This window comes from Pipistrellus kuhlii, unplaced genomic scaffold, assembly GCF_014108245.1.
Source record: "Pipistrellus kuhlii isolate mPipKuh1 unplaced genomic scaffold, mPipKuh1.p scaffold_m20_p_3, whole genome shotgun sequence".
In the NCBI taxonomy this organism is placed as follows: domain Eukaryota; kingdom Metazoa; phylum Chordata; class Mammalia; order Chiroptera; family Vespertilionidae; genus Pipistrellus; species Pipistrellus kuhlii.
The window spans coordinates 31,903,261-32,047,439 of NW_023425529.1; the positions used below are offsets into that span (position 1 = coordinate 31,903,261).

Below are 144,179 nucleotides of genomic sequence, written 5' to 3' on the forward strand. Positions count from 1 at the left end.
AAGATCTAGCCCTGCTGGCGTGGCTCAATGGTTGAGTGACAAACTATGAACCAGGAGGCCACAGTTCAATGGTCAGGACACATGCCCAGGTTGTGGGCTTAATCTCCAGTATGGGGTATGCAGAAGGCAGTCGATCAGTACTTCTCACTCATCATTGATGTTTCTCCTCTCTCTCTCTCTCTCTTCCTCTCTGAAATCCGTAAATATATTTTTTTGAAGATGGAGATATATGCAAAATACATCGTAGAAGTTGTGGCAGAGGAGGAAGCCAAGCTCCGCCACCCCAACCTTCCAGCTACCATCCAGCACCGCTATGAATTACCCAGAGTGCTGGCAACTTTCAGCTTCCCATCTCTCAGGGACAAGGACTACTTTGCCCTTCAAAATTCATTTCTCTCTTCATAGCCCAGCAGAAGTGGAAGAGGGGGAGATTATATCCAGAATAGGAGGTAATGGAGGTTTATAATAACCTCATCGGAAATCCCAGAAATGGCCACCCTCTCCCCAGACCCAGTCAGCAGTTTCCCAGGCAACTAGTTTCAAATTTCCCCAACTTGCTTTTGCTCCTATAAATGTGCTAGGTGTTTCCTTTATGAGCATAGTTTTCTGAAATTTTTATAGCATGATCTGAGGCACAGCTGCACTATTTTTTAAGAACCATTTTCCTTTGAAAAAATAGAGCATTTTTTAAATATAGAACAACATAACTTGGTTTTAAAAATGAAGATTAGCCAAAGAACTTATATGCATATATGCATAACCTATGGACACAGACAACAGTGCAGTGAAGGCCTAGCAGGGTTGGGGTGGGTGAGGATGGGTGAGGAATAGAGGGGGGCCACTGGAGGAGCAAGGGGGACATCTGTAATACTTTCAACAATAAAGATAAAGTTTTATAATAATTAATAAAGTGTAAAATAATTTTGCATAATCTCTCTTCTTCCTTTCTCCCGGCTTTTAATTCTAAATTGCAAAGTTAAAAAAAATGAAACTAAAAATAAAGACATGTCAGAATTATGGTTATGAGGGTACAATTCCCCAAGGCAGCCGGCCAAATTTCTAGTCTTCAGATAAAGAAACTCTAAACAAGTTAGTGTCAAAATAGAGAGACTCAGATTTCCTAAACTGTTTGTGAAAAATTACCCTTCTCCTGCCTGAACAACTTTGGCTAATAATTCATTAGTAATATATAATAATAACACTATTAAAAATTATAAAGTTATATAAAACAGAGAATCATTTAGTTCTTGGCTATTGTCCTAAATAGGGAATGTGAAAGTATCCCATCATAAGATATTACTATGATACTTTGGCTTAATTTCTAAGAACAAAAACATGGTCAATTACCTTTTGTCCTTTGATTTTGATTTTCATAAAAATCAAAACAAAAATTGTCATGGTTTTTTTAAGAGTCTCAAGCCACAAAGCTCATCTGCAATTTTGGAAATAAAAAATAAAGATAACCCAATGATTGCTATTTTCAAGTTGTTTCATGAACTGATGTCAAATTGATTACAGCCATTAGCTTCCAAAAGAAGAAAACTTTCCAATATTTTTTAAGTCTAAAATATTAAAATTCAAATCATCCTGCAGGCATTCATCTGTTATGCTCACCGTGGACACACTTCTCCCATACTTTTTCTCTCCACTCCATCCTAAATTGGTAACAGTGAGCTGCGTTCACAAACAGATGAGTGATTGGTAATATCCTGTGTCAACTAGACAGGGTCATGAGGTGCCCAGGTATTTGGTTACACACTATTTCTGGGTGTGTCTGTGAAAATGTTTCTAAATGAGATTAGTATTTGAATCTGTAGACTGAGTAAAGCAGATGGCTCTCCTATACATGGGTGGGTATCATCCAATCCACTGAGAGTCTGAGCAGAACAAAAAGGTGGAGGAAGGAATCATTTGTGCTCTCTGGCATTTTTGCACTGGGACTTTCCTGCTCAGACTGGAACTTACACCATTGGCTCCCCTGAGTCTTCAGCTTTCCGACTGCATATCACCCTCATAATCCTGTGATTCAGTTTCTTATAAAACTTACCCCTTCTCTAAATAGATGATAGATACATAGATAGATATATATAGATACCTGATAAACATAAATATAGGTTTAGAGATAGAGACAGAGACAGAGACAGAGATAATAAAAGATGATGAAGTCACTTCATATTCTACTTTGAGGGATGTAGGAATGATCTCTTATTGGCTATGTTCTATTGTTACAGAGGAAAAAATGGCAGAGTGTCAAGTAAGAAAATAAGTACTGACTGTAAGTGCTGACAATAATACTGTGCACCCAGACCAGAGCAGGCCCCTGAGGCAGGGGTGGGGCAGAGAGATGAACATCTTCAATGTGCTTCACCATGGAGTCTTCGGCATCAGCTCCAGCATCCCTCCACCACCCTGTAGACACACAGAGCCATGGCCTGCTCTGATGTTAGGGTCTTGGGAGCTGTGCAGATGAGGTGACATTTTCATTGGAAGGAATTGACTTTTGTTCTTTGCTCTCCAAATGATGGCAGCATGATTTATACCATTATCCACTTTGTTGTCACATCTTCTCTCTTCTCTTCCTCTTTTCCTTCCTCTTTACTAAGTGGTCAAAATATTCGGAGTGGAAAAATCCAAGATGGCTGCACAGGTAAACACCTAACTGCAGCCTCACACAACAATTTCAATAAAATACAACTAAAATATAAAATGGACATTACCCAGAACTACAGGAAAGTTGACTGACTGGAAATTCTACAAGAAGGAAAGAGAAAACCAGAAGGAAGAGTGGAGGAGCTGTAAAAGCCTAACGTACGGAGACACGCAGGGCGCCCGGAGAGGACGGAGCCGGAGAGGAGGGGGAGGCTGAGTGCCTGGCTGGCGTTCCCTAGCGGGAAGAAGATAAAAGCTCCAGACTGTGTTGAACCTCAGACCCGACAGCACTGAACCCCAGCTCTAGGCCAGACCCTGGGGACCCAGGCTCGAACAGAGGGAGCCAGGGCTGTGAGGTGAAATCCCAGGGGAGCAGCGAAAGGAGGTCCCGGAGGCGCACACATTGCGTGCAGAGAAGGGACGATTGGCTGTGCTGCTGGATTGCCCTGGCAGGAAGGAGACTGGGGCTCCAGACTGCTCTGAACGCCACCTCCAATCCCACTTCCAACTGAACTGAACCCCAGTTCCGGGCTCATTGGGGGAGAGCCTAGACTGTTTGGTAGCAGGCGAAAATCAAGGGCACCTTTCTATCAGAGGTGTTTGCAGCGAGTACTGAAGGACCCTGAGACTCAGGAGCCGCATAGGGCGGGGCTGACGGAAGCCAAGGCTGTAGGCTCCACCCTGAAACACCCCCCCCCCCCCAATCAGGGAAGCTGCAAAAATGCCGAGATGAAATAGATCACAAACGAAAGAAATGGAGGACAAAAAGCCACTGGATATAGAGTTCAAATCTACGCTTATAAGGTTTTTCAAGAATTTCCTAGGAAAGGTCCATAAGACCTATGAGGATATGAAAAGGGATCAACTAGAATTAATAAGGAATCAATAAGAAATAATAAGGGATCAACAAGAAATAATAAGGGATCAACAAGAAATAAAAAGAGATCAACAAGAAATAAAGAATACATTGTCTGAAATAAAAAATATTATACAGAGTCCTAAAAGCAGAATGGAAGATTGCAAAAATCAAGTCAAAGATTTGGAACATAAAGAGCCAGAAGACACTCCTCTGCAGAAGCAAGAAGGCAAGAGAATCCAGAAAGTTGAAGATAATGTAAAGAAACCTCTGGGACAACTTCAAGTGAACCAACATCAGAATTATGGGGGTCCCAGAAGATGAGAGAGAGCAAGATATCGAAAACATACTGAAAGAAATAGTGACAGAAAACTTCCCCCACCTGGTGAAAGAATTAGACTTACAAGTCCAGGAAGCACACAGAACTCCAAACAAAAGAAATCCAAAGAGGACCACACCAAGAAACATCATAATTAAAATTCCAAGAGCAAAAGACAAAGAGAATATTAAAAGCAGCAAGAGCAAAGCAGGTAGTTACCTATAAAGGAGCACCTATACGATTGTCAGCTGATTTCTCAACAGAAACCATGCAGGCCAGACAGGAATGGCAAGAAATATTCAAGGTGATGAATAGTAAGAACCTACAGCTAAAAATAATCTACCCAGCAAAGCTATCACTCAGAATCGAAGGCCAGATAAAGAGCTTCACTAATAAAAAAAAAAAGCTAAAGGAGTTCATCACCACCAAACCAGAATTATATGAATTGCTGAAGGGGGTTCTTTTGAAAGAGAAATTAAATAAAGATAAAAATTATGAACAACAAATACGTAACTATCAACAAGTGAATCTAAAAACCAAGGAAATTAAAATAAAATCTGATGAACAATATTAACTGTTGAATATAATAGAATCAGAGGTGTGGAAGGGGAGTGAACTGACGATTCTTAGGGAAAAGGGGAAAGGAGGGTGTGGGAAGAGACTGAACATAAACTGTGCACCTACGGATAAGGACAATGGGGGGTGGGGAAAGGGCAGAGGGTGGGGTGGGAACCTGGTGGAGGAGAGCAACGGAGGTGGGGGGGGAGAGGAACATTTGTAATAATATGAACAATAAAGATTTATTAAAAAAAAAAAAAATATATATATATATATATATATATATATATATATATATATATATATATATATATATATATATATTCGGAGTGAACCAGACTAACAATTATTCCATCTCTAAAATTCTAGCAGGTATTTAATGAGGTTGGCATGTTTCTAATATAAACTAAGTTTTCAGATAAAAGTAGAATAAGGAGAAATCTAAAGAAAAATTAGAAACTGAAGGAGAAAATAAATGAGGATAATGAATATAAAAGCTCACAAAAACTGGTGTCAATGAACTTTTAAAGTCATGTTGGCCCCTAAATGTTCTCTACCAAAGCAAGAAAGGACACACCGAGCATTAAGAATTTTAGAATGTTTTACACTTGTGTGGGCAAAGTACCTTTTGAAATTCTGAGGGCAAGGAAAGGCGTGTTTGTGCCTGGTATAGGTAACAGAGAATGGAGCAGCCTCGGGGTTGGGTGAACAGCCAGCCAGCTCCTCCTAGCTGCCCACTGTGCGTGAGGAAAGGCAGAAGCTGGCCAAGGTCCAGCCCAGCTCATAGTCTTATTTTTTTTACTTTTAGACATTTTTCCTTGCGATGAAGCTTCTTTCTCTATTTCTTGTGACATCTGGACACGTCTACAGCTTTCAAAATAGCAGAGTGTGCAAAGGTGCATTCACTTGAAGGGGACCAGGATATGTCACTGCAGAATATGCCACGTGGTCATAAGAATTATTTTGAGGACAAGGCAATCCACTTGAAAGCCAGGCATACATTTCCCTCTGTGAAGCCGTGCCCACCACCAGGGAGAGAGCAACTTATTGCAGGAGATGAACAGTCAACATGTACATAAGTTTGCATAAACAGACTTCTCCAAGTACCTTACATTTTCCACTAGTTTTCTGCATATGTCTCCTAGTCACTCTCCCATGACTTTATCATTGCTTGAAGCCCAAACCTGCTTTCCTTTGTTGAAATGGTATGTATTCCCCTACATCTAACTCCTTTTTGAATTTTCACTTCTTTTCTGTGAACTCCCATGCACCTGAATATTAATAAAAATTGTCCCTTTTCTCCTGTTAATTATCCTTAGTTTAATCCTCAAGCACCCCATCATTGAACTGTGTGCATGTGTGGATGTACGGATTTATAGATGAATATATTCAAACATACATATATAGATACATACACATACATACATATATTGATATATCATCAAATGCTTTTAAACTTCACACTTAAACTTTGCTTTGAAAGTGTCATAAGCTAACTTTATTGTTTTTATTCCAATTGCGAAGTGTAGGAGAGTGCGTACCTGAGGACATTTACAATCTGATAAAAGCATGCAGTGGGAAAATAGCTGCCCCATAGAGAAATGCATTTTACAGCATTTTTACATTTCAGCCATTTAATTATTAAAGTCTACTGCTTATTATAGTTAGTACCACTGGACTGTGTTGATTTCATTCCATCACAAATCTTTGGAGGTTCTGTCAAACCTGATTGACAGCATAATCCATTCCTCTAATTTAGTGGTTCTCCGCATGGTAGAATAAAATTAATAGCATCGCCAAATAACCATCGCCAAGAGACAACCCAACAAAAGGCCTGGGGAGGCCAATGCCCGAGTTATTATATTACACAAGCAATCGTGTTCCACTGACAAACCCCACAGTACCTTCTACACCCAGAGGTGTCTGAAAATCAGATTTCCAAGTTGAATGTAAACATGAAGTGGTAAAAAAATACAGTCAGGGCAGAGAGGCATGTCCATGTGAATGCTTTTGGAAGAGACAGGACTAGCTCTACAGCAATGCAACCTCTTCACGCACGTTAAACCATTCTATTGAAGAACCGTCCCAATTGCATGGGTTAGAAGAGCTGACCGTGGAGTCGGTGTAACAGAGATAATGCCTGGATATGCGAACAGTTAATTCAGCCATGGCTGCAACATGGGTTTTATGTCCATATAAATATAGCCTATAAATTAGACCATGCCTTTTCGTTTGTAAAACATTCTGCACATTCAAAATAAAACTGACTTAACATAAATAAGAATAGGTGATATCCCTGAGAAAAAAAAGCCTACCATTTGAAAGTAGATGTAAACTGAGCCTACAGATTTTGTCATATCTGTCTTTAGATAAAGCTTAGTTTGAAAGTAGACAATAAGACTCATTTAGAAAAATTCAATTATCATATTCACTCTTCAGTTTCAGCCTTTTGTGGGATCCTGAGTTGGTGATTCCCTAGTCCTGCCTCATATCAGATTCCAGCACCCTCTCTCCAGGGCTCCTGTATGAGAAATAACTGATTGTGTTCCTAGCAGTTCAGGGTGTGTTGCTTTTATTCAAATTGCAAAGTGTAGGAGAGTTTTAATGAACTCTGAATTAGGCATGTACAAATAGTGGCAAATTGTCCCCAAATGTAGCAGCTGAAAACAACCATCATTTATTAGCTCCACAGTGTCTGAGAGTCAGAATTCCAAGAGTGGCTTTGTTGGGTGATGTGACTTTGGGCACTTCATGAGGTTTTCAAGCTGTCAGCCAGGCCTTCAGTCTCTGAAGACTTGACAAGGGTGGAAGCATCTACTTCTTAATTTGCTCATGTGTCCATTGGCGGGAGGTGAACAACCCACAGGACAGCAAGGACCATGCAGCCCATCTTGGAGGCTGGCTACCACCAGCAAAGCACACTCCATCTGTGGTCACACAGCGCTCAAGGTAAAATGTGCTCTTTTGTTTCCTAAATACTTAGCCTTCTTAGTTGCAACAGCAGCCAGCCTCACTAACTTAAGTAGGAAAGGGATTTAATGGAAAAACCTCAGTTTCTCACAGAACCAAAAGGAAAGCTCACAAAAGAGGCTCCCTCAGAAAATGTGGGGAACCGAGAGGTATCTTTACTAATAAAAGGGTAATATGCTAATTAGACTGGGAGACCTTCCGGTTGTTCTTCTGGATAAAGCCATGGTGCCGGGGATGAGGTAGAGGCGGTTAGAAGGCAAGAGGGCAGTTGTGGGTGATCAGGCTGGTTGGGGGGTTGGGGGAAAGTTCAGAGTGAGTAGGCTAGCGGGGGGTCAGTTGGGGGTGAGCACACTGGCATGGTGGGCAGTTGGGGGTGATCAGGCTGGCAAGGGGGGGGGGGGCATTTGGGGGCAAGCAGGCCGGCAGCCAGCAGTCCCGGATTGTGAGAGGGATGTCTAACTGCCAGTTTAGGCCTGATTCCAGTAAACTGGCAATAGAACATCCTTCAAGGGGTCCCAGATTGGAGGGAGTGCAGGCCAGGCTGAGGAACACCCCACCCCGTGCACAAATTTTGTGCACCAGGCCACTAGTTTGACTATAATTAATCACAAACTATAATGTTTTATACTAGTTTAGATGCTGTACTATTATAAGAGGGACGTGAAACAATCACAACCTATGGGATACAAGCAAAATGCACACTCATTTTTACCTCCCACTGGCTCTAAATTCTATTTACTGCAGAAAGTTTCTCCCTGATTTTAGATGAAAGCACCCAGCAGGCCCAATAATTTTCTGATCACACTTAGGTAATAAGCCCTATAATCACGTTGTACTGCACAACATGATCTTGATTTAGAAATTAAAATGTCCAGCCCAAAATATTAATCAGTGTATTTCAGTGTTCAGAGCTGAGCCTCCTGCACCTGCCCCCCACCAGGGCCTGCGTATTAGTTTTCTATTGCTGCTGTAACAAATCACCACAAACATCAGGCTTAAGTCACAAACTTGTTATCTTACAGTTCGGAAGATCAGAAGTCCCAGGCAGGTCTCACGGGGCTAAACCAAGGCGCTGGCAGGGCCGCATTCCGTTCTGGAAGCTCCAGGAAAGAATCCATTTCCCAGTCCTTTCCAGCTCCCAGGGGCTCTGTTGGCTCAGGGCCTCTTCCTCCGCCTTCAAAGCCAGCAATGCCGACTTCCGTCCTTCTAACACTTCACCACCCGAACCTTCTCTCCCGCCTCCCCCTTCCACATTTAAGAAACCTTGTATTACATTGGGCACACCTGGAAACCCACAACACCCTCCCTTATTCTATGGTCAGCTGATTATTAAACTGAATTCTATCTGCAACCTCATTCCCCTTTGCCTTGTAAGGCTACATTCACAAATTCTGGGGATGGGGATTAGGATTTCCACATCCTGGGGGTGGGGATGCAGGTGGCTGTGGTGTGTCATTATCACAGCCCGTAATACAGCAGCCAAGCAAAGAACACCATTGGTGAAGATCAATATAAGGCAACAGGATCATGTTGGGGTGGGGGGGGGGGGGGGGGGAGGGCGGGGTGAAAGGAAGAGGAGGGGAGATGGAGGAGGTGGAGGAGGTGGGGAATAGCATCACCTGGCAGTTGCAGCTGGTTTGGGTCATAGCACAGTCTCCATACCTGGGTTGAAAGAGGCTGAACACCATCAGTGGTAGGCACGTTGAGAGAGTGAACAACCTGCTTGTTTGTTGCTGCCTTCAGGGAGTCTCTGCCTCTACGGCTCAACCACAGCCCCATTAAGGGCTGTTCAGTTGGGGAGGAGTCTGCATACCAACTGTAAGGAGTGCACGACCTCATGGAATTCACTGGAAACATGACCCCAGGTAGTAGAGGTTTCCAAATACAACTCCTCATGCAACTGGTGAAACGGAAACTGCTCTTGCTCCCACCAAAGTAGACAATGCCTTCAAGAAGAAATTCACACTTCTTGCTGGTGTCTACCAATGTCAGACATTTTGTTTTATGTAAAAATGCTACCAATCTCGATACCACCCAGCTGAGCATTGTCTGACATCAGCAGCAGCAGGGAGCTAAAAAAAATTATGACATTGAATTCGCAGTGTTAGTTATTGGGAATGACCCAAACTGGGTTATCTGGTTTGAAAAACTGTCTGTAATAAGCGCATACTATAAATTCCCTATTCTGAAAATTGAAGTTTTCACATTTTATTAGTAATAAATCAATTTCTCCTTAATCTCACCAAATAAATGTTGAGGAAATGTTTAAATATCACTAGATCAAAGGGAAAACCAAATTATTAATCTTCTTTACATGTCTGACTGAAATTGGGCAAGTAATTCCATTTCAAGTGGGATATTTTCAGTCCCACTGACTTCTCCAACTTGGCTATTACCAGGAAGTCTTCCTGTGACAGGGTTTGGATCATGCAGGCTACCAGTGATAAAACCACCCCCAGCAAAGCACTACGCTAGGTGCTGGGTTTCAGCAGTAAGTAGGATACTGATTTGGCTCTCAAGAAGCTCATATCACACAGTTATTTGATTTTAAGTGGGATACATGTTTGACATAGGGGTCCTAAGAGCAGAAAGCTTCTCTAAGGAAATATTTCTGTTCTGAAGTGATGAGGAATTTACCAGTAAAGAGCAGAGGGGAGGAAAAGAAAATCGTATCTGTGAACCTCCAGGAGGGAGAAGAAACCAGAGAATCAGAGGTGGCAAAGAAAAGGCAGCTGGAAGATGCTAAGGAAGTAGCACAGGACAGATAGTTGAAATAGGGCCCAACCCCTCAGGGTGTGTTGGCCAGGTTAATGATTTTATCTATACTCTAAAAGCCAATGAGAGATCGTCCTCTCTCTAGTGTTAGTGATACAATCAAAACCTGCATCTTGAAAATCATTCTGCCTCGTTAGCGAATAGGCAAAGGCGGTGAGGAGGGGCAGGAGCAGGTGCGAGATCTCAGATTGGAGGACACTAGAATATTCCAGCAAGGAATGGGGGTGGCCTACAGTAAGATAATATGGAAATAGAATCTTTTTTTGAAGAGATAATCAGTATGAAGAGTAAGTGGGAGTCATCAACATTGACACCCAAACTCCTAACAAGAACTGGGATACTGGGAGAGGGTGGAATTGGAGATAAAGAGTAAAAACGATTTTTTTTACGTAGACATGTGTAGTATGTGTCTCTCAAAAGATGGCAATTGGTTCTAAAAGTCTGAATGCCTGAGAAGAGGTCAAAACTGTCGGAGGGCGCCTAGGATCAGTCTCAGAAGAGCTTCCTACAAAGTAATTAACTGATTAATAAGTAAATAGGTTCTTAAAAACTAAGTAGAGGCTAATGAACCCATAGGGGAGAGGAAAGAAACAGCCAGTGTTAGGAAAAGGGGTTCTTTGTCATGGAAACCAGAGGTCTGAAAAGAGAGGACCTCACTGCTCAGGATGCAGCTACACGTAAGGCCTAGGCGCTGGGTTTAGAAACGGGAGGATCAGCGGGACCACAGTGATCCACAGACCACATCTTACCTTCAGTGGCGTCTTATCTACTTCACCATCCAGCTGCTGCTGCTGCTGCTGCCAATTTGTTTTCTCCTAAAAGCCAGGTGCCTCCACAGGAACCTACCTGACTCTGAGATCCCATCTGTGGCCTCCGAGATGCCTCCAAATTCCAAGATCATTGGCAGAACTTCACAAACACATTCATTTGTTCATATTAATTATGCTTAACCACCAGAAGCAGGGCATGTAAACAAAAGGTGTATAACATACTGTGTAAAGCAGTCTCCGCCCTCAAACTTATGATCAATGGTATGAGCAGCTCAAGGTGAAACAACAAACACACACATGCCGTGAAAGAGAAGGAGCCCTGGCCCGTGTGGCTCAGGTGGTTGGAGTGTTGTCCCCTGCACTGGAAGGTCTCAGGTTCCCGGTCAGGGCACATAACTAGGTTGCACAAGGGTGCACACAGGAGACAACCAATTGATGTATCTCTTTCACATCCATGTTCCTCTTCTTCTCTCTCTTTCGTCCTCTATAAAATCAATTTAAAAAAAAGGGGGGGAAGGGGAGGGGAGAAAGAGAGGGAGGAAGAAGAGGGAGAAGGAGGAGGAAGTAGAAGAGGAGGAGAAAGAGGAGGGGGAGGGGGAGGAGGAGCAGCAGCAGCAGCAGCTTATTCCAAAGCCAGAGGTTAACCACTTTGAAGGCGTTCCAGTCCACTGGCATGCTTAAGGAGAGGGCCCAGCGGAGTCAGACCGTCTGGAGGCCAGCGGGTGAAGGTCAAGCTGCACAAGCCCCCAGGAGAGTGGCTGCAAAGGAAGAGGAAATGAGGGCACTATCCCCTCTCGCCGGGTGGTGGGAATGGTGGGCCACTCTAACTCACAAGAGCTTGGTGTGGGACACCGGGCCACAGCTGAGGCCTTGCTGTGAGGTTCTCATCCTCCTTGGCTTTTCCCTTCAGGCCCAAGGAGGTCCTTTGGGGAAAAGTCTCCATAAGGTCACTCCTCCGTGAGTTGCTCTTGGCCCCCTGCAAATTCTAAATCCTTTTGGAAGCCTCCAGTTTCTCGGGCTTTTGAGGCACCCATCTCCTTGTGCTGTTTTCATGTTGGGTGATATATCCAAAGTGAAGGTCCTCTCGGTGCCCTCCAGGGAGCAGGTGCATTCACTCACCTCCCCCGCCCGCCCCCAATGGCAGAGCCTCGCACTCCCTTTTCTCCACAACACAGCCCAGCCACTTGCTTTCTGTTGCAAACGGCCCTCTCTCTCCTGGTCACAGTTGCCCTCATGTTGGTGTTCTTCCTAAAGCCTCGTCCAACCCTTTGTTCATGGACTATGTGGCCTCATTCACTAGTGGTCTGCCCGGCTTCCAACCCACCCATCAGCACTTGCACACTCATCTCAATGAAGTGCATCAAACAGAGACTGGATTACCTACCCTGTAAGGTTCAAACACACACACACACACACACACACACACACACACACACTCCGGTGGTCCCTGACCATAAGATCAATTTCCCCCCGATTTCTTCCATGAACTTATTACAGTTTTCAGTCTCAACTGCTGAAGAGAAAATGGATCTGTAATTCACTATATTACTTAAATGACAGAATTTAAAATAACTGTCTTTCTAGCTTAAGAATTTTCCCTGCTTGCAGAAACCGGTTTGGCTCAGTGGTAGAGCGTCGGTCTGTGGACTGAAAGGTCCCAGGTTCGATTCTGGTCAAGGACATGTACCTGGGTTGCGGGCACATCCCCAGTGTGGGGTGTGCAAGAGGCAGCTGGTCGATGTTTCTCTCTGATCGACATTTCTAGCTCTCTAGCTCTCTCCCTTCCTCTCTGTAAAAAAAAAAAAAAAAAAAAAAAGAGAGAGAGAGAGAGAGAATTTTCCCTGCTTAATAACTTACTAGTTCTTTTGTGGTCTTAACAGAAAAGGTAAGTGGGAAGGAGCCAAATGAAATATAATACCACGCTTTCAAGACCATGCTAGGTAAGGATTTTAGAATTAAAGGGCCACATGTACCATTTCACTCGGTTGTGATGGCTCCCAATTTGATGGCGGCCCATTAGAAAATGGCTCCAGTTCGAGCACCTCCTTTCCCTCCAGGTTCTGCCGTGGAGGAGACCTTGGCTTTGCCAGAGCTTCTGTCACACACAGGCACACATCCTGGGTTAGCCCCAACAACGTCCCCTCTCTCCCCCTCCCACTGCCCCGTTAGCTGCACCTGATGGGCCCTGATTACCTCCCAGACTGAGAGCCGCCTTGCGCCAGGTCCCCCAGGAGTCAGGGAAACACTATGGGGTTTGAATGACCTGCCACATTTCAGCAAACATCACGCACAGAAAAGTTCAGGATCCTGGGGACTAGCCCGCATTTTACTTTATAGTACATTCATATAAGTTCCTGCATGTCCGAGAGAGCCAGATCACATTCAGGTTAGCACTGCTGGTAACAAAATTATTCAACTACCCTGGCTTCAAAAACAGGATGGGATGATACACATTCACAAGTACTTCCCTTTAATACTGCAGGAGACAACACATTACAAAAATGCAATCACATGCCTTTGATAGTCCAGTGCGAAGGCATATTATTTACGTTAAAATTAAATGATTTGGGGCAGTGGTCGGCAAAATCATTGGTCAACAGAGCCAAATATCAACAGTACAACAATTGAAATTCTTTTGAGAGCCTAATTTTTTAGACTTAAACTTCTTCTAATGCCACTTATTCAAAATAAACTCGCCCAGGCTATGGTATTTTGTGGAAGAGCCCACACTCAAGGGGCCAAAGAGCCACATGTGGCTCGCGAGCTGTAGTTTGCCGACCACAGATTTGGGGCAGGAGAAGAATAAGAAGGGTTTCTCCTCCCCTCCTCACCCCCCAACGCCATCCTTCTCTTGTAGCCATCAGCTGGCATATTCACCGTCAAAGTCTGGGAAAGAGAGGGACAGAGGATAAAAGGAGATCATTTAGCTCCAAAACGCATGGCTTCTTGGGCCAATTCTATAAAAACTACTTAAATAATCTGAAATTCTAAAAAGAGTTAATAAGAGACGGTACAATGAGAAGCACCTGGAGAAATTCCTCCAGTTGCTGATGGCAAATATCAGCTGCAGACTTTTCACAAAAGAGGAAAACTGTGTCACATACAGTAATATATTAAGTTCTAAAAAAAACACTTTCACTTTACTGAATGAAAACACTATGACACGTTCTGGTCTTGAATCAGCTCAGAAAAACAGCTGTCATTTTCATCTGCAATATTTTCAACAGGCTTTCTTACATCATTACCATCTAAGAGTGCAGCTGACCAACAGCCCTGACCCTTGAAAAATATAAGAAGCCAAACTGAACTATAATAAAAACTAGAATGAATTAGGCAGGAGAAAATACAGATGTGTGAGAAAGCAACAAGTTAGATTTGGGTCTCTTTTTTTTCCTAGATAAAAAACATTGTTACAAAATGCTTTGGACCCAGGTTGAACACAGCTGGAATGATGAGTTATTAAAAATGCAAGCCCCATCCTGAAAGATAGTATGCTCCTTTTCTCTACAAGTCCAATGTGCTTTAGGATGACTATCAATTTGTTCCATCATTAAGTACATGATTCAGAATATACTTGGACTTATTTATTCCCCTGACTGAAGAGTCCCTACCACTTGCCACCAAGAAATTTTTCAGTCCTGAACTGATCAGGTTATAAATAAAACTGATATTCATATTTGCTGCCTCTAAAAGAAATACCACCCTTTCAGGGCTGAAACGCATGATGGGAGAGGGAATAAGACACTGCTTAGAACAGTCACAAAATATCTTATGAAAACCCAGAGCAAGTGCATACGTGACAGCCCCTGAAGAAAGCCCTGGCCACTGGGTAAGCAAAGGGAGCAGTGATGTTTTTGAAACCAGAGTGAGTTGGAGCTAACTGCCTAACAGTAACTTCACATAGTAAAATGCAGAATAAGTCAACATAGCGCCAAAGTTTCCATTATATCTAGAAATACGTTTATGCTTTAAAAAAATTGCAATGCACTCCAAAAAAATGTTTTCAGATAATTCATGTACAACAGAAGGCACTGTTATCTGCATAAATCCACTGATTCTGCGTGGCAAAAACCTGAGACGTGCAATTGATCCAATCCTCTAAACCCACGTTGGTCATTCATCCTTTGGAGCATATGATTTGTCCTTTTCAGTCCAATGATTTTGTTTTCCTTTAATTCCATACATTACAGTAGCTGCTTAAAATACATATTTCAGGGTGAGAAAGGTCAAAGGGGAAAGTGGATAAAAGTACTGCCCTATGCCAGGCAGTAACTGGCACAGCAGGATGGTGCCAACAGCAGCTCCCACCCCTTCCTCCCCTTGATTCCGCATTCCCCTGGTGAAGTGAAATTTCCCGATGACACGTGGTCTTGGTCGGTGGCTGTTCCATCTTTCAGTTGTTGCTGGGCATAGTCCCAAAGTTAAATGCGGAGAGGACGCCTTTATTTTCAAAGGTGAAGCCTCCCTGTTGTTCAATCTTCTTCTTCGCCTCTAGCATTTGCCAAGAGAAAGGGGGAAAGAAGAGCATTTAAAGTGCAAAGTTGGAATTCACCTCAAAGGAGCCAGATTCTGTATATTTAGCACTGTGAAGCAATGTCACTCATGGCATTAAGTGTCCTACTGGGCATTAGCTTTATCAGACCCAGGGCAATAAGTAATTATGTTTACCATCATGGAAAAACTGTTTGCTAACAATGAGCAAAATGAAAACAAGTCTCAAAGTTGAGTTCTGCCAGCTCTATGATCTCTGCTGCTGAAAGGACCCCCAGACCTCTCCTGCCAGGAAGAGGATCTGTGCAGCACTGAGAATCTCAGTCAATGAAGAAAACCTGGGTATCTGCCCAGCTAGTGTGGCTCAATGGTTGAGTTTCAACCCATGAACCAGGAGGTCTCAGATTTGATTCCCCGGTCAGGGCACATGCCCAGATTGCTGGCTCAATCCCCAGTAGGGGGAGTGCAGGAGGCAGCCGATCGATGGATGTTTTATCTCTCTATCCCTCTCCCTTCCTCTCTCTCAAAATCAATAAAAACATATTTTTTAAAAATAAATAAATAAAACCTGGGTTCTAGACTCTAGATGCCTATTCCATGATGTTTCTTAGAAAAATATTTTTGTAATTATAAAATCTTTTCCATTGATTTCCTAGTAGTGACCATAATATCTACATAAAATGTCTCCAGCTCAAAAACTGAAAATCAACAAGAATCACCAACATGTAAAGTCCAACAAACAGAAATGAATAGTTTCATTTCTACGAATACAAGCTCCTTGCAAGAACTCAAAAAGCGCCTCTCGTCATCTGTGCCTAAGACGTTTAGGAGGGTGATCCAGCCAATGCACTCTCCTCAGCAAGACTCATTCCAACCCTCACGTCTTACCTTTAGTTCCAAAACAGGATGAGGATACGAATGACACTACCATTAGAAGACACATATTAGCCGAAACCGGTTTGGCTCAGTGGATAGAGCGTTGGCCTGTGGACTGAAAGATCCCAGGTTCGATTCCGGTCAAGGGCATGTACCTTGGTTGCGGGCACATTCCCAGTAGGGGGTGTGCAAGAGGCAGCCGATCGATGTCTCTCTCTCATCGATGTTTCTAACTCTCTATCCCTCTCTCTTCCTCTCTGAAAAAAAAAATCAATAAAATATAAAAAAAGACACATATTAATGCACAGTGTTCTATAAAGTTAAGATACCATGAGTTTAAAAAGACCATACAATAACAACTCATTATCCTGAAAGGCTGGCCTCTAACCATTTAAAAAACTGATTGTAGGTGCACTCTGACCCATGCACACTCATCTGAGAACCACACTGGCCTACCTGCCACCGTCCTCCGGTGCTCTGCCAGGGTGTACACCTCCTGCAGCGTTCTCCTCTGGTCCTCACTGAGTGGGGCCATCAGCAGTTGGTACCAGGCAGCGTCCCGATTCTGCACAGCTGTTGCATTTGGAGGGAAGGTGGTAGGTGGAGGGGGAAAAGATAAGGGAGCCCCGTGACTATTATTTCAGGCAATAATGACAGATCTAATTATAATGAACTGACCGCAGACAGGGAGAGACGGGAAGTGTACAGACAAACACAAGGTAATGTAACTTATTCCAACAATGGATTATTTCTGAGGACCCTTTCAGTAGCCAACTATGTGAGGGTTATTAAACATCAAAAATCTCTGTTTTGCCTAGTTCTCTGCCTCCTTCACCATCTCCTCTTCTTCGTAGGGTTTTACCAACTATGAATGCTCCCTAAAATCCAAATCTTGGGAAACACCTGTACCCTCTGGTTACCATTGTCCTCCAGAATTCTCAAACTACCTGCAGCTTCAGCATCAAGCCTATACCAAGAACTCAAACTTGTACCTTTAAGCAAAATCATTCCCTAAGCCTCCTGGACCTTCCCATTTGGATAACTTGCCTCAAATTCGGCACAACTGAAAACAAATTTAACATTTTACCTCCCAACCTCTCTTCACTTCCCTATTTCCATCAGAATTCCAAGATTCTCCTAGTCAAACACTATAAATCCCTAACAGGCGTCTTCAAACTGCGGCCCGCAGAGGAGTCTGATCCGGCCCGCCAGGTTTTTTGGGCAGTGAGCTCAGCCGAGGTGTTACAGTAGGAATTAGTAGTTCATATAGTCCGGCCCTCCAGCTCTCTGAGGGACCGTGATCTGGCCCCCACTTTAAAAAGTTTGAGGACCCCTGCCTAATATCTTTAACCATGTCCTCTTCACATCCAATCCTCTCTGCCGCTTTCTTCGTCTTTCACCTACGTGCTTCTTTCCATCACGTACTGATCCAAAGATGACTCGAGGGGCATTTTAAAATACGTATCCCAAGATCCCACCCAAGACCTAAAAGCTTCTGCTCATAATGATGCCCACCCGTGTGTGGAAGCGACTCCCTCAGAGCATCCCCGCCCTATTCCCATCTCCACACTTACGCCCTTATTTTCCCTGTGCTTCGGAATGTCCTTCCCTAGACTCTCTACCTCTAGTTCCTACTAAATTTCAATAAAACATAGAGGTGGTTTTATTTTCATTAACAGTATTTGTAGCAACACTAAATAATGCCAATATATCATATACTAGCATTACCTTGTTGGTCATAATATTTTATACAGAAGAGTGCCCACTGTAATACTGCTTTATAATAGCAAAAAAACAAACAAAACAAAAAACTAGAAATATTCATATGTTCATCAATGGAAATAAATTATGACATAATCATAGGAATACTATCTAGATATATAAAAGCGTAAGCGACCGGCTAACCATTCAACCGGCCAACTGGTAGCTACGTTGCACACTGACCACTAGGGGGCAGACGCTCAAGGCAGGAGCTGTCAAGCTGCAGTGACTTAGCAGCTGTGTTTCTCAGGTGATGCACCCAGAACCAGAGAGGAGGGAGCCAGATTCTGGGCTGTGTCACCTAAGAACCGCTCTCTTGCAATCAGGGACCCCTCAGGGGATGTTGGAGAGCCGGTTTCAGCCTGGTTGAGGGACCCCACCAGTGCACAAATCCATGCACCAGGCCTCTAGTGTAACTATAAAACAAAAAGATCTAGCCGAAACCAGTTTGGCTCAGTGGACAGAGCGTCGGCCTGAGGACTGAAAGGTCCCAGGTTCGATTCCGGTCAAGGGCATGTACCTTGGTTGTGGGCACATCCCCAGTAGGGGATGTGCAAGAAGCAGCTGATCGATGACTCTCTCTCATTGATGTTTCTAACTCTCTATCTCTCTCCCTTCCTCTCTGTAAAAAATCAATAAAATATATATATATTTTTTTAAATCTATAATAATAAAAAATTTTCATTATGATTTTATAATTTTCTAAATATTTTCATTGGTTTATTATTTACATTATATAAATTTTCCATTTACATATCCCATTATTATACTGGGTTTTTGGTCTCATTCATTTGTAGAAGGTTATTGTTAAGTGTGGATTTTAAGCATAATATATGTATTTGCTAAATATTTTGTCCCAATCTTTTATAAGTCCTTAAATGTATTTACTAGCATAGTGTCCCTTGCTGTACAAAATTGATAAATTGCTTACATAGTAAAACAACAACAACAACAACAAAAACAACCCCAAAACTTCTAACAAAGGGGAATGAAGAAATAATTGAGAAAAAATATCTTAAGATTTAGGAAATAAAGACATACCCAGCAGAGCTTGAGTAAAAAATTGATATTCATCCACACTATTGTCAAGGTCAAGTGGAGTGCTGAATCCCTCAAGGGCAGTTTCCTCTAAGACCTCTTCATCCCAGTCATCATCCTCCTCCTCCTCTTCTTCACCTCGCCCATTCTTAGACTGCATGGCTTGCGCAGTTATATTTGCTTCCTCTTCATCACTTGAAATCTCCTCTGTGAATCCATTCATTATTGAAAAGAAATCAAAGCATATAAAAACAAAATATAAAATTCCAAAGAAGAAAATAAATTATAAAGTGGCATTCTGGAAATAGAAAAACTACCACATAATTTTACATAAAATTATAAAAATAAACCTTATCTTAATTGTAGCTTGCTAAATTGAAAATGATTTTATCCTCCTCAATGAAAACAATTTCCAACTATGCCTAAATCTGTGGTCCCACAAGCTACACCCACCAGTCAATCAGAGTGAGTATGCAAATTAATCCCAACCAAAATGGCTGCGGCCACAGAGAATAGGAGGGAGGCTTGGGCTTCCCTGGCAATGGAAGAAGCCAAGCTTTCCACACACCCTGGTGGGCCCAGGCCTCCATTCAAGGGTACAAAGTTTCAATTATAGAAGGTAAGTAAATTCCAACAGAAATGGCTGCAGCCACTGAGCTGGAAGAGCAGGAGGCTAGGGTTGCCCCAGAAGATGGAGAAAGCCAACTTTCTGAAGCCCTGGCCAGCTCAGGCCTTTACTCCAGGCTACAAAGTTTCAATTACAGAAGATACATAAATCCCAACAGAAATGGCTGCCACCACGGAACAAGCAGAAGGCTTGGCTCTGCTCCAGGCTACAAAGTTTCAATTATAGAAGATTTAAAAAAAGAAAAAAAAAAAAAAAAAAAGATACTAGGGCCTCCACTTGGGTTGCTGTGAGATGTGGCTGGCCTGCAAACCACCACAGGCTCCTCGCCCAGGCCACCCCACACCCCAAGGGAACCCCCACCCTGATCCAGGACACCCTTCAGGGCAAACCAGCTGACCCCCACCCATGCACTAGGCCTCTATCTTATCTAATAAAAGAATAATATGCAGATTGACCATCACTCCAACACACAAGATGGCCACCACAAGATGGCCAGCAGGGTTGGGCAGTTGGGACTGACCAGGCCTGCAAGGGAGGGCAGTTGTGAGTGTTCAGGCAAGTAGGGGAGGGCAGTTGGGAGGCACTAGGCCGCAGAGAACGGAAGTTGGGGGCAAACAGGTTGTTAGGGGAGCAGTTAGACATCAATCAGTCTGGCATGGGAGTGGTTAAGGGGTGATCAGGCTGGCAGGCAAAAGCAGTTAGGGGCAATCAGGAAGGCAGGCAGGTGAGCAGTTGGGAGCCAGCAGTCCTGGGTTGTGAGAGGGCAGTCAGACATCCCTTGAAGGGTCCCAGACTGGAGAGGGTGTAGGCTGGGCTGAGAAACACCCCCCTTCTCCATGCATAAATTTCATGCACCGGACCTCTAGTCAATTATAAGCCAATAAAAAGTGAGCAATATAAGAAATTAGAAAGAGAGCATCGTAACATAGTAAAAAAATTCTACTATATATTGTTCTAAGTATATTGTTGGCATATACTTAGCTGGGGGGGTGGGGGGACTTCTAGTAAAGGAACATTACTGCAAAAGAAGTTCCATAGAATTTAGCATCAAAATAAAATTGTATTTTTTCCATAAAATTTTTTGTTTTTAACCAGAAGAAAAATTCCATTTGGAGTTGGATAATAGTACTTCCTGGGCCCTTGTAAGAAGTCTTACAAAAACATTAACTAAAATTTGCCGAAACCAGTTTGGCTCAGTGGTAGAGCATCAGTCTGCGGACTGAAAGGTCCCAGATTCGATTCCGGTCAGGGGCATGTACGTTGGTTGAGGGCACATCCCCGGTGGGGGTGTGCAAGAGGCGGCTGGTCGGTGTTTCTCTCTCATCGATGTTTCTAGCTCTCTGTCTCTCTCCCTTCCTCTCTATAAAAAATCAATAAAAATATATTTTAAAAAATTAAAATTAAAAAAATTAAAAAACATTAACTAAAATATTCTTTTTCTTTTTTGTTGTTGTTAATCCTCACCAGAGGATATCTTTTCCATTAATTTTTAGAGAGAGTGGAAGAGAAAGATAGGGAGAGAAAGAGAAATACCATACATCGATTGGTTGTCTCCCACACACAGTCTGACCAGGGCCAGGAATTGAACCTGAAACCAAGTATGTGCCCTTAAATCAAACCCAAAACCCTTCCATCCAAGCTCTAATCATTTGAGCATCAAATAGGGCAAGATCTAATTTTCCTGACTTAACAATCTTATTCTGACTCAAGTAAGTAAATCACCTTTATTTATGCATTTTATTCTAAATATTAGAAGTCCGATGCACAAAATTCGTGCAAGGGGCTCAGCCCTGGCAGCCATAGCAGCTTGCCTCAACCCTCACAGCCTCGGCTTTGTCCAGAAGGTCATCGGGAAGGTCATTGGGCTATCCAGTCTAATTAGCATATTATGCTTTTATTATTATAGATATAATATGTAAATCACAAATCTCTCCCAATTATAATTTTTGATGACGAGTTACCTGAGAGTCATTTCTCAAAAACCAGGCACTCAGCATGAATCTGCTATACTGACATTTCTAAGTCTAATAGTTCATTTAACTCATAACTGCTGCCTTCACTGAGACTATTGAGATGGATAAATAAATAAATAAATACTGGGTTGTTAACTTGTTGTCGAGATCATTTAAGCTTGTTATAAATGTATTTCCCAGGGTGTAACAACATTCACAAGGTTCAATAATAAATCATGTGTCAAAAGTAAACAAATATAAATTTATATCACAAGATATAATTTAAGTCAACCAAATCCAAACTATCTGTTAAATGTGCAATAGGCCAAAGAATACAAATCTGTTTAATAACTTAAAAAGACTAAGATTCAAAGAAAATGCAAGCTCAAACAAAATTCAATTGTAGCATTCACTGCAATTAGAAGGCTTTACCATTTTCTTCTATATCAGTTTTCTTTGCTTTTAAGCGATCTCCTTGGTTTCCCAGTTGTCTGGTTGCACAGACCTGCTTCAGGCCAAGGAAAAGGAAGAGAACTGAGGGCACAATCTGTGCCACCACAGCATCTACTGCAGGAGGACGATTCTGCAATTCCAAGAGGATACTCAGTCCTATTATACACATCTTCCGGTCATGATGCCTACAAATTATGAAGGAAAAATAAATGTGCATGTGAGGAATGAGGACAAATGCTGAAGAAATTATAAAAGGAATGTCTAAGGTGTTCTCTAAGTGCAGTCACTGAAATTAATAGAGATATCCCCCAATTTATATTCTATGAAATCCTATGTAAAAGTTAAGTTTTGTAAACTAATTATCATCAAAGGTCTATGGGAGTCAGCAATTCATATAGTGAATCTTACTGTACTATCAATTTATGTTTATTATAAACTAGAGACCTGGTGCACGAAATTAGTGCAAGGGGGGTGAGGATGGGGGAGGTGTATCCCTCAGCCCAGCCTGCACCCTCTCCAATCTGGGACCCCTCGAGGGATATTCAACTGCCACCAGGATCAGGCCTAAACAGGCAGATGGACAACTCTCACAATCAATGACTGCTGGCTCCCAACTGCTCACCTGCTTGACTGCCTCTAACTGCTCTGCCTGCTCACCCCCTAACCACTCCCCTGCCAGCTTGATCAATGCCTAACTGCTCCCCTGCTAGCCTGGTCACCCCTAACTGCCCTCCCCTACTGGCCTGGTCACTCCAAACTGCCCTCCTCTGCTGGACTGTTAACCCTAACTACCCTCATCTGCCGACCTGGTCACCCCCAACAGCCATCCCCTGCTGGCCCAGGCACCCTAACTGCCCTCCCTCAAAGGCTTGGTCCCTCCCCACCCCCCCAACTACTCTCACCTGCTACTCCTAACTGCCCTTCCCTGCTTGCCTGGTCACTCTTAACTGCCTTCCCCTACAGGCCTGGTCCGCCCCAATTACCCTCCCTGCAGACTTGGTACCCCCTAACTGCTTCCCCTGAAGATCTGGTCCCCCCTAACTGCCCTTCCCTGCTGGTCTAGTTGCCCCCAACTGCCCTCCTCTGCTGACCCGGTAAAGCAGGAATACCTATATCTGACAGCTTAAAATTCTTATCCCATGAGAAAAATGGAAGAGTCCCTTAAACTTTGTCTTTATTATATTGGTCTCTTTTGTCAGATAAACTCTACACTAATCCCAAGCGCCAAAACTTATTTCAAAAACTCAGTATCTATAACAGAAGACAAGGAAAATTTAATTATGAAGGAAAGAAGTTTTACCAATGTACACTACATACTTTTTCTACTAAATGTTTCCTCTAAGTTGTTTGAAACTAAAAATATTAAGAATAAAAAGACTACTAATTAGAAACCCTAATATGCAAATTTACCAAACAGCCAAACATCCAGTCGCTATGACATGTGCTGACCACCAGGGGTGCACATGGAACACAGCAGGCATTGGCAGCAGGAGGCAGAGTGTGAAACATGCAGGTATAGGCGATGGCAGAATGGTGGAGCAGGTGAGATGGGGTGCCAGATCAAGGTGGGATGCCAGTCGCTGGTCACCCCTAACTGCCCTTAGGAGAGCCTCTAGTGGTTACTGAAGATTCTTTCCTCCTGCAAACCATGGTCCCACTGGGCACTCACACCTGCTGCTGGCATCTGCCCCACTCGTACACCCTGCCAGTGCTGGAGCCACCACACACATCTGCTACTGGCGCATGGCACTGTCCCCAATTGCTCAGTACCATCAGCAGGTGCGAGTGGTGGCTGCCAGCTCTGATCACCCCTCAGGGCTTCTCCACCTCCCCCTGCTCCTGAGGGGCGAATCGGGCTGGCAATCACCTCTCACACCCGCTGCCGGCTCTGGAGCTGCCACTCATACCCGCAGCCAGCACCAGTCCCACTCACACCCGCAGCCAGCACTGCAGCTCACCTCTGCTGCTGGCGCCTGGCGCCGATCCCAATCACTAGGTACTGTCAGTGGGTAAGAGGGCTATCAGCCCCAATTGCCCCTGAGAGCTTCTCCACCTCCCCCTGCTCCTGAGGGGTGATCGGGGCAGCAGCCACTGCTCACACCCATTGAAGGCACCAGCCCCACTCACACCCACTGCTGACGCCGGCCCTAATCACTCCACGCCATCAGTGGGTGTAAGAGGGGCTGGCACCATCAGCGTGTGGGAGCAGCAGCGATGGGAGTGGGGCTGCCAGCAGAGAGAGGATCAGAGGCCATGGCCAGAGGGGCCAGGAGGGGGCGCGGAGGATGGGCTGAGACCCGCCCCTCTGCCCACCACAGCCTCATGGCCCACAGTTCCTTTCAAGGTGCATGAATTCATGCCCTGGGCCCCTAGTATGGTATAACATTTAAAACTCTGTCATGAACAAAAAATTCATTTGTAGTTATTCAATTTGTTTAAAATGAGAATAATATACAACAAACTCAATGATGTATTCTGTTATTCTTCATTATATATTTCAAGCTTCTGTTATTCTTCATTATTTGCATTGCTTGATTCATTCAAGTCACTACCCAAAGTAGTATGCTCTAACATGAGCATACTTCCCTGAGGGCTTTCTCATTCATGTAGTCCTAACTACCCTGTTTCCCCGAAAATAAGACAGTGTCTTATATTAATTTTTGCTCCCACAGATGCGCTAGGTCTTATTTTCAGGGGATGTCTTATTTTTCCATGAAGAAGAATACGGTACACATTTATTGTTAAATGAAAATAAAGGAAATTTATTACCTGTATACGGTACGGTAGTTGTCAACAAAAACCAGACAAACTGTGAATCCTACAGTATCAAGAATTTACTCATTTATTCAATGACAATCATGTCATCATCTTCTGGAACATCATCATAACAATCCAATTCCTGAATTTCCTGGTGAATTTCTTGTGACTCCATTTCTTTCAGAATCAGTGGACCAAATCTCTCATGTTTAGCCTACGGAGCCTTATTTTCGGGGGGATGCCTTATATTTCACTCAGAAGGAAACCTGTAAGTAGGTCTTATTTTCGGAGGATGTCTTATTTTCAGAGAAACACAGTAGTAGTGCATACCAGGTGTCAAGGGGATCACAGCAGAAAAGATAATTATCAAGTGGGGCTCTAAAGAATCTAAGGAAGCACAATCCAAGCATGCCCAGACCATGCAATAACTGAGCCAGCCTTTCTATCTTCGGAAAACTGTTTATAGATGCTAATAAAGAAACAGGAGTACCACCTGCATCATTGTGAATAACCAAATCCCTGCACTCTAAATCTTTGTCAGAGATGACTTGAAGCACAATTTCTTTTTCAAATATGTTCATCCCTTCTAGGATTTAAAAAGAAATCTAAAGCAGAGCCACATTCTAGTTTCCTACAAAAATGAATAACTTGGAATAAACACAGGAGTTTATAAAGATATTCTACCATCGTAATTTGGGCCTCCATTATTTCTCCACCACTTTGCAGTCTCCCAACTATTTTTCCTGCTGGAAGTCTTTGCCCACAAGAACACTTTTCCAAATGATATCTTACAAAGCTTAAAAAGAATATTCGTTATTTCTAATGCTTTAAACAAATTAGCTCCAATTCTAACATAACACAGTCACTACTATGTGTTGGGTCACTGGAGGTGGAATCTGACTTTTCCTATCAGAAAACTAGGTAAGTGCTCCACATCCTAGCTAATAAAAGAGTGATATGCAAATTGACCATACATCCACTACACCCACCAGCCAATCAGGAGTGAGTATGCAAATTAATCCAACCAAGCTGGCTGCAGCCACAGAATGAGTAGAAGGCTTGGGTTTCCCTGGCAATGGAAGAAGCCAAGCTTTCCACATATCTCGGCCTGCCCTGGACTCCACTCAAGGCTACAAAGTTTCAATTATAGAAGATAAATAAATCCAAACAAAAATGGGGGCAGCCATGGAGCTGGAGAGAACAGGAGGCTTGAGCTGCCCCCAGTGATGGAGGAAGCCAAGTTTCCATAGCCCTGGGCTGCCCTGACCTCTGCTCAAGGCTACAAAGTTTCAATTATAGAAGATAAATAAATTTCAGATACCACGGCCTCCACTTGGGTCGCCAGGGGGTGTGGCCCACCTGAAAACCACCACAGGCCCCTTGCCCAAGCCACCCCACACCCCAAGAGAATCCCCACTCTTATCTGGGACACCCTTCAGGGCAAACCATCCAACCCCTTCCCCCTACCCCCGTGTACCAGGCCTCTATCCTATCTAATAAAAGAGTAATATGCAAATTGACCAGCACTCCAACACAAAAGATGGCTGCCCCCATGTGGTCAAAGATGGCTGCCTCCATGTGGACACAATGGCTGTGACAAGATGGCCAGCAGGGCAGGGTAATTGGGAGGGACCAGGCCTGCAAGGGAGGGCAGTTGTGGGTGATCAGGCCAGCAAAAAAGTGCAGTTAGGAGTGACCAGGCCTGCAGGGAAGGGCAGTTAGGGGCAATCAGGCTGGCAGAGGAACAGTTAGGCATCAATCATGCTGGCAGGGGAGTAGTTAGGGGGTGATCAGGCTGGCAGGCAGAAGAGATTAGGGGCAATCAGAAAGGTAAGCAGGCAAGCAGTTTGGAGCCAGCAGTTCTAGATTATGAGAGGGATGTCCAACTGCCCATTTAGGCCCAATCCTAAATGGGCAGTCGGACATCCTTAAAGAAGTCCCAGATTGGAGAGGGTGCAGGCTGGGCTGAGGGACACACACCCCCATGCACAAATTTCATACACCAGGCCTCTAGTAAGTACAGACTTTCGTACCAGGGCAGCACCTGGCCTACAACTAGCAATCCTGATCTCACCTTGGAGAACAGGCTCCCTGGAGATCTGCAAGGTGTTCAATATCCCAAACTATGATAGTAACTTCCTTAACACTTAATTACATTGATAATGTTTTTACCCACAGATATTTAATAGTCATGGAATCAGGATGAACACTTAATTTTTATTACATGGAGATATCTACACTAATAAAAGAGAAAATTGCTAATTGACCGTACCTTCCCTATGCCCACAGCCCATCAGAGCAAGTATGCAAATTAACCCAACAAAGAAGGAGGTTGATTTGCATAAGCTGAGGGAGGGAGGAGTGAAGACTGAAGACAGCATAGAAAGAAGAGGGAGGGAAAGTGGATAGCAAGGCAGCTTCTAGAGGGAAAGCGTGGGCGGGGCAAGTGGGGCCCGTGGCGGAGGGAGGAAAAGCATGAGGTGGGGGTGGGGGGCAAAGGTGGCAGGGAAAGCGTGTGGGCGGGGAGCAGGGGAGTAGTGGGGAGAGGTGGTGGTGGTGGGAGGGAAGCCCGCCAGAAGCCCTGTCCTTGAAGGAATCTTCCTGCTACAGGTCCCTAGTAACAATATACACAAGTCAAAAACAATAGGGAAGAGCTATACCTAAGTTTCAAAGCCAACACTCTTTCCACTAGATTATACTGGTGAAACACATTCCTAACCCTCTAAAAATTAAATATGTCAACAATACAGTAAAAATTCTCAAGATATGAAAATTATCTTTCTATATAATATTATGTGTACTTTTTAAAAATTCAGCTTTCTAGAAAAAGATATGCAGTATAAAATCAAGAAAACACTTACCCAAGAAAACAATCTGTATCATTCATCCACTGATTTATAAACTGTACAGTTATAGGTCCAGGGTTGTGAGGCAACTGAATTCTCTCTAGGGTATGTAGCAGCAAATCAGGGTTGTAGTACAAGGCAGCAATCGCAACCTGAAGACACATAGTCCGGAGCTCACTGGTTTTGACCCCTCGGGTTAATCTCTCCAAAACAAGCTGAACAAAGAGTGGGATGCACTAGAGGAAAAACACAAACAGAGAATCAACATACACAAAGAAACCAAGTAACTTTATAGAAAGCTGAATATTGGTTTAAAAAAAAAAAAGTATAATCAATAAATAAGATACCCTTAATGGCAATAAAACCTTTGCTTATTTAAATCATTTTGAGAGATACTTAATTTATATTCTCAAAAAAACAGAGTGATGAAAGGGCTTTGACGCTGAAGCAATGACAGAAGTCTCCTTCCCTTTTCAGGGCAGAGTCCAGTTAGCTGGAGACTGTCCTAAAGAGTCCACACCCAAGTTGTGGCAGTAATCCAAACATGGACTCAGCCTTCCATGTTTAAGGTAAAAGGAGTATGGTAATAAACCAAATTGGGGAGATAAGTGAATAGGGCTGAGAATAAGCATTATGTGATTAGAATTTCTCTTGAGAAAGAAAATTTCTATTTATATAAGTAAAAAAAGAAAAGAAAAGAAAAGAAAAGAAAAGAAAAGAAAAGAAAAGAAAAGGAAAGAAAAACAGGGTGGACTTGGTACAATAAAGCAAAATCTGACCCCAATTCAAAAATGCATATTGATGAACTAATTTTATTAGAAATATTTTCCAATCATTATTTTTGGTAACAATGGTTGGACTGAAATTCATTTGCGTAATATAAAATTCTGAGGTTTTAAAATAAGCTCATTTTAAAAGCAAATTTTAAAAATCAAAGTTTAAAAGGAGGATGGATGAACAGGCAGAACAGAGGAATTTTAGGGCAATGAAACTATTGTATATGCTACTATAAGGATGGATATATGTGATTATAAATGTGTCCAAACTCTAGAACCTTCAAAGACCTTGTATGTGTATATGCATAACCCATGGACACAGACAATAGAGTGCTAAAGGCCTAGAGTGGGGATGTGGGAGGTGGGAGTGGGGCTGGAGGGGGTCAGTGGGAGGAAAAAGGAACATATGTAATTCTTTTAATAATAAAGAATTTTTTTTTTTTTTTTTTTTTTTTTTTTAAAAGAGAGTGAGCAAGAACCGGTTTGGCTCAGTGGATAGAGTGTCGGCCTGCGGATTGAAAGGTCCTGGGTTCGATTCCAGTCAAGGGCATGTACCTTGGTGGTGGGCACATCCCCAGTAGGGGGTGTGCAAGAGGCAGCTGATGGATGATTCTCTCTCATCGATGTTTCTAACTCTATCCCTCTCGCTTCCTCTCTGTGAAAAATCAATAATATATATATATATATATATATATATATATATATATATATATATATAATATTTTAAAAAAGAGTGAACCCTAATGTCAACTATGGACTTTGAGTGATTATGACATGTCAATGTAGGTTCATGAATTGTAACATGCTTGCCCTAGCCAGTTTGGCCCAGTGGATAGAGCATCACCCTATGGACTGAAGTGTCCAGGATTCAATTACAGTCAAGGGCACATGCCCAGATTGGGGGCTCGATACCCAGTGGGGGTCATGCGGGAAGCAGCTAATCGATGATTCTCTCTCATCATTGATGTTTCTATCTCTCTCCCTCTCCCTTCTTCTCTGAAAAATATATAAAGCCAATGCTTAAAAAAAAAATTATGCTCAGAGAGAGAGGTCATTCACAAAGGACCACATGCGATTTCATTTATGTAAAAGGTCTAGAATAGGTAAATCTATACACATTCAATAGGTAAGTTGTATGGTATGTGAATTTTATCTCAGAAAAGGTGTTATAAAAAGTTACAGGCCTGAAAGAAGAGATGACTCCATAGTTTTAACCTAAACACTTTTTTCTCAGTAATTGATTATCACACCACAATAGCATCAAAAGTTAATCTTGTTTAAAATTTATAATACTTTCCAAAATCAGTAAACAAAAAACTTTTCTTTTTTACACAGAATATTCATTTCTGTTTTAAAAAAAATAATCTGGGAATAACACACACAGAAACAGGAAAGTTTAAATCTCTGGGAATCCAGCCGAAACCGGTTTGGCTCAGTGGTAGAGCATCAGTCTGCAGACTGAAAGGTCCCAGGTTCAATTCCAGTCAAGGGTATGTACATTGGTTGCAGGCACATCCCGGGTAGGGGGTGTGCAAGAGGCAGCTGGTCGATGTTTCTCTCTCGTCGACGTTTCTAGCTCTCTATCTCTCTCCCTTCCTCTCTGTAAAAAATCAATAAAATATATTTTAAAATAAATAAGTAAATAAATAAATACATTAATCTCTGGGAATCTAATTGTGTAACATTTACACATTTATCTCCTTTATGATTTGCCTGATAGCCCTTTAAATTATTACATATTTTTCTGTGTATCTCCTTCGAAGCAAAATACAAGATAAAATTTCCAAAATTTTTAAATTTTCATCGTAAGGTAAACAGGTCAGTCGGCAATGCAAATTTTAAATGTAAACATCAGGGGCTTTGCACACAGACGCTACCTGGTCGATCCCCCTTCCTTTGCACTGAAGAATGATGACCTCCAGCAGTTTGGCTGCGTGGCATTCTGCATCTTCTCCTGCGTCTCCATAGAGTACCTGCCGCAATTACAATTACCTCAGCCTCATCAAGTCCACATGAAGCCGACAGCCCATAAAAATTCAGCCATTAAACTCAAAGCTGTGCTTGCTTTTTAAGTTTACCTTATCAACTCAAAAAGGAAAGGTTAAAGTCCATCTGCCTTCTTTATCTACTCTAATTCCGCATAAGGAGTAAAAATTCACTTACTTAACTTCGGATTAATAAAGTGGGATGTATCTAGATCAGTGGTCGGCAAACTCATTAGTCAACAGAGCCAAATATCAACAGTAATGCCTGAGATTTCTTTTGAGAGACAAAAAAAAAATTCTGTGCATGGGCCATGAAGTTTCAATCGCACTGTATGTGCGCGCCTGCACGTGATATTTTGTGGAAGAGCCACACTCAAGGGGCCAAAGAGTCGCATGTGGCTCGCGAGCCGCAGTTTGCTGACCACTGATCTAGATAAAGGAAGCTTCTCTTTAAAGGCACTAAAACAATAAAATAATTTTTTAAAATGCCTTCCTAATTTTAAACAATAAAACAAACCCTGAATTTTTCCAATCTTTTTGAATTCTTGTCCACATGCACCCATTTTTTTCATAATAATCATCATAATTCGATATTGTACACTTTTAAAGGTTTCCTGAAGAGAATTTGTAGAGGCATGCTTATGTTAGAAATTTAAAAAGATGGAAAAATTAATGAATTCAAACATGACACATAAAAAACAAGCCTAACCCAAAGAATGAAGTTGATACAGAAATTAAATATATAGACAAAAAGAGATAACAGATTCACTGAAAAAAAGATTTAAACAACTTTATTTTTTTTAAAAAAATTTTAAAGAAAACCAAATAATAAAATATTAGGAATGAAAGACATAAATACAAATAAAGGAGAGATTAAAAGTAAGAGAATAGTATGGGGTATGCTCTTTATTCCTTTTATATTTGAAAATTTAGATGAACGGGATAATTTCCTGGACAAATACAATTTAAGAAAACTGAATTAAAAGAAAATTCCAGGTAAAAATAACAGATTGAATACTTCCATTTAATTTTATTCCTTCCCAAAAGGCCATTAAAATGATAATAAAGACATTTTAGAGGCATACATTCACAAAGATGGAGAAAAAGAAGAAAGAGACAGCTATAAATATTTGGAAGCTAGAAAACAGATGGAACAGTAAATTGAATAGTAAGCAGGTAAGCCAAAGCCAAGAATCAACTCTATTTACATAAATCTAAAATTCCACCTCCAGGGCAATATGTTTAAAATCAAGAATCTAAATGTGAATGGGCTCTGGAATCACAAGACCTGGGTTTAAATTCCAGCTCTGCCATAAGTAGCTGTGTTTTGGAAAAAGCTACTTAACCTCTCTCTGTCTTACTGTTCCTATCTGTAAAAGAAGGGTGATATATATATACACATATACACACACCTCATGGGGCTGTATGATACAGAAAGGAAAAAAAATCATCCCTTTTTCCCAAAATTGCATTTACTTGGGGGGATTTTTTGTTGGTTGGTTTTGTTTTCTTGCTCCCACTCTCTCAAAAGGAGAAAAAACAAAATATATTTCAGTGACTTAAAACTTAAATTAAGTCCAGCTCTGGAACCAGACTTCCTGGGAACAAATCTGGCTGCAGCACACTGTGACTTAGGACAGTTTCTTAAACTTCAGGCACAGCGCAAGAAATGGTGGTTCTGTCTCCTCTTTGACAAAAAGTGTTACCTTCCTCATAATGTTGTAAAGATTAAATATATTTATAAATATAAAGTGCTTAGGAAATACCTGGTATACGGGAAGAGTTCAATAAGTATTAATTATTATTAAATCCAAGAATATGAAACATTTTCACTACTTGGCAAGTCTAAGTACATCATAGTGAATATCACTTTTATTCTACCTGCTATATTACTAATGAACATGTAGAACTGTTAGTGTTTTCTACTTGTTGCTTTCTCTTCCTCTTTTCCTCACTAGTAGTTGTTTCTGTAACTTAAGAAAAATTGAAGAATGCCAAGTGATTAGGATTCAACAACTGAACTATAGACGAAAGGCATCTTTAAAAATTATGATCCTATTCCTTCAGTTTATATGCAATGAAACTTAGTGACTTCCCCATATCTCCCAGGCTCTTTTTAGCTGAATGAGACCTAAATCAGATACTGATTATTGGTTAAGCACTCTTAGCAGATCCCAAAACACATCCTGTCCAAGTGAGGAAAATAGATTGTACACAGTATTTTACTTCCCACTTCAAGGCCAAACTTTTAGGTCTGGCTATTTGAGCTTTATAAACTCTGCCAACTATATGCAATACAGTTTTATATTTATACATATACATATATTCTACTCTGGAAAGAAAACATTATTTAGCCATTAATGATTCCAGTTAAAACTAACAGAAGGCCAAATCTAACCTGTGACAAAGATAACACAGTAAATAATCATGTTAGTGCACAAATATAACAGTTACTATTATGTAGCTTATAAATTATCCTCGACTGACCTAAATGATGCTGTTTTTCCAACAATTTTAATCTTTTGTCTTACATCCTATATCTACTGACTTCCAATATATACATTCAATTAAAAGAAAAATCACTGAGAACAAACTGGGTGGTTATTTTCCTAGCATGTTTATTTAATCAGGTAGTAAGTTTGCAATTTTGAGAGAAAAATCAAAACACAAAGAAAATCATTTACCTCTGAACATTATAAAGCACACAGCTAGGAAAGTGGCAAACATTCTTCAGCACAACAGACAATATGAAATTTTCAAATCACAATTCCAACCTCCATTTAAAAAAAACAAAATGACAAATATATGTCGATGAAGGCAATACAAAAGAACTAAATGTATAAGAAACAAATTGAAAGAGTCAACACTACACCCCTTACCTTTCTACACATGGTGAAAAGTATCTCTAAGTGCTTTGGGTTTGACAGTAAAGTATTTGTATCAATTGTCACATAATTATGCAGGAGTGGCATCATGTCTGGAAAAAAATTCAAAATCCCAGTAAGACTTGGCTAGTAGAAGGAGAAATAAATTATTCCCCCTGAAACCACATTTCTGTCGCACACACACATCACTATCTTTCCTTGCTACTACAAAAGGCTAGAAACAAAAGTGATAGATCCACCCTATTTACAGATGAGTGAAATGTGGACCAGAAAGACTAAATTGCTCATTTGATGTAGTGGTTGTTCTAAATATTATTATTATTATTCTCCACAGCACTCATCACCATCTGACATACTACATACTTTCTTCCTTGACTGTGCATTTCCATGCCTTCCCTTCTCCTCATACTAGAATGAAAACATCAAAGAAGCAAGGGTGCCTGCTCAGTGTGGCTGAGTTTGTTGGATGTCCTCCCACCCACTGAAAGGCTGCCGGTGTGATTCCTGGTGCGGGCACATGCCCGGGGCTGCTGGCTCAAACCCAGATACAGGGCATGCAGGAGTGGGCCAATCCATGTTTCCCTCTCACATGGATGTTTCTCTGTCTCCCTCTCTCAAACACATATTTTTAAAAAGCAAAGGCTATTTTGTTCACTGCAGTATTACTGAGCTTAGAATAGTGCTTAGAATATAGTCAGCATTCAGAAAATAGTAATTGAATTAATGTACAGAAAATATTCTCTGATCACAAACTAATTTAAGATACATAGGAAACACAGGCTCCCTCCCATGGCCTATATTCCTGAAGCTGAAAATCACTGCTACAATAGCCCCAACCTTGACAGGGAAATAAGAATAATTATTTTCTGATTGGTATAGAAATCACCTATGTCTTTCTTTCAAGTATTAAAGGAAATAATATCTAGACACAGAAAAGCAAAAATGTTACATGGTCAAAACCATACCTGTGAAATATTCAAAACAATCCTGCTGAAAAACCTCATACAATATAGCTAGAAGCTGCCACATTTGAGGGGAAATGCCACGGCAGGTTAAACTGTATGCCAGGGAAAGAATCTCTTCATAAAATTCTGGAAAGAAAAAAATAATCTAGTTAGAAGGCATAGTTTCAGAGTGCTTGTGTTCCATAACCCATATTTCATTTAATAACAAAGCCATTCACACAGCTTTTATTACAGTATATTATTATAATTGTCCTGTTTTATTATTGTTGTTGTTAATCTCTTACTGCACCCAATTTATAAACTAAACTTTATCATAGGTGTGCATGCATAGAAAAAGAATCATATATATATATAGGGTTTGGATTATCCACAGTTTCAGGTGTCCATGAGGGTCTTAGAACATATACCCTAAGGATAAGGGGGGTCTATAGTAATATCCTTATTCAGCTAATTTTTATACAAATTCATACTTTGCTATAAAAGTTGACCTTGGGGGAAATAAGATGTTAAATTAGACTCTACTCATGTCACATAAATCATTGTGTTTATTAGTGTAACACTTTAAGAATTCCTTTTGTTTTAAAATTAGTCACCTAATTTCCTGCATTTACCAGTGCCTACTCTTTTCTGGCTACTAGATTATGTTACCTGTTTTGCATTTGCTCTAATAAGAAAGTAAAGAAAGGCACTTGTATCCAGAGATCCTATTAACAATAAACACCTCTAATTACTGTTTCACCTGCATGAGAATCACTTGGAATAATCAATGAAAATGCAGATTCCTGGGCGCTGCCTCAAACTAAGAATCAGAACCTCTGGGATACAAACCAGGAATCTTCACGTTAACTAGCTCCTTAGTGGTTCTCACACATACCAAAGTTTAACAACTACTGCTCTAGCCAAGCCAGTTTGCTCAGTGGATAGAGCACAGAGGGTTGACTGAAGGGTTCGATTCCCGTCAATGACGTGTACCCTGGCTGCAGGCTCCCAGCTCTGGTCATCGGCATACAGGAGGCAACCAATCTGTGTGTCTCTCTCACAATGGTGTTTCTCTCTGTCTTCCTCTCCTTCCCACTTTCTCTAAAAACAATCAATGAAAAAAAAATATCCTCAGGTGAGGATTTAAAAAAAAAAAAAAAGAAAGAAAAGAAAAAAGAACTACTGCTTTACTGCTTTACAGCAATGACTTCAAAAATAAGGAGGATATGCCCTAGGCCAGTGGTCAGCAAACCACGGCTGGCGAGCCACATGTGGCTCTTTGGCCCCTTAAGTGTGGCAATTCCACAAAATACCACATACAGGCACGCACATACAGTGCGAACTGAAACTTCGTGGCCCATGCGCAGAAGTCAGTTTTCGGCCTGGGCGAGTCTATTTTGAAAAGTGGCGTTAGAACACTCAAGGGGCCAAAGAGCCGCATGTGGCTCGCAGGCCGCAGTTTGCCAACTAATGCCCTAGGCAGTGTGCAAGATGATCCACCAGATGGAAGAAGAATGTACTAGAACACTTTTAATCTTATCCTTTCGCATTTCCATTTTTATGTATGTAAATATATTCATATATATTAGAAGTGCATGCGCAATTCTCACTAATTTTTACTAAGTAATAAAAAGTTTGGGGACAACTGCTCTTAAGCAGTAACATGATTTTCTTGTACATTCCTATCTGTGTACTGTACAGATTGTATCTCCCTGATGCCTTGGGGTCTAGCATCTTCAAATTGCTTGGATACCATGGAAAAGTAGCCTCCCTCCTCTACAAATTCCCTTTGGTTTATAATAGCCAGCATTACTGATTCTATTCCGAAGCATCATAATAGAGAGCACAACAATTAACTCACACTTCTGACAAGGCATGCCCATCACTTCGCATTTTTCAATCCCAGACTAAAGTAACCCCAGCTCATCCCAGTTCTTGCTTTCTAGAAATGTCAAACTTAAAAATTTTAAGACCAAAAGTTCTTAACTGGATGCATTAAATTTTCTTCCTAAATGAAAATACAGATATTAGAAAGTATATCCAAAAACTGAAGAGAATGCCATCTTTTCTTTCTCAAAATTGTCCATCTTCTTGAATCTAAAAGACTAACAATACACTGAAAGTTCATCAATTTTTTTCATTTTCAATTTATATTCTTACTCAACCTTCAAACTTACCAATTATATGTTTCTGTAAAACAAGATCAATGATCCGTAGACAGATATTCTCTAATTGCTGAGTAACCTAAAGAAAAGTTTAAACAGTTAAACTTTGTGTGAAAAATTAAACATGCAAGAATACCAAAAAATTATGAAAAGTAAACCAATGATAGAAATGAGAATTACAGCCATAATAAAATTATGAATGAAATAAATTCCTTATCTAATATTTTATACCAAAATAAAGTCCTAACAAATAAGATTTCAATGTTAATACCTCAGACATGAAAAATACTAGAAGATATCAAAAGAATTGTGTGTAATCCTAAAGAAGGAAAATGACTCAAAACCCAGAAATTATAAATAAATATATGGAGTCATTTGGCATCAAAAATTAAAAATATCTGCATAGAGCAATAAGAAATCAAAGATAAAAGAAAAATTGAAGGAAATATTTTCAAAGATATAATTCCCTTCACATGAAATTATAGTAACAAAAAGAAAGGCAAAGATTACAACAAAAGAGATATAAATGACCTTGACCTTATAAAAAGTTTACTCTAATACGTAATGAGAGTAAAAATTCTAAGCACAAGATTAATAATTTTCACCTATCAGACTGATGTTGATCAAAAAGTAGGGACTTGCCAAAACTGGTTTGGCTCAGTGGATAGAGCGTCGGCCTGTGGAGTAAAAGGTCCCAGGTTCAATTTTGGTCAAGGGCATGTACATTGGTTGAGGGCACATTCCCAGTAGGGGTGTGCAAAAGGCAGCTGATCGATGATTCTCTCATCAATGTTTCTAACCCTCTATCCCTCTCTCTTCCTCTCTGTAAAAAAATCAATAATATACATATATATATATATATATATATATTTTTTTTTTTTTCTTAAAGTAGGGACTTTACACTGGTGATGATCAAAAAGTAGGGAGCATGAAGAACACCTTAGCAATATCCTTCAAATTTACTCATGTGTATTTTTTGATCCAGTATTTTGAATTAAAGAAATTTGCCATCTGCAAAATGACATGTAAAAGGTTTTTCATTGCAGCAACATTTGTGATTAGTATCAACCAAATGTCCACTTACCAAGAGATAGTTAAATTATATCCATTAACAAGGACTGGCTAAGTAAATTTGGTATTGCATACAAAGAAATATCATGCAACTATTAAAAATATGTAAATTTATTGACTAATATGGAAGACCCATCAAGAAATATTAAGTAAAAAATGGCAGATGAAAATATACGCTATCATTTTCATTAAAGAAAAATACACATACTCGCTTTCTGCCTGGATATAGTCTAGAAAAGTCTCTGGAAAGATACAAAAAACCTGGTAAAGGAGCTACCTCCTTGAGAGGAGGATGAGATGTCTGGGGAGATGAAATCTCATCCCCCTGTTCATACGTTTTGAATTTTCAACATGTTTGTACTAAATATTTTCTTTAAAATACATTTTATTGATTTTTTTTTACAGAGAGGAAGAGAGAGGGATTGAGAGTTAGAAACATCAATGAGAGAGAATCATTGATCAGCTGCCTCTTGCACACCCCCAACCGGGGATGTGCCCGAAACCAAGGTACATGCCTTTGACGAGAATCAAACCCGGGACCTTTCAGTCCACAGGCCGATGCTCTAGCCACTGAGCCAACCCGGTTTCAGCTGTACTAAATAATTTTTAAATAAGAAAAAATTAAAATCCATTATGGGTTACCTTTTTTCATCTAAGTACCCTATTCCAACTTTCAAAATTATTCTTTATATTCAACTTAAACTGCAGTCTTAAAATTCAAATGATTCAAACTTTTCCATCTAAAAATTTGTCAGTATATTTAAACTAAGAAAAACTGCATATGCTTAAGATATTTTAGACTTTCACTTGAACTCTTCACACAGGAAGTATTTGTACACATATTCATTTGCATGTGATTTTCTCTTTCAAAAATAATGTTTTCAAAAATGTTTTAACAAGCTAAAATTTAAAGTCATAGGACAGGCAATCAGGAAACAAGATTCTGGTTCTTGTTTTGTCCCGAATTATGGATGACATTGATTTTCAACCAGTGTGCATGTCACAAGAGGCAAACTGGTATGCCCCAAGAATTTTTGAAACATGCAATACCTGCCCTGGCTGGTGTGGCTCAGTTGGTTGGGCATCATCCTGTACACCAAAAGGTGGCAGGTTAGATTCCTCAAAAGGGCACATACCCAGGTTACAATCAACTGATATTTCACTCTCACATGGGTGTTTCTCTATCTCTCCCTCTCCCTTCCTCCCTCTCTAAATAAAAAAAAACAAAAAAAAACAGTAAAAGCATATCCTCAAGTGAGGATTAAAAAGAAGAATTTTAAAAAACACACCCAATACCTGACTATTTCTCAGGTCTTTGAGGTAAAAGAATTATCTTCAAGAATACTTGCTGTGATTTAATTTGGAACACCTCATGGTTTCTAAAAGTTCCATATAGTTTCAAAAGGATACAAACTAAAATAATGAATATGTAAATTAAAATTCGCATTGAGCCTTTTAGGTGAAAGAAGGCCTGCCCAGGAAAAGAAGATCAAACCATTTTTAAGAATCTGGGAATCGTGTACTGATATGTGGTAAACACGAAGCCACAGGGTTTAATGATGCTATTTAAAGAACTGGCACCATCTCCTTTCCAAAATCCTCACTGTATAAAACAAGAGTTGCCATCATTGCCAAATAAGTCAACTTGAGCTCACAGAAAACACAATCTAATTTGAATTAAGGAAAGGTTATATAACACTTGGAGAGGAGAGTATCTGGTTTTAGGTGGAAATAAACTGACATATCATCAGGATGATTTGACAGCAAATCCAAAACCTGGTGACCATGAACAAGTCGCTTTTTTCTACTTCTGCAAAATGGCACTACCATTACATGCTCCATCTAACTGATAGTGACGTGGGTAACATTATATCAGCTAATGCAGGAGCAAGGCACCTTTTTACTGCCAAGGGCCATTAGCATATTTATAACATCAATTGCAGGCCAAACAAAATGATCAACTTAAAATTTAGCCTGCCATATTCGGTCAAACATTTAATGAGCTCACCTCTAATGCTTTGGTGAGGCCAGAACAAATGACTTCAGGGGCCTTATGTGGCCCACAGGCTGTGTTCCCCATCACTGATCTAATGGGTGTGAAAGCACTTGATGACTGTCTACACAATTCTTATCCCAATATTACTCTGGAATTCAGTTCAGGGAAAATGATGTTTTAAACACTTCTTCTCTTCCATCCTCACAATATTTGTTACTTAGAATTTTGTTCCATTACTTAATATTTGCCACTCTGCCTGACGGCTATCACTCTCCATTGAGAAGACTAGACTATAGATTGGGAAGGCAAAGCTCCCAATTTAGTATTCTCTAAAAACCTAGCCTGGCAGATGTGATGTACTGAACTTAGTTCAATAGTACACTAGTACACTTTATAACCACATGTAATATTTCCCATCAATTGTTTTAATATCCATCTTTAAAATTCGAGGATAATTTATAAAATCTAGCAACATAACTATTATATATAGCAATTTAAAAGTCATAACTTTAAAATTGTGCCCATCGATCATAAAAATTTCAGTTAAAGTTACTATAATGACCAAATAAAACACAAAGAAATTCCACCTCTTTATGATCTTCAACAACTGTCAAGATAGTATCAATGGTATGTAAAATTCCCATAGCCATTACTGTTTTGTCTTCAACTTCTTCATATTCATCACTTTGAAGAACTTTACCAAATATCTCTGCCTATAAAAATAAACATATTCAACAATTAGTAGTTATACCCACCCCTCACTATTTGTTAGCAAAAGAGCAGCATCACGCATGTAAATGTCAGCAACATTACACATTTTGTTGCTATGTTTTAAATATAGTCATTTTTTCCTTATCTGGTCACTAGAGTGAAATATATACATTAGCTATTACAATCAAATAGCTAATACTTAACTCTGGTTGTCATTAAACAAATAAATCCAAAATTTGGGGAAATTTAAATATTATAATACTCAAATTAAAAATTCTATAGAAGGTTTAGAAGACAAAGTTAAGGAATCATCTAGAAAATGAAATGAAAAGAACAGATATGGAAGACAGGAAGACAGGAGAGAGAGGTAAGGAAATCAGAAACTCAGTCTTGGTCCAATATTCCACATCAGAACTATAGAATACAAAAAAGAGCAGAGAAAAATTCATCAAAGAAGTAACACAAGAAATTGCCTAAAAGGGAAGAAAAAAGAAAGAAGTTAACTGTCAAAATTAGAAGAGCAAACATTTTTATATTAACACTAGATGCCCAGTACACAAAATTCGTGCACTCTGGGGGGGTCCCTCAGCCCAGCCTGCACCCTCTTGCAGTCCAGTAGCCCTTAGTGGATGTCTGACTGCCTCAGAGGCAGGAGAGGTTCCCGCCACTGCCTCTGCACTCGCCAGCGTGAGCCTGGCTTCTGGCTGAGCGACACTCCCCGACACTCGCACTGACCACCGGGGGGCAGCTCCTGCATTGAGCATCTGCCCCTTGGTAGTATCTGTGGGTCATAGCAAACAGTTGTTCTGCCATTTGGTCAATTTGCATTTTAGCCTTTTATTATATAGGATTACAATTACATATAAATTTTGGAGTTTAATTTATTTAGATTATTTAAGGCTTTTATACCAAACTGCCCACCCAGTCTTACCAAGTGTTGGGTCATATCGACAGCAATGGAGGCTATTTCTTGACTGTATTCACATATCATCTTCTGGATAACATTCGTCACATCATCATTCTCTGTCTCTCTAACAATGTGCAACAACTCCTGCATAATAGGTCTCACGTGTGGCTTCATATATTCCTTTGCTAATGCAATAAAATAAACACAATCACTGAAAAATCAGCCATTCACAAATGATAAAAGAAATCAACAAAGATAAGTGACACTGGGTAATAGGTTCTAGATAGATACTTGCTCTGCGCAAAGCAGTACCAAAACAATCTTCATCAATATATCAATATTCCCCAAAGTAATATAGAGAGAATCAGTCCTGCACAGGAGAAATGTCCTGACAAAAATGCCAACAGCCCGCCATGACTATACCACATGGATATGATATCAGAATACAAGTATAAAAAATGATGTGTATAAAACTATGTACACTACTGATGGTGCCCATCCCCTGCCCCCACCCCACCTCTGCTCACCCTCCTCTCCCATATTCTTATGCAATATTCAGACCCCTATTAAAATACTGTTGACTAGAGGTAAACTAGGTGCATGTTTACTTTCAAAGGTTTATTTGAATTTTGGACAGAATATTCTTCTAAAAAAATAAATGAGATATCTGAGTTATCACTCACTAGAAATACTACTTGCTACTTTCAGAAGTAGCAGAACCACAAGATCCTAGAGTTGAAAGAAATCTTTAAACCATCTACTCCACCCCCTTGAATTTAAATGTGTTAGATATCCAAGTCGTGATGAGTCATGTGCCTTGCCCAGCTTCATATGCAAACTAGAGACCCAGTGCACGAAATTCATGCATGGATAGGTTCCCTAATTCTGGCCAGAGATCAGAGCCAATCGGGGCCTTCCAGCTGCCTTCCTTCTGGCTGCCAGCTGCCAGCCGGGGCCTTCCTTCGTTCCATGCCACACCCTGGTGATTAGTTTGATTGCATGTCATAATAAGCAATCAAACTCCCAGTCTCCCAGTAGAACTTTTGAAGGGACAATTTGCATATTGGGCTTTTATATATATAGACTAGTAGCACAATCAAAATTAGACACCAGTTCTCTTAATTCCCAGTCCACCTAATGCCCAATCATTATCATCTTGTCCCCTAATCTAAAAATTTTCTAGAAACCACAGTCAAAAGGAATTCCCAAAAAAGGTCAAAAGTAAAATTCTATAAAACTGTGAGGGGCAAAAGTTCAGAAATCTAAACCTCTAAGACTTAAAGAATTATTCTTAGTAGGAAAGAATATGAATAAAACTATTTGAGAAGGCTACATCCAAAAATAAACAAACAAACAAATATTCTAAAAGGTGTTTTTGGCTTTACCTTGTGTCTGGTTAGAAATTAATGACTGAAGAGCAAGGGCAGCTTCAACTTTGACAGGCATCTCCTTATCTTCAATCAAGCTCTTCTTTGCTAGTTCAAGTGCATTTCTTAGATTGAGCTCATTATGAAACTTCAAAGAACTAAATGCATGAAGTACCCAACAAGACTATGTTACAAGGAGAAAGTAAACAGGGAACGATTAGAATTATGGCATTCTGTAATAATGTCATGCATAACTTCTTAATAATTAAAATGTCATTAATTCTGCCAATTATTATTTGTTTTTTAAAGGATAGCATATAAGCCTTAGTTGCTAATTTCTGGATTTCTCTGTTGTTTTATTTTTTTTTTTTAAGGCAGTTTGATTACTTCTAAATTACTTATATACAATAACATTTTTCACAGGTAAAAGAAAACAGAGCCAAATTTAAGTGTCTCTGAGGAAAAAAAATGTCCACCCTTTTTCATATATAAATCCTAGCCCCTATGCTTGAATTGCCTTCAAGTTTGTGAACCATGTATTGAATTCAGAGAACTTGCCCTGGAAAAAAAAAAAAAAAGTCCTGTTTATGCTTCTAATAAGTATTATGATTCATAACTAATTTATTGTTTACATGTAAAAGCTACTACAAATCAATGTTTGACATTTATTTGCTAACCTTTACAGCAAACAAATGAAACATTATTTTCCCTTACACTACAGCAAATTTCCTGTTTTCATTCACATAAGGTACAAAGAATTTAAACCTTATATAGATTACTGAATTTTAAACTATTAGACCAGAGAATTATTCTTTTCTTAAATTCTCTATGTGCATAAAACACAATTAACAGTTGAATTACTAAAGAGTTTTATAAAGAGAATTACAATTTAAATATCCTCTCAAAAGATAGAAGCCTACCTATAAAAATATTTGCTTAACATCTCTAATCTACATTTGTCCAAATATTTCTCCAGTGATGGTTATCTTCTGTTTATATAATGCTTTGAAATGCATAAGGTACTATTAACATGTGTTGTGCTGAGCAAGAAATTTGTTTGTGTGTTGATGTAGTTATAAATACTAGGCTCTTAAATAAAAGTTCTAATTTTATTTCTTTCTCCATAAAATATATTGATTCTAGAAGTAATACACACTTAGAACACAAATAAGTTTACATGGGTTATTAATTTCTTAACTCTACTAAGGTATATCTACCTAACATACTAGAAATCATAATCAAGTTTTTAGCTAAACTAAAATTTCATGCTTTGTTTGGATACTGAAAATTAATCAGTTTCTGAATTTCTATTGTACCATTGCAGTAACATCATCACTCTTAATACATGTTTTGAATATTCAGGAAGTGAGAGTAGGATAAAAAATGAAACAGGTGGAATTAAAAACCATAAATCCCTATCTATTAGTCAGTTTGCCTCAATATGTGTCAATTTATCCAAAAACATTAAGTTCTTCAAAATTCATGAAGATTTTAAGATATATAACAGAAATATGGAAAACTTACTCTAGCTCGAAGATATCCCAGATTAGACAATAATAATGGAAATACATGATTCTGCAGCAACAACTCCATTTGGTCCTTGAATAAACTCTTCTGTTAGGATATAGAAATTAAATTTCAAATTATCAATTTTTTTGCATATGTAAAAATTACATCCTAATAAAGTATGTTTATTATGACTTACACTTACCATACTTCTATTTCCAATTTTATAAAACTATTTCACTGATATATTGCATGTTTTAAAACAAAACAAAAATAGCATTTGGGCTGTGTGGCTCAGTTGGTTGAGCATCAATCCATGCGCCAAGAGGTCACTGGTTTGATCAGATTTTGAGCTTGATGCCAGGTGAGGGGGTATGCAGGAGACAGCCAACCAATGTTTCTCTCTCTCTCCCTCCCTTCTTCTTGAGTGTCAACCATTTAACTAGGAGGTCACAGTTCAATTCCTGATCTGGGCACATGACCACATTGCAGGCTCAATCTCCAGTGGGGGATGTGCAGGAAGCAGCCAAACAATGATTCTCTCTCATCATTGATATTTCTCTCTCCCTCTCCCTCTCCCTTCCTTTTTGAAATAAATAAAAATATATTTTTTTAAAAGATACAAAAACAGTACCTAAATATAATTTGATACCGATTGATTTTTGTAAGAACAAAGTCAGAAGTTCTTTTTAACTCAAGAAACAGGTGACAAAAAGAATATTTACAGTCAACTCAACTATGCAGAAGCAGGCATCAATTTTAAATTATCCATAACTTTTATAGTCTCACATTTACCAGTGCTTCACAGTTTCAAGTAAATTAAATTATAAGTAACTTGACCTTTAATAAAATATCTGCTAGGGAACCAATCACATGCAGAGCTCCATCTTTCTTCCTTGGGTCAAAGTTTGGGTCTGTTAGGATTTGATAACAGAAAGCCATCATTTTTGGCAAGACCTAAAGAAATAGAAGAATCAATTTCATTCTACATTAGCTTTCTTTGTTACTATAGTATTGTTTATATACTAGGTACAAAGTACTAATTTTCAAAATTAAGCCATTTTACTGTTTCATAAAGTATTTGTAATTAAGAAAACAAAATAAACCTTTGCCCTTACTAGGATAATAAAATATTCTTAAAGTGACAGATTATAACTAATAAGACAATTTTTCAAATACTAGGGTTAAATTAGAGAATCAAATCAACACAGGATTTAAAAAGAATAACCATGTACCTCTTTTCTTTTCTTTGCAGCAGTATATAAGAGAGTCTGGGCTGCTGTGGTAGGAGAAGCATAATCTTCAAAAATGTCTAAGGTTTTAAAAGATTAAATCATTTTAGTAAAAATACAATTACTTACTACAGATTTTAAATCTGGTTAATCACTATTCCAAATCAAGGGGACAATGGTTTACACAATAAAAAAAAGTTAGAAGATATATTGTCAATGTTTTCTCTAAGGATATATCATCAAATGTTTTCATGCACCAAAGTATATATCAAACTCTACAGGGTCTGTCTTTTTAAACAATCATCTATATATATATATAAAATCCTAATATGCAAATAGACCAAATGGCAGAATAACCAAACAACCAAACAACTGGTCACTATGGCATGTGCTGACCACCAGGGGGCACATGTGGAACACGGCAGGCATTAGTTGTGACGGAATGGTGGAGCAGGTGAATGGGGGCACCAAACCAAGGTGGGGCACAGGTCACTGTCATCAGGGCCTATGGTGGTTACTGGAAATTCTTTGCTTCCACATACCGAGGCCCCACCTGGCACTCACACCTGCTGCTGGCACTGGAGCACTGCTCATACCCACTGCCGGCGCCCAGCGCTGGCCCCAATCACTTGGCACTGTCAGCAAGTGCAAGTGGTGGCTACCAGCTCTGATCGCCCCTCAGGGCTTCTCCACCTCCCCCTGCTCCTGAAGGGAGATCGGGGCCAGCAGCTGCCTCTCATACCCACTGCCTACAATGGCCCCATTCGCACCCAATCGCTCTAGTCAGCAAATGCAAGAGGTGGCTGCAGGCCCCCAATCACCCCTCAGAGCTTCTCCACCTCCCCATGCTCCTAAGGGGCAATTGGGGCAGCAGCTGTTGCTCACACCCGCTACTTGTACCGGCCCCTACTGCTCCACACCATTAGCAGGTGCAAGTGGGGCCAGTGGCATCAGCGTGTGGCAACGGCAGGAGCAGGGCTGCTGTAGAGAGCGCCTGAGAAGGCAAAGGAGCATTCTTCCTTAACCCAAGGTGACAGGCAAAGCCGGTCTTGATTACACATCTTACCAAAAAGATAGATGTGTTATCAGCACTGACTCTTACCTTTGCCCAGGTGTAGGGAAGTGGGTTTTGATATGTAACTCCAGTCTAGCACTAGGAATGCTCAGGCCTACTCAAGAATGCCAATAATCTCCTTTGCCTTGACTTTTGGTGAAACTTCCTGATATTTGGGGGTATAAAACAAACATACTGCCTCAGTTCTGGGTCACTGTCTCTCCATCAGAAGAGGGCAGTGGTCCACCCAGTCCCAGCTTTTTCCTTCTATCTCTGTGTCTTGTCTCTTTTATTTCTCAGTCTCCAGCCCCTCTACTCGAAGAACCAATCATCAAACTCTCAGGAGTTCAAAGATTATCGTGCAAAGCAGAACTTTGGGAATTTAACAGTCATAAAATCTCCTTAAAATACCAGTTTAGGTATATTACTTTATGTATCCAGGAACTAACAAGAAAAAAAAAATCTCAATTACCAAATTTCATCCTTATGTACTCATAGGGATCTTCTTGCCACAGCTCTTCATCCTCATCTTTATAACACATCACAGAAAAAATCACATCTTCAGAGATATTCTAACGAAGAAAAAAACAAAACGGCAACTAGGTATAGCTATTCTAATTTGGGGAACACTAATAATGGATTTACTGACTGCCTTTATGATGTTAGTTTTCAAAGCTGTTCTATTAATCTTCCTATTAAGCTTGCAGCAGCTAAGGTGGAAGCAGGAAAGCAAGAGCTGAAGTTGAGGGGATGAGGGAGTGAGGGAGTGGGTTAAACATAAGTTTGTTTTTAAACAATTGATTAAAGATATAGAGAAAAATGAATGTAAATGCTACTCTTTGAAGCAATAGAAAGGATAATAAAGTTTTACTAACATATCAGTAGTAAGCATATTTTGACTCTTTAAGAAGAAATAAGTATCAAGAAAAGGTTATATTTACTATTATATTTCTTTTTGTGCGCATTTTTACATTTTCACTTTGGTTCTAAATGTCAGCATGTCAACAATATCAAGTTTTCTTTTCTTCTTCCATTTACAAAAACCTAATTTCCTACTCTACAAATGCAGGTTTCAAGGGGAAAAGAAAAAAACCACATCTGTATGTGCACTGCTGCTAATGCTCTACTAAGCTCTTTTGTGCTCCAGCAATTAAATATGTAAAAACAGAACCATCTCATCCTGGCCGGTGTGGATCAGATACAGGGGTCCTCAAACTTTTTAAAGTGGGGGCCAGATCACGGTCCCTCAGAGAGCTGGAGGGCCGGACTATATGAACTACTAATTCCTACTGTAACACCTCGGCTGCGCTCACTGCCCAAAAAACCTGGCGGGCCGGATCAGACTCCTCTGCGGGCCTCATGTGGCCCTCGGGCCGTAGTTTGAAGACGCCTGCAAGGTGCAGGGTTTGACCCCAGGTCAGGGCACATGGGAAGGAAGGCAACCGATCAATGTTTCCCTCTCAGATCAATGTCTCTCCCTGTCTCTGTCTGTCTCTCTCTCTCTCCCTTCCTCTTCCTCTAAAATTAACAAGCATGTCCTCAGGTGAGGATTAAAAAAACAAAACACAGAGCCATTTCTTAAATAAATTAAACATTTCTAAGAGAAAAAAATCCAGCCTAATGATCCATTTCATATTCCTACATTACAGTCATGTAAAATTAAGATCAAAGGCATCCAGTAGAAAAAATACTATCGAAATTAATCCTTACTTTACAGAAACACAGCAAATAAAATGAAACTATTATCTATTAATTGCAAAGAAATTACTGATAAGGAGCTTAAGCAAATATTATTAAGATGTCCATAGAAAACAATGCAAAAAAATATTGTGTTAACACCTATAATAAGATAACACTAAATGAATTCTAATCTGAATACCAAAAGCAAAGAAAAGGAATTTCTTTTTCTTTTTAGATACCATCTTAGAGATTAGAATTCAAGAATTTACAGTTTTGCCGAAACCGGTTTGGCTCAGTGGTGGAGCGTCAGTCTGCGGACTGAAAGGTCCTAGGTTCGATTCCAGTCAAGGGCATGTACATTGGTTGCGGGCACATCCCCAGTAGGGGGGTGTGCAAGAGGCAGCTGGTCGATGTTTCTCTCTCATCGACTTTTCTGGCTCTCTATCCCTCTCTCCTCCTCTCTGTAAAAAATCAATAAAATATATATTTAAAAAAAAAAAAAGAATTTACAGTTTTAAGAAGGGAAAAAATTCAGTTCCTGACAATGTTGAATTACCCAAAATTGTCTGCATGCAAATAAGAATTTATTAATGGCCTGCAATTTTTCATTCTCATTTGTCCTTTGATTAAATAACAATGTGGAACTCTATCTTTAAGTAAACAATTAAGCAAGGTCAACTGAATCCAAGTCCTCCAACTCATAAAACTTGGAAGTTTACACTCTTGTCAATTCTCAAATTTACAAGCCCTTCATATCAGATATGACTGCACTCATTTGTAATTACTAATAGAAATAAAAATATACTCAGCATACAATATGGAATTAGTAACACTTACTTTGTCTAGAAAACCGGATTTAACCAGAGAATACTTTTAGAGAACTGCTCCCTGACGCTCACCTGTATGTGTGGCTTCATCTGCTTCCACGTGACAGAGTGAACCACCCCCTGGTTGAGGTAGTTGAAGGCTTGCTGAAGAACTCGCGGAGCGACGTACTCTTTCTGTCTATATTGGTCTAAAATTTTTAGTAGTACCTGTAGGAAAACAGGAAGAGAATACATAGGAGAACGTGTACAATTTTAAGGTTAAGGGAAGGGGCATTTTAGGCATGACCTAAAACCCAGAATGTATAAAGATAAAAACTAACAGATGTTAAGGGGAATCAATATTTTGTGAGAAAGCTCCGGGGCAGTATTTAATTATTAGACAGGGTCATGTTATATGGAACAGTGTCTCACTGTAATTGCCAGCCATGTGTCCTACTTCTAACCTATGGAACTACTCAGAGTAAGTCTTCGCGCTATTCCACATACTAGTTATTCAAATACATTAAGACTTCTGTTAAAATACAACAACAGACTTGGCTAAATGAACACTGAAAACAACCATACAGCAAAAGACAGCACAAACAGATTTTAACATTTGATAAAGGTGCATTTCAAACCAGGACAGAAACAGTAAGTTATCAAAAAAATAGAAGACATCAGGTATGTTCAGGGTGGTATGGCCATAGACTCAAATAAATAGTATTGGGACAACTATATTACTAACCCTCTGAACAAAAATGAAGTTGATTGCCAAAACCGGTTTGGCTCAGTGGGTAGAGCATTGGCCTGAGGAATAAAAGGTCCCAGGTTCAATTCCAGTCAAGGGCATGTACCTTGGTTGCTGCCACTACCCGGTAGGGGATGTGCAGAAGGCAGCTGGTCGAAGTCTCTCTCTCATTGATGTTTCCAGATCTCTATCTCTCTCCCTTCCTCTCTGTAAAAAAGTATATATATATATATATATATATATATATATATATATATATACACACATTTTTTTTTTTTTTTTTTTTTTTTTTTTTTAATGAAGTTGAGCTGAAACCGGTTTGGCTCAGTGGTAGAGTATCGGCCTGCAGACTGAAGGGTCCCAGGTTCGATTCCAGTCAAGGGTATATACATTGGTTGCAGGCACATCCCCTGGTAGGGGGTGTGCAAGAGGCAGCTGGTCGATGTTTCTCTCTCATCGACGTTTCTAGCTCTCTATCTCTCTCCCTTCCTCCTCTCTGTAAAATATCAATAATAAATAAATAAATAAATAAAAATAAAAAAATGAAGTTGATTCTCTAACTAAACTTCATACCAAAATAAATTCTAGATGGGGAAATATGTAAATGAACAAAAAAAGAAAGCATAAAATTCTTAGAATATGGAAGAATTGGCTCAGTGGATAGAGCATCAGCCTGCAGACTGAAAGATCCCGGGTTTGATTCCAGTCAAGGGCATGTATCTTGGTTGTGGACACATCCCCAGTGGGGGTGTGCAAGAGGCAGCTGATCAATGATTCTTTCTCATTGATGTTTCTAACTCTCTATCCCTCTCTCTTCCTCTCTGTAAAAAATCAATAAAATATTTTTTTTTAATTTCTTTTAGAATCTTAGACAACAGAAAGTCTTTATAAACATAACACAAAACTGAGAAGTTATTTTTTTAAAGATTGATTAAAAAGAGATTGTTTATTTGGAAGGAACCATGCCCAAAGCAGCCATGACTATCCCGAGGATTCTCAGTCAGAGGTAACAAAGCAAAGTCCAAGGCTTCTAATGTCTGGTCTCCAGAGTTCTGCCCTATAGAAAGCTTATCAAATGAACTGGTGAATAAATAAAAAGGGTTCTTTCAAAACAAGTACAGAACTTATAAATTCAGTTCAAGCTGTGCAAAACCCAGGTTGATAAAAGTGTCAGAGTTCTGCCGTCATCTCTGCAGTGTTCAGCAATGCAGGCTAAAAATGGATGCTACTGAACTGGTTCTTCCAGATACAGCTGTGGCTCAGACCAAGTGCAGATGACACATAAGAATAAAGAACAGAACAGTTTTTTATAAGAAAACTATTTTTAAATACTGGGAATATACACCCTGAATAGCTAAAGTATAAATAGTTTATGACATGGCTACAGCGGTATGAAATTTAAATGTATGTGCGCATACACGCATGTGCACACACAAACACACACATTTATGTGAAACTGAAAAACTTTACTGAACACACTTCAACTTTAGGAAGCTTAGTAAGTTTAACAACAGTGAAAACAGTAGAAGACCTGATTATGCTAGTATCCATAGTGAATTGCTGAACTGATCATTTTGTTCATTATTCACTAGTTTTCCCTATAGACTGTCTCAAGGGCCAACAAAATATTTTGTGAAAAAACTGCAGCCATAGCTTTCCTGAACTGATGCAAGGTACTTTTTAGAAATGGTAATCCATAAAATGATATTAGACAAAATGATCATCTATCAAAGGAAATATTCTGTCTCAGATGGCAGGTTTGAAGTATTAACTTTAGATCATTTACAATAAAGAAAACTAATATGCATAAATTTACAAAAACCTAGAAACATCCACTACTTCATCATTAGAGACTTTTGCTATGTCTATGTCTGACTAATTTTTTCTTCCTCAATATTGTCCTGACAGTGCTCAATAGTTATTACATTTTATTTGTTGCCATAAAAACAAAAATATGATTCAAATAGCAATACAGATCAAACAATCTTCATGTCCACTTGTCCTTCATAGTTTTTTAATATTAATATCAAACTAGATTATGCCCAACTCTCACTGCATAGAACTGCTTCCCAAACTTCCATAAAAAATGTACAAGTTCTCAGCTGAAATTCTTAACTTCTGAGCTCAGCTTCTCTTAAAATAGATCAATTTGTATTCCATGAACTCTTACGATATAAAAGCTTGGAACAAAGAAGTGAGGCTTAAAGAAATAGAGGGCAGGAAACTCACAGGAAGTCAGAAAGTCAACAGAAGAATCCAATCAAATACTGGTGACTGCCACAGCATGATCAACAAAAAACTGAAAAGGTTTGAGTCCAGCCTCTTGCTGTCTAGAAGGGCACTTCTTGTAGCAGCTGCCTAGGCCACGTGGTTCTAAAGCTCACTGCAGTGCATTAAGCTCCCAGAGCTTCCATTTCATCTCCTAGCATATGTATTATAACATGTTAATATATCTGTAACCTACTTTTAAATAGATAGAAATGCCTTAACTACTTCTATTTTAAAAACGTAAGTTTATTACCTGCTGAATTCCCACTGCATAGGTTTTCAAAAAGAATTCAGAAAATTCAAAGTATTCTTTTGTGACATTTCCTGGGCTTCCATATCTTAAAATAGAAAGAGAAAAATGTTTAAATACTGTGAACTTTTTAAACCAGCACATTCACTAGTTTAAATACAGTCCCTTGTTGAAAGATGCATTCTATTGGGGCAGAAAACGAACTTTCCCTTCTTTTCACAAGTCCCAAAAGGAAATCATGATAAGCTATACTATGACTCTGGGTCATACTTAAAATTTCAGACAGAAACTTCTACCTACTTAACTAATGATGATCCCCTAAGTGTTTACTATTTCAAATAAAATGATATCTAACATGTTTTCCAATAAATGCTTCTATAATTAAATTTGTCTAACTTCCCTACAGAGCTGAATTACTAAGCACCTTCTTGCACAATTCCTGGATATTTCCAATAAGCTAAACAATGTCATTTTCCATTCTTTTTACAGAAAAACAAAGATTCAGAGAAGACTGAGCACCTCATCATGATCTCAAAGTCAGTGATCACAATTAACACAGAGGGTGACTTTTTGCCCTCTATGGCACTGAAGACAAATAACCATACACTGTGGGCCATCAGGGGACCTATCCGACTTTATTATATCCAATACTGAGATGCTGACCTAAGACCAGTATCTAATACAGAGAATTACCGTTCAAATAGACGAGCTACAATATGCAGCGCCCACTTCTTACACTTCCACCAGACTAGTTCTGGTCGATCATCCTCATCAATTTGCATAGTCTCCTAAAAGGACAAAAACACCCAGATTACATTTCTGCATAACAAAGTTCATGTGAATTAACAGGCAGAATAAGTCTTGCTATGGACCAAGTCATATTAATTGTCAATTTGGATTGTCATACAATGCAAACTCCTTCTTAGAGATGGCAAGGTAAAAATTAAATAAGCGAAGTAAATTTCAACTAACCAATGAGGTTGTTCACATTTGTCTCCCATCTTCAAAAGGCCCAAATAAGTAGAAAACAAACACAAAATACCCTGTCACTTGAGGAAACTCTGGGGTGACAGAAAGGTCCTACCATGTCATCTGGATCTGGGTGACAGTAACACAAGTGTATGTTTGCCATAATTCACTGCGCTGTTCAATAAGTTCTGTGCATTTATGTATATAACTTAAACTTAAATATAATTTGTCCCAAAATATGAATAAGAGAAAAGTACTGCGCATTTGAAGACAAACTTAAATGTTAAAATATTTTATATTTTTTAATTGAACTAGATTAGTTATCTTGATAAGTTAATTTGATAAGTAAACTATAGCATCACTGTTACTGCAGATAAAAATGAGATACCATCTTTCACCCATCAAACTGGCAACTTAGACTTTTGTGTAAAATATTCTCAGCCACTGCTTATTGAAGTGTAAGCCAGGGCAATGTTTCTGGAGAGTACTTTCCAAGATCTGTCAAAGTCTTAAACCTTCCAGGAGTCTAGCCAAAGAAAATAATCATGTATGTGTATAAAAATTTTAACTACATCCTTATAGCCAAAAAACTAAAACAATCTAAATGCCCAGCAAATGAAGCATTCAACAAAAATGACAATTTAAAAACATTTGTATCATAAAAAATATTTATAAAAGATTTTACGTGAAAAAAAATTTCAAATCAGTGTCTACATATACCATTTTTATAAATAAAATATTGTTGTAATAGACACAGAGAGGAAAAAAAGGCTAGAGGAATAAATACTAGTTCTCAAAAGTGTTTTTTAGGATTTTAGTAGGATAAAAGGTAGTTATTTTATTAGTTTTACTTACCTGAACAATCCCAAAATGAGTATGTTTTATTATTATTTTTACTACAGTAGTAATTTTTTCCCCAGATAGGCTAAGATCATATATCAGTCTACCACAAATATCCCAAACCCATGTTTTCACAGTTTTTCTTAGGAACAGAAGCTCTTTCTTACAGGGGGAACGGTCCTATCAATAATAGCTCGAAAGATCTCCATCCACGTTGTCATAGTTTGGTTATTCACCAGTTGAAGAGGCAATGCATACTGAAAACAAAAGAACATCACCATCAGCAGTCATTCCTCCCTCCACAAGTCAGCAATCTCAGCTACATTGGAAGGTTGAAATACATGAAATGGCTAACATTTGACCATGAAAACAGTAATTTCATATGGTTCAAACTAAAATTTAAATTTAAAGTCTAGAAGTATATAAGCTATGAATTATTTCCTCTGAGCTACTTTTTTAAATGAAAAAAAAAAATATTTAATACAGTAAGGTCTCATTTATTCAGTGTGAGGTTCCAGGTAAGTAATTTTTACCACTTACCCCTTTGTCAAACTTTTCACTTCAACCACTCACTTTTTTCCCAACTTTATTGAGATACTAGTGACCCAGTGCACAGATTCATGCACACTGAAAGGAAATTAATTAGAAGAAATATGTTAATATCACTATTCGCCCTTTCTCTATGCTAGAAGTGTCAACCAAATTCACGATCAACCAATGGTAGATTGAAACAGATGCGTGAAATTTGCGCAAGTGAGAGCTTTGTACGTATCATGCATGTGTGAGTCAACTTAGCCTCATATATATATATATATATATACACACACACACACACACACACACACACACACACACACACACACATATATATATACATATACATATATATATATATATATACACACACACACACACACACACACACACACACACTAGAGGCCCGGTGCATGAATTCGTGCACAGAGTCAGGGGGTGTCCCTCAGCCCAGCCTGCATCCTCTCCAATTTGGGACCCCTCGAAGGATGTCCAACTGCCCATGTAGGCCCAGATCGGATATCCCTCTCAAAATCCAGGACTGCTGGCTCCCAACTGCTCACCTGATTGCCCTCCTGATTGCCCCGAACCACTTCTGCCTGCCAGCCTGATCTCCCCCTAACCGCTCCCCTGCCGACCTGTTTGCCCCTAACTGCCCTCCCCTGCAGGCCTACATTCCCCCCCAACTGCCCTTCCCTACAGGCCTACATTCACCCCCAACTGCCCTTCCCTGCAGGCCCAGTCACCCCAACTTCCCTCCTCTGCCGGACTGGTTGGGGGACAATTATTTCATAAGCTTTTGTCTTACTTTCTGATTTCTGGCTATACTTCTCCCAGAGAAAAAGGGAACAAATGGGATGTTACTACATCTAATGGCAAAATTCTCACTGAATGTTTGCCTCAAGAGTAAAGTGATTCCCCTGAGGAAAGTTTCTGAGCAGTGCTTTAATAAAAAGGCAAAGGCACCGTACATCTTCCTTCCCTGTTACTTTAAAAAAAAGAAAAAAAGAGGGTGGAGAATACCAGTATCCCAGTTTCTTATCTCTCCTCAGATTTGCCTCCTTCTCCCTTCCCTCTCTCCCAAAAAAAGGCTGAGCTGAAAACAAAAGCTGCCTCAAACTGTCTCTATTAAAAGGTTAAAAGGTCCTGACCAGTTTGGGTCAGTGGGATAGAGCGTCGGCCTCTGGACTGAAGGGTCCCAGGTTCGATTCCATTCAAGGGCGTGTACATTAGTTGTGGACACATCCCCAGTTGGGGGTGTGCATGAGGCAGCTGATCAAAGTTTCTAACTTTCTATCCCTCTCCCTTCTTCTCTGTAAAAAAATCAAATAAAAATATATTTTTAAAAGAAAAAAGGTTAAAAGGCTAAAAATATAAATCTTTATTGAAGTAAAATATTCTTAAACAGTGCAAAACTACTTTGTTAGATTTAAATTAGGTCAAATGCAAACAAACTACCATCAGTATGATTTCCCAATAAAAAGGGAATATCTTCTTTTCCTTCCTCTTCTTCTACAATCATAACTAATTTGTAGATAGATGCTATGGACAGATTAGTCAAGTAATCAGGTTCTAGGGCAGTTAACTCCCCTGGTTCTCCCATATCCAGCACTTCAGACATTGGAGTACAAGCCATACGGACACTGACTCTCAGCTCTTCCACTCAGATAACTTTGGACAATCAAGTTAATTTCTGTGACCCTGTTCCCCCATAAGGATTTTTTTTAAGAAATACATGTGAGAATACATAAGAAATGTTAACTTTAACTGACACTTATTCAGCATCTACCATGTGTGAGGCAGAAAAGCAAGGCCCCAAATTTGTCTTTTGCAATAGACACTTACCTGAACAAGTGCATAAAAGATTTTCAAAATCTGTTTCTGTAGTAACACAGAATAATGTGAGGAATCAGGAAGGAGTTGCATGATTTGATGTTGAATACGGGGCAGAAATATTTGCATTGCTGCTATAAGAGGCTCTCTTTCCTCTGCTTTCTTATATCTACATGAGCAAAGACAAAAAGAGAGAAAAATAATTGCCCCCCCTTGCAAAAGAACCATAAATAATGAACAAACATATACATATTTTTAAAACTATATAAAGCTAGTCAAATAAAAACATTCCAACCATTGGCTTACATTATCTATTTGAATTGTTAGAAAAAATTTGGAAGAACTTAAAAAGAACACATCTCTCTTACAGGCAGCATACCAAATATCTTACTATAAATAAATACACTAGTTTCAAGTCTATTTTGTGACTTTCCTAAATAAATTGTTCTACTACTTAAATTAAATTAAGTTTTTAATTAAATTAATTTTTGAAAAGCACTGCATTATCATATCGCATCACTGCCTCAAAGATTAGCAATGTACATTCACAGATTGAAGGTTCTTTAAGTAACTGCAGTAAATAAACATGTCTGACTGTGCTTATCCACCATTTGCTGAATTAACCTGATTCCCCAGAACACCCAGAGCAACCCATTTGTGCAATTTAATTCTTTCTAAATACCACAGGCTGGTATTTTTAGCCAATGGAAATCAACTTACTCATATGTCTTCACCAGTTGATACAGACATAATAAACTGCCAAGCCAGCTTCCGCTGCTCTGTGACTGCAAATAATAGTCTATCTTGTCGACTACCGCTGGCCAGTGACCAGGGAAATCACATTTAATGATGGCACGGAGACACATTGTTAACTGGACTCTATAAAGTGGGGGGGAGAAAGTCCAAAATCTAAGTAGTTAATAAATATCAGGTTTCAAAGAGCCCTAATAATTTACATAAAATCACTTTTAAGTCCTATTTATCTACATGATATAGTTAAGTATCTGGGAGGGAGGACAAAGAACAGTATTAGAAAGACAAACCTCCTCAGTAGCTCAACTTCCTGAAAATAAAGAGAATAGGTCATTTCCTAAAAAAAAAAAAAAATTTTAAAAGCCTTTCAAACAGTCTAATCCTAAATACGGGGGAGGGGGGGGGGGATCCTTTCTCCTTTAAACTATTAATATGTCCTTACATGGTCATTTGCAAAAGGTCAGAAAGTGAGCCTGGCTAACTTAGGATTCCACAGCGGGGAAAAAATAAACCTGTGTGTTGAGTTAAACAGCCAATAACAATATGGATTCACTGAAACAAACAAAATAATGCCTTTTACTTATATACATTGCAAATCTATTTGAAAATTTTTCTTTGCAAAACTCTCTAAAATAAACCTTAGAAATATTTCTTCAAAGTGATTACAGTCAAGGCTTTAGGACATAACAGAAGCAAAACCACAAAGAACTGTCTCGTTATAAAGGTCTCCCCTTGTGCCATCAGCAGCTGCTCCCAAACAACCAATACGTCAAATCTGCATGCAAGAAAACTGAACCTTTTCCTTCTTAAAGATGTCATCTGCAGGCTGGCCCTCCCAACCCTCTTCTCACTGCAACCAAGCACAGGATGGCTATGAGCAGCCATCCTTTCATACATTACTAGGCAGAAGCATCGCAAGACTCAGAGCTAGATGTTGACAAGAAATAGATCCATGATTACACCATAGGGAAGCCATTGCCTAACTTGGTACTTGGACCGCTAATGAGAATAATGGTGGTTTTCTTTCACCAGCACATCTACTTTCTCCTCTCAACAAAGTACCTGTACAAAGAGCAGAGTAATGTTTCTTCTTCCTCACTGTTTCCTCCTCACACTTTGTTCCCTTTCTCCTGCTTCTGTCATAATGTACATTAGACACCAGGAGAACAGTTATATCTAATCTCTTGACATTAAACAATTTCATTCCCCTACCTCAGTTCCATCTATCTCCCTCCCCCCGTTTTCAAAAGAAATCTAATTACTAGCTCAGTAATTAGGTTTTGTTTCTCCTATTTTAAGACTGCAAAATCCTTATGACCCTACAGCGGTGCTGTCCAACAGACAGGGGCAGCCATTAGCTACATGTGCACACTCGGAACTCATCCAAGTTAAATTAAAAATTCAGCTCCTCAGCTACATGGGCCCCATTTCAAGGGCTCAATACCATGTATGCCACACAGCTAAACACTGGACAGCACAGATACAGGAGATTCCCATCACAGCAGTACGTTCTCTCGGACAGCGTTGCTCTACAGCACCTAAGCCGAATGTGAAAAACCACAGGCGATTCTTCTCCTTATACGGACTCTAGCTATCCTGTCTCCTTCAAGGAAAAGATGCTCAGTTCATAAAAATGAATGAAAAGAGAGGCCAAGAGTTAAGAAAAGTGGTAGGTTAAAACTCCCAGAAGTCAATTTCTCTGTGTCGGGAAAAAGAAAAGCAGACAGAAAAAAGTCAAGAGATCATAACTAAGAACATAGTTATTCCGATATCAGGGATTTATACAACAATTTCAGTTAAGTGCGATTTTTGCCTTAACTCTTTTTTTGTGGCAACTTAAAGCAGCTGAATCTTTCCCAAACTATTGCAGAGGATTACAAAAGCAAAGACTAATCAGCGAAACAGTATTCTCTGAGTGCCCATCTTCATTAATTTACCTTTAAAAAAAAAAAAAAAAAAAAAAAAACTTGTGCCCTAACCAGCTTGGCTCAGTGGATAGAGCATCGGCCTACAGACTAAAGGATCCCAGGTTCAATTCCAGTCAAGGGCATGTACCTTGGTTGTGGGCACATCCCCAGTAGGGGGTGTGCATGAGGCACCTGATCAATGTTTTTCTCTCATCCATGTTTCTAACTCTCTATCCCTCTCCCTTCCTCTCTGTAAAAAATCAATAAAATATATATTTTTTAAAAACAACAACAGCCAAAACCGGTTTGGCTCAGTGGATAGAGCGTCAGCCTGCCGACTGAAAGGTCCTGGGTTCGATTCCGGTCAAGGGCATGTACCTTGGTTGTGGGCACATCCCCAATAGGAGGTGTGCAGGAGGCAGCTGATCGATGATTCTCTCTCATCGATGTTTCTAACTCTCTGTCTCTCTCTCTTCCTCTCTGTAAAAAATCAATAAAATATATTAAAAATAAATAAATAAATAAATAACAACAACTTGAGGCTAATGATTAAACACAATCTCCCCCCTCAAGACATATATTTTGTGCTTCCTACTACTAACCATGTAGATATAGTCTAAGGTACCTCACTAAATCTGGAGACCGAATTATTCCTTCCACAATGTTATCACGTATTTGCTGGCGATCATTTTCATGAATGTTGAATGGAAATATTGCTTCTCCTGGGGGAGGTTCTCGGTCCGGCCAGTACTGTGTCACCATGTTCTTCAAGTAAATGGCAGCTAAATTAGGGGGAAAAATGCCAATATAGCAGTACCAAAAAGATAACTTTATTCAGCTTGTCAGAGCATGAAAGGCTTAACTCCTTCAAAGTTAAATATGACAGCCAATAAAAAATGGAAAATCTTGCAATATGTTCTTTACATAGGCCATCTTGTATGGTGCCCATAATAAAAAAATATCTTCTAGTTATAAAATTAATAATATTTAATGACTGAATTATAAGTAAGTCCATGATTTTACCATGTGTGTATCTTTGTTGTCTGAAGGTTGCTTCTTATTTTCAAGTCCAGTTCTATAGGGATTAAAATGGTTTTGTGATCATTTTAATGGGGAACCTGGCATTCTAATACACTGTTGATAGAAAATGTAGCAGAAGCAACTTGGTGATAAGATTCAAAATTCTAAATGTTAACATCATTAAAATCTATTGACCTAGCAGATCCGTTTTTTGTCATTTTTTTCTATGAAAATATTCCCACAAGTATCCAGAGATATATGTCCAAGGATGCTCATTTGAGCATTGCCTCTTTAACAACAATAATAAGGGTCAATAAAGGAAATGTCTATTAACATCAAATTGTTTAAATAAAGTATGGTAGCTCTGTACAAAGAAATACTGAACAATTATCATAAAAAAATAAAGTATATGCATATACACTGACATGGAACAATCCCCTAAGCATACATGGTTAAATTTAAAAAAGGAAATTATAAAATAGCATATGCAATATAAACAGATCTTTGTTACTTTTTAAAGCCAGCATAGCCCTAGCCAGTTTGGCTCAGTGGATAGAGCATTAGTCTTGGGATGAAGGGTCCTAGGTTTCGATTTCTGTCAAGGGCGTGCATGTACATACCTTGGTTACAGGTCGGATCGACGGTCCTGGCTGGGGCTGTACCAGAGGCAACCAATCAATGTGTCTTTCTCACATCGATGTTTCTCTCTCTCTCTACTCCTCCTCCCTTCTACTCTCTCTAAAAATCAATGGAAAAATATCCTCGGATGAGGATTAACAAAATAATAATAATAATAATAATAATAATAAAGCCAATATATCTATGGGGAGGAAATAGATTTGGAGAGCATGCCCCTAAACTGATGGCAGCTACCTCTGGGGGTGAGATTAAGAGCAATCTAATGTATAAACTCTTTGTTTCTATAATCAAGACATATTAGTTTAATAAACTGCTTTAAAATCTTTAAAAATACTACTTCCACAAAGCTTTTATAGGAATTTCAGAACGGCCCTTTAAATACTTAGGTTATTTAAAATAGTAAAATGTGGTTTCAGAACAGCCTGTTTTATAAAACAAAAATTAAATAAAACTGAGAGTAATACTTTCAAAAACCTTATATAGAAGTCTTACAAACCTTATTAAAGTAAAAATTGCAATACAAATGTTTTTTACAGATTTTTCTAATCTACAAAGGGATCTTTCAGGAAGTCATACATATTGTTATATTTTCCCAAAGCTGAATGGTTATTTACTTTTTCATTATTATTTCAAGTAAAATTAAATACTTTTATCAGCTTGTAGAGTATAACCCCATTTCTATAAAACATCAATTGCTGTACCCAAACACATGCACATGTGTTAATGATGCTCTTTTATAAATAATGAATGTCAAGCAGCTTTTTTTACTTTCTTCTTGGTGTCCTAATAAAGAGGGAATGTGCAAATTGACAGTCACACCATCACAAATATGGGGGCACCCATAGCCACAAGATGGCGGCGCCCAGTACCCTCAGCTCCACCAGAATCCCCCAGTCCTTTCAGCCCAGTCAGGAGGTGAAGTGGGGAGAGGGACAGCAGGCGCACAGTGCGGCCAGACCCGCTCCCAGCCCCCCAGCTGCTCAGAGCTGGCCCAAGGCTCAGGCAAGCCTCGGATGGCGGCTGCCCAGCCTCCCAGGGCTGCCTGAGGTTCAGGTAACCAGGGCCAGCTGAGGCTTGCACTGCCAGCAGTGGCAGCAGCAGAGGTGTGATGGGGTGTCGCCTTCCCCTGATCGCCAGGTCACCTCCCATCCAAGGGCTATCAGAATGTGAGAGGGAGCAGGCCGGGCTGAGGGGACTCCCCTCCCCCCCTCTCCCCCCACTTCAGTGCATGAATTTTCATGCAACGGGCCTCTAGTTCTTCTATAATACCCAAATAATTTATAATGAGTATATATCACTTCAATAATTTGTAAAAGCCTTTTTAACTATTTATTTTTTAATTAGCTATTATTATTTTACCACCTTTATCTTAACGTTACAATCTTTTCAGGACTCATGATTTTCCAAGGCTTTCTCCCTTTTTTTTTTTTTTTTTTTTTTAACCTTTTGGCTCTAATGGCCAGCTTATCTTTTTTAATCTTTATTTTATTTCATTTTTTTCCATCACCATTTATTCCCCCTATACCCTCTCCCACCTCCCACCCCCAATCTACCATAGGTCCCAGAGACTTAAAGTAAGTTTCATGTTTAAAACAAAAGTCCTGCTCCCTAATCTGTGGTTAGGAACATCTGTGCAATATTTTACAACTCCATGATCTAATACACAAATGGAGTATATAAATTCACATAGATAAATTCATGATATTACTCTGGGGCCCAAAGGCAATGCCTCCAGGAATCATAAAAAAATCAGGGAGATGATGCTCTTAAAATTGAGAAAGATAATGAGGGGAAATGGCAAGATTACAGAGGCAAAGCAAAGGACTGAGAGAAGAGAAAGGAAGGAAAAGCTAAGAGAGATTTAAGAACTCAATCTCTACACCTAAAGTTCCGGGTTAAAGGAAAGTGATTTTTCTAAGCCATTAGAAATACTTCTTGTGCATTTCCTGTTTTGTTTTTGTTTTGTTTTTTTCAAAAAATCAAATATGTTTAAAATTAAAATAAAACTCTACTTTTACTTTCACCATAAATTTATAAAGATTAAAAAAAAAAAAAAGCAACTCACCTGCCTGGCGCACTGGGAATTCCACATGGTCAGAGACGATAATCCGAAGTAAACTGGGGGCAAAATTGATAATCTTGTAGGACTGAAATTATAAAAAAATATATTTTATAAAATAAGGCAATATAAATGAATAACTATTAGCTGTTACTAAATACACTACCGTAAATAAAACTTTTAAAGTGAATGAAATTCTCCAAAATGAAAATTACTAAAATACTTCAAGTCAAAAAAAAAAAATTAACTTAGAATAAAAGAATCTGAACATTCTTATTTGTTTGTTGTTGTTATTGTTTTTCAAACATATGGTCAGAATACTTTCCAGAACGGGAGCGGCAATTTACCATTTACCATAGAAACAACGGTAGATGGGTGTGTCTGTCTACCCAAGGCAGGGATTATCATGCCTGCAAAAACTAAAACCTTATCCCCGTTTCAAATTACATTTCCTCTACGTTGAATTGTTCCTGTGTGTTGCCTGTTTGTTTTTCTACAAGTTCCTTACTCCCTTTATCCTTTTGTAAGTGGAAGATTTGTTTTAGTCTTAAGTTCTATGAGCTATTTATGGATTTACAATCTCAACCTTCTTGGGGGGACCAATACATTTCAAGTGTTTCTTCCCAGCTTATTTGTGCTTTAATTTATTTTTATTTTATTTTTTTAAAATATATTTTATTGATTTTTCAGAGTGGAAGAGAGAGGGATAGAGAGTTAGAAACATCGATGAGAGAGAATCATCGATCAGCTGCCTCTTGCACACCCCCTACTGGGGATGTGCCCGCAACCAAGGTACATGCACTTGCCCGGAATCGAACCCTGGACTTTTCAGTCCGCAGGCCGACGCTCTAACCACTGAGCCAAACCGGTCCCGGCTGTACTTTAATTTAGTATACGGTATTTTTGGCAAACCGAAAACAGGAAGAAAAAAAAAATATGTGCTAAAAAAGACCAGCACAGGAAAAGGAGAAGATCACATTAAATAGCTGGGTGTGAGCCCTGGAGAGGACACAGTCCAGATGGCCAGAGGGAGCCTCGCCGCACGGAGCTGTCATCGGCTCCGCTGCTGGAGCATCTGAAACGTAGTAATGCCCAAGCGAGCCTGTGCTCATGAAGCAAGTGCCTGCCGCCTGGGTCATTTCACCCACAGACATGTTCTAACTTGACTGTCTCCTGAGTGTGGTCAGGGTGACTCCAGAAGCACACAAAAACCAAGAGCAAGCCCATCCCTTCTGACCATATTCTCACTGGATGGCTGGTGCCTCGACCATATTACAGCCCTGCCATATTCCCAGGGCTTCAACCTGGCCTTGCCAACTGACAACCCCAGAAAAGACTCCTAAATTCTCAGGAAGGCTAAAGCCAGACATACTATGCAGAGTCTGTCCAGTTTATCTTCTCCCAGGAGCCTGGATCTACCATGGCACACCCCTCAGTTTTTTTCCCTATCCCTTTATTTATAACTAGAGGCCCAGTGTATGGAATTCATGCACGGGGGAGTCCCTCAGCCCAGCCTCCACCCTCTCGCAATCTGGGACTCCTCAGGGGATGTCTGACTGCCAGTTTAGGCCTGACCCGGGGAAGAAGGGGGGATTGGGGATGAGGGGTCAGACCTAAACCGGCAGTCAGACATCCCTCTCACAATCCAGAACTGCTGGTTCCTAACCGCTCATCTCCCTGCCTGCCTGATCGCCCCTAACCTCCTCTGCCTCAGCCCCCGCTGCTGAGGCTTCATCCAGAAGGACATCCAGAGTGACATCTGGAAGGTCATTCAGCTATCTGGCCTAATTAGCATATTATGCTTTTATTATTATAAATAGCATTTATTAAGATAAATTTTTGACTAAAAAGAGAAAAAACTGACATCTTTAAAATATTAATCCTTTCTATGAAAGAGCATAATGCTTTCTAATCCAGTAAAATTTTGAATTATCTTAAAATTATTCTTCCTTTCACCCTTATAAACCTCAGAATCTAAAATCTATTGTATATGAAGTATATTCTGTTTTATCCATAATTGAAACTGCCAGAATTTTAAAATATTGTTAAAGAAAACAGATTTCTTTTAACAGCAGTTTATAGGAACCAAAATTAACACAAATGTAGCCAAATCGTTTACACCTCTACATTTACATTATAAAATAACTCCTGTTTGTAACTTCTGAATACTGGAAGGTCTAATAGTGAATCAAATATCTATATAGTTTAATTCTAATCTATGTAGTGTAGTATTTATTTTTTTAAATCTTATTACACATAAGTACAAAATAATCTTTATACTTAGATTAATGCTACTTATTTGAAAGTAGTTATTGTGGAAACTACTTTTATTTCAACACTGTTGCCATTTTACACATTCTAGAGCTCCTCTTTTTGTAACGGTTTGCACTTCAAAGAACTTCTGCAACTTTTTATCTTTTCCTTTCTGCCTGATTCAATCTATGTTAATTTGCCAGCTAAAACATTCGATGTATTCTCGTACTACTTTCCTCACAAAATATTTATCCAACTTCTTTTTCCACCTGGGCTTCCCATTTCTAAGGGGTTGAGGGGAAGGCATTTCTCAATGACTTCTTGAGGATATTTACTTTGTGGAATTTTCTGAAAATAAAGAGTTTATTCACTTAGCTAAACTCTGCATTTTATGAGAATTCATTTAAAGCAAAGTCCTGATGCTTTCCCATTCTCTGCCTCACTGCCACCAACAAAGCATGATGGCAAAGCATAACTACATTACCCATCCTAGTCTCCGGCGTGACCAGTCGAAGGCTTCTACTGAACTTGCCTTTCCCTCTCTGTTCCCCTCCCAGTTCACCTGGTTCACGCCTAACATCTAGGTCTCCGCTCATTGTCTTCTTCAGAGAACGACCACTGTCTTTACACATCCCAACACACTCTGGGGCTTTACACTCTACAGCACTTATGACGTGAAATTATATTGCTTGTCAGTATCCTCCACTAGAACGCAACTCTCTGAGGGCACGATCTTGTACGACAGTGTTTCCCCGAAAATAAGACCTACTTACAGGTTTCCTTCTGAGTGAAATATAAGGCATCCCCCCGAAAATGAGGCCCCCCTAGGCTAAACATGAGAGATTTGGTCCACTGATTCTGAAAGAAATGGAATCACAAGAAATTCACCAGAAAATTCAGGAATTGGATTGTTATGATGATGTTCTAGAAGATAATGACATGATTGTCATTGAATAAATGAGTAAATTCTTGATACTATAGGATTCACAGTTTGTCTGGTTTGTGTTGACAACTACCGTACTACTGTACCATATACAGGTAATAAATTTCCTTTATTTTCATTTAACAATAAATGTGTATCGTATTCTTCTTCATGGAAAAATAAGACATCCCCTGAAAATAAGACCTAGCGCATCTTTGGGAGCAAAAATTAATATAAGACACTGTCTTATTTTCAGGAAAACGGGGTAGTATTTGCAATATAACTCAATAAATGTTACTCATAGACAAGTAAACTCCTCAAAGGGCAATAAAAAGGATTTCACAGATTCAAGAAAAGCAGGGAATAAAAGCCTGCCAATAATATCACACATCTTGAGGATCCAAGATGGCTGCACAGGTAAACACCTAACTGCAGCCGCACACAACAATATCAATAAAATACAACTAAAATATAAAATGGACATTACCCAGAACTACAGGAAAGTCGACTGACTGGAAATTCTACAACAAGAAGCAAGGAGAAAACCAGAAGGAAGCGCGGAGGAGCTGTAAAAGCCTAAGGTACGGAGACACATTGAGTGCACGGAAAGGACGGAGCCAGAGAGAAGGGGCGGCTGAGTGCCTGGCTAGCGTTCTCTAGCGGGAAGGAGATAAAAGCTCTGACTGTGCTGAACCCCAGACCCAACAGCGCTGAACCCCAGTTCTAGGCCAGACCCTGGGGACCCAGGCTCAAACAGGGGGAGCCTGGGCTGTGAGGCGGGATCCCAGGGGTTCGGCGAAAGGCAGAGCCCCCGGAGTCGCACACATTGCACGCAAAGGACGGATTGTTGACTCTGATGCTAGATTGCCCTAGCGGGAAGGAAACAAAAGCTCCAGACTGCTATCAACCCACTTCCAACTGAACTGAACCCCCGTTCCAGGCTCATTGGGGGAGAGACTAGACTGGTAGCAGGTGAAACTCGAGGGCCCCTCACCCTCAGAGGTGCTTGCAGCGAGTACTGAAGGACCCTGAGAGACTCAGGAGCTGCATAGGGCGGGGCTGATGGAAGCCAAGGCTGTAGGCTCCACCCTGAACTCCGCCCCATCCCGGTGGGCAGAACACAGAGACTTTTAAGGCTACCAACTCAGGGAAGCTGCGAAAATGCAGAGACAAGGAAATAGATCACAAATGAAAGAAATGGAGGACAAAAAGCCACTGGATATAGAGTTCAAAACCACACTTATAAGGTTGTTCAAGAATCTCCTAGAAAAGGCCGATAAAATAAACGAGACCTATGAGGATATGAAAAGGGATCAACAAGAAATAATAAGGGATCAACAAGAAATAAAGAATACATTGTCTGAAATAAAAAATATTATACAGAGTCCTAAAAACAGAATGGAGGATTGCAAGAATCAAGTCAAAGATTTGGAACATAAAGAGCCAGAAGACACTCCTCCGCAGAAGCAAGAAGGCAAGAGAATCCAGAAAGTTGAAGATAACCTAAGAAACCTCTGGGACAACTTCAAGCTAACCAACATCAGAATTATGGGGGTCCCAGAAGATGAGAGAGAGCAAGATATCGAAAACATACTGAAAGAAATAGTGACAGAAAACTTCCCCCACCTGGTGAAAGAATTAGACTTATAAGTCCAGGAAGTGCACAGAACTCCAAACAAAAGGAATCCAAAGAAGACCACACCAAGACAAATCATAATTAAAATTCCAAGAGCAAAAGACAAAGAGAGAATATTAAAAGCAGCAAGAGCAAAGAAGGTAGTTACCTATAAAGGAGCACCTATACGATTGTCAGCTGATTTCTCAACAGAAACCATGCAGGCCAGACAGGAATGGCAAGAAATATTCAAGGTGATGAATAGTAAGAACCTACAGCCAAAAATAATCTACCCAGCAAAGCTATCACTCAGAATTGAAGGCCAGATAAAGACCTTCACCAATAAAAAAAAAAAGCTAAAGGAGTTCATCACCACCAAACCAGAATTATATGAACTGCTGAAGGGGGTTCTTTTGGAAGAGAAAGTAAATAAAGATAAAAACTATGAACAACAAACACGTAACTATCAACAAGTGAATCTAAAAACAAAACAAAAAAATTTTTTTTAATTTGATGAACAATATTAACTGTTGAATATAATAGAATCAGAGGTATGGAAGGGAAGTGAACTGACGATTCTCGGGGGAAAAGGGGAGAGAAGGTTGTGGGAAGAGACTGAACATAATCTGTGCACCTATGGATGAGAACAATGAGGGGTGGGGAAAGGGCAAGGGTGGGGTGGGAACCTGGTGGAGGGGAGCAATGGGGGGGAGGGGAGAAAGAGGAACATCTGTAATAATATGAACAATAAAGATTTATTAAAATATATATATATATATATAAAATTACCAAAAAAATCACACATCTTTATTTCCTTGTTGAGACCATGGTGAGAATTATTTACTAAAAGAAGACAATTTTCTGAATGAGTTACTGAAGCAACATATCTACCCATTCCAAGGGACTTCTGGGTCTAGAGATGGAGAGGAATATGTACAGGAAGAATTCTCAATATCTTGAGATAAAAATAAAAATGCATCTGCCCATACAAACAATACCATAGATAGTTAATCAAGGAACCAGTCACTGATACCACAAATACTGTGTTGGCCACAGAAAACATGGCTCCAAATAAGAATTTATCCTTTGGAATACTATTACGTTTTAAAGCTGCTTTCCTCTTCTACATGGCAATTGACAAATCAATCAGCACTTTGTAGACGCTGCCCCCATTTCCTAATCAGAGGGGTTAGGGGTGATGAGGCTGGCCAGGGATTAGGAGCCAGCAGTCGGACATCCCTTGAGGGGTCCCGATAGCAAGAGGTTGCAGGCTGGCCTGAGGGACACCCCGTTCCCCCCCCCACACACACACACACACACACACACACACGTGCACAAATTTCATGCAATGCACTGGGCGTCTAGTAAGGTTATATGCCATAACTTAATCTTCTACTTACAAACCATTCAAAAAAAACACTTAGAGGACATCACAACCCAAAGCACCATATGACATAGAAATGCTAAAGAGCAGCACGGCATAAGCAACTTTTAGAGGTTACAGAGGAAATTGCGGTCTGTGATGACTTGGGTGAATACAGGGCAGGGCAAGGATGGAGTGCATTTGGATTGAAACACCATGGGGAAAAAAATAATCTAAATATCACTACTAGTTCCACAGGATCTCCCACTTACCTTTTCCACGTCTGTCAAGTCTCCTGCACGGATGAATCAGAAACAAAGCGAGAGCATGCTAACAGAAGCAGGGGCGCTATGGTGACATCAAAGAGGGGCTCCCTGAGGGCACTCTCCCGGTAACACCCTGCCCCCTGTGCGGAGGAGGGGGTCACAAACAGGCAGACTCTCCTGCTGCTGCCCGCAGAGTCCCCTTCCAGCTCTAGCTCTGCGTCCCCTAACCAGCCCCTGGATGACTGTTTTATTCTAACCAATCAACACGGAATACTTGTCCCTACAGCCTGGGGCAGGTGCTGGCTTTAACTTTCTCCTATTCTAGGTGGGAGTTCTAGAATTTTTTTTTTTTTTTTTAATCCATTCCCTTTGGGCTTCAGTTCAACGCCACCTTCCCTCCGGAGCCAGCCGGTGTTATCCATCACCCTCCCTTTGATCTCCCGGGAATCCGGGACTCACACTCACTCCAAACTCCGCCCAGATTTCCCACGAAAGCAATCCACCTCAAAGATCCACCAGGCACGCCTGCACTTTCCCGTCCCCTCCGACCAGGGGGAAACCCTCACGATCTCCTGCCGAGAAACGAGTGCTCCGGCCAGGCCCGGTCCCGCTTTGGGAAGCGCGGGTCCCCTTGGCCGGCGAACTCACACAAAACCTGCTCCCCGGTCCCTGCTGAGTGCAGAGTGCACCCCGGTCACTGGCATTATTTCCAGCAAGTTCCCAGGTGCTGGGACCTCCCAGATACTTGGAGAACCCCCCTCTTTTAGGGTGATTGTAGCTCACGGATTGTAGCTCAGACACTGAAGGGACCAGCGGCTGGCATTGCCTCCTGGGGGCAGCCCTGAACTCGTGCCTTTCCCGGGAGCTCTGGGGTCCCCCCCTGCAGGTGCGGAGGGAAACAGGCGCCAGAATTGGGGTTCAGTAACATTCCGAAACGTCGGTGGTGACGCTGGAACGAGCTCAAGGCTGGTGAGTGAGACTAGAGGATGGGAAGGGTAAAAAGAAAAGTCCCACACCTTTTAAAAAAGACAGCCCTCCGCGCACGCATCTCTCGCGCTTGTCCTCTGGAAGGCGGTGCCCCGGGGTCCTGCCTCCGCCGCCCAGGGCGCCCTCCCCGCGGCGGCCCCCGGCGCCCCCAAACTCTGCCGACCGGCGCCCCCAAACTCTGCGGACCGGCCAGCCCCGCGGAAGCAGCGCCGGGCGGGGCTCCCCGGCAGCACCGGGAGGGCCGGGGGTGCAGAAGTGCTGGACTCCGAGCCGAACCGCAAGTGAATCCTCCCACCCGCGTCCCCGCGGCTTCAGTCCCACCGGGAGCCGCCCGCCAAGGTGCCCGGGGCTCCTCCCGCGGCCCCGGCGCGCACACGCCGCGCGGGGAGGAGGCAGCGGCCGCCAACAGGTGCGGGCCGCCCGGAGGTCCCGGGGCGCCGCCCGCTCCCCGCGGCGGGGGCGGGGGTGGGCGCCGGGGGCGCCGCGGGCCCGGCCTCACCTGGTTGAGCTCGTTCTCCGCCGCGATCCGCAGCTTCGGGTCGATGGTGCCCTTCAGCGCCTGGATGATCCGGTTGAGGTCCATCTCCCCCGGGGGACAGGCGGGGGCTCCGCGGCCCCCGGGCCCGTAGGCCGGACTGCAACTTTCGTCCCCCTGCGGACCCCTCTCGGCTGCCTCCCGCGTGACCCCGGCCCTACCTCACCCCCCGGCCCCCGCCCCCGCCGCCACCTGCAGCCACTTGCTGCGCCACTCCGACTCCGCGCCCCCGGTCCTCCCTGCCTACCCCCCGCAACTCGCTCTCCATTCACCCTTTTGCGACAGCCCGCGGGAGGCGGGAGGAGAGGAAGCGGCGCGCGCTTTACGGCGGCCTCCTCCCGGCGAGGCGAAGGGCGGCGCCCCCTGGCGGTCGGCGTGCGGCGGTGCGGCTCCGCCTCTCGGCCGCCGCCCGAATGGACTCGGCTCTCCCCGCTGCCCCGCCCGCTGCGCCGGGGAAGCCCCACCCTCCTCTCCCTCCCAGTTGGCGAGGTGTCTCTTTACAGCAGCTTCCAAATCAAGCTTATCTATGGCTGGACGGGCACTTTGGGCTCGTCCAAGAGAGCTGTTCGGGCTTCATCACCACGGAGTCTGTTCCCAGGGACCCTGTGATCAGCCCGCAGGAGGACAGGGTCCCCTCCATCTGTGGGAGCCTCCGTTCCTTCAGTCCCTGAACGTCTGTCTGTCTGTTCAACAGGTGGTTGAGCCAGAGGATTGAAATGTTCAGGTCCCACATGGTAACAACATGAATTTGATGCAGGTTACGGCTGAGGGAATTTGCCATCTGATGAAAGAGACAAGTGTAAACAGATAAAAATATATTAACTGTGGGAAATACAGAGATCAGAGAAATGAACTGCATGCCTCCTGAGTTTCTGGAAAATGTCCAGACCTTCTCAGAAAAGTAGAGAAAGGCACTGAAAAGTCATACTGTTCCAAGCATTATGGCCATCTCTGGTCCCACAATTTCATACAAATAGTAAGGAGATAGTTTTTCTTGAGGTTAACCAGAAAGGAGAGTTCTGATTATGTATTTATAGTGGACAAAATGCATCAGGGATATGGTCTTTCCAGGAGCAGATAATTGAGAGAGATGGGTTCAATTAACTGGGTTCAATTAGGCTATAATATATGTAGTGGACACAAAAGTGCCCAGGAAGTGTGTCTCTGATTGCTTTCAGTTATGCCCCTCTTTAGTCCATTCTCCACACTGCTGACAGAGTCATGTTACTTTTTTTTTTTTTAACATTGTATTGATTTTTAGATAGAGAAGAAGGGAGAGCGAGAAACAACGATGTGAGAGCTAAATATGGATAGGCTGCCTCCTACCAGCAATTGAACCACAACCTGGGCATCTGCCCTGACTGGAAATCGTACCAGCAACCTTTCCATGGACAGGATAATGCCCAACCAACTGAGCCTCGCCAGCCAGGGCCAGAGTCATGCCTCAAAAAGGTTAATAATGTCATGTCCCCTCCTTGATGATTTTTCATCAATTTCAAGATATAAACATACATACTGCTTGGCACTCCAGGAGTTTAGAAAACAGCGCCTTTCATCTCCACACTATTTCTTTAGCCCACTCTCTTGGACCTCATGTTAATTAGTCTAAAACTCCTTAACCTCTAGTCCTAGCCGGTTTTCTCAGATATTACCACTAGAGCAAATGGAATAAAGGGTACACAGGATCCATCTGTATTATTTCTTATAACTACACTAGGAGCCCAGAGCGCAATTCAAAATCACACAGACCTGCCCACCCTCCCTCACTGGTCCGGCCCTGCCTTCCTCTCCAGCCCTGAAGCGACCGTGGCCGCTGCTGATCAGGCCCTCCCCCAGCACATGCCCTGCCCCCAGCACTGCACGCACAACCTCCTCCTCTCTGGTCAACCCCCTACGGCATCCCGGTTAATTAGCACATTTCTCTGTTACATATATATATAGACGAGAATCTACCATTATCTCAAAATAAAAATTTTAACTACCAAACTATATAATTTAAAAGAGAGTTTCCTGGCCGTCATGGGGTTGGGCATCAACCTATAAACCCGGGGGTCACAATCAAGGGCACATGCCCGGGTTGCAAGCTCAATCCCCAATGTGGGGCATGCAGGAGGTAGCCAGTCAATGATTCTCTCTCATCACTCATGTTTCTCTCTCTCTCCCTTCCTTCTGAAATCATTTTTTTAAAAAAATTTTAAAAGAGAGTTGACGCTCCCATGAAAACATCATAGGCTTTTAGACTCAGTGAACTTACTAAAAAACAATGCTGTCAAATTATTGTCCAAGACAACAGGAAAAAAGCATCTGATTCTGCTCTCAGATTTCCTTGCAAGTGTTTTAAAATAGTTTTCCCTAAACTATAACTTATGTTTAGCTTATTTTTGGCCCATTGATTATGAATTCCCTTTTCTCTCTTTTTTTTTAAATCAATCTTTATTGTTCATATTATTACAAAGGTTCCTCATTTCTTCCCCCCTCCACCAGGTTCCCACCCCACCCTCCGCCTCCTTTCCATCCCCCATTGTCCTCATCCATAGGTGCACAGTTTATGTTCAGTCTCTTCCTCCCTCCCTTCCCCCGATAGTAAATCCCTTTTCAGATAGTAAATCAGTTACTTAGCATTTTCTCATATCAATAATACTTCCACATGCCCAATGATACACTTCACACAAAAGACATTTCCAAATAGGTCAACCAGCCTCATCCAGGCCCCACCCAAGGCACTCACAGATCAACACGCCAGCCCTATACTAACTCAACACATCCAGATCTAAGCCTTCATCACTTGATTCAGCAGACACTCAAGTTCCCACAAAAGTTTCCAGCCATGTCTGAGAGGCGGCCGTGGGGCAGGGGCAGGTGAGGAGCAAGCTGTTCTGGGCCTGGCTGCTCCGGGCCTGGCCTCTGTTGCTCTGGTTCATTCCACAACCAGCTGCTCCGGGTCTGGTCACTGCTGCTCCCGACCTAGCTGCTCTGGACGTGGCTGCTGTTGCTCCGGGCCTGGCCGCTCCCAGCCTGGCAGCTGCTGCTCCGGTAATTCCCTTTTCTCTTATTTCTTTGCATAACATGAAAGATGTCTATATGTATGATATCCTTACCTTGTTTACTGTAAGATAGAATTTGAGCCAGCTATGTTGTCTTGTATTACCATGGTTTGCATATGCCTTACCTTTCTGTGCCTGTTTCCTCATCTACTTCCAAGACCGATTCTGAAGATTAAATGGGATAAGCACATTGTTCATGGTACAATACAATATAATCAATGTATTCTAGTTAAAAGAAACCTTACTCGGCTTTGATGGAAGTGGCATAGTGAGACAGTCTCACACTATGCCTGGCGCATAATAAGCAATCAATAAGTACTGGTTGGATGAATAAGTGCAAGCATGTGAGAGAAATAAGGAGTCTAACACAGGATATCTACAGTGGAAATAAAGACAGACATCATACCTTTCACAGGTTGAGTAAATAGTAATTTGTGACTGACTAGGTATGCAAAGTAACAAAGGGAAGTCAAGATGGGTGCTGAAGTTTCAAGCTTTGATGGCCCATGGAAATCATTAGCCAGAGAAAATGGAAGTAGTATTATATTTTGAAGGGACAATGAATTTATCTGTGGAAATGTTGAACTAGAATTATTTGTGGTTCATGCAATTATCGATTTCCAGTGACCACTGAACAGCCACATCTGGCCCTCACAAAAGAGCTGGGTTGAGAAGGCAGGAAGCTCTGGCAGAGGGAGAAGGAAGAAAGGGCTGGAGTTAGAAAACCGTGAGTCACTTGTGCACACAGGTTAAGTGACACCACAGAAGTGGTGCCATTACCCGAGAAATACAGCACACAGTGAGAAGAACTGGCATGATTACAGCTCCACATGACAGAACGTGATTTTTTACTGCAAGCACTGCCACGGTGGCTTTTTGAGAGTTAACATTTTAGTCATCTCAATGGAACAGCACAGCTGGCCTCCCCATCAGTGGGCAGCAGCTGGTCTCTGTCCTGAGGCTTGAATCTAGTCCACATGGTAAAGGGAAAATGGGAGCAAATGCACAAAAATCCCTCCCTTTAGTTCAACAGTATGTCCTTTAGATCATGCTAAACTGTAAGCGAATGTCAAAAGGTTTGTGATTAGATACTTCTACTCAGAAAGCATCTATACTGGCAGAATTCTACCTCATAGCACCTGAAATATACGCAAGAGTGTAGACAGGTATCTTATGAGTGTAAGATCTTTAGTGTTTTGTTAGAAGTCAACAGTTTTCTCCTTTAAGACGTCACATGTAACCAAAAGCTCTGATTAAAATTTATGAATAGAATGAGATGGACCTCACAATTAAAGAAGGATTTTAAAGGAAACAAACAAACCAGTGCTAGGAAAGCTAAAATAATAGAGGGTTGGGAAGTTTCTGAACAGTAACTTCCTCACCAAGGGACTAAAATGTAGTGGTTGTGGGCAGGATAGAAGCTAAAAATAGGAGCATTAACTAGAACTAAAAAAGAAATACCTACTTTCCAATTAGTGTGTTTTGTCCCTTTCCATATGTTGTCTCCTCGTTTCCTCAGGCTTTCCACATTTCCCATTAGAAAGGGAGTCATCCTATCTCAACTTCAGGATCTATACTTTATGACAGACTCAGACCCCAGCCATAAGCTAACCTACCAGTTGGAGCATCTTCCCCCTGGTGGTCAGTGTGCATCATAGCTACTGGTCAAATGGTCACTTAGGCTTATATATATATAGACAATGCACAAAAGTCTATATACAATATATATATATAGACTGTGCACAAAGGCCCAGTGCACAAAATTCGGGCACTCGGGGGGTCCCTCAGCCCAGCCTGCACCCTCTCACAGTCCAGGAGCCTTTGGGCAGAGCAGGCCTAATCTGGAAGTCAGACATCCTTAGTGCTGCCACAGAGACAGGAGAGGGTCCTGCCACCACTGCTATACTTGCCAGCCATGAGCCTGGCTTCTGGCTTAGCAGTGCTCCCCCTATGGGATTGGGCTGAAACTGGTTCTCTGACATCCCCCAAGAGGTCCTGGATTGCAAGAGGGTCCTGGATTGCAAGAGGGTGCAGGCCAGGCTGAGGGACCCCACTGGTGCAGAGTCAGGGTGGTGGAGAGATGTGGGAGGTTGGCCAACCAGGGAGGGACTGCAAGAGGGCTCCATGGCATGTCTGGCCTGTCTCTCTAAGTCCTGATTGGCCAGACCCTATCAGCAAGCTAACCTACTGGTCAAAGTGTCTGCTGTGAAAAGCCACACTCCGTGTGCTTTAGGGTTTAGGACCTGGAAAAGGGCCATGGGCAAATGACAAGACTAGACAAGAAATATGAATTTGGAAATCACCAGGCAGAGAGTCCAACTCTAGGTGAAGGACTTCACTGGTGCCCAGGCCCTGTCTACCTTTTATTCAATTTTAGATACACATATTGCCCTTAGTTAGGCAGGCAATTGTGGTAGCAGACAGACTATATTAAAGGTCAGTAAATATTAGTAAAGATTTATTTTGAGATTATTTGATCAAGAAATTGCTTGAGCCACCATTGTCTCGACTAAACAAGTGGTGTATAGCTTTGGCCCTTAACAGAGCTCAAGGTTCACCAGCATTCCAGGCTCCTTGTTTACACTTTTCTGATAGTGAGGACAATGGGTAGCTTCCTACATCTCCCCCTTTTCATTTCCTTAATAAATCTTGAAAAGTGAATGCTGCCTGAAGGGTTTGAGTCCTTTCAAGACCCTTCATTCCGCATCTGCAGACAAGAAATAAATATTTATGAGCTCATAAATAACCTTATTCAAGAGTTACCAATGATAAAAACTAAAAATTAAACATTTTACCTCTCAACCAAATGTTTAATCAAATAAGAACACCGAGGGTGCATGTAACTTTTTTTTTTATTATTGAGGCACAACAAGGCATTATAACTTGCCTGAACTTGAGGCAGTCCGTTTAGTAAGCTGAACTTTAATACAGTTAAGGGTTAAGTGCAAACAAGATACATTCACAGCTTTGTCTAGCAAGGCTACATCACAATTTATAAAGTGCCAGATGAGTGCTAATTGTCATTCAGCTTGAAAGTTTCCACTTTGGGGAGGAAAACAAAAACAAGGGCCTCCCCCTTCCTCTAGGAATGAAAACAGTTCCCTACACCCATTAGCCACAAGGTCAAGGACTACCTCTCCTTTAATCCCCACTAATACAGAACACCCTTCTTTCGTTGTCAACTGTGCAAGGACTTTCTCAATCTTGATAGAGAAGGTAGCCGGAAAACGTAGAGTATTTCCAGCTACTTCCATAAATGGCTCCCCGGTGCAAACGCAGCCATATCTGGTCTCCCTGGAAGAGCTGGAGAATGGCGTGGTTGCTGGCCGTCTCGTGGTCCGGGGCGCCGTCGTTGGCGTAGGCGGACACCAGGACCTCCTCGTTCTTCATGAGGTTCACGTACAGGGGCACGTTCACGGCCAGCTTCAGCATGTGGAAGATGAACACGTACGTGCCGTTCACCGGGCAGGTGAACCTGCCCAGCTGGAGATCGAACGTCTCCCCCAGGTTGTTCAGAAGGAGATCGAACACGATCGGCTGGTCTAAGGTCCCCGGGGCGAGGTTGGAGGTCCTGGCCGCGGAGAAGGCCACGCGCATCTGCTGCGGCAGCGGGTAGACGTGCACCGGCAGGATGGTGGCCGCGGGGCTGGGCGCGGGCACGGGCACGGGCACGGGCACCTCCACGGGGGTCAGGCTGCGCGAGTCCCCTTGTCCAGAGTCGCCGCTGTGAAAGGTCTCGCTGTCTCTCTCTGGGCTGCTCATCTGAGAGGAATCGCTCCACCCTGCTGTTGGATGAGCGACAGTGAGTTTTCTCATAAGGAAGCAGTTTAGCTTTGAACGCAATGGTTAACATTAGTCGGCTACTGAAACACAGAGATGGACACATTTTATAGTAAACTCCAAAACCATAAGAGCAATGAAGGATAGCTACAGTATGCTTTTCAAGGTTTTTCCTGTACTAGGCTTTTATACCACTGAGATTTTAAAAATAATAATAATAAGGCTCCCAAAAGCTTGGGTAATTTACCTAGTTAAGATTATTAGCAGCTGCTGAAACCGGTTTGGCTCAATGGATAGAGCATCGGCCTGCGAACTGAAGGGTCCCAGGTTCGATTCCAGTCAAGGGCATGTACCTTGGTTGCAGGCACATCCCCAGTGAGGGGTGCGCAAGAGGCAGCTAATGGATGATTCTCTCTCATTGATGTTTCTAACTCTCTATCCCTCTCTCCTCCTCTCTGTAAAAATTGAATAAAATATATTTTTTTTTAAAAAAAGACTATTAGCAAAGTTTAAAACCTAGGTTTGAACATTCTCTTTGCTTCTTTATCTTTCATAATTCTCACTGTTCTAAATTCCTCAGGGATAAACCTACTCAAAGTTCCTGAGATAGAAACACTCAAGAAAACTGAGATTGCAGAAGAGAACCAATTTTTAGAACCACCCAGGGGTCGGCAACCTTTAAGACATAAAGAGCCACTTGGACCTGTTTTCAAAGGGAAAAAAAACCTGGGAGGCGCAAAACCATTGCGACATTTAAAACAAATATAACACTGCATATATTGTTTCTTACCTTAATGCTATATACCGGATCGTGCAGAAAAAGGATTTTTTCACTTAACAAAAAGAGCCGCATGCGGCTCCGGAGCCGCAGGTTGCCGACACCTGCTGACTAGCCATTGGAGGATAGTTTGGTATGGTACCATGATGAATGCTTATTCTTTATTTGCAAGTTAATGTGGTATTGTGAAATGTTTTAAACACTGCTCACGTGAAAGGCAAAGGCAATGCAAATACTGGCTACTTTCTTTACAAAACAAAAAAACTGTTTTCCTGTGACAAAGCCAGTTAATCTTTAGTAACTCTTGATTTTCTCAGTTACACTAAATCTTTAAATAATACTGTCCACATTTTTTTTAAAGTATCACAAATTTCCGCTTTTGTTTCAAGTCTTAATTGTGTGTCTTAATTTTAGGTTGCTTATCTTCTATCTTTACTCCTATCTATCAATGCAGTGGAACTAGAGTATTTGCAAGTGCCCATTATTTCAAGAACCATCTTCCTGAATCATTCCATGAAACAATTTGAAGTCGGCAGTGTGAATACACAGGATGGGGCATAAGTCAAGTTTACAGTTGTTTGTATGGAAAATGATATGGTAAAATACCAGGAAAAAATCTGTGTTTCGCATACTCACAACTGTAAACCTGCTTTTGCTCCACCCTGAATATCTAAGGTTAAATTATGCTCTGGTCTCAAGAAAACTGAAACACACACACGCTTACACTTTTAATTAAATTGAAAACTGATTTCCACAGCCTTTCTTAATAGTCTAATATCTCTCTCAGATCTCCAGTACCACGACATAAGCAAACTGAAAACCACGAGATTAATGCTGAGAACAGTGTATTTGGGGAGAACATGATGGATGATGAGGTAGTTAGGGCAAATAAACTACTCAGTTCATTATCCTTACCTCTTGAATTTGCCCGAGGACCACCAGATGTCCCTCCACGCTTGTAACACTGCTGGAAATTTTCCTAAAATGGCATCAAAAATGTAAGACAATGATTAGTTATTACCCAGGATGACTGGCTGGTCATTCTCTAAGATTAAAGTCCTCTTAGCCCTTTATCTGGCCTTCTCCAGCAACCGAAGAGGCTCAGATGTCTCCAAACACACAAAAATAAATTAATTAATAAATAAAAATGGCAACAGAAGAAATACTTGCTTCATCTGTTAATGAACCTGATCAATTGGATAAGTTATTACTTTTAAAATATATATATTTATTTGAGGGGAGGAGGGAGGAAAGAGAGAAGCATCGATTTATTGTTTCTCTTACTTATGTATGCATTCACTGGTTGATTCTTATATGTGCCCCGATCAGAGATCAAACCCACAACCTTGGCATATTGGGATAACACTCTAACCAACTGAGCTACCCAGTCAGGACCTACAGTGAGTGGCCAGATTATTATGATCTCTGAACGCATAATAATCTGGCCGAGAGAGAGAGAGAGAGAGAGAGAGAGAGAGAGAGAGAGAGAGAGAGAGAGAGAGAGTGTGTTAGAGGCCCAGTGCATGAATTCGTGCATAGTGCATGAATTCGTGCATGCGGGGGGGCCAGCCAGCATGGTCAGGGGGAAGGGACATGGGCAGTTGGCCAGCCTGCCTGCTGGTTGAACTCCTGGTGGAGGAAACAATTTGCATATTAGCCTTTTATTATACAGGATATACACTGAGTGGCCATATTATTATGCATTCAGAGATCATAATAATCTGGCAACTCAATGTATTGTAGATAGGTTAATACTTGCAAAAACTATAAAACATATAGCCGAAACCGGTTTGGCTCAGTGGTAGGGCGTCGGTCTGCGGACTGAAGGGTCCCGGGTTCGATTCCTGTCAAGGGCATGTACCTTGATTGCGGGCATATCCCGGTAGGGGGTGTGCAAGAGGCAGCTGGTCAATGTTTCTCTCTCATCGACGTTTCTAGCTCTCTATCTCTCTCTCTTCCTCTCTGTAAAAAATCAATAAAATATATATATTTAAAAACAAAAAAACTATAAAGCATCTAGAGAATGCTATTTAAAAGGTACAAGGTGGGAAAATTTTAAAAATATGGCATGGTCTGCCCTGGCTGGTGTGGCTCAGTTGGTTGGGCATTGTCCTGTACACCAAAAGGTTACTGGTTGAAGCCCTGGTCAGGGCACATGCCCAGGTGGCAGGCTCCATCCCTGGCTGGGAGCAATGCAGGGGTATCCAATTGATGCTTTGTTCTCACATCAATGTTTTTCTTTCTCTCTCTCTCCCTTCCTCTCTAAAAAAAACCTTTATTTAAAAAAATATATGGCACAATCCTCTCTCATCTGAAGAAGAAGAAGAAGAAGAAGAAGAAGAAGAAGAAGAAGAAATAACACAGATATTTAAATCTTGCTCTATTTATAAACCAAACTGTAAAGGTATTTACAAGGTATGTTAGGGCTTTGTTTTGTCTTGACAGGCGATTAATACGAATTATATTGTATAAGTGTATTAGTCCCTGGAAATGTAATCTATTATCTTCAAGAAAAAAATGTTCAAGAGGCAACATTTCAAACTACCTCCCAAGTATGATAAAAGTCTGCATCCATACAACCCATAAAAAGAATACTTATGCTCTACCCAGTTTAGCTCTGTGGCTGAGCATCCTATGAACTAAGAGATCATTGTTCGATTCCCAGTCAGGACACATGCCCAGGTTGCGGGCTCAATCCCAGCCAATCAATGATTCTCTCTCATCATTGATATTTCTATCTCTCTATATATTTCTCTCTCTCCCTTCCTCTCAGAAATCATTTTTTTTTAAGATTTTGCTATATTTGATATCTAGAAAAGTTAAATTTAAGGCCATGTAGTAAAGTTAAAATCATGGGCTTCAGAGCTAAGAAATTTGCATAACTAAGGTTCTACTGTTTACTTGCTGAGTGACCTTAGATGAGTTATTTAACTTGTTTCTGAATTTCCGTTTCTCTTATAGGGTGGAAGAGTAAATGAGTTAATACAAACAACATGATTAATACAATCCTTCAAACGTTCTAAGTTGACATTTATGGGTTATTAGGAAAGCTTCCAACTTAACTCTTCACAGAACTTACAAGTTAAAACTAAGAGTGCCTTATACAAGTGTGTGTGTGTGTGTGTGTGTGTGTGTGTGTATATATATATATATATATATATATATATGACTGCACTATAATTTAATCACCAGCTTAGCATCAACAACTGTACTACTATTCAACTATGACAACTATTCTTACCCTTTGGGAATAAGGTGTTCCAGGATACTCTCTAGCTTGGAATTGTAGCTGGCTATAATTTCCATTGGAAACTGAAGGAGGTCCTCTATAAGTATCAAAACCTAGTAAATAAACAACTTGCATAAAATTATGAGCAAAACTTACACTAAACTTTTAAGTAGTCTAACTGTATACCATTTTAAAAGTAAAGCTGATCCTATAATGCCAACATTCAATTTATGCCTTCGTTAAGCAAGCTCTATTAATATTGCTTTCCACAATAAGACACACATTTATAAAACATTGCTGACTTCTAATAAGCCAACTGCAGACATTTACTATTGCTAGAATGCGGGGGGAGGGGTGGGGGAGGAAATAGTGGTAAGATAAGTAGGTAGTTAAAGCTTCTGTGTAGAGTACTTTGCTAATACCAACCATGACTGGAATACTTGGAACTACATTTACAACTAAAAAGAATATCACTTTTACAGTCCCAAAGTTTATGTTTTATCTGTGGCATACTCTGATACACAAATCACTAGAAAAATCAAATTAATTAACAAAAGAAAAAAATTTTCAAGTATAAAAATCAAAATTCATTCCTGGGGAGGAAAAATATGCTCAACCTGTACATAACAGGATGAATCTGCCTTTCATACAAAAAGTTCTCTGTTACAGAGACTAGGGATGTTAAATACCGTATTTTGCAGAAATAGGAACTTATTTACTAGCACCACATTATAAATAACAACTACAAAAAGAAACAGGTAAAATAAAAAATAGTTTGAGTCAAGTAAAAACATAAGACAAAATAATTCAGCATAATTCAATGTTATCCAGAGTATACCTTTATAACCTCCTGGGGACCGATACGTATTGGTTAGTAATCTCCCACTGCGAGTGCATCCTCTAACAGATCCCCGGCTGTTGACGAACGGTTGGGAGGGCCTGGGAAACACATTCGTCTGTGCTGGGTAAAAGGCAAGGCTACCATTGCTTACTTGAATAGTTCCATCAGGATAACTTGCTGCTTAAAGAAACAGTTTTAAAGTCCAAGAGTTAAACTGTAATAAGGATTCAATATTCTTTATACTAAAAAGTCACTATATATCAAAACCTTTAATACAATGTTCTCCCTTTAAAAAAAAAAAAAAACGCAGGTGAATCCCGGTGCCCCCTCCAAAAAAATAAAAAGAAATAAATAAATAATGCAGTGGCTATGTGTGAGTAAAATCTCTCTATATATACAGGATGAGGCAAAGGCAGGTGTACAGTTGTTCATATGGAAAATATAATAATAAATAATAATACAAGAATAAACTCTGTGTTTCATGTACTCACAACTGTAAACCTACTTTTGCCCCACTATATATATATATATATATTATATATATTATATATATATATATATACATTTATATATTTATATATAAATATATTTATATTTTTATATTTTTATATTTGTTTATTTTTATATATTTATATATATGTATATATAAAGCTAAGCAACCATCCGACCATCCAACTGGTAGCTGTGATGTGCAATGACCATCAGGGGGCAGACACTCCAATCAGTAGCTATGACGTGCAGCTGAGCTGCAGTGACTTGGCAGTGGTGGTTCTTGGGAGACACACCCTGGAACCAGAAAGGAGGGAGCTGTAGTCTGGGTACATTACCCAAGGACTGCACTCTCACAATCAGGGACCCCTACGAGGATGTCAGAGAGCCAGTTTTGGCCTGATCCTCGCAGGCCAGGCCAAGGGACCCCACTTGCCAGAGGGACCCTGCTCACTCTATAGATGCCCTTCATGCTGCAGCACAGCCCCAGGTGCAGCTGAATGGGAGGGACCAGGGAGAGACTGTGGGAGGTTGGCTCCAGGGCATGTCTGGCCCATCTAGCCCAGTCCCGCCTTTCCGGCCACCTTCTAATTAATTTCCTTTCAAAGTGCGCGAATCTGTGCACCAGGGCGCCAGTATTTAAGTAGAACAGTATTCAACCTTAGAAAGGAAGGAAATTCTGGCACATGCTACAACATGGAAGAACCTTGACATTATGCTGAGTGAAATAGGCCAATCACAAAAAAGAAAAGTACTGTGATAGCACTTACATAAGGTAAGTACCCAGAATAGTCAAATTCATACAACAGAATAGAATGGTGGTTACCAGCATTTGGAAGGAAAGGGGAATGATGAGTTAGTGTTAAATGAGTACAGAGTTTCAGAAAGTTCCAGATATGAAGGATGGTAACGGCTGCAAAACAATATTAATGTACTTAATGCCACAGAACTCAATACATAAAAATGGTTAAAATGATAAATGTTATGTTATATATGTATTTTACCACCATTAAGGGGGGGGGGGGGGGAAGCTAACTATTCCAGATATCAGGGAGTAAAAGAAAATGAATGTTTATCACCATTGTAACTGAGAAGGCATATGACAAAAATATCCTCTCAGTAAATTACCTGCCCTGTGTTTTCACAGTACAGGTGAGAACAGAATGAGGTCATTTGTGGCTAGTCCATTACCTCTGTGACCAGGTCCAAAAAAACCACAGTTCATCTGCTCAGGTTTAAGTTTTAGAAGACTCAGTAGGGGTCTGAAATACCAACACTAAAAATTTATAAGTACTTCTTAAAATAGGAAATAACTACAAAGTTGCTTATTCGTTCATTATTTACAATAACATGAAAGATCAAAATTATCTCTCATCTCTAAGCAAACAGTAGAATAAGCATCCTAAGTCATATTGTCAGATTAACCAGTGCTTTTATTATAAGACAAAAGGATAGAGAAAGGGCCAAACAGCCATCTGTCTGGGCTAAAAGAGTTAATAGAATGGCTTCAAACCCTTCATCAAACTGGATAATGCCCTATCTACCTCAACTACTGTCTATGGCAATCAAAGCAATCAGATTTAAAAATATGAGCCTCTATATTCAACTAAGTCAACTATCTAATTTCCACTTCTACAAAAGTTAAAATGGTGAACAGAGGAAAAAGCATCAAATATTTGTCAACACTTGAACATGTAAAGACATAATGCTTACTACTCGGGAAAGAACCACTTAAGTATCACTACAGAGCTGCTTTCCAGTTAGCTGTCATCAAAGTCTTCAAATACTCATGCACCACGGTCTTACCAGTCTCTTGAGAAAGAACAGTTTGTTCCACGTGGATGGCTGGCAGTTGGCACTGGAATGGTGTCTGTGTACTTGCCGTAGTAAAACTTTGATTGTAGCCAGGTGAATAGGGGGGTTCTTTTATTTCTTGTTCTTTCCGTGGAGGCAGAGGTGCGTTAACATTAAATACCTTAAAAGACAAGGGGTAGGCTGAGTCATTTGTGAAGTTTCATTAAAAATAATTAAGGGTGGCATCCAGCAAAACACTGCAACATTCAAAAGCTTCTAATTAATGGCAAAGGACTTGAATAAACATTTCTCTAAAGAAAAGTCATGACCAATAAGCACAAAAAATGCTCAACATCATTAGTTATTAGGGAAATAGAAATCAAAATTACACTGAGACACTACTTCATTATACCCATTAGGATGGCTATTGTTTTTAAAAAATAGAAAATCCAAGTGTTAGCAAGGTTGTGGTCAAGTTTAAAATCCTTGTGTGTTGCTGAGACCAGTTTGGCTCAATGGATAGAGCGTCAGCTTGGGGACTGAAGGGTCCCGAGTTCGATTCCAGTCAAGGGCATGTACCTTGGTTGCGGGCACATCCCCAGTGGGGGTTGTGCAAGAGGCAGCTGATGACTCTCTCTCGACGTTTTTAACTCTCTACCTCTCTCCCTTCCTCTCTGTACAAAATCAATAAAATATATTTTAAAAAATTAAAATTAAAAAAAATAAAATAAAATAAAAATAAAATCCTTGTGTGTTGCTAATAGGAATGTAAAATGGGGCAGCCACTGTAGAAAGCAGTATGGTGGTCCTTCAAAAAGCTAAACATAGAATTATCATGTCATCCAATAATTCTACTTCTAGACATATACCCAAAAGAATGGAAAGCAGAGGTTCAAGTAGATATTTGTATACCAATGTTCATAGTACCGTTATTTATAACTAGAGGCCCAGGGCATGAATTCATGCACCAGTGGGATCCCTCGGCCTGCCTGCAGGATGGGGCTGAAACAAGCTCTCTGATATCCCCAAGGTGCCCCAGATTGTGAGAGGACACAGGCCAGGCTGAGGGACCCCATTCGTGCATGATTGGGGCCAGGAAGTGACATGGGAGGTTGGCTAGCTGGAGAGGGACCTCAGGAGGGCTCCAGGGTGTGTTCGGCCTCCAGTCCCGATCAGCCGGACCCCAGCAGCAAACTAACCTACTGGTCGGAGTGTCTGCCCCCTGGTGGTCAGTGCACATCATAGCAGCTGGTCAACCAGTTGACTGTCTGCCCCCTGGTGGTCAATGCATGCCATAGCGAGCCTTTGAGTGGCCTTAGCATATCATTAGCATATTATGCTTTGATTGGTTGAACGGACAACAAGACAACTGGACACTTAGCATATTAGGCTTTTATTATATAGGAAGGATAGCCAAAAGGTGGGAACAACCCGAGTGTCCATCAACAGATGAACTGGTAAACAAAATGTGGTATATACAAACAGTGGAATATTATTTAGCCATAAAAATGAATGAAATTCTGATCCATGCTATAACATGGATGAACCTTGAAAACATTATGCTAAGTGAAACAAACAAAATACAAAGGACAAATATTGGGATTCCACTTATATGAGGTGCCTACAATAGGTAAATTCATAGAGATAGAAAGTAGACTAGAGGTGACCAGGGGCTTGGAAGAGGGAGAAATAAAGCATTACTGAGTCTGTTTGGATGATGAAAAAATTCTAGAATTAGACAGTGATGATGGTTGTACAATATGATGGATGTACTTAATGCCATTAAAGTATATACTTAAAAATGGTTAAAACAGTAAATTTTATGTCATGCATATTTTACCATAGTAAAAACAAAAACTTCTATTTGATTGCTGACAGAATTTAAACCCAAGTACAAAAGTTAATCTTCCTGCTACTATGTAATACTCACCGAGAATGAAAGCTATATAGGGGAAAGTGCTACTCTTTCAAAAACTATAAAGATGGCTGAAATTGGTTTGGCTCAGTGGATAGAGTGTCAGCCTGCGGACTGAAAGGTCCCAGGTTTGATTCCAGTCAAGGGCATGTACCTTGGTTGTGGGCACATTCCCAGTAAGAAGTGTGCAGGAGGCAGCTGATTGATGTTTCTCTCTTATTGATGTTTCTAACTATCTCTCTCCCTTCCTCTCTGTAAAAAAAATCAATAAAATATATATATTTTTTAAAAACTAGACAGATGAATGAAAAAAAAATGCCATGTACTGAATTTCTATCATGTGGCAAGCCATGACCTATCCAGACTCTGATCACTGTCTTTAAAATAGCACTTCTATTACTTTCTAGCCTCCTTATCCTGCTCCATTTTTCCACACAACACATAGCACCTGATGCATTCTATATATTTTTTTTCTCTCCAGCGTCCACCTTCTGAAAAAAAACAAAACGAAGTGTTAAGATTCTTGACCACAAAGACCTGTCTCTTTTTCATTGTTATAACCCCAGAAACTGGCTCCATAAAATACCTGTTTTTTAATGAATGAGTGAATGAATGAACAAATAAATACCAATTTGTACCAGATAGAATTCAACAGGTGGAGAAAACAGATTGGCATGAGCAAAAAGGTATTGTGGCAAGAATGTACAAGGCAAGCACAGGGACTAGTCTGACATGTTATACCAGACTTCGGAAGTTACTGAGTGTCGGACAAAGGACTTTCCACTTCATTCTGTAATGAACCACTGTTTGCTTCTAATTAGGAATAGGAAAAAGTTTGTAAAACCAATGTGGCAATTCTATGCAAGATGGGCTGACAGGGAAAGAGGGAAAGCAAAGAAACTAAGCTGTTCTGGGTGGCCATACAGGAAGTAATTATATCAGTGAATTCAGGTCTCTCACCACTGTCACTCAAAGTACCTGGAATGGAACATTAAGCATTATCAGGATAGGTTCTTATTACCTAAGACTTTTTGTGTGTGTGTTTTTGTGGGTTTTTGTTTTTTTTCTAAAACTGTTTTATACTCCTCTATGTTTAAAGAACATAGAAACCTAGTTGTAATAGTACTATAAAAATTTTTAGAATACAATTTGTGATCCAAAATACCACACATATCTGAATAATTCTCTAAAAACTTACACATGGGATCAAAATTAAATCAAATGAAAGTTTCAACAATGAGAGAACAACCAGGTATGTGTCCTCTGTGTCTTGTTTTGATGCAATGGAATATCACTAGTGTGATATTAAAAATGGTTAGTATCGGCCTGGCCAGTGTAGCTCAGTGGCTGAGCATCCATCCATGAACAGGAGGTCATGGTTCAATTCCCAGTCAGGGCAATGACCAGAGTGTGGGTTCCATCCCTAGGAAAAGACATGCAAGAGACAGCCAATCAATGTTTCTTTCTCATCATTGATGTTTCTGTCTCTCTCTCCCTCTCCCTTCCTCCCTCTGAAATCAATAAAAACATTTTAAATAAAAATAAAAATATATTTTTAAAAAAGAAATGGTTAGTATTATTCAGATGTTCATACAAAATTATGTTTCTCACACAGTTCATTTGTTTTCGAGGGGTCCTCAGCTTTGCCTGCTACTAATTTTCACACGGGGCAATGCTCCGATAAAACACGCATCAAAGTTCTCAAGGTTTTCCTTTACCAACACAAACAATATTCCCACCAGACAAATGTGAATTCTACCAGCCCGAATAAGAGTAACCCAATGGCAGATTTATTCACGTGGTAACCAATAACAGATGTAAGAGAAACAATGGCTTTTTAACAGGAATAATGAATTGCAGTCATCGTTCACGGTTCATACTCACTGTCTGCATGGCTTGGAAGGGCGCTGTGCCAATGGTTACTGAACCACTACTTGCTGGAGGTGACGGGAAGTCCTGGTCAGGGCCCTTTGACCTGGGAGGGTTTGGCGAAGCCAGTGAAGATGGCTGTTTGCTTGGGGAATCTGCTGCCTGGGGAGGATAAATGCAGCAGCAGCCAGTCACCTACCCTATAGCAAGCAGTTCACATCCCCTAAACCCAGACGAGCTAAGTCAGCAAGTTCTACAGGATGACAACTGGACACAGGAATGCAAAAGAATAGCTTCTGCTTACAATTTCAAACCTCATCTGCTGAGGGTGCACACTAGCGTCTGCTTTACCCAGCTTGCTGACGAAGCGAAAGAGTCTCACCAATAATCAGTCTAACAGATGAGGGCTGAGCATTTCAGGAGTATCTAGTCCTTTTCAAGCCCTGAAATGGTATTTTCCATTAAGTTAAATGATATCAAATTCATACAGTAGAATTAGGCTTTAGGAAACCTTGAGTTACTTCCTGAGTTAGTGTTAACATTTTCCTGTTTGAAAATCTTTAGTGGACTTCTGAGTCAGCTGCCTAACAGAATCAAGCTTGAACTAATTTAAAATAATTCTTATCTAAGGGAAGGCTTAAAAAATTACCAAAATTCAATCCCAATGAGGTTAAGAAGAAAGCTATGACTCGCTTGGTAACAAATACTTTCTCTTCTTAAAATGAGGAAGCAAGTAATTTCAATTTAGACCAAGTCAGTATCATAAAAACTAAAGTTCATCTATATTTTCTTATATTCTGTAAAAAATATAAATTCTTATATAATAGTAAAAAAAAACAAAAACACATACACAGTGAAATCTAAGAGTTGATATATTAATACCAAAAAAAAAAACACAAAATCATCCTATCTTGCTATATCTATTTTTAAGGACTTACTGAAACTATTAGCAAAAAAAAAAAAAAAAAAAAAAAAAAAAAAAAAAAAAAAAAAAAAATTACTTTAGAATTAAAAGCACAAATATTAAATACTTTTGACAAAATTAGGCAAAAAGAGAATGTAAACCATTCCAAATGAATAAATGCTAATAGCATCACTATAAAGTTATTGAGTGTTCATAGTTAAATGAATAAAAAGATTTTTCTTCTCAGAATTTATTCAATATAAATATGGCGAGGAAACGACCTAACCCAACCTAAAACTTTTCATCTTTTTTAACAGTAGCAATTTGGACAAATTTATTGCAACTAATAAAGCAAGACTCTAGTAAGCCTACTTTATAGCAAAGCCACAATAAAATTACCTGTGTACGTTTCAGGACCACAACATCTATAGAAAGCAGTACGGAAGTACAGTATAAATGTTACATATGATAGTTCAATGGGTCGTTTGTGTAATTCACAAAATAAGCTGGTTCTGCTATTCTCCAAGACAGAAAAGAAATCAAGACCATTAGTCTCTCATTACCTCAGGGGTCTCTGAAGGCATAAACTCTGTTTCAGATCCCGAAGAAGCCTGATCGGTAGTTACCAAGCAAGCACTTGAACTACTGGTAACTGGAGAAACAGCAGCCTGGGCACAGGAAGACATAAAACTTTATAAAAGGCACATTTTTTGTTCACATTATATTTCTTGGGCCTTGGGCTTTCTAATACGTTATTGTTATTGAGAGCTCATTAATGCTAAATACTTCACCCTCTCTAACATTTAATCCAACAGTAGGCTTTTAGTTTTGTTTGTTTACTATTTTTTTAGAGGTCACCCAAGACTTTAAACATGAATCCTTGATTAAAATTTCAATATGAATAAGTACTTTTCCCACTTCTTGGATAGTGTGAGGACTTTGAACACTACTACCCTCATTTTATTGACAATCAAGCAGAGGCAAAGAAAGATTAAGTCATTTACCCAAGATCACACAAAATTAAGTGGCAGAGCTGAGATTCAAACCCAAGCAGTCAGCTGCATTGCCTTTTCCAGACCTGGTCACCAAAGGACACATCTAATCCCATCTTCACTTATCAAGATTCTTGGCCCTGGAAACTTGGGGCTAGATTTTCACTCTGGCACTCAATAGCAACTCACTGGAAGATGAGCGCAGGGCGCATTTAACACTCTAGGCATAGCTCTGCCAGGGATCATAGTAACTATGTTTTTAATCTGAGTGCTCTCAGGGTCTTAAAGAGGTAGGTAGGAATATAAATAGAAAGGATACACTGTGTATAAATCACAATGGCATCAAAATTCTAACAAAAAATTAAAGCTAATAATACTTATAAAATAAAAATTAGGGAAAAAAAGCATAGTAGGAACTAAAACTGTGACAACTGTAACCAATAAAAAACTAATAGAGTGGCTAGGAATTCTATGGTACAACAGGTATTACAATAGATATACCAGAGAGAGACCCACAAGGTCTTAAGTATCCATGAACCCACTCCGTTTATCTAAATGCATTGATACAGTTCTTAGAAGCCCAAGCAATAAAATGGGTGAATTGGAAACTAATTAACGGTAATCAATATCAAACCAGTTATGGTTCAGTGGTCTTCTAGAAGGAGTCATCATGATATAACACTTCTTGGGAAGGAGATGGGGGCCAAGTTTACAAAAGGCCTTACGGGGGGGAAAATTTTTTTATACCCTTTACATTTTATATAACGAAATAAATAGGTACAATTTGGATCTGAACTATTATGAGACTGAAGAGTTTCTAAAACAGGGCCGCTCTTCTGGCCCTCTCCTAGAAACTGCCCTGAGTAAGTGGGACTGACTACAGTGGAGACATAACGAGGCTCTAGCCACAGAAAGATTCACAGATGCTAAGTGAAGGCAACTTAGGCCATTGAATAGTTAAGATTTAAAAAACTTGAATTTTAGTTAAAAGGTTCATTTAACAAAAAAGATAAGGAAACATTTTTGTATTACCAGTAGTATTTATTATATTTAGAAATGATGGCAATTCTCTTTCTTTTTTTTTAAATATATTTTATTGATTTTTTTACAGAGAGGAGGAGAGAGGGATAGAGAGCTAGAAACGTCGATGAGACAAAAACATTGACCAGCTGCCTCTTGCACACCCACTACAGGGGATGTGCCCGCAACCAATGTACGTGCCCTTGACCGGGACCTTTCAGTCCGCAGACCGACGCTCTGCCACTGAGCCAAACCGGTTTCAGCAAAATGATGGCAATTCTTAATTCCAAATTATTGATCTTTAAGTATACCAGCTGAAGGTTGTTTTAAGTATTGATGAGTAAACATAATGTTACAGACCAGAACCATTACACCAGGCAAGTGGCTTTCCCCCCAAAAAAGTAATTAGTTTGTCAATTGAACATAACCAGCTGAAGAGAAAAAATGGAGCTCGTTAGTTACAGCAGTGACGGGGGTGAGAGACCTTGCCCAACAAACACATTTTGAAAACAGCCATACCGTATTAAAATAAATATAAACCACTGTAATATTGTAAGCAAATGACATTATTTTCTCAGAAGTTTTTGAGAAGAAAGACAATTACTGACCCACCTGGTAAAAATATTTAACATACTGTCAAAGTAGCTACTATCAAGAAAATTGCCAATGAGGCTTTTAGAGGGATTCAAAGAAAATATCTTTAGATGATAATGACCAGAAAACTTGAGCTTACCATTGATGGAAATTCAATGTGGCATTTACAGACTTCAATGATCTGGTCCCTTAATATCTCTAAAGTGTGTTCTGTTAAAATTAGTTCCTCAGAATATTAACTATTTGGGGGAAGGAGCAATGGCTAACCAAGAATTTTTTAAAATCAGTTTCTTTCTTTAGACCCTTTACTCTGCTGATATATTAAGTTACTTAGGTAGCTCAGTAGCAAAGGAAACTTCCCAGACAAGGTACCTCTAGACTCTTCAGGTGTGCTCCTTCCTTACTAAGTCAACTAGCTTTCTCCATTATAATTTACTAGGAGCCCAGTGTGTGATTCAAAATTGCGCGGCACCCTAGAGTCACCGGTCCGGCCCTGCCTCCCTCTCCAGCCCTTGAAGCAGCCATGGCCACTGCTGATCAGGCCCTCCCCCAGCACAGGTGCTTGGAGGCCTCTGCGGCCCCACCCCCAATGCGACACACGCAACCTCCTCCTGTCCAGTTGACCTGTTATGGTTAATTAGCAAATTTTTCTTTTTTATAAATACATATAGATGTTCTCCCATGGTCATTAGGGAATCTTTTGAGAACTGGCTGGTTGTACGTAATCTAAAAATTAGACGTGTATATTAGAATCACTAAGTCTGCTCATTCTTGCCAAAGTAGAAGTTTTTTTCCCTGAATAGCAAAGAAGAGTAAATGAAAGATTAATTTGGAAAAATTACCTGTAATGACTCTTGAAGAAAATCATTTTGACTGGTTAGATTTTGTTCTGGAGTTGCTGCAGGGAGTGAAATCAACAGTAAACCACTGAGGAAGGAGAAAAGGTTATGCATATCAACTGTGTGGAAACTAAAGTTTATACTTCACCAAAAAAATAAAATTAAAACAAAACAGTAGCTGAAAAGACTAGGTCTCAAGTCCATCATGAGTGTTCTAGTAGAGCACTACAAAGAGTCAGGGAAAATGTAGAAGAGGATACAAAGAGTCAGAAAAAAATGTAGAGGAGGAGGATACTAGTTCTATCTATGATACATAATATTTCAAGGTTAAATGGGCAAAAGCAGCTTATCAAGGCCTCCAGAAGAACAGAAATACAACTTTTAAAATAAAGGGTAAGCCCAGACAGTATGGCTTAGTGTTTGAGTGTCGACCTGTGAACCAGGAGGTCACGGTTCGATTCCCTGTGGGTCAGTGCACATGCCCGGGTTGCAGGCTTGATCCCCAGTGTGGGGCATGCAGGATTCTCTCTCATCACTGATGTTTCCATCTCTCTCTCCCTCTCTTCCTCTCTGAAATAAATATATTTTTCAAAAAGAATGCTTATAAAAAATAAATAAAAATAACAGGCAGTAGTAATCTGAAAAGATAAAATCTGAGCCATCATGAATAGTAATTAATTTGTTCATGTAAGTTTCAAGTTTCAAAGTAAATCTTAGCTGGGTCATCTGTCTCTTTGTCCATGCATATTAATATACTTTTCACTTACCTGGTTTCAGTTTGGTTTTTCCTTGTTAACGTCCATCAGTTTTGTTAATTACTCTAGTTTTTCCTTATTTCAGCCAGGAATTGCTGTATAATCTTACTACAGCTGGCCTATGTCTTTGATTCCATCACCCTTCCCCTGAAATAAACTAGTGTAGAGCAAAAGGCCTAAAGTTGGAAGCATCAGGCCAGATTCAAATCGAGGCTCCATCATTAATTACTACATTACTCAGTATACCGATTATCACTGAGGCAACTTCACTCACAGTCAGGACCCAAGAGCCTCGATGCTAGATATATGCAGTTGAAAGGAGTCAAGCAAGTTCTAGAGAGAATTCACTCCAAGACAGAAAAAACAAACCTGCAAAAACAGCTACTGTGCATTTCCATTCACCCATCTGGAGACTTTCTCTAAAATGCAAATATCATTATGGGAATTTACCCATATATAACTGATAATATATGGATACTTAGAATAAATTAACACATGGACAGAGATTAACCCTTAAGATATCTAGAATAAAATTGCTGGTAAAAGAAATAAATGCTAGACCTACAGCTCCTTATTCCAAGTCTCAAGAATGATCACATACCTGCTGGGCTCCCTGGCGTAACAGAAGGCGGCTGTGAGGGTGAAATTGCACTTGAAGGTTTGTCACAATCCAGAACAGATTCCTAAAGCCAAGTTTTTAAATAATGAATAGAAACAAAGGTTATTCATTTAAGAGCTATTGCCATTAAATGATTCATGATGTTGTCCATAGCTTATTAGGCATATGAATCTAGCTAATAACGATCTCAAAAGACTTTCCAGAAGCAGAAATTAAGAGTTAAAATGAAAAACTAAAGTAATTGTCAAACTTTAAAACTGTGTCAAGTTTTAAAACTATTATACAATAGTAATTCTAAGGCCTGCCATGGGGAGAAAAAAAAAAACTCCTGACTTGAGGTCTTAAACAAAGGCATTAATCCTAGTAGCGACTGAACCCTCATTTTTATTATACCCAAACAATGAGAGGCTCTAATTATTTTGTCTCAACCACTGAACTAGCTCATGGCATTAAATGCTTTCATGATGAGAAGCCATTCTCTCCTGCCATCTGCCTATCTTGGGTCTCCAGGAAATGTTTCCAACACTGTGAATACTCAAGCTACACACCTGTAGTGATCATGTTAGTTCTTCAATTTATCTTTAGATACTATGAAGGATAAGCAATTCCCCCATTGTACAAATAAGTAGAGGGGCAGAAGCAAAATAACTTGCCATTGATTCTACAGCTGGTAAACTGGTAGAAATGGGGTTTAAACACAGACCTAATTTCAAGCGCAAGATCCTATTACTACACAAGACTATCTTATCTGTCTACTTCATCCCTCAGTAACATCACACTATTCTGAAATTCTGCAAGCATCTGTAGGACACAATTTAACACTTAACTATTGGCTTAACACATGTTCACAACCTTATACAACTGGAATCTAAACTCTTTAAAGCCAATGAATGTCTCATGATTTTCTCTACACAAGGGCTCTTGTCAGAATACCAAGCATAGAGTAGGTTTCTCACAATCTCAGTGCAAACTACTGGTGATCTATAGTTGTAAAAAGCACCGTAGGCTTTTTACATGTTTAATTCATTTTGTAACAACAAACAGAAATAGAAACTATTATCCTTATTCTTATTTATTTTTAATATACTTTATTGATTTCAGAGAGGAAGGGAGAGGGAGAGAGAAATAGAAACATCAACAATATGAGAGAATCATTGATTGGCTGCCTCTTACATGCCCCAAACCGGGGATCGAGCCCGCAACCCAGGCATGTGCCCTTGGCCGGAACTGAACCTAGGACCTTTCAGTCTGCAGGCTGTAACTCTATCCATTAAGCCAAACCAGCTAGAGCCATCCTTATTTTTAAACGAAACTGAGGCAGTAACTTGCCTAAACTCTCCAAGCTAGGAAGTGGCAGAGCCAGGATTCGTGTTCATTCCCGAACACCAGAATCTATGCTCTTAACAACTTGGTTATAATGCTGCGGGTCAGAAGTGAATTGCCCCATGAATATAATTTAAGATTCATTCAATAATGACTCATACTTGCATAAAGTTACAGGTTCCTTGAATTTGGGTCATCAGATCCTGCAGTTTTTCTTTCCTCAATACTGGATCCTTTGGAAGAGGAGAGGAAGAACCTACAGGCTGATGCATGGGCTTAGGCACCTACAAGACAAACCCATAAAGTATTAGGAGTAAAATTCAACTTCGATAACCTAATTTAGGAATCTTGGCCTGTCATTACATCTACATGAAATCAAAACACATAGCAATGCTCATTTATCATATTTATCTCAGGTAAAGAATTTCCACCTAAATGCATTTTCTAAATAATTTAATCAAACTTTAAATACCACCCCCTTCAGAATAACTTTAATGGAAATCTTTCTAAAACATCCTCTTCTTAAAGAGAAAGGCCCAAGGCCTGGCTGAGGTGGCTCAGTGGTTGAGCATCAACCTGTGTGCCAGGAGGGCACAATTTGATTCCGGTCAAGTCACATGCCTGGGTTTCTAGTTCTATCCCCAGTGTGGGGCGTGCAGGAGGTAGCCAATCAGTAATTCTCTCTCATTACTGATGTTTCTCTTTCTCTCTCCCTCTCCCTTCCTCTCTGAAATCAATAAAAATATAAAAATTAAAATAGAAGATCCAAAATAGCAGGGCTTGATAGGAAATTATTTCACTGTAGACTTCAGTTATTGTATGTTTTCTAGGCCAACATGCCACTAGCTCTAAGGCACACCAATGATTTTTTCTGTAAAAAATTACTACTACTATATGAAATATACATCCCATTTTAAAGATATATCTGATTTCAGAAACATGAATATGTAAAATTATATACATATACCCTAGAATTGAGGGAATATACTATCATGTTTTGTTAAAGAGTAAGTATACTTTGAGGGGCTAATGGTGTTTATAAGGTGGTTAACCCTCATGCTAAATTGATTCAGATTGCTGCACACCCTGAATTAAACCTCTTTATAGTTATTTATTACAGCTGTCAGCATGCCTCTTCCTTCCAGCACCTCTTCTCCAACTTTTAATGTATTCGGTAGTCACACAGCTCAACTGATCAAAGTATCCCATAAAATAAGTTAATAGATCCTAAGTGAATGAATGAAAAGCTCCTTTAGGAAAAAAAGTATGAGCGTTAGTGTTTAATTTCATGTTATTTAGTCTTTTGCCTTTGAATATTATTTTGCCCTTGAATGTACTTACTCATGTTCTAGACAGCTGAGCTTGTAAGACAGATACAGAGACAAATATTGAATTATACACAGCCACTGAGAGACCTTGCAACTTTAGTATAATGCTGTGCCATAAAAGCAAATTAAATCAGTTCTGACCTTTATAACTAAACACCTCTGATTTCAAATTATTCTGCAAATGTCATGGCATCAATATTCTGGTATGGTAAAGGCTCAGCACTGCTATATCCAGTGGAATTTTAAGTTGGGTATTTTAAATCAACATTGAGGCATAAAACGGGGGTTTATTTTAATATATTTTTATTGATTTCAGAGAGGAAAGGAGAGGGAGAGGCAGAAATATAAATGATGAGAGAGGAACATTGATTGGCTGCCTCCTGCACACCACACAGTGGGGATGGAGCCTGCAACCCGGGCATGTGTCTTTAACAGGAATAAAACCTGGACCTCCTGGTTCATAGGTTGATGCTCAACTACTGAACCACACTGGCTGGGGAAAAAAAACAAAAACAAAAAAACACTGGGTTTTTAAATATAAGTTTCTCAAAATGACATATTACAATTACTGTGTGTGATATCTAGTTAGTGAAATAACACTATCAATCTTCTGCAGGGTCAGAAAAACATGAAAATTAATATTAACACCTGAAGAAAGAGGAAGAGAGGAGAACAAAAGGAGACAAGTAAACTCTAAAATTCCCTTCACAGGTAGGATGGAGGTAGGGATAATTTATTTATAAAATGCGATGCTTTGATTTCCCCAAGCAAAATGTTTTTCACGCCGTTGGAGGACCAAAGACTTATCCGAAAACTTCTGGCTAAAACGGCACGAAGTGTAAGGAACGCTACTAGAGAGGAGAACACTGGAAGGATAAAACATTCACACTGCTTAGCAAACAAGGTGAGGCCATTTTGCATTTAAATAGTGGAAAATAAATTATAATTTAATAAATATATAACGCTAACTAACACTGTATGAAAGGATTATACATCATAAGTTTTCTTATTTTCCTTTCTCCAGCTAGAGGATATCTCCAACCACCATGGACCTTCTTCAAAGAGTACAGGCTAATCTGAGTGACTACAAATGAGTTGAAAGAGAAGCAAGAGAACACAGAAAAATATAAATTCTTTCAGAAAAAGTCACCCATGGACCAGGTCAAAGGTAACAAATCTCCCACCTCGGACATGCATTTACATCTCTCACTTATTCTTGTCTCAACTACCCACTATTTTGACGTCATATCATGTCATTACACTTTTGGCATTAAAACAGTATTTCCTCATTGGGAAAATTTCATCTCAGGTTAGGCTCAACAGACTGACTAGGTCTACTTCCAATTTTCAAGGGAAAACAATAAATTACACATTAAAGAGTTACGTGAAATACTGTATACATTAATTTAACATGGGTTTTGTTGATTTTTTTTTTTTTAATAAAGCTAAAGTTATCGTTTCCACAGCTCCTTATTTATGTCTACATTGCCAGCCACAGGCTAATAGAGATCAACTCACATCTTTGGGTTCTGCATTCAACTTCCCGGGCAGGAGCTGGTCATTTGGCATGAGGCTTCCTGCAGCTGCCCCCCAGGACTTGGGAGAAATCTGTGGTTGTGGTGTTAGAGGGTGTTTTGGATGCTCCACATTGTTTTCCCAGGGCTTGGGAGCCTCTGCCTGACTTGCATCCTGTTCTTCACACATGGGTGTGGTCCATGACTTGCTGAGGTCCTGTTCACTCTGCAGGGAAGGTGTCCAAGACTTCGCAGTTTGCTTCTTTGGATCCTGTTCTTTCTGCAGTTGAACTGGCCAGGGCTTTGGTGTCTCCTGCTTCTTTTGTTCCTCTTGAACGTATCCTGCTTTGGGTTTGGGAGTTTCTTGCTTCCACTGGCCAGGGGTTAGCTTGGGTTTAGAGACATCCTGCTGCTTCTGTTCTTCCTGCAGAGAGGGCCTGGGCTTGGCCATCTCTTGCTTCCTCTGTCCGGAGGAAACCACAGGCCTTGCCAGCTCCTGCTGCTTAACAGAGGGCTCCCAGGACAGGAAGGATTCCTGTTTCTTCTCCTCACCAGCTGGTTCAGTAAGCTTATCCCAACATTTGGGGAGATTTGGTTTTCTAGCATAATCTGCTTCCCAAGATTGCTCTTCATGCTGCTTGCTTGAATAATCTACTTCTGCTTTGTAGCGTCTGTTAAGAAACTAGACCAGAGGGGGGGGAAATGTGCTGAGTCACTAAATGTATAGAAGACCTTGCGGGGAATAGTGAACTCTCTTAGAATCCCTATGTCCATTGGTCTGAACCACTCTACCTACGGGAAATTTCTCTTCTTATTCTACTTGAAAAGACTGTCCTACTTTTTTGTCCTTTCCTTTCTCCTCTCAATTAACAGGAATACAAACTTTGCTATGTGAAAAGAAACAATCTATATTTGACTGGCAGAGTCAGAATAACCTTAATAAAAGAGCCCGAATCAAGTAAATGTGGCACCACGGTGTGCAGTTCTGGGCAGTCTTAGGTGAGTCAAATATATATATATATATATTGCTACTTTGGAAACATCAAAGTTTATATTTCTGACTACCCACCTGACGCCCTTAAACATAAAGGCAGAGGACAGTCCAACTAAACAAAGTTATATTGTTTAACCTTAAGCCTTATGTTTCTTAAATTACCAGACTTTCCTTTATTTTCATTATGTATCCGTCAATACTGTGATGTTGCCTCTTCCATTCTTTCTAGTTCCTATGAATTTCAATGTCACTTCGAAAAGAACAAATACCCTCTTCTATTACTAACCTGAGAAAATTTTGGAGAGCGCAAGATTCTACCCATTTTTAAATTCTAACACAAGGGCCAACAACAATAACACCTAACATAAGCAGTTATTGTGTGGCAGGCCAAATTCTAAGTAATGGAGAGGTTAAGCTGACTCCTGTAATCCTCACAATAACCACATGAGGCAGGCATTTCTATCATTCCCCACCTTATGCATAAGGATAACAGACATAGATATCTTGCCCAAAGTCACTAGAATGGTAAGCTGCAGAGCCAGGATTCAAGCTTAAGTAGTACACCTCCAGGGCAGGAATTTCCAACCACAAACACTACACAAAAGCTCAAAAACCAAAATCAGCCAATTACCTTTCTATACCTTACCTCTTGTGGTTGTATCTCTGGCTGTGTAAATTCCATAAGAGACTCTGGGAAGATGAAAGAAATATAGGTAAACTACATGTTTTCAGACAGATTACAACTAGTTTATTCTAGCACCATATTTCAGAGGAGTTATTAAAAAAAAAAAGATAGTAAAATTAAGTATATTTATAGCAGGAGTAACTCTGTTGTTTGTTAGTCAAAAGCTTGTGGTCCGAGGCTAGCTGAAGCTAATAGCTCGCCTCATAGAAAGTCCTTTTCTAAAGTCAAGTTAAAGTTAAAAACAGATTTCTGATGGAAAACAAGACTATCTCCTCTTATCCACAAACACAGCTTATGTCAAGCTGGAATTACAGTTCCGGGACCCATAGGGTAATAATGAATCATCTCAGCTTGAAATATAAAGGCCTCCTACAAGCCAGTTTAAGATCGGGAGGAGGGTGAGGGAGTGAAGATACTAAGCACTGGATTTTGCATTAGAAACTAAGAGGAAGTGGCTTTCAGAACCCTGCCTCAACTACCTCCTTAGAAGTGATATTTCTTATATATATTTTTAATTGATTTTAGAGAGGAAGAGAAAGAGAGAAACAATAATGATGAGAGAGAATCACTGAGTGCGCCTCCTGCATGCCCCTCGCTGGGGATAGAGCCCACAACCCCAGCATGTGCCCTGACCAGGAATCAAACCGTGGCCTCCAGGATCGTAGGGTGATGATCAACCTCTGAGTCATGCCAGCCAGGCAGAAGTGATATTTCTTAAATAAATCCAGCTTCAACAAACAAAAGCAAAAGTGCCATTTGCTCAAAGTATTTCTTTTCCAAGTAAAGTGGGAATTTTGAAAAGCATATTTCTTTGATTGGAATTATTATATTTACTTGGGCACTTTTTTTCCTTAAACAGTATGTTAACTTTAAGTTATTAACACTCTTATCTACTCCAGTATTGGATAGTACTATAATTTACATTTTAAACAATTTCAAATGAAATTATCCTACTACTAGTTTAACAAAGCGGTTCAAACTCCATTGAATCTCATCTTAACAGTGCACGCTCTTGTAACAAAGTGTAACTTAACATTTCTAGTAAGGTTCACTCTTAATAGAAGGCAAATCATGGTAATAAAGCCTAGTGATATTTCCTAAAGTGAGGTTTATCCTGCTACAAGTAAAGATTTTCATGCATTACACACTAACAAATTAAAACATGACAATCATTTCACAGTGATTTGTTTCATATTTGGGCATTAAGGACGCAATCACTATACAGAATTTCAGAAAGCACAACAAACCTGACTCTCTGACAGATTCAGTCTTCAATAACTGTTTTCTCTTCTCTAATTTTATTTCTTCCTCCAGTGATACTTTTTTTTCCTGAGCATTTTTTGGAACTGGGATACTTTCAAAATAGCCTGAGTTCAGCAATTTAGACAGTAGATCTTTCACATGTTTGTCTAAGAAAAAGTGATGAAGATTTAGTTATCATATAACCTAAAAGGTCAAGGGAAATTATTTGGAATAGAAATCCTAACATAATTTTATCCTATAATGTCACCACAACATTTTACATTAGAGGGGATTCAGAGAACTAGTCAGTACCATGAAAAATAAATATGCAGCCAATCTTTATGTCAGGCTGAATCAATATAAATTTTAACAATCAGAATCCCAAAATTTAGCAAGTTACTTAAGTTTCTCTGGGTCTCCATTTCCACTATGTGAGAAATGACTAAAAATCAGAGATCCTTATCAAAATCTCAAATATGTTACAAAAATATACACATTATTCCCTGAGCTTAAGGAAAAGTCATATCTCCCATCTGCTTCCAAGATATCATAACTAGCAATTACTCTATCTTCCCCAAGTCATGAAAGCTTTACAGAAGTAAAAGCTCCTCAATCATAACCATTAGAAAACCCTATGTTGGACAATCTCTAAAAGATTTTTAAACTTCAAAATTCCATGATTAAGACTTTACTTGAGTTGTGCTTTATGTCACTCCTAGCACATCATCCTTTGATGATCAAGAAAAATCTTGCCAAAACCCATCTGGCTCAGTGGATAGAGCGTCGGCCTGTGGACTGAAAGGTCCCAGGTTCGATTCCAGTCAAGGGTATGTATCTTGGTTGTGGGCACATCCCCAATAGGGAGTGTGCAAGAGGCAGCTGATTGATGTTTCTTTCTCATCGATGTTTCTAACTCTCTATCCCTCTCTCTTCCTTTCTGTAAAAAATCCATAAAATATATATTTTTAAATTAAAAAAATCTTAAAATGATGTTAAAGTTACTTCATTTTTAATATCCATTAAAACTCTAATTACCAAATTAAGCTGAGTTCCCATACTTGATTTGAGTTTATTACTCCTTTCATAGGAGTACTATGACAGATTTTTGTCTTTCCTTAAAATAAAATCAACTTTGAGCTATAATTTACAAACAAAAAAATCATCCACTTGAAGTACACAGAAAGTCATGTTATTTCTGGCATTTCCACCATAACAATGATACAGAACATTTTTATCAACTCAAAAAGTTCCTTCATATCCCTCTTTTAATCAACCCCCTTCCCCCTCTCCCTGGAACCACTGACCTGCTCTCATTCTAGTTATGTCTTTTCTAGAATTTCATATAAATGGAATCATATAATATGTGCTCATTTTTGTCTGGCTTATTTTACTCAACATAATTATTTTTAGATTCACCCATGCTATTGCATATATGAATACTTCATTCCATTTTTTATTGCTGAATGGATTCCACTGTATGTATATGCCACATTTTGTTTATCAATTATCAACTGATGTACATCTGGGCCATGTTTAGTTTGGAGCTATCATGAATAAAGCCGGTATGAACATTCATGTACAAATACTTATGTGAACATGTTTTCCGTTCTCTTGGGTATTAAAAGTATAACTGCTTTGTTATATAGTAAGTGTACACTTAATTTTATTTTTTAAAACTGCCGAATGATTTTCCAAAGTATTTGTATCATTTTTCATTCTAACCAAGAAATTTCTATGATCGAAACTTGAAAGGACTTAGAAAGTTTGTGACAGTTATACATACTTAAGAGTATTTTTAAAAAGGAAGCAACCACTATTAACAAAAACATTTGCTAGCTTCAAATGAATTTTCATTATCCTAAGCTAGGATTTCATGTCTGGCCATTTATATTTGGGCATTGGGCCAACATCTACTTAAGAAGCCAAAAGAACTTTCTCTCCAGCTCATTTCCAGATCAATAGACAACAATACATCAGTAGACTATGTAGCCAAACCATTCATATATATCTTAGGCAAGTTTGGTAGATAAATCTTAATATTGACAATGTGTAGATTTAAAATTCTTAAATAGAACAGGCACAACTATTCAGAATAGAGAACCGAACTCCAAAAGGGTCAGGCTAGTGTTAAAGCTCGCACTAGACCCTAGCTAGCTCTTGTTCCCAAATCACAGCGACTTTCCACTTGAAAACTCCCTCTAGGTTTTGTTTTAATGAGTGTAATTATACAACAGCTGCTTTTAGCAGAACTAAACAAAGAGATCATTCTCCCCATGAAAATAAATATTGCAGACAAGTAAGTTCTGAGGGACTGATGCAGTTTCAGCCCTCAATATCATTCTAAACATATAGACATAAAGTTTGGTATTGACTGTAAAAGTCCAGAGTAAAGAAAACTCACATGTTGTTCCTACCACTGCTTTCTCACTACCTTCCAAAAGGTCCCAAAAATACAAGGATGACTTCTCCATCTGGTCTTCAACACTGATAAGGAAAAGCAGCAGCAGAACAAAGTGGCTTTAGAGATACATACATTGATACATATACATACATATATACATATACATATACATATACATATACATATACATATACATGTATATATATCCTAAATAATAAAAGGCTAATATGCAAATCAACCAAACTATAGAATGACTGTTCACTATGACATGCACTGACCACCAGGGGGCAGACGCTCAATGCAGGAGCTGCTTTTCAATCGTCAGTGCGCTCCCACAGGGGGAGTGCTGCTCGGCCTGAAGCCGGGCTTATAGCTGGTGAGCACAGCTGCGGTGGCGGGAGCCTCTCCAACCTCCACGGCAGCACTAAGGACCCTTCATGGGATGTCCACCTGCCAGCTTAGGCCCACTCCACACGAGGAGCAGGCCTAAGCTGACAGGCGGATATCCCCCAAGGCTCCTGAACTGTGAGAAGACACAGGCCGGGCTGAGGGACACCTCCCCCCTCTCAAAAAAAAAAAAGTGCATGAATGTCATGCACTGGCATTCTAGTATGTGTGTGTATATATATATATATATATATATATATATATATATATATATTTATTTATATATATATATATATATGGAGCAGTGCAATTTATACAATTAATCCATAAACAGTCAAGACATTGAATGTGCATTTTATCTTTTTATTCTTTGGAAAATGGAAAGTTTACAAAAGATGACTAACTGCCCATTTATGGTTTTCTTCTGTAAGTATTTTTCCTCAAAACAACCAAAACAAGAATTTTTACCAAATACAGCTATTAAGGAATAATCCAAAAAGAGCTTAAAATTGTCAATGCCATAGCATTCATTATCAAGCCTATGTCCTACATAAAAGAACTTTGCAATGAAAATATTAAGAGCTGTATTTAACTTTAAAGAGAGCAGCTTATTTTTCAAATTATAATCACTTGCATTTCACATATTAAAGTAAGCTACATTCCCTGAACACACCAAAGTGAAGTAAGAGAAAGAAGACAACAAACAGAGAATGATGATGGACTAGACTATCAGAATAGGGATAAATAAATAAATATATATATATATATATGGCTGTCTATAGGTAATTGAGTTTTATTAGGTTTCCTGATACAAGTTTGATTTCCAATAGCAGTTGAAATTTAACTCTTAGTTAGATACAGACTATTCCAATGTTGCGTCTAGCTAGCATGGCTAACAGACACAACATTGGAATAGCCTATATCTAACAAAGAAAGGCTTAGAGAGCTGTTCGTTAGCTAATTTATTCCTTCAAAGCAAGAATAGAAAATGGATAACTGTGAGGGGGTAGGGACATGGGTAGGAAGGGTGGAGACTGAGCAGCCTCCATTTGCTGGTTTGGTATTTTTAATTATCAGGTTTGTTTCTCAGTATTTATTTGCAGCACAAAAACACAAAATAATCTCCCTTTAAAATGTTAATGAAACTAGTCAAGATAAATTTTATTTACCTCCACTTTAAGTAAAGCAGTCAAAAGGCAAAGAATCTCAGGTAATACAACAGCCTGAGATAATTACATTTTAAAAAAAATTTTTTTTAAGAATAGTATGCAGAACTGCCCTGACCAATTTGGCTCAGTGGATAGAGCGTCAGTCTGTGGATTGAAGGGTCCCAGGTTTGATTCTGGTCATCCCCAGTAGGGGGTGTGCAGGAGGCAGCTGATCTATGTTTCTCTCTCATCAATGTTTCTAACTCTCTATCCCTCTCTCTTCCTCTCTGTAAAAAATCAATTATATATATATATATATATATATATATATATATATATATATATATATATATTTTTTTTTTTTTTTTTAAAGAACATGCATAACTAGTATTATGGTTAACACTTACACAAGGTTAAAATTTGGTGATCAGTCATTACTTTTTAAAATCCATATTACAATAAAGAAGTAGGTTATGAGGTCATTAATATTCACTTTCTTCCTAATAGTCTATCAACCCTGTTAGAGTCTAGGCAGGCCAACATTTCCCGTGTCGAATCAAATTAATGTTTTCCTAATTACTACATACATATTTTTATTTTTTTTATATTTACAAAAGTTAGGCTAAAGTGTTGTGTGTTCTATTTCCAGAAAAATATTTTCATTGGCTTACCTCAGACTTTCATTTCTTTCAGGGCAGGTCAGTTTCGAAAATTTAATGAGGTAGTCAAGTTCTTTTAAAGGCAAATACACTGCACCATTCAAGCCCTCCTTCAAGTCCTTCTGTACATGTTCCTGTGTCAAGTTCTGTAATACATACTGAACCTGGAGGACAGTGCAGAGTTTTTTCTTCTCAGCCTCAAGTTTTAGCATGTGCTCCCTTCGCTGGGCCTTCTTCTGGGCTTTAAGGAGCTGTTAAAACAAAGGCTAATTAAAATTGACTAATCTCAGAGACTTGAGATTAGAAGATAAAACTCACATACAGGGTGGCAAAAGTAAGTTTATAGTTGTGAGTATCCAAACACAGAGTTTATTATTGAATTATTTATGTATATTACAACTATAAACCTATTTGTGCCCAGGCGTGGATGTAACACTGACTGTGAAGTTTGATACATTCATTTAACCCTGCTTCCTCCTTCAGCAGCAGAAGTCCCAGAGTAAGAAACTGGTTTGTCTCAGGTAACCATAGCCCAGAGGACCCAGATTGTCCGCCTTCAGCTCCAGGCTCTATCTAGTACCTCCAATATCACCATAAAGAGAAGCAAGCACCCACCGCAGATATCCGCAGCAATCCAAGGTTTTACTTTTCCATATTTGGTATTATCAAGCCTTCTTAGACCAAATATTTTAAGAAAATGCTTCATTCTGTTTTAGGTTATTTTTTTAATCTCATGTTCCAGGAGAAGAATATTTAAACTATAATAGTTTTAAACCAACCAAAGACAACCAACTGGCTACAGCACAAGGAATGGAAAGCCAAACAGAAATAAAATGCCTAACAAATGTAATGGGGGGGAACAGCCATAGCCACAGCCAACAGGCTTGTTTTAAAAGTAAAGAGATATTTTCAGAATCGTGTGCCAGTCTTGATGGAGCCTGTATCTTCCAATATTTAGCTGACAAAACACATATGGAAAATTGTCTACTCTAAAGCTCAGAACTGCAACACCTTAAGGTCTGACATAATACATGGCTTCTCGTTAAAAAAATAATAACACAACAAACAATAAAAAGTACTATCTATTTCCACTAAGAAACTTAAACATTTTTTTCTCCCCATAGTTATTTTTCTGATTGTAATGTTTACTTCATGTTGGGTATTTTCCAAGATATAAAGATCAAGAGAACAACAACAAAGTCTAAAAACTTACTCCTATAGGTAGGTTAAATTATTTTGATATAGCATTAGTATTTAAAACTCTACAATAGAGATGTGTATATTCATAAATCCTAACAGATAAAGACTGAGGAGAAAACTCAACAAAAATATTCATCATGGCATTCTTAACTAACTTTCTAGAGGTTATGAAAGAAACTTAGTAAACTTGACTTGTGCTACTCTCAGGGACAGGAGACAAGGAATGAAAATAAAAGTGTGAGAATGAGGCAGGGGTTAATGGGTTAAGGGTATTTTCTTCAGGATGGCGAAGGCTCAGAAAATCTTTTCCGAGACTTTAATTTGGACTCACTGCAGTACTAATTAACCAAACAACTACAGTAGTTTCCGTTTCCGCTTGAGAGGAGGAAAAAATATGCAATGCAAGTTGAACTATCCAAGTCTTATAATGACACAGTCTCATGATGATGTAGGGAGAGGCAACTGATGCCAAGGGCATCTTCAAGATGGTATCACAAGATAACCTCAGATCTCTAGTTAGCCATCTCTCAGGGTTCGATTAGGTGTTCTTATGAGTTCATGCTACCCTGAACTTCCTCTATCCAAGTATCCATTATATCAAATGGTTATCTTTTTATTTATTTGCCATCCCCCCTCTCTCTTTTGGGCTTCAACTCCATGATGACAAAGATTATATGTCCACTGTTCACCAATATATCACTAGTGCCCAGGACAGAACTGGACACATGACAAACTTCATAGATTTGCTGAGTCAATCAAGTATCAAGTAAGAAAGCATGTTGTTTCCTAGATTATAATCAGATGCTCCTGTCACAAACATTCCTGATAACACCCTCTTTCTCCCTCTTTATATAGAAGCTAAGAAGTCATGTTACATCATCTCCTCTTCTTCCAATGGAGGACAGGTTGGAAATAAGAAGTATAAGCTGCTATCAACCAACAGTCCTGAATAATCAAATTTATTTTCTGAACCATGATGCAAAATACCCAGCAAGGGACAAAGCTCCTATCATGCAGACTAAAAGAGGTGTGGCTGGGCTAAAGGGAAAGAAGAAAACGTTACACAAGCTGCAAAACTGGCTATCACAGAAGAGATTTAACAAAAAATTTAAAAAAAAATTTTTTAAACTTTAGTAAAAGAAGAGCCCAATAATTATTGGGCTGGAAGGTACTGACAGGTACTTCTAGGGTCGTGATTCATTAAGCCGCACTCCCAAATACTTTTTAGCACCTCAACAAAGAAAAATAATCTCACACATAACAAAATCTGGCAGTTTGAAAGCTAGCTCTAGACCATAGAAGTGGAAAAACAAGTGAATATACAGGTACCATATCTATAAAAGTAAATGGAAGAACACAGGTGTTTTGTTTTTTTGGGGGGGTTTTGTGTGTGTGTGTGTGTGTGTGTGTGTGTGTGTGTTTAATATATTTTATTGATTTTTTACAGAGAGGAAGGGAGAGAGATAGAGAGCCAGAAATGTTGATGAGAGAGAAACATCGACCAGCCTCCTCCTGCACACCCCCCAATGGGGATGTGCCCGCAACCAACGTACATGCCCTCGACCGGAATCGAACCCGGGACCTTTCAGTCCACAGACCTATGCTCTACCACTGAGCCAAACCGGTTTTGGCAAGTACACAGTTTTTAAGAATGAAAAGTATTAGAGCTCTACTTTTATTCTACCACTTCCTGGTCATATGACTTGGAAGAAGTTCCTTTTGTTCTGATTCTCAGATTCCTTATCTGAAAAATGGGGACAACTTATATCTACTTTCTGGGTTGCTATAAAAACAAGTGGATTTTTGTAGGTTTATGGCACATGGAAAGTATCTTAAAAAAGATTTATATCTAAAACCAAAAAACCACATATTGAAAAAATAAACTCCTGTATGGAAAATTAAAATTTGATAGAGTAACTTTGAGTAAAGAGTGTCAATGGAAAATTTTTAAGTATTAAAGGTACATTTCCAACCATTCAAACAGAAGGTTGATATGAATGATCTTTTTAGAGTAAAATGAACCAAAACTAAATAAACTTAACATATTTGGGGGGGAAGAGAGTTGAGAATCGATCACATAAGAAGACAAATTGACTTAAAAGTACTGTCTCTAAAATAGACTATAAATATTTAATAACTGTGGAATTAATAGTAAGTACTAAAATGAAGTGACTCATGAATAGCAATGAGTTAAAATATGTTGTGGTTGACAAAAAGAGCTAATATCATCTTAGACTTACATTAACAGAAATATCCAGAAAACAGAAGTTAGTGGCTCCACACTAGGCTATTTTAGACTTACACACTAACTCTGAGATTTAATGAAGGCAGACATCCAGAAGAGAGAACTCCGGACTATTTTACAAGGATTAAGATGGTAGATGTCTTCAGCCTAGAAAGTATGCTTTGGGTTTTTGGTGGGATTTTTTTCTGGAGGCACAGGGTATGCTGGTGGTTGATGCCAGAGAAACGGAGGAGAGAATTTCAGTTCACCAAACAAGAACAAAATAACCAAAAAGTAGAAGAAACTATCTTATGAGGTATGCTCCCAATACAGAAATGAATTTACAAAGAAGATTTCAATTGTTAGAACATGATCTTACAAGGGCCTTCTAACTAAGATTCTAAAACAGTGAAGAATACTCTGTTAATGAATGCTTAAGATTTCACATTAATTAATGATTCAGTTTGCCAGAGATAAAAGTTTGAATCATCAAAATAGAGAACCTAACAGGTGAGACCAGATTAACTCTAACATGAATCATAAATCTTCCTGGTAATAACTGCCGTGGTATCCAGAAGAGTCTAACAATCCAAGTTTCCTAGTACATTAAGTAATGCTGACCTTAGATGTTTATCGAGTATAAATGTGCAGGCCTATATTCTAAAATATCCTATATAATAAAAGGCTAATATGCAAATCAACCAAATAGCTGAACAACCAGTTGCTATGATGCACACTGACCACCAAGGGGCAGATACTCAATGCCAGAACTGCCCCCTGGTGGTCAGTGTGCTCCCACAGGGAGAGCGCTGCTCAACCAGAAGTCAGGCTCATGGCTGCTGAGCACAGTGGCGGTGGTGAGAGCCTCTCCCGCCTCAGTGGCAGTGCTAGGGATGTCTGACTGCTGGCTTGGAGCGGGCCTAAGCCATCAATTGGACATCCCCTGAGGACTCCCAGACTGCAAGAGGGCACAAGCCAGGCTGAGGACACCCCACCCCTGAGTGCATGGATTTCATGCACCGGGCCTCTAGTATTTAATAAATGTGCCCATAAAAATAGTTTTTATTCCCTTCTCGGTGACTGCTATGGTTTCACAGTGAAACAATACACATTAATTAGATAACTAATACTTTATCCACAGTGTCTCACATTCAGACATCATTGTGTTCTATGGAAGCTCCAGAAATCTGAAAACTATGAGTTCTGAAGTAGCTATGCTCAACCCACATCCACAATAAGGTATGAGCAGGAATGAGATGGATGATAACAAAGTACCATCAGCAGACCCTGACATTTTCTTCCAGATTAGTGGTGGAACTGGTTTTAAGTAAAACATACTCACATCTTGGCTCAGTCCTGAGAAGGTTTTCTGAAGCTCCTTGGCAAATTCTAAGTTATGCAGCACTTCTTCATATTTCTCAACTGCTTCCTACCAAATAGGAGCAGAAAACACCAATTCTGTGAACTTCTGAGTACAAATGTCAAAATAAGTGTTCCTTAAAAACGTAAGAGGAGATTTAAGACTTTATGGACTAGACATTTACTATATCTAATTGAAAAAGTAGAAAGAGTATTTAGAAGGTATATAAAGTTAAATTTAAAAATTCAAATTTTATACTAGAAATCTGAGCCATAATAATAATGTTGATGATATCTATAAAGTCAGAGAGACCTTGGGGTTTTAAGAGAACTGAGCCAACAGGCTTCCTGTCAATATTCATTTTACTACTCAAATATACTACACAAGTAGCAAAACTAGGAGCATACAGATAAATAAGCAACTTCAAGGAATGTATATTATGGTAGAAGAGACTTGTAAATAATTACCTATGACAAGCAAAATTAAGTAAGATTGTTACAGAAATACTTCAAACTAAAAGACAATTTTTAAAAAGATTTTACAGATAAGTAAAGATGATAATTAGGCTGGACATCTTCCAGATGTCCTTCCTGACCAAGCCAGGGCCCAAGGGAAGCCAGCCCAGGCCCTGGGTACCTGCCAGTGGCTGGAGGATAGAAGCCCAGGTCCCAGGTGCCAGAGAGAAGCTGGTGCCAGCAGCTGGGGGAAGGAAGGCCTACTCCTGCTTGAATTTTTGTGCATCTGGCCTCTAGTATGTAATAATCCATGCCTACTATATACTACACACTATCCTAAGTACTAGGAAAACAGCAGTGAACAGACAAAATTTCCAATGAAAATTACACTGTAAGGGAAGGACAAACAAAACTTTACAGCTTGTCAGAGAAGTGCTTCTATGAAGAAAATTTAAGAAAGTAGCTAAGGAATGTGAATGGGAAAACAGAGGTAACGTGTTGTCAAGACAGGCTTACTGGGTGACCTTCCAACCAAAAATGGAAGGAGGGTGCGAACTGAGCTCCCCATCCTTATCCCCAATAGTTAGACATCTGGGGGAAAGGGGGGAGGTATCCCAGGCAAAAGGAACAACACATGCAAAAGCCCTGAGGCAGATGTGTGCCTGCGATGTTTGAGGAACAGCACCAAGGCCAGTGTGACTGGGTTGAAGGTAACAAGGGAGAGAGGGATGGGAAATGCAACAGATGTAAAAGGAAGCAGGGAGCCTATTTTATAGGGCTTTGCAGGTCACACTGCCACCCTGATGGGAACCAAAGGGGACCTTGAGCAGAGGAATGACCCTTTGACCTGCATGTGAACAGGATTACTGAAGCTACAATACTGAGAAGAGATTTGAAGAGAGAGGGCAGGACAGAAAAACCTGTGAGGAAGCTATTACAGCGATGCAGATGGAAGATGGTGTGGTTTGGACCAGGATAACAGAAGCAAGATTTATGAAAACTGGCCAAAACCGGTTTGGCTCAGTGGTAGAGCGTCGGTCTGCGGTTCGATTCCGGTCAAGGGCATGTACGTTGATTGTGGGCACATCCCCGGTAGGGGGTGTGCAGGAGGCAGCTGGTAGATGTTTCTCTCTCATCGACGTTTCTAGCTCTCTATCTCTCTCCCTTTCTCTCTGTAAAAAATCAATAAAATATATTATAAAAAAAAGATTTATGAAAACTGGTCAGTTCCTAAATTTATTTTGAAGAACTAATCAGACTTGTTAATAAGCTAGATGTAAAATATAAGGAGAAAGATGATAAATTCTCCAGGGTTTCCTGGCAACTCCATCCTTCTAGTTCATCAAGCCATTAACTGACATAGCTAAGATAAAAGGGATATGGGTTTGGCGGGCAGAGTAAAATCCGGTGACAAATAGGCAACTGGACAAAGAAATCTCAAGTTCACAAAACTAATCTATTGGCAAATATAAAATTGGCAGTTGGCAGCATATCTCTCAAGAGAGAAATCAAAGTTAGTATTATAGAACAATAAGTGGTTATAAAGATGGTAAGAATTATTGCAATTCAAGTTTGTCTGGCTGGAGCTCTGAAATATAGCCTTGTCCTTGATATTGTTTAGAGAGCTATCCTGAGAACCACCATCCTTACCCCCAATATTTCCCCTAAATCAACAATCCTACCTTATCAGAACACGTTCTTTATGGACATTTACACAAAGAAAAAGTTTATCACTCTAAACGTTATTAAACATACTATGACTACTTACACAAACCCATGTTGAGATGCTGGATGTCCAGCTAAGTCCTCTCACCAGCTATAGCATATGAGCACATCATTGTCAGAGCTCACACGATTCAAATTCGTGCCTAAGCAAAGCCATAATCTACTACATCACAAAAATTCAAGCCAGTGAAGAAGAGTCAATGTGGCCAGGAAGACCACCTTGAATGCCAGAATCTATGACACACAACCAAAACCTTCATTGAGAAGGTAAAAGACAATAGATGTACAAGCTAGATCAAATAACTTTTAGATTAATTTTTCCCTTCTTAGCCAGGAGATGTGATCAAGTCAAAATGGTAAACATCAATGAAACATTTTTTGTCGTTTTTTTTTAATTTCCATATTGCAAAAAGTCTCCTCCTCTAAATTAATAAATCTTGAGATTACCAGGTATACCATGGACAAGTTAAACAACATTTTAAAAAGTTATAAATAATCTAATATATATATATAGTTAGGTTTAAAAAAAAAAAGCCAGATTTCACTGATTTTTTTTCTGGCCTATCAAATGTTTAGTCTCATGAAGTCTATCTACAGTTTTATTTGGAAAAAGAAACCAGCAATTCTGGCCAAAGTATCATAAAATCGCTTACCAATTGGTCTGGATTAAGTTGCTCTCCATTTTTCAGGCGATCCTTGTAATCTTCCAATTTGAGCTACAAAAGAGAAACTTACATCTTTTATAGTCTGATATAAAATTCTCAAAAAAAATAGACTTTGTTTCTTATGAAAACAGTTACTAAAGTAATCGATCAATCTGCAAAAGTATTATTTTACTACAAAGCACGCAGCAATTGAAAACATGAGTTCTAGTTAGGGGGGAAAATATCACACACAAATGAACATTTGTCTGGTATTACAAAAGTTAATAAAAGTTTTTCTCTTAATAGCCTCTCTACATATTTAGACTACAGAGACTTAACTAGTCAATCCCATGCCCTTAACCAAGTGGCGCTCAATCAGGGGCAATATGTCCCCCAGGCATATCTGGCAATGTCTAGACATACTTTTGGTTATCACAACTTGGGGAATGGCAGAAAGGTGGAGCATGCTACTGGCATTTTTGTGGGTAGACGCCAGAGATGTTGCTAAACATCCTACAATGCACAGGACAGCCCCACACAACAAAGAATTATCCAGCCTCAAAAGTCAGCAGTGCTGGCCCTAGCTGATTTGGCTCGATGGATGGAGCATTGGCCTGCGAACTGAAGGGTTCCAGGTTTGATTCCAGTCAGGGGCACATGCCCAGCTTGTGGGCTCAATTCCCAGTGTGGGGTATACAGGAGGCAGCAGATGAATAATTCTCTCTCATAATTGATGTTTCTATCTCTCTCTCCCTCCCCTTCCCCTCTGAAATCAATAAAAATATATATATATTTTTTTAAAGTCAATAGTGCTGAGGCTGAGAAACCCTGCTCGAACCTCATGCTTAAACCGTTAGTCACCTGTTGAGTTTTGTGGCATTTGTCAGATAAGAAAGTTCCTAATGGAAGTATAAAAATGTAAAATATTTCTTTTTTAGCATTTTGTTAGCCTCAAACTGAAGCTATTTTACATTAAATGATATTTAAGTAAACACACAACAAATAAATTGCACTCATTGTCCCCATAAAAATTACATGGTCCACGATGGTATTCGAAAAGCAACATTTAGACTCCTCCCATTTGGCTTGATAGTTTTAAAATGTTTTCTCAGCAGCTTGAAACAAAAGCTTTGGTAATGTCAGATAGTATTCAAAGAGGTGGTATCATGAAGTCAGAGAGGATAAGTTACCTACACACACAGTTCCTCCACCTGGGAGAAGAACTAACACGTCTCCATCAGTAGATCCTGCTTTGAGTAGGTCCTGCCTTGACTAGTTTCCAACAGTGGCAGGGAATTTGTGCTTGTGCTGACACAGGCACGGTCACCTTATCACACTGGGGATCAACTCGATGCATTCAAAAGACAACTGGCAAGAGCTAGGGGCTACAGAGAAGCTACTCATAACTAGCCCTTCTTCACTACGTTCCTGGGTATGTATGTATGTATATATATATATATATATATATATATATTTTTTTTTTTTTTTAATAAAAAACATTTTTAGAAGGAAAAGAAACAGAGTCAGACTCTTTTTAAAAGAAAAAAAAAATCTCTTCTCACTCCTCCATTACAAATAACTCTCCTAAGGTGTAAGTAGGTCTTGGCATAAAAATATTGATGCCAAGGTCAAAGAGCGAATGACTCACCTTATCATCACGAGCAAAGAGAATCGTGACACAACAAAGCAACTGTTCCACAGGCTACATGACTCAGGGAATGAGGAATGATGTGGAGATCTTTACATCAGCATCTATTGTAACGTGAGGCTGAGTATAACCTCAGAGCCCCTTTGCAAGGCTCTCTACAATGCTTTCACCTAACAATATTTTTTTAATATATTTTATTGATTTTTTACAGAGAGGAAGGAAGAGGGAGAGAGAGTTAGAAACATCGATGAGAGAGAAACATCGATCAGCTGCCTTCTGCACACCCCCCACTGGCGATGTGCCCGCAATGAAGGCACATGCCCTTGACCGGAATTGAACCTGGGACCCTTCAGTCCGTGTGCCGACGCTCTATCCACTGAGCCAAACCAGTTTCGGCTCACCTACCAATCTTAAAGGATCGCCTAGCAACACAAACATAAGTGCTGAAACATTTTCTGGCTCCACCATCGTTAAAGCTTCCAATGACTGCAGCATCTATACTGCACTATCCACTGCTACAGAAAGTCAGACAGGAAACGAGCTAAAAATAATAATAATAAGGCAATCTCTGAAAAGAAACATTACTACTCAAGGAGTTAATCTGACTTAAAGTAGCTAGCTCTTCCAATATTTCAACAGTAGCATGCATAATTTTACCATGAAGAATATTTGTATTCAGTCATGCTGACAAATCAAACACAACATGTTTAATATATCCATTATTTAGTCTGCTTGTATGTTTTCAGCCAGCTACATCCCAAGGTTAAACCTCTGGGAAGGAATCTATGAGCCCCATTAAAAGCCAAAATGTCAGTTCCTTAACCCTTACCTGAAATGGTGCATATGCCTGGTTAGGGGGAAGAAAGAAAGATAAAAATTTTAAAAATTACCTTCTTTTTCTCGATGTTTCTAATTTTGTGTTTAAGGCATATGAGTCCATTATCAATGTAGGTCTCATAGGCTTGAGAAGGAGAGGCCACGGACCGGAGAGGAGACTGCAAGGGGCTCAGAGCGCGCTGGCTGTCCCCAAGGCTGTGGTTCGCTTGGGGCTTGGCTGACTTCATAGTCTCCTCCCTTCCCTCCTCCGAGTGGCCCGAAGGTGACTGGTAACCAAAAGGCGAGGAAGAGAACTGCACCATTGAAACAGCTGGTCCTGGAGGAGGGAAGGGGGAAAAGTTAAGTATCGCAGTAAATCAGGACTAGAAGGGTACATACGGACCTTCCTTTCCCGGAGACATCTAGACCCGCCCCCTCCAAATTCTCCTCCGCAGAAGCGCGCTCAACGCCCAGAGCTGCTTCAGAGGCCGCGCCTCCGTCTTCCTGCGCGGAAGGCAATCAGTGCCAAGGACTGGCACCTTTTTACCAGCAAAATCAACAGCGCGGGGGACGTTTCAAGAAACTCAGTTCTCCACACACGAGGAAGAACTGCTGCTCAAGCAGAGCTCCTCTTTTCATGACAGCAATCTGCATGCTGAAGACTTTCCAATGGCACAAAGCAACTAGGCTTTTCCCTGCTCACCTTATCCTCACCACCAGCCTGGAGCCCAATCACTGACAACGTTAAAAAAGAAAACACACACACACACACACACACTAAAATAAAATAAATAAAATTAAAATAAAATAATAAAATAAAATAAAACAGAACACACAATTTCTTTAGAGCTCTCACTCCCTCACTGAAAAGTGACTTCTGGAAGCAGGCTAACTACCCTTTGCTTGCTCTGGGGCCAGCAAGGCAAGTCCGCCGCCGCACATCTGTAGGAAGTCCTGACTCTCGGGCTAGGAGTGCCCTAAGTTGGTTTTCTGTTTTGTTGAAACTAACCCATCACTACACCAATCCCCGCTTTCCGGGGCCATCCTGGGGAGCCTGCCACGGCCCGGTCCGTGGCCTTCGCACACGCCTCATCCCGCGCTTCGGAGGTGTCCCTCCACCCCCACGCCCAGCAGCATCCCCGAACTGAGGGCATCACCAGCCGCGTGCATGTCAGCGCCACCCCAAACCCCCGCGGGGCCCGCGTGAGACGCGCCTCCGCCCGCCGCCACCGGGCGCCCGGGGACACCGACCCCCGCCATCCCCCCAGCTCTCGGGACGCCCGGGCGCCAGCCCGGGCCACTGCCGCAGGCGCCCCACAAGGGGAGCGCCCGGAGAAAAACCCAGGACCACCGCCGAGAGGGTCCCCCCACCCGCCCGGACCTCCCCGACCGGAGCGCCCAGCCCTGCCCACCCGCCCGGCCAGCGCCCCCTCGGGCCGCCGCAGCCCGGCTTCACCTCCGCAGGCCGCTGCGGTGCCGCAGCCCGGGCCGGCTTCGCAGACGGGCGGGAGCCAGGAGCGCTCTGTAGGTGGCCCGGCGCCACCCGCCCGGCTTCTCCCACCGGCTCCCTCCCCTCGGCTCCGGGGCAGCGGCGGCGTGTGCGGCGCCGGGCGCTCCCGACTCCGCGTTCCTCCCGGGCCGGCGCGCCGGGCCCCGCGGGGCTTATGTAGGCGCGTCCCCCTCCTCCCCCCACGCGCCCGCGCGCTGCCCGTGCGCTCCAGGGCCTCCTCCTCTCCTCCTCTCCTCCTCCTCTCCTACTCTCCTCCTCCTCCTCCTCCTCCAGCGCCTCCGCCGCGGCCGCAGCCGCAGCCTGGGGGAGCGGGGGTGAGGGTGAGGGAGTGGGAGGCGGTGGTTCCAGGTCCATCCCCGGCGGGGCCGCGATCGCGAGAGGGCGCGGTCTCCCCGCGTTTGCGCAGGTTTCGGGGCGCGAGGCAGAGCCGGCAGGCAGCCAAGAGCCGGCCCGCCGTAGACCCCTCAGGGTCCTGTGGGGCCCCGCTGACTGCAAGCAGGAATCATTGCAGGTGCTGACCTTGAACAGGTGATTTCGATCACTCGATCGCTCAGGCCGCAGGCCCTTGGAGGAATTGCCCGTTAAACCGAGCTGGAGCCTCTGGCGGTGTAGGTGGGCACTCTTGAAACACAAGGGTGCCTTTGCCCCCGCCTCTGACCCCACTCCAACCCCGGCTCCCGTCAGTCCATCCTTGACAGTAGGGTGGGGGAAAGCCACGTGTCCCAAGAAAAGACTGCCTGGAAGAACAGAAGGCCGCAATGCTGCCATAAACACGGAGTGGGAGGCGGTTTTATTTGCTGCTTTGAAACAGAGGAATTGGCACTTAAAAGAAAAAAAAACTGATAAAAATCTGTTAAGGTTGCATAAAATTAAGAGAAAGCGTGGAAATACATCAGTGTTTCTGAAGGAAGGGATGGTGTTTTTCATAACTAATGAATAAGAGGGGGAGGGAGGAAGCACTACTTGGGCCCCAGCAATACTTGGGCCCCAGTATGTGTCCAGCTATTACATTAAAGAGAATTGTTTTGGTTCTGTCCCTGAGGCTGATAAAAATGATTTAGACTAGCAAGAGAAGAACAGAGAAAACTCAGAACTATAATCAAGGAAACAAAGGTCTAAGTTTCAAAAGTGCTGGCCGAACCCACACAAAAATCATCATGACTTTTAACATTTCTTGATACGGTATTTTTCCAGTTATCATCTATGTTCTGTTCAGCCCCTAGTGATATAATGTACCTTAATGTTGCACTTTTGCTTTGAATCTCTGAATCCCATATGTGTCCTTGAAGGCCAGGCAAATATTAGATTGTTGATTTGTTTCATTGTTTATAACCAGAGAAAGAAGTGCAGATAATGAGAAGGAGGGCAGGAAAATCAAAACAGTGGGCATAGCTTAAAAACAATTTTAAATGTGAAGGACAACTTTCTCATCAATGAGTAAGCACAAAGTCACAGCACAGGTTAAACCTATACCTGATTTAATGACTCTAAAGCAGTGGTCGAGCTACCTGTGGCTCTTTGGCCCCTTAGGTGTACCTCAATCAGATTGAGGACGTTTTTAGCAAAGGCCAGCTTAGGGGTACCCTAATTAAGTTAATAACAATGTACTTACCTATACAATTTAAGTTTAAAAAATTTGGCTCTCAAAAGAAATTTCAATCGTTGTACTGTTGATATTTGGCTCTGTTGACTAATGAGTTGACATACTCTCTAAAGAATGTATTTCAGTCATATTAATCTGAAATGTTTGCCTTCTCATTGACCCAGAAAAATTATATCTTGGTTCATATGGATCTAGCCATAGACCCTAATAATTCCACTACATAGAATAATTCTGAATAAATCTATACAGATTTATTTCCAAACATGGATTCAGAAAAGGAATCACGAAAGACCAGCTTGTGTGGCTCAGTGATTGAGTGTCCACCCTTGAACCAAGAGGAGCCCCAAAAGATGGATGGATGTTCTGATCAGGGCATATACTCTGGTTATGAGATAGATCCCCACTAGTGGGCGTGCAGGAGGCAGCCAAACAATGTTTCTCTCTCACTGACATTTCTATCTCTTCTCTCTCCCTTCCTCTCTCTCTAAAAAAATCAATAAAAGCATATTTAAAAAAAAAAAGAATGCAAAATTAAAAAATAATTAAATTTCAAGCTCAATAAGGTGCAGTCTGTTTAAGCATAGCATAACATTTGTAGGAGATTGTGTCTCAGTAGATCATGTTGCTCTCCTTCCCCCTTGTAGCCATCCCGCAAAACTGAGGAAATCAAGGACTTTCTGCTCGTAGCCAAGCGAAAGGATGCCAAGTCTGTTGACATTAAGAAAAATAAGAGTATTGTGAAGTTTAAAGCTGAATGCAGCAGATACTTTTATAACTTGGTCATTTCAGATAAGGAGAAGGCTAAGGAACTGACGCATCTTCCCCCCACAGGCAGTGAAGGAGTTGAGATAGGCCAGGCATGTTGCTTTGCACTGAATTAAACACACACACACACACACACACACACACACACACACCTTTTTTAAAAAGTTGACAATATCCTCTTTTTTCTTAAAAATAATTACTACTCATTTAATTTTAAAAGTACTTTTCATGTTGCTTATGTAGACCAAAATTTTCTTTCTAAGAATCTGATAAAGTTAAAAGTAGCAATTATTGCCCAGCCAGTGTGGCTCAGGAGTTAAGCATCAACCTATGAACCAGGAGGTCATGGTTCAATCCCTGGTCAGGGCATATGCTAGAGCCATGAGCTTAATCCCCAGTGTGGGGTGTGCAGGAGGCAGAAGATCAATGGAACTCTCATCATTGATGTCTCTCTCTCCCTCTCTCTCTCTCTCTCTCTCTCTCTCTCTCTCTCCCCTTTCCCTCTCCCTTCCTTTCTGAAATCAGAAAAATAAAAAATAAAAGTAGCAATTATTCAAATAAACTTATTGACCCACTAAAACTCAATAACAAGGTGATATCTGCCCTGCTATAAAATACAATAAAATAGCAAGCGAAACAGTAGCACTATGTACTTATTTCATGTACTAAATTACTTAATGCTCGTGACAACTATGTATTAGTTACTATTATTATCCCCATTTTATAGGGGAAAAAATTGAGTCTCAGGGGTTAAATAATATTCCTATAGTCATATAGCTATTATATGATCCCTAATGGTTTTGTTCTTTTTGTTTGTTTTGTTTTGTTTTTTAATATTTTTATTGATTTTTTACAGAGAAGAAGAAGGGAGAGGGGTAGAGAGCTAGAAACATAGATCAGCTGCCTCCTGCACAACCTGTACTGGGGATGTGCCCGCAACCAAGGTACATGCCCTTGACCAGAATCGAACCCGGGACCCCTCAGTCCACAGGCTGACACTCTATCCACCGAGCCAAACAGGCTTTGGCAGATTGTTGTTTTTGGGGTTGTTGTTTTGTTTTGTTTTGTTTTGTAAACATGGCTTTTAAAAAACATCTCATTCTTTCTTTGTAAATGCAACAGCTTTTTATCACTTTGAGGCCAAGAGTTACAGGTCTTCATTTTTCTGATTCCTCTGTCTCAGTTTCCTTCAAAGCCTTCTATCTAGGTATCTTCTTTCTATGCCAAAGACTTTCCCCAAATGTCTGGCAAATCTTGCTTATTCATTTACATTTAAGAGTGAGGCACTAAAACCTAGCAAGAAGCTCTGTGTGTAGACTTGATCGCAGAATGATTGGGCAAGGCCCAGGCATTCATTCCCTGGGAGGCGCCTCCCACATCTCCAGGTCTGTTTTCCTGGGGTGGTCCTTGCCCCTGCCCCTGCCCCGCCCCCCCACCCCCCCCCGGAGAGATCTGCCTCGGGTTCCTTGCCTTGGTGGGTGGCAACCCGGTTGCCCGTATTCTGGGAGCCCCGTGAGGGAAAGCGCCTCAGGATCTCACTTGGCGAAATATCGACTTCCACTTAATCCCCCACTTTCTGCAGAGCTCCCTGCCTTCTCCCCGCCCCGGACCTCGGAGTCCCTCAACTCAACACCCTCCCGTGTTCCTCTGGGGTGGGTTCTTGCTGAAAGCGATACAGGGCCCAACTTCTTCACTTACAGGATTTCAACCCATCTTTCCGGTGCGGGTACGCCTTTAGCAATTCCTGAGACCGCCCAGGGCTCTAACGCAGGCTTCACTTCTTGGCTTCCCTCAGCGAGCAGCACGGTTTCAGCTTTCCCCGGTCTGCTCCATCCCTTAGCAACTGCCCATCTGCTACGTGGCTTCCAAACTTTGATTGACATCTCTCCACGCTCTCGTACTCCTTACTATTGTCTGCCCTCCTGTTCTCTTCTTCCTCAGAGCTTCATATTTAATCCCCGAATAAGACTCTGGGTGGAGACTCAAGAAAAAGCCCAGCTCAATGCAAGTATCCAGCCTGCCGGATGGAGTGAGAAGCCTGGGCTTCGGCCTCGCTGCTGAGCTGCCTCTGAGCGCAAGCCTGCATGCCTGTCCTCCACAAATCATACATTATGATTTTCCCACGCCCCTAGGAAAAGAAAAGTGAATTAAAAGGTTCCCACGCGCCTCAGAAAAGATGAAGTGTTCTGTAGTTATGGCAACAAGGAACCACCCCAACCAGTTCTAAACTGGTTTGGTGGAACAATGATAGCTTGCCCAAGGGAACATACTTCTGAAAGTCAGCGGGGGAAACAGCCAGCCAATGCACATCCTTCTAAACAACCCGGTTTCCACAGCTGACCTCAACCCACTACTGCCTCTGAGCGTCCACCATCCGCCCCCTCAGCCCCGCACTTCCCAAGCCCTAATGAACCAGCTCCTCGCTCTCCTGGGGGAGACTATGCTCCGGCTAAGTATTAAACTCAGCTGTTTGTGCAAGTATTGCGTGCTGGTCTCTTCCTTTGTTTTTTTTTGTTTTTGTTTTTGTTTTTGTTTTGTTTTGTTTTGTTTTAAAATATATTTTATTGATTTTGTACAGAGAGGAAGGGAGAGAGATAGCGAGTTAGAAACATCGATGAGAGAGAGTCATCGATCAGCTGCCTCTTGCATACCCCCTACTGGAGATGTGCCCACAACCAAGGTACATGCCCTTGACCGGAATCGAACCCAGGACCCTTCAGTCCCCAAGCCGACGCTCTATCCATTGAGCCAAACCGGTTTCGGCTAGTCTCTTCCTTTGACAGAGCTCAGCAACTACCACCTGTCTGGTGCCTGGGGGAGACCCAGTGGGCAGATGGGGGAGGTGCCAGGGCAACTGTGCCTGAAATAAAAGGGCCTGGGCTGTTTGCCCGTGGGAGCCTTGTGCCAAGGTGCAAAGCAGGGTCATACAACATTCACTCATCGGCCCACATTTATGGGTACCTGAGAGATGAAGGATGTAAGTATCCGTTTGCAGAAGCATGTTCCCTGCCACTTTTGGTTCTGCGTGGTTAACAGTGTGTAACCTAAGCAATGACTAGGTTTTAGCCCTGACCGGTTTTGCTCAGTGGATAGAGTATCGGTCTAAGGACTGAAGGGTCCTGGGTTCGATATTGGTCAGGGGGACATGCCCAGGTTGCAGGCTCAGTCCCCAGTGGGGGGCGTGTGGGAGGCAGCCAATCAATGATTCTCTCTCATCCTTGATGTTTCTAATTCTCTCTCCTTCTCCTTTCCTCTCTGGAATGAATAAAAATATTTTTTAACAAAACACACACAAAAAAAACATGCCAAAACCGGTTTGGCTCAGTGGTAGAGCGTCGGTCTGCGGACTGAAAGGTCCCAGGTTCGATTCTGGTCAGGGGCATGTACGTTGGTTGCGGGCACATCCCCGGTAGGGGGTGTGCAAGAAGCAGCTGGTCGGTGTTTCTCTCTCATCGACGTTTCTAGCTCTCTATCTCTCTCCCTTCCTCTCTGTAGAAAATCAATTAAAAAAAAATAGTAGGTTTTAGGATTTTTGTTTGTTTTACTACACTGTATTTTCAACTATTTTTTTATTTTTATTTTTTTATTTTTATATAATAAATCTTTATTGTTCAGATTATTACAGGTATTCGTCTTTCCCCCCCTCCCCATAGCTCCCCTCCATCTGATTCCCTACCCCACCCCACGCCCTTACCCCCTGCCACTGTCTTCATCCATAGGCGTAAGAGGGGGAATGGGGATGGGAGAGGTGCGAGAAGAGATTGGACAAAACTATGTTTTCTTTATCCTAGATCCCTGGTTGGCAAACTGAGGCTCGTGAGCCACATGCAGGTCTTTGGCCCCTTGAGTGTGGCTCTTCCACAAAATACCACGGCCTGGGCAAGTCTATGTTGAAGAAGTGGCATTAGAAGAAATTTAAGTTTAAAAAAATTGGCTCTCAAAAGAAATTTCGATTTCTTTCAATACTGTTCATATTTGGCTCTGTTGACTAATGAGTTTGCCGACCACTGTCCTAGATTAAAGAAGGAAGGGAGAATTCTCCCTCAGCAGAGATCACATTTTCAGTAGCCAAACTGATTCTAACAAATGTTACACAATATCACCCTATATGGAACTGAGTTTATTGCAGGTGGATACCATCCAAATGCTTATCGATGGAAAGGTGCTGAAACATACTGTGGCACACACATACAATGGAATATAATGTAGTCATATTAAATCAGGGAGTACTGATGCATGCTACACCTGGGATGAAATTTGCAAACATTATGCTAAGAAAAAGGCAGACACAAAAGGTCTGCCAGAATGAAGGATTCCTTTTTTAAAAAATTTTATTTATTTATTTTTATGCTATATCCAGAATAGACACACCCACAGAGGCAAAAAGCACAGGAAGTGGTTATCAGGGGATGAAAGGAGGGGGTGGGTGAATAATTAATGATGAGTGTTTTCCTGAGGTGATAAAAAAGCAGTGAAGCTAGAGAGAAGTGGTAGTTATACAACATGTGAATACACGAAATGCCACTGACTTGTAGACTTTACAGGGATTAATTCTGTTATATGTGAATTTCACCTCGATAAAGAATAAATTCATAAAGCAATGCTACATCTTGCCTTCTGGGAGAGGAGTTACTTTTGCAAACGTGTGAGCAGTTCGGATCTCATTTACTTATATTAACAATAAAATAGGGGTTTGGATGCAATTCACAGCCAAACTCCTGGCATGAGCAAGTTTCTGATTCAAAAGGGAAAAGGTTTCTAATTCTTTTAATGACCTCTCTTGGGACAAAAATTATGGCTGTGGTAACACTGGCTTGTAATTCTAGTACTTGAGTTACACAGGAATAGGCCTGATGGGAGGGTTTTCTTTGACAGCAACATAAAATAACAAAAAAAGAATAATTTCCAGATAAAGAACCATTTCTCTTAGATTTTTGGCAACGTTTACTTTGTCCTTATCTCATTTTGCATATCTCAATATGTATGGTTTGTCTTACAGAAGAATAGACTCTGCACGTCTCACTGGGTAAGATACCTCAGGACCGATTTTCTGGGCTCAGCGGCCTTTTTCCCCCCAGGTGACTTTAGACCCAGCCACTGCCCCTCCGTTTCCAGTATTACTGTCTGGCACAGACACCCCCAAAGAAACTCTGCTGAAACCTTTGAGGAGAGGAAGTTGGAGATGTTTGCAGGGGTTTCCTGGTGTGTTCGTTAGCTTTTGCAGCATCCCAGACAACCCCAAAGCTCAGGGGCTTAAAATAACACCCGTTATCCAGCTTACAATCTGTGGATCAGCAGTTCGGGCTCCGGGGCAGTTCCTCTATAGCCCTCCTCATGCACTGGCAGGCAGCTCCTGGATTGCAGTCAGCTGTCTGCAGGGGTTGGCTGGTCCCCAGTGGCCTCACTTGCATGTCTGTAGGTAGCAGCTGGCTGTGGGTTAGGGCACCTCCATCCTTCTCCAAACGTCTCTCATCTTCCACCAGGCTAGCCCAGGCCTGCTCAGAGCTCACCTGGCATCACTTCAATCACGCCCTTTTCAGCACAGAAACTCCTAAGACCAGCCCAGATTCAAGGGGGATGGGGGAGAGATACTACCTCTTCTTAGTGGGAGAAGTGTTGTGACCATTTTTGCAATCTATTACAACTGCAGTCTCTGTTCCTGTCATCGTCACCCAGTCCTCCCTATGCCGTTTCCCCTGGGCCCCCTCCAGGCATGAGGCCCCCTGGGTCACTGCTTCTTTATGATCACACACTTCCTTTCTTCAGTCATGTTCTGGGTTACTAGTTCCCTCTCCCATCAGATTCCGCATGTGTTCAGTCTCAGAAAATCCTCAGTGTCTGACCCACTGAGAATTTCTTTTTCTTTTCTAATTTTTTTCTAGCATGACATTGTGCACCTAGAGTAGTGTAACCATATGGTTTCTCATCTAAGTGGTACCTCTTGAGAATGAGATGGGGCACCATGCACATTATGTTGGTACAGCAGCATAAACTGATATGTCCCTATTCACAGCCCCGATGGTTAGAAGCATAGGCTCTTAGATCCACTTTGCTTAGATTTGAATACCAGCTCTGACAATTATTTGTGTTACTTAGTAACAGTTTCCTCACCTATTCAAAGGAGATGACAGTAGTACTTTATTGGGGTTTTGTGAGGAATACTTAACTTATTACTGTATTACTTGAGGCCCAGTACACGAAATTTGTGCACTGGTAGGATCCCTAGCTGCCTCCCTCCCTTCCCCAGCTGGCCCCACTCCCATGTCGAACTCCCGGAAGAACTTCTGGTCAAGGGGACAATTTGCATACTATACTTTTATTATATAGGATTTGTAACCTCTGCTATGGATAGAGGTATTGCCGTCTTCATTTAATGTTATGTTTTAAGCATGTGTAGCAAAATTATTTCAACATCTTTGTATCTTTCAGTGTACTGAACAAAGTTTGTGTTGGGGTTTTTACCATTAAAAAGTAAAACAAACCCGGCTGGCAGAGCTCAGAGGTTGAGCATTGACCTATGAACCAGGAGGTCAAGGTTCAATTACTGGTCAGGGCATATGGTATGCATGGGTTGCAGGCTTGATCTCCAGTGTGGGGCGTGCAGGAGGCAGCTGATCAATGATTATCTCTCATCATTGATGCTTCTATCTCTCTCTTCCTCTCCCTTCCTCTCTGAAGTCAATAAAATTATATTTTAAAAACAAAAACAGATTCCTGGGAGCCTTGTGCCAGAACCTACCAAGGAGAATCTTCAGAAGAGGAACCAAAGGAATCTGTTGGTTTATTTTATAAAACTCCCCGAGGTCTTGGTGTTCAGCAGGTATGCCGTCCACAGCCCCACATCACCCACAAACGTGCTGAAAACTAGTCAGTGTTTCATAGGCCTTAACTGGTAGACTGATTGAGGCCCAGAGAGCAATGTCCCCAGCTAAGTGAATCCTTTAGAATGCTGATTTTACTTGACTGGCGATGATGATGATCTTTGGAGAATATCTGTGTTGGACTCTTAGCCACATAAAAATGAGCACTTTCGTTAAGCAAGTTTTTACAATTCTAATAGACAAATTTCTTAGATTTAGCCATGTAAATCACCAGAATATGTCCATGGTTGCAATTATGATGACTTTTTTTTTAATGGCCAAATGGAGCTATTGTGAGATTCTCTCAGATTTATCCCTTGGAAATAGTTGTGTGTCTGTTTTTTAATCAGAAATCCTAACCGTTGTGGATGAAAAAAAGACCACATACTAAGCCTGATAAGCTCAGGGCAGGCCTGCAAGGCTGTTTGACAAACTCGGAGACCTGAAATAACCAGAAAAAAATTGTCTGCAATAAAAACTTTTTAACGAAAAGCAGTTTGTGGTGAGTAGTCACGTACTAGGCTAGAAGCTTCCCTGACAAAGGTCAGTTTTCACCTCACGTAAGCCTGTCTATTATCTTTTTGCATCTAGAATAACATACCATTGGAATGTCAAAGTAATTTTCTTTTTCCAGACTCCTCAAAACCCAGGCACCACAACAGAGCAGAGACCACAAACCCTCTCATTGTTCACTGTTAACTATCCTTCACCCACCTATGTGGAAGATGTATACATCTATTGTTAAATCTGATCAGCATCCCCTCCCCTGGGAAGTCACCATTAGACCACTTCACAACCAGCATTCCCTTTGCTTAGACCACATTCCACTTGCTAAAACCACATTCCACTTGCTGAGACCATTATCTTTCCCTTCCAGACCTGCCCAGAGAACTCTCCACCCAGAAAAACCCCATGTAGAGTCCTTTAAAATCCCTGAATCTCCATCTTTGGTGCTGGTGCCATTTTGGGGCTCAGCGCATCTGGTATCCAGATGACCTAATAAATGTATCTATCATTCCTTTTGGCTTCATGTGTTCCTCCTTAGGCAACCCTAACATCTATCATTTTGCTTTCTATCTATGCAATCCCCATCTTTGCTTTCTCTCGCCTCCCTAATCTATCAATCTATTACCAATGGGTTTCCTGTAACCCACTTACATCTTCTCTTTTTATTGTAATGTATTATACAAAATAAGGTGCAAAACTGCCATTCTCTGGAGCATTGGCTCAAATCAACTCACAGAAATTCTCTACAGGTTTGAATGTTTCTTACGTTGACATAGTATAACAAAATTGGTGGCTCATATTGAAATTAAAATTGTAATAGGTTAATTTTCCCAGATAGCTCGTTCTTTCTTGATATTCACCATCAGCTGGTTTTTAAAACACATTTTTCTTGGTAATAGTTTAAATATTCAGCAGAAAGCAGCACAATTACTTTCCCATTGCTTTTAAGTCTTTTATTAAGTAAAAAGCAAGGTTGTCCCTTCAATTATCTCCAACTATAAAATGGAGATTAGATAATGTTGGTTTAAATTGGGCAATTTTACCCTAGCTAGTTTGGCTCAGTGGGTAGAGTGTCAGCTTGCAGACCAAAGGGTCCCGGTTTACTTCTAGTCAAGGGCATGTACCTTGGTTGCAGGCTCCTCCCTGGACCAGGCCAACCAATTGATGTATTTCTCTCACATCAATGTTTCTCTCTGTCTTTCCCTCTCTTTTCCACCCTCTTTAAAAGATCAATGAAAAAAATACCCTTGGATGAGGATTAACAAAAAAATAATAATCCTATACAATAAAAGCCTAATATGCTAAGTGTCTGGTTGGCCACTCAACAAATCAAAGCATAATATGCTAATGATATGCTAAGGTTACTCAACCACTTGCTATGATGTGCACTGACCACCAGGGAGCAGACAGTTGACTGGTTGACCAGTCACTATGACATGCACTGACCACCAGGGGGCAGATGCTCTGACTGGTAGGTTAGCTTGCTGCTGAGATCTGGCCAATCAGGACTGAGTGAGATATATGCTCTGGAGCCCTCCTGAGGTTTCTCCCCATCTGTCCAACTTCCCACATCCCTCCCCAGCCCCCATTGTGTACGGGGCGGGGGGCAGGGGGGTCCCCTCGACCTGGCCTGTGTCCTCTTGCAATCTGGGACCCCTCAGGGAATGTCAGAGAGCCAGTTCTCGCCCCATCCCTCAGGCTAGGCTGAGGGAGCCCACTGATGCATGAATTCATGCACCAGGCCTCTAGTAATAAAATAAAAATAAAATGTGCAATTTCACCTCTTCTTCATTTCTGTGATGGCCTATCTTGATTATGGGTCAAAATTCTTGCTAATGAACTTCTAAATTCTGTCCAATCTATTTAGTTGAAGTTTTGGCTTGTTTGGGATTGCTACAAATGTAGAAAAATTGTAATGTGGGCTTTAACTCTGAATTGTGGTTGATTTGGATAAGTTGGTTACTTTATAATTTGTAGATTGAGTATTGAACTCATTTCTGAAATTAGATAATAGTGAACTATTAGTGACCCAAATGGAAACACATACCCCATATTCATTAATAATATGCAAAACAGAATCTTATCATTCTACATGCAATGACAAAGAATACAAAAGTAATGTGAGAATTTAACTTAATTGGAAATATTGTAAAATTATTTTCAATGTCATATGTTAAATTAAGGATTCGCTTAATAATAGAGGAAGCCAAAGTAGCAAGCCCAGTTAGAATCTGCGTTAGTGCTTTACAAATGGCTTATTTCCTAGTCCTGTCACAACACTTAATGATGCTACATTTCACAGGAAGACAGTTCATGTTAATGTAGATGATTTTAGGAAAAACTACAGTTGTTTAAAAATATCTCAAAATGATACATCTTTTGTATCCAGAGAGCTAAAAATATATTCTCCAGAATCTAGTACTTTCCCCAGCACACAGTTGGCAGTCAGAATTTATGAAAGGAAGGAAAGGAGGGAGGTAGAAAGGAGGAAGGAAGACATGAAGGAGAGAAGGAGGAATGGAGAGAGGGAGGGAGGGAGAGAGGGAGGAAAGGAGAGAGAAAGAAAGATAAGGAGGGAGAGAGGAGTAATGGGAGAAAAGTTTTAAATCTATTTTTTTCTTACCTCCTTGGCACTGGAGGAGTCTGGGTGCCAGAGAGAGAAAAAACTGGAAATCAGATGCGATTCTTATTTTAGGATTAGTTCATTCATCTTTCCACCTCTTTGGCCAACCCAATCCTCCCCCAAGAAGTTTAGACTCCAGCTCATGACACCTCCACTTCAGGCAGTATCACCAACTAGTTAAGACAGATGCTGAAATCAGACAGCCTGGGTTCAAATCTCTGTCGCCCACTGACTTCAGCTGTGTGACCTCAGGCAACTCACTTTACTTACTGGCACCTCATCTGTGAAATGGAGACAATAATAGCATGTCTACTGTAAGGTGTGTTGTAAGGCCTAAAATAAAACGTGCAGGGCACTTAGAATAGTGCCTGTGGTAGGCAGCTTCTGATATAGCTCCCAGGGATCCCAACTTCTGCTATTCAGGTCTGTGGCAATTCCTTCCCTTTGAGTGTGCACTGGACCTAAATACTTGTCTCCTGAAACAAATAAAATAAGTGGTTGACTATAACTTCTGTGATTAGGTTACAAAATATGGACTCCTCCCTAGCCAGCACTCTCTAAAGCCAGCTCCTGTGCTGTGAGATGCTCCGTGGAGAGGCCCAGCGGCAGGGAACGGAGAGACACTCTGGCTAAGAGTTTGTGAGGAAATAAAGCCCCAGTCAAACAACCTGCAAGAAAACGGATTTTGCCAGCCAGCACCAGAATCAGCTGGGAAAAGGATCCTTACGGGTGAGTCCTCAGACACCTTTAGCTGTGTGAGAGCCCCAGAGCTGGAAGGCTCAGCTAAGTAAGCCACAGCCAGATTCCCTGACCTACAGACACTGTGAGAACATAAACATTCATTATTTTAAGCCACCACATGTGGAGGGGTAATTTGTTATGCAGCAATAGCTAACGAATACAGCCCTCAAGCACTCTATTAATGTAAGCTAATAATAGACACCTCAAATCACCTCTCTCCTCCCCCAGTCCACCCATCCAAGCTGATTAAACCAAAATTCTATCCCCCCCAAAAAAAAATCATCTAAATTCTTCTCTTTTTCTCAACTCCTCCTTCCTAAATAAACTAGCTTTAAGAATATCTGAGTAAGCCAAAACCGGTTTAGCTCAGTGGATAGAGCGTTTGCTTACGGACTGAAAGAATATCTGAGTAAGAGTATCTTAGGAATAGAAAGTTCAAGGGTCTTAAAACAAAAAATAAGCTTCTATTATTTTAAAACAGGGGAGTGGGGAGGTGAGAAAACCTATGTGGCTAGAGCTACCAGCAAGGGAGAGAATGATATGAAATACAACTTGAGTGGAAAGCAGGGAGCCAGACCACTTAGGGAACTGAAGGTAGAAAGAAGGTTGGGTTTTGAGTGTAATTGGAAGGAAAAAAAAGCTAGTAGGCAGAGTTATGACAGGGGCCTGCAGGCGGAGCCTCTGCAAAGAGAAGCTCCAAGAGTGGGTTCTAGTGATGGGAAAGGAAGGAACAGTTTTTGCTGAAGGGTGAGAACATAGAGATGAAAGCTATTGAAAGGATAGCAGCCAGTTCGAAGCTTGAGAAGCAGAAGGCACCTGAGAACCCCCTTGGTGAATGCATCATTGTCTGAAGCGGCGAAGAACCCCCAGCCTCTGCAAGCTCAGTCAGTTAGAGCATCATCCTGAGGTTTCCAGTTCATTCTGTGGTAAGGGCACATATAAGAATCTCTTTCTCTCTCTCTCTCTCTCTCTCTCTCTCTCTCTCTCTCTCTCTCTCTCTCTCTCTCTCTGTCTCTCTCTCTCTGTCTCTCTCTCTCAAATCAATCAATAAATTTAAAAAAAAGAAAAGGTGAAAAAAAAGTCAAAGATATAGGTAGCTTTTCTTACCTGGAGTTCTTCACCTGAGCCTCAGAGCACATCCCCGGATGTGAGGGCTGCGCCTCCGTTCTCGCCAGAAGGGTCAGTGTAGGATCTGGAGTGGGTGGCGCTGTTCTGGATGCAGGGTGGGGGCGAGGGTGCGGGGAGATAAGTTAGTTGAGTTCCATAGGGCTCTGGACCTTCCTTGCTCTTAGAATCCTGGTGGAGAAAGGCCCCAAGGGGTAAAGGCACATGTTTGAAAGAAACCCAGGGACAGTGACAGAAAACAAGAATGAGAGCCTAACAGTTAAAACAAAGTGGAGACCTCCCCCAGCGGAACCTCAGGGCTCCCTGAGCTGAGCCCGCGGGGTGTGATTCTGTAACGGGTGTGAGAGCTGTTCCTCACCCTCACCCTGTCCTTCTGTGCTGACAGCCAACGGGCTCCCAGCTGCTCCTGAGGATCATGGCACCCACCTTGCCTACGGCAGTGAGGTCAGCCACCCAGCCTCTATGAGTTCAGAACCCTCTGCTCCCGGTTACTCTCAGCGAGCCCAGTCTGTGACAGCTCCCTCAGCAGCAGCCCAGGCCTTCAGAGCTCCTCACAGGCCACACTGACCACCAGGGCACATGGAGTTTTCTGGCCTATGGAGCGTGTTCTCTCTGGCATGCCCCCTTCTGGACGTTTCATTCCTTCTTTCAACGTTTGCCACTTCTACCTCTTTCATTCCTTCTTTCAACGTTTCCAGTTCTACCTCTCTTGAAGGTGAGCTGATACTTCTTTCACGTGTCTAGGAGGCCACGTACCAGTGTACTGGCATCATCTCCTGGGCTGCTTGCTAAGGTATAAGTCCTGTGCCGTGAGATAATGCTCTCACCTAAACAAACGCTCCCTTCCCCGGTGTGATCTTCTGTGCCCCCCGACTCAGCACCCTCAGGATCCTGTCCCAAACATACACTCGCAGCTCCTGACCGACTGGGTCCTACAACTGCCTCTTGGCATAGTCCCTTTCTGCCTCAGCCAGCCCAGCACGTCTCTGGCAGGGTTATGTCATGACCTGGCCCTTGTTGTGGGTCTGATGGCCTGGAGAGGAGGTGGGAATGAATCCGAGCAGGACACGGGTTATCTTGCATCAGCTGCAAATGAACAAGAGGCACTGACCCCTAACAGGGAGGGGGGGGTCCCTTCGAGGCTTCCAGGGCCCTTGGGAATATGAGATTCCAGACTTCTAAGTGCATTGACCCCCACTTAGTGCACGTCCCCATCCAAAGTCTTAGAGTCTGGCTGCTTCCAGAGGGGGCCCCGGGCGGCACACCCCAGCACCCACATGCTCTCAGCTCTGGGCACGTCACTGGCTTTGCTCACACTGCTTCCTGATCGGCAACATAGGGGAATAGCACCTACCTCATGGGGTATCAAAAGAATAAATAAAAAAACAAAACACGCAGAAACCGGTTTGGCTCAGTGGATAGGGCGTCTCCCTGCGGACTGAAAGGTCCTGGGTTCGATTCCGGATAAGGGCATGTACCTTGGTTGTGGGCACATCCCAGGTTGGGGTGTGCAGGAGGCAGCTGGTCGATGTTTCTCTCTCATCGATGTTTCTAACTCTCTCTATCCCTCTCCCTTCCTCTCTGTGAAAGATCAATAAAATATATATATAAAAAAAAGAAAAAACAAAATGAGTACAAGCAGCTTGTGAACTATTTTTTTTTTTAATATATATTTTATTGATTTTTCACAGAGAGGAAGAGAGAGGGATGGAGAGTCAGAAACATTGATGAGAGAGAATCATCAATCAGTTGCCTCTTGCACACCCCCTACTGGGGATGTGCCCGCAACCAAGGTACATGCCCTTGACCGGAATCGAACCTGGGACCCTTCAGTCTGCAGGCCGACGCTCTATCCACTGAGCCAAACCGGTTTCAGCGAGGTTGTGAACTATTAACAAGGTTATTCTTTTCAGCCTGAATTCTGGAGCAATCTCAGCACCATCTTTCTCTCATGCCCCATACCCACTTCCCATCTCAAAAACAGTCAGTATTTTACTTTTCTACCAAAATCTATCTTTACATTCCATTTTATTGTTTCTCAAAAATGTTGCAATGATGGTGTTGACATAGGGCTAATTTGTGTCTGAATTTTTTTAAGTATATTTTTATTTCTTTCAGAAAGGAAGGGAGAGGAAGGGAGAGATGTCCTACAATGGGGACCGAGCTTGCAACCCGGGCACATGTCCTGACCGGGAATTGAACCTCAGCCTCCTGGTTCATAGGTCAATGTGCAACCCCTGAGGCATGCTGGCTGGGCTTTTTGAGTTGTTTTTAATCATAAATTAATTTATAAAATAAGCCCAATAACAAAAATCCATCAGTCTCTAATATGGGACTCTATAAAAAATAAAATTCAAAAATTTGTGGTTTTAAAATTAAAAATTGTTCTCAAAATTTGTACCATGTCAGCACAGCCAGTATGGCTCAGTAGTTGAGCATCAAACCTACCAACCAGGAGGTCATGGTTAGATTCCAGGTCAGGGCACATGCCTGGGCTGTGGGCTCCATCCCCAGTGAGGGGCATGTAGAAAGCAGCCAATCAATGATTCTCTCTCATCATTGATGTTTCTCTCTCTCTTTTCCTCTCTGAAAATGTTTCTCTTTCTCTCTCCAACCATAAATATATATATAAAACCATATTTATCCAACCATCCAACCATTGCTGGCTTGGCTGACATGGTACAAATTTTTCAGAACAATTTTTAATTTTAATTTAATATATATAAAAATTTTTTACCGGTGTCAAGGAGATTCAGAAATGAACCATGCAATTTTAAATAATTTTCACTAGAGGGAGCTAGTTACAAATAAATACTTTTAGATGGCTTCAGACACTGTGTATACTAATTGTGTCTAAATCTGTCTGGTTGATATGAGCATATTTTTTAAACTCATAAATACTTTCAACAGATGATTAGACAAACAAAATCTAAAGTGAGCTTAAGAATATTTTTCTTAGCTCTTTCCAAATATCTTTACATATATACATATATAGGGAGAGTTTTAGGGAAAGGGAAAGAGAAAGAGAAACGTCTATGTGAGAGTGAAACATTAATTGACTGCCTCCTGCAGGCCCCCATCAGGGACAGAACCCACAACCTGCACATGTGCCCTGATCGGGAATCAAACTGACAACCTTTCCGTGCAGAGGACGACACCCAACCAACTGAGCCACACTGGCCAGGGCTAATCAGGTAATATTAAATGCAGACAAAACTTGATGCATGAAGATATTCATCCAGATAGTATTAATAATAGTAACACTTTGGAAACACAATAGTCAGCAATGGACCTGGCAAAGTAAATTATGGCATAGCTATACAATGGAATGTCCTCCATTGTGCTCAGTTTTTCTGGTCATATGTTCATTAAGAGTTTTATATTATTTTGGAAATGCTTTTGCCCTAGTGTTATGTGATAAGTAAAACTTATTTGTAATTGTAATAGTGAACATTTATAATGCACTAAGAACTGTTCTAAGTGCTTTATAATTATTAACTAACTTAAACCACAAAATAATCCTATAAAGTGGACCACTATATAATATTGCTCCATATACAGCTAAGGGAACTGAGTTACAAAGATAGGAAGCAGACTGCCCAGGTTACCACAATCAGGAAGTGGAGGAGCCAGGATTCAAACCTAAATTATCTGACATTGTTAAACCCTATGCCATATGGCATCTTACATGTTGTATCACAGTATCATGTATATGATATATTTCTGTATATATTTATATGTATGTAAAGAAGATGAGAATAAAGCACACTAAAATATTAATGACTGTTACCTCTGGATAATGGGATTATGAGTAATTACTTCTTTTTCATAGTTTTCTCCACTTTCAAATTTTCTAAAATGGGTATGTATATATGTAGCACATCAGAAATAATCCTCTCCCCTGGCCAGTTGTTCGAAGAGTTGTTTCATACACCAGAAGGTTACAGATTTGATTCCCAGTCATGGCACATAACCAGATTTCAGATTCAATCCCCAATAGGGGCGTGTGTGAGGCAACTGATCAATGTTTCTCACATAAATGTTTCTCTCTCTCCTTCCCTTCCTCTCTCTATAAAAAGGAAGGAAGGAAGGAAGGAAGGAAGGAAGGAAGGAAGGAAGGAAGGAAGGAAGGAAGGAAGGAAGGGAGGAAGAAAAGAAAAGAAAAGAAAAAGGGAGAGGGAGAGGGAAAGAGAAAGGGAAAGGGAAAGGGAAAGGGAAAGGGAAAGGGAAAGGGAAAGGGAAAGGGAAAGGGAAAGGGAAAGGGAAAGGGAAAGGGAAGGGAAGGACTAATTCTCTCAAGGAACTATTGGGACATGCTTCAATTCTAGTGGCAAGAAAGAAAAACATAAGAACTCATTGATCTTGGAAGAACATTATCAAAATCACTGCCTTTCAGTTTAAACACACAGCAGAATTATTTCGTGGAAGGTAGAATATACTAGCCTGGTGCATGCATTATATGCACAGTATAACAAGAATGACAACAAATACTTTCAGTATTCTGTTGAGTTTACAAATCTCATTCACATAGTTATTCACTTAATAAGCTAGCGTGTTTCTGCAATTAGCACCCTTCCCAGCTATTTATATCACTCTTGAGATTTCTGGAAAATGCCCTTTGTTAACTAGAACTGAACAAAGAAATCCTTCCCAGACATGTGATTGTACAACATTCACCGAGGAAAGCGACCTCGGTGAATGGTGTGTGTGTGTGTGTGTGTGTGTGTGTGTGTGTGTGTGTGTATACACCCCAGGCAGAATGTGTTTAACAGAACTGAAATGTTTGAGTTGACTCTTTTCTCTCACTCGTAGTAATTTAAAGTGGGTTCTTTTCAAACTTTATACACAGCCATGAAAACACTGAGCTTAAGTCTGCTGATAGGAAGCAAGCAATCAATCTGCTCATTCTGTAAAGGTGCAGTCACCTTCCCAGGTCAACAGGGTCCTCTTGGTTTGTGCACAGGACAATTAGAAAGTTTGTGGATGAATTTGCCTAGCTAAGTGTCTTAACTACTCAGCTGTCCTCCGCAGACCTTTGTTAAAGGATATATTTTCATTCTTTCTTTTTTTAAGTTACTCAATGTCATTTATGAAGATATTTTTTCATTGATTTTTTTTTTTTAGAGAGGGGGGGGGGGAAGGAGAGGGATAGAAACATTGATCAGCTGCCTCCTGCCCGCTCCCTAATGGGGATCTAGCCTGCAACCCCAGCATGCGCCCTGATAGGGAATCAAACTGATCTCCTGGTTTCTGGGTCCATGCTTAACCTCTCAGCCATACCGGTGGGCTAAAATACCCAGGATTTTTATTGATTTCAGAGAGGAAGGGAGAGGGAGAGATAGAAACATCAATGATGAGAGAGAATCATTGATCAGCTGCCTCCTGAATGCCCCCCACCTGGGATAAAGCCTGCAACCCCGGCACATGCCCTTGACTGGAATTGAACCCGGGACCTTCCTGTCCCCAGGCCAACACTCTGTCCACCAAGCCAAACCTGCGAGGGCTATTTTCATCGTTCCTTGCCAAATCTTGCCTTACCTAGTTTGCCTCAATAGATAGAGTAGTGGTCGGCAAACTCAGTCCACAGAGCCAAGTATCAACAGTGCAACAATTGAAATTTCTTTTGAGAGCCAAAAGCCAACTTCTGCGCATGGGCCATGAAGTTTCAGTCGCGCTGTACGTGTGTGCCTGCATGTGGTATTTTGTGGAAGAGCCACACTCAAGGGGCCAAAGAGCCGCATGTGACTCACGACCACTGGGATAGAGCATCGGCCTGGTGCGATTCCAGTCGGGGGCAGGTACCTTGGTCACAGGCTCCTCCCTGCAACCTGGGCATGTGCCTTGACAGACTGGAGTCGAACTGGTGATCTCTGGGAGCATGGGATAATGGGATGCATGCCGGAGGCAACCGATGAATGCTTCTCTCTTTCTCCCTTCTTCTCTCTCTAAAATCAATAAAAACCCTTTTAAAGTTTTTTATAGAAGATACTCCAATATTTATATTTACTTAACAAGGAACTATGCAAGGAGATTGAAAGTCATGACATTGAGAACATTCCTGTTTATGTCCTGGAGGAAATAAAGTAAGTCAGAAAGAAATAAGGCAACAGCCTTAAATATTATTTACAACATGGTTCCAACTAACAAATAGGTTGTATTGTAACAGTTATTTTTAAGTCAGTTGTCTGAGTCTTAGAATATGTATCCATGTCTGGCACATTGCTGGTGCTCAGGAAATAGTTCTTAAATGAATGAATGATGGATGGATGGATGGATGGAAGGAAAGCATAAATGGCTGTTCTATTCCCTGACCTACAGCTTGTAAGAAATTGGATGTGCTTTATGTTGATTAGTGTTATATGTCAAATTGGCTAGGCCATAGTACCCACCTATTAAACTAAACACTAATCTAGATGAAAATATTTTTTTAGATATGGTTAACATTTACAATCAATTTACTTTAAGTAAAGGAGATTATCCTTGAGAATCTGGGTGGGCCTTGCCCAATCAGTTGAATGGTTTTAAGAGGGCTGAATGGAGAGGGGCAAAATGAGGGGGGAATGAGGGACATCTGTAATACTGTGAACAAATTTTTTTAAAAAAACAGCAAGAAAGAGAGCAAAATGTGAACGACTGGTGAATCAATATGAAGGGTATATTGAAGTTTATTGCACTATTACTGCAACTATTTGATGATGTAAAAAAAAAAAATTTAAGTCAGGAGAAAGGCAAATGAAGTGAAATTGTTCAAAGTCTCATACTATCCAGGAAGTGGGGAAAGTACTTATTCATATTAAAATTTTATTCAAGGAATCATGTTAAAATTCTTACTCTAAAAGACTAAAAAAAAAAAAAAAAAAAGCTAAGGGATGGGAGGAGCAATGGAATAATAAAGATTGATTAATCCAAAAGAAAGCAAGAAAAGCTAGGGAAAAAAAAGAGAACACCTGGGTTAAAATAGATGATGATAGATTAATAGATGATAAATCCAAATACAATATATGGGTGATGGCATTAATTGTAAACAGATTAACTAAAAGAAAATGATTGACAGGACGGATTAAAAATTATTGTTTTCAGCCGAAACCGGTTTGGCTCAATGGATAGACCGTTGGCCTGCAGACTGAAAGGTCGCGGGTTCGATTCCGGTCAAGGGCATGTACCTTGGTTGCCGGTACATCCCCAGTGGGGGGGGTGCAAGAAACAGCTGATCAATGATTCTCTCTCATTGATGTTTCTAACTCTCTATCTCTCTCTCTTCCTCTCTGTAAAAATCAATAAAATATATATATTTTTTTAAATTGTTGTTTTCATCACAAAAGACAGCATTTGCCTTTTCACTCTGTCGACATTTGCACTGATGGTGGAAAAGCAATGGTGGGAGGAGGGCTGGCACCAAAGACCGAGTCCGGTGGGTGACTCAACACTGCAGAGCAGCCACTGTGCTCTGCAGCCAGGCACCCGCCCAGAGAGTCAGCTGCACTTACCAATGTCCTGGATGAAGCAGTAAAAGGTATTAGTTTAGGAATCTAACTCTTAAGTACAGTCTCTTCTAACACAAAAGGAATCTTAACAGTCTTCTCCTCCCATCGTATTTTCATATACACATCCTCTTCAGGATTCTAATAAATGGTCAATTAGTTTTGGCTTAAATGCCACAAGAATTAGGGAATGTGTTCCTTAGAAGAAAGTTTAATGAGAGAGCACCTATTTCTGTTGTCATATTCCTGATGAACCTCTTAGCACCCCAGAGAACAGGTGCTCAATCTCAGCAAAGCAAACAGTGCCCTCTGTGACCATGCTTGTTGCTGAAGGATTCGTCCTTAGAAAATATTTCCTTAACAAAGTTGAAGATTTCATGAAAGTTATAAACCTGATAATGGTGAAAGAGCCAGGAGATTACCATGTTTAAGATAATCAAATCCGGCCCTAACTGGTTTGGCTTGGTGGACAGAGCATCGGCCTGCGGACTCAAGGGTCCCAGGTTCAATTCCAGTCAAGGGCATGAACCTTGGTTATGGGCACATACCCAGTGGGGACTGTGCAGGAGGCAGCTTATCAATGTTTTGCTCTCATTGATGTTTCTAACTCTCTATCCTTCTCCCTTGCCTCTCTGTAAAAAAATCAATAAAGAGAGAAACCAAGATGGCAGCATAGGGTAGACACCTAAATGCAGCCTACCACAACAATTTTGAATTTAGAGCTGGAAAACAAGGGAAATATTGCCTTGAAGCACCCAGACGGCTGGCTGAGAGGAGGCTCTACCATCTGGGAAGGAGAGAGAAGGCACGCTGAGCCTCGAGAACTGTAAAGGTGCGGAGATCTGTGCACGAGAAAGGACAGCCGCCCGAGTTTGCTGCTGGCTTACTGGCGGCGTGGAGAGGGTGGGCTGAGTTCACAACTGGCTCACTCCAGGCACGCAGAGAGGGCGGACAGCTATTACGCGGCTGGCTTTCTTGTTCAGGAGGAAAACAGAACCACCCTATTGCTCTGATAGACGGCCCCAGTCAGGGGAGGCCAGACTGTCAGGCAGTGGGCAGAGATCTCTAGGAGGTGTGTGAAGCTAGCGGCCATGTCTGCAGGGTTAAGGGGCTGACGAGAAACCAAATTTGTCAGCACCACCCCGAGACTCCACCCCATCCAAGCAGAGCACAGAAGCCCTCCCGGAGGCTGGCTTTCTCATTTGCCACGAATAGGACTCTCTGGAGAAGGGACGAATCCAAAGCTTGTCTGTGCCTACACCAAAGAGGTGCATGTACCTGCAACCAATCTTGCAGGACTCACCAAGGCTTATCTGCTCCACCCTGAGACTTCGTCCCATCCAAGCAGAGTACAGAAGCCCTCCTAGCTGAGACACTGCTGATCCTCAGAGCCAATTGGCTTGGAGATCAATGCTTCCCCAGTGATACCAACAACAAGCAAGGTTTAACAAGACTGCACACACAGCCCACAAAGGGCTACACCAAGACTGTCCACCTCAGGTAACTGGGAAGGCTGTGCTACTGGGCTCTACCAGAACACCTAGCACACAAAACTATTCCATCAAATCAGGGAAGAAGCTAAAATGCAGAGGAGAGGCAAGACACAAAGGAATGAGATGGAGGAAAAGAAAAGAATGGACATTGAGTTCAAAACTACAGTTATAAGGTCTTTCAAGAATCACCTAAAAAAAAAAAAAAAGGCCAATAAAATAAACGAGACCTATGAGGATATGAAAAGGGATCAACTAGAAATAAAAAGGGATCAACTAGAAATAAAAAGGGATAAAATAGAAATAAAGAAAACATTGTCTGAAATAAAAAAATATTACACAGAGACCTAAAAACAGTCTGGAAGATCACAAGAATCAAGACAAAGATTTGGAACATAAAGAGCTAGAGGACACTCCTCCGCAGAAGCAAGAAGATAAGAGAATGCAGAAAGTTGAGGATAGTGTAAGAAACCTCTGGGACAATTTCAAGCGAACAAACATCAGAATTATGGGGGTCCCAGAAGAAGAAAGAGAGCAAGATACCGAAAAAAAATATTGGAAGAAATAGTGACAGAAAACTTCCCCCACCTGGTGAAAGAAATAGACTTACAAGTCCAGGAAGCACACAGAACCCCAAACAAGAGGAATCCAAAGAGGACCACACCAAGACACATCATAATTAAAATTCCAAGAGCAAAAGACAAAGAGAGAATCTTAAAAGCAGCAAGAGCAAAGCAGGTAGTTACCTATAAAGAAGCACCCATATGATTGTCAGCTGATTTCTCAACAAAAACCATGCAGGCCAGATGGGAATGGCAAGAAATATTCAAGGTGATGAATAGCAAGAACCTAGAACCAAAAATAATCTACCCAGCAAAGCTATCACTCAGAATCGAAGGCCAGGTATAGAGTTTCACAAATAAAAAAAAGCTAAAGGAGTTCATCACCACCAAACCAGAATTATATGAATTGCTGAAGGGAGTTCTTTAGGAAGAGGAAGAAGATAAAGACAAAAATTATGAACAACAAATATGTAAATATCAACAAGTGAAACTAAAAGCCAGGGGAATTAAAAAAATATGATGAACAATATTAACTGGTGAATATACTAGAATCAGAGGTATGGAAGGGGAGTGGACTGACGATTCTCAGGGAAAAGGGGAGGGGGGGTGCAGGAAGAGACTGAATAAAAACTGTGCACCTATGGATGAGAACAATGGGGAGTGGGGAAAGGGCAGAGGGTGGGGTGGGAACCTGGTGGAGGGGAGCAATTGAGGTGGTGGGGGGGGGGCGGGGGGGGGAAGAGGAACATTTGTAATAATTTGAATAAAGATTTATTTAATAAAAAAATCAATAAAATGTATTTTTTAAAAAGATAATCAAGTCCACATATTGTGGATGTATACATTTCATTTAACCTTATAATAAACACATAAACCTGACCAGTGTGGCTCAGTTGGTTGAGCATTTTATGCACCTAAAGGTTGCCAGTTCGATTCCTGGCCTGGGTTGCAGTCTCTATCTCCAGTAGGAGGTGTATAGGAGGTAGTTGATCTATGTTTCTCTCATATCTTCTAATATCTACTAGTATGTTTCTCTCTCCCTCTCCCTTTTTTTCTCTCTAAATTCAATAAAAATATTTTTTAAAAATAAACATAAAAATTAAACTACTATGGCTCACTCCACAGTTTACACACACACACACACACACACACACACACACACACGCACACACACATTTTATTTTATTTTATTTTATTTTATTTTATTTTCACACACATTTTTTTTTAAATATATTTTATTGATTTTGTACAGAGAGGAAGGGAGAGAGATAGAGAGAAACATCAATGAGAGAGAGTCATCAATCAGCTGCCTCTCGCACACCCCCTACCGGGGACATGCCCGCAACCAAGGTACATGCCCTTGACCGGAATCAAACCTGGGACCCTTCAGTCCCCAAGCCGACGCTCTATCCATTGAGCCAAACCGGTTTCGGCTTCACACACACATTTTAACACATCCCCTATATTTACTTTCAGACACTGTAATATGCACATCACTAACACTAAGTATTGTGGGAAATAAGACTACATAGACAGTAACTGCCCTCAAGTAGAGCACTGCACCTTTCTTGTAGACTCATGGTCACTTTAACTCTGCCCATCACTGAGAAGTAAACTAACTGACTTTCCTTTTCTGCCTAGACTAGAACCACTGCAGCAAGGAAAAACAAGCAACTTACAGAAAAAACACATGTGTCAAACACAAGGCCCGCGGGCCAAATCCGTCCCGCCAGGCCTTGCAATGTGACCCGCACCGCGCTGTCATCACTGCACTCCGCTGCGTTTCCTCACAATGACAGTTTATGACTGTTCAGTAAACCATTCAGCCCGCGATTTAGGCTGGATTTTAGATTTTGGCCCCTTCTCCGATTGAGTTCGACACCCCTAGCCTAGAACCACTGCAGCAAGGAAAAACAAGCAACTTACAGAAAAAACAAATGCAGCCAAGAATAGAACACCTGATACTCTATTTAGATAGACTTGGTATTAGCCACAAAGACTCGAGGAGTCAAATTGTATCTGATGGTCCTGAGGGTTACATTTTTGGAGAGAATGTTTCTGACAAAGTTGCATTTCTTACATTCCAAGTCTGTTCAAGGCAGAAACCTGCCTGACCAGCTTCTCTGGTGAATCTTAGTCATAAAGTGTGTGTCCGTCTAAATGGGACATACTCCAGTGTACACATTCATGGTAAACAAGCAATGGATATTTGCATTGCTTATTTTATGTTGCATTTACCAAAAAGCATAAAAGATTTCTAAAATCTCTGCTGTCCATCTGCACCCATCAATATCTAATAGGTGGCTGAAACCGGTTTGGCTCAGTGGATAGAGTGTCGGCCTGCGGACTGAAGGGTCCTGGGTTTGATTCTGGGCAAGGGCATGTACCTTGGTTGCAGGCACATCCCCAGTAGGGGGTGTGCAGGAGGCAGCTGATCAATGTTTCTCTCTCATCAATGTTTCCCTCTCCCTTTCTCTCTGTAAAAAATCAATAAAATATATTTTAAAATTAAAAAAATATATATATCCAATAGGTGCTTCCAGTTAAGAAAACGATGGGAATCAAATCACAGAAGATATTTTTTAAATGACTTCAAATAAATGACCAACAAGCTTGGGAATGACAGAAAAAGTCTAGCCACTCTAATCTCTTAGCAAACTATAAAAGCTGCCAGGCTGGTGTGCTCAGTGGTTGAGCATCAACCTATGAACCAGGAGGTCACAGTTTGATTCCCAGCCAGGGCACAAGCCCAGGTTGCAGGTTCCATCCCCAGTGGTGGGCGTGCAGAAGGCAGCCGGTCCATGATTCTCTTTCATCATTGATGTTTCTATCTCTCCCTCTCCCTTCCTCTCTGAAATAAATAAAAATGTATTTTTTTAAAAAAAAAAATCAGAGGTGGATGCTAAAAGTGTTAACAGCCAAAGCACTCCTTAGAGCTGAAACAGCAAGTCCGGTTTCTTAAAGGGCGATCTTTGTGGTGTTCCTCACGGCGGCCACAATGAAGCGGGTTTTATAGTGATCCCGTTTTTCATCAAGAAAAGCAAAGCAGCCAAAACCGGTTTGGCTCAGTGGTAGAGCGTCGGTCTGCGGACTGAAAGGTCCCAGGTTCCATTCCGGTCAGGGGCATGTAGGTTGTTTGCGGGCACATCCC

General features: G+C 40.7%; 2 protein-coding genes across 15 annotated transcripts; both read right to left on the minus strand.

The window, feature by feature from the left end:
• Positions 1-14,205: 14,205 nt before the first annotated feature.
• Positions 14,206-70,805, minus strand: IPO8 (importin 8). Of its 4 annotated transcripts, XM_036456702.2 has the most exons (26): positions 69,489-69,607; positions 62,611-62,692; positions 59,910-59,961; positions 59,512-59,668; positions 56,947-57,105; positions 56,239-56,395; positions 54,027-54,116; positions 52,744-52,838; positions 52,054-52,138; positions 48,878-49,012; positions 46,771-46,870; positions 45,248-45,324; positions 44,853-44,969; positions 44,031-44,120; positions 42,525-42,690; positions 41,164-41,324; positions 40,109-40,234; positions 36,467-36,533; positions 34,311-34,436; positions 33,340-33,437; positions 30,353-30,448; positions 27,715-27,935; positions 22,076-22,281; positions 19,067-19,270; positions 16,721-16,837; positions 14,206-15,388 (listed from the first exon to the last, which is right to left on the minus strand). In XM_036456702.2, exons 4-26 carry the CDS (start codon positions 59,646-59,648, stop codon positions 15,291-15,293), a joined length of 2,928 nt encoding a protein of 975 aa, XP_036312595.1. In that variant the 5' UTR covers positions 59,649-59,668; positions 59,910-59,961; positions 62,611-62,692; positions 69,489-69,607; the 3' UTR covers positions 14,206-15,290. The 4 variants fall into 4 exon arrangements, with proteins under 4 accessions (XP_036312595.1, XP_036312590.1, XP_036312594.1 ...); XM_036456697.2 differs by lacking the exons at positions 59,910-59,961; positions 69,489-69,607 and adding an exon at positions 70,510-70,805; XM_036456701.2 differs by lacking the exon at positions 59,910-59,961 and having other exon boundaries at positions 69,489-69,606.
• Positions 70,806-76,423: 5,618 nt separating this feature from the next.
• CAPRIN2 (caprin family member 2) lies at positions 76,424-117,422 on the minus strand. Of its 11 annotated transcripts, none has more exons than XM_045587886.1 (19): positions 117,217-117,422; positions 115,835-116,097; positions 113,306-113,368; positions 110,455-110,541; positions 105,701-105,939; positions 103,495-103,577; positions 101,099-101,260; positions 99,813-99,856; positions 98,177-98,854; positions 95,492-95,614; positions 93,990-94,071; positions 92,637-92,692; positions 89,752-89,856; positions 88,300-88,446; positions 84,513-84,681; positions 82,215-82,397; positions 81,389-81,473; positions 79,063-79,126; positions 76,424-77,420 (listed from the first exon to the last, which is right to left on the minus strand). In XM_045587886.1, the coding sequence occupies exons 2-19, from the start codon at positions 116,081-116,083 to the stop codon at positions 76,788-76,790; spliced, it is 3,252 nt and encodes a 1,083-aa protein (XP_045443842.1). In that variant the 5' UTR covers positions 116,084-116,097; positions 117,217-117,422; the 3' UTR covers positions 76,424-76,787. The 11 variants fall into 11 exon arrangements, with proteins under 11 accessions (XP_045443842.1, XP_036312584.1, XP_045443839.1 ...); XM_036456691.2 differs by having other exon boundaries at positions 76,424-77,374; positions 81,389-81,489; positions 117,217-117,420; XM_045587883.1 differs by having other exon boundaries at positions 82,215-82,394; positions 117,217-117,341.
• Positions 117,423-144,179: the final 26,757 nt, after the last annotated feature.

Coding starts and splice junctions, on each gene's coding strand:
- CAPRIN2 (XM_045587886.1), bottom strand. CDS start 116,083: ATGGTGCAGTTCTCTTCCTCGCCTTTTGGTTACCAGTCACCTTCGGGC. Junction 110,542..113,305: donor AACTTAATCCAGACCAATTG/GTAAGCGATTTT, acceptor CCTATTTGGTAG/GAAGCAGTTGAGAAATATGA. Junction 79,127..81,388: donor GAACACCTTATTCCCAAAGG/GTAAGAATAGTT, acceptor ATGCCATTTTAG/GAAAATTTCCAGCAGTGTTA.
- IPO8 (XM_036456697.2), bottom strand. CDS start 70,593: ATGGACCTCAACCGGATCATCCAGGCGCTGAAGGGCACCATCGACCCG. Junction 22,282..27,714: donor GATACAGATTGTTTTCTTGG/GTAAGTGTTTTC, acceptor CATAATTTGTAG/GCATCATGACCGGAAGATGT. Junction 16,838..19,066: donor TTTTACTCAAGCTCTGCTGG/GTATGTCTTTAT, acceptor CAAATGCAACAG/CTGTGCAGAATCGGGACGCT.